The sequence below is a fragment of the Sorex fumeus genome, unplaced genomic scaffold (genome assembly GCF_029834395.1).
Source record: "Sorex fumeus unplaced genomic scaffold, SorFum_2.1 ptg000075l, whole genome shotgun sequence".
Taxonomy (NCBI): Eukaryota; Metazoa; Chordata; class Mammalia; order Eulipotyphla; family Soricidae; genus Sorex; species Sorex fumeus.
This window is the reverse complement of record NW_026606132.1, coordinates 6,785,076-6,929,254: the sequence shown is the minus strand read 5'-3', so window position 1 is coordinate 6,929,254 and position 144,179 is coordinate 6,785,076. Positions and strand designations below refer to the sequence as shown.

At 45.8% G+C, this 144,179-nt stretch overlaps 1 protein-coding gene, 1 non-coding gene and 1 pseudogene across 2 annotated transcripts; 1 reads left to right on the top strand and 2 right to left on the bottom strand.

The window, feature by feature from the left end:
- The first annotated feature begins 23,020 nt into the window (after positions 1-23,020).
- On the top strand, positions 23,021-23,132 carry LOC130038506 (uncharacterized; annotated as a pseudogene).
- A 6,022-nt stretch (positions 23,133-29,154) lies between these two features.
- On the bottom strand, positions 29,155-125,332 carry SLC9A6 (solute carrier family 9 member A6). The gene is made up of 16 exons (XM_056130273.1): positions 124,935-125,332; positions 106,670-106,869; positions 103,483-103,560; positions 103,155-103,231; positions 102,754-102,866; positions 96,824-96,929; positions 80,219-80,360; positions 75,817-75,922; positions 74,402-74,490; positions 70,176-70,289; positions 61,063-61,174; positions 58,550-58,703; positions 51,207-51,237; positions 46,707-46,786; positions 40,592-40,697; positions 29,155-31,814 (listed from the first exon to the last, which is right to left on the bottom strand). Exons 1-16 carry the CDS (start codon positions 125,272-125,274, stop codon positions 31,542-31,544), a joined length of 2,121 nt encoding a protein of 706 aa, XP_055986248.1. The 5' UTR covers positions 125,275-125,332; the 3' UTR covers positions 29,155-31,541.
- On the bottom strand, positions 63,587-63,793 carry LOC130038472 (small nucleolar RNA U3). The gene has a single exon (XR_008794700.1). It is a non-coding gene; the product is annotated as a small nucleolar RNA U3 (small nucleolar RNA).
- Positions 125,333-144,179: the final 18,847 nt, after the last annotated feature.

Below are 144,179 nucleotides of genomic sequence, written 5' to 3'. Positions count from 1 at the left end.
AGTCATGAAATTTACATGCAAGTGGTAATACATGGAAAGTATCATGCTAAGTGATATTAGTCAGAAAGATAGAGACAGACATAGAAAGATTGCATTCATCTGGGTAATATAAAGTAACAAAATAGGAGACTAACACCCAAGAATAGCCGAGATAAGTACCAGGAGGTTCACTCCATGGCTTGGAGGCCAGCTGTACATGCTAGGGGAAAAGGCAGCTCAGACAGAGAAGGGAGCACCAAGTAAAGGGTGTTGGGAGGATCCTCCCAGGATGGGAGATGCATGCCGAATATGATTGCTACTCAATGCCTTTTTTGCAAACCACAGCACCGAAAAGGAGAGAGAGAGAACAAACGGGAATGCCCTACCACAGAGACGGGGTGGAATGGGGGTGGGATGGAGGGGTGGGAGGGATACTGGGACATTTGTGGTAGAGAATGGGCACTGGTGATGGGATGGTTACTCAATCATTTTATAACTGAAACACAAGCACAAAAACTTGTAACAACTGTACCTCATGGTGTTTCACTAATAAAATTTTTTAAAAAAAGAAGCACTGGGGCTCTTCTAATTCTAATCCTCTTTGCTACTTAGTCATCCACTTGATCTTCCTCCATGATGTAGGCACATGAGCTTTCATGGGAAGGAGAAATACAAAGCCTGATCTCACTAACCCCTCCTTGCCCCTGCCAGACTGTGTCCTGTCTGGAGCTCTGGCCATGCAGAAATTAGTGAAGCATCTCTGAGCTCAAGAAATGTAGGTATTTTGCGTGGGAGGCAGTGTCTTACCAAACTCAAAGGAGAGAAAAAAGAAAAGAAGAAAGAAGGAAAGGAGGGAGGGAGGGAGGGAGGGAGAGAGGGAGAGAGGGAGAGAGAGGAAAGAGAAAGAAAGAAAGAAAGAAAGAAAGAAAGAAAGAAAGAAAGAAAGAAAGAAAGAAAGAGAGAGAGAGGAGGGAGGGAGTGAGGGAGAGAGGGAGAAAGAAAGAAAGAAAGAAAGAAAGAAAGAAAGAAAGAAAGAAAGAAAGAGAGAGAGAGGAGGGAGGGAGGGAGGGAGAGAGGGAGAAAGAAAGAAAGAAAGAAAGAAAGAAAGAAAGAAAGAAAGAAAGAAAGAGAGAGAGGAGGGAGGGAGGGAGGGAGAGAGGGAGAGAGGGAGAAAGAAAGAAAGAAAGAAAGAAAGAAAGAAAGAAAGAAAGAAAGAAAGGAGAGAGAAAGAAAGAAAGAAAGAAAGAGAGAAAGAGAGAAAGAAAGAGAGAAAGAGAGAAAGAAAGAGAGAGAGAGGCAGGCGGGAAGGAGGGAGGGAGAGAGAAAGAAAGATAGAAAGAAAAATAGAAAGAAAGAGAGAGAAAAAGGAAGAAAGAAAGAGAAAGAAAGAAAGAAAGAGAGAGAAAGAAAGAAAGAAAGAAAGAAAGAAAGAAAGAAAGAAAGAAAGAAAGAAAGAGAGAGAAAGAAAGAGAGAAAGAAAGGCAGGACAGAAGGAAGGAAGGAAGGAAGGAAGGAAGGAAGGAAGGAAGGAAGGAAGGAAGGAAGGAAGGCAGGCAGGCAGGCAGGCAGGCAGGCAGGCAGGCAGGCAGGCAGGCTTGAAAGATGACTCAAAGTGCTGGTATGTATAGTCTTCTGCATGTAGGAATTCTGGGTTTGATCATCTGCACTACATGGGCCCCCAATAACAGTGCTAGGAATAGTCCCTGAGAACTGTTTAGTGTGAACACCCCAGAAAAGGAAGGAAGGAAAGAAGGAACAGAAAGCTGTAACTTGCCTAACTGATTATCTTTCTGCTTTGGGCTTACCACACAGTATCCCCATTGCATGAGTTGAAGAAAAATGAGAAAGCAGAAATGTGGAGTAACAAGCTGACATGTCATGGTTTTCAGAAACCACCAAACTTAACTCCTTTGTCCCAACCATCTAGAGCACATAGGAGACAAGAGGGACCACCAAACAGTGACATACTCCTCCCTCCTGTGTCCGCAGCTCTCCCAGCCCACCCACAGCATACCACATCACAACCCAAGACTCCCATCTGAACTAGCTGTGAGAAAGAGATGAGGCAAAGGACTCCCTTCTTTTTCAGTCATGCTTTTTTAAAGCCCAATGGGGACAATGCACCAAGTCACCGCAGAATTCCCTGCCAGCCACTGTAAAGAGAAGGGGAAATGCAGGACAGATGGTAAAGGCATTTAAAGTATGGAAGTCATCTCTACAAAAGAGGGAGGAGAAAGCCACACACTGAGTGCTTCCTTTCATGAGAAATCAAATGACCCAATGGCAGAAAACCTGCCCCCAAGTCCCAAAGTGCCCCACTCCAACCCCCAATTATTAGGGCGAGGCCACCTTGCTTTTACAACTATCACATAGGGGGTTGCCCTGAAAAGAATGGCCTTCAGAACTAGATGCCAATTCCTTGGGATAGTCTGAGTGCTAAACTGAAATTAAAGAAAAATACACTGGCACTGGTTTCATGATACACGTAGGTTATGCCACAGCTGTGCCACTTAGGATTCAAGAAGGAGATAAGGGATCAGAGAGAGAGAGAGAGAGTGCGCACCCTGCGGATAAGGCACTTGCCTTGCATGCAGCTGATGCAGGTTTGATGCCCGCACCACATATGGTCACCAGGAGTGAACTCTGAGTGCAGAGCCAGGAGTAAGCCCTGAGCACAGCTGGGAGTGGTCCCAAAACAAAAAATAAAACAAAATAAAAAGATATAATCTTTGCCCTTCTTCGCTCTTTGCTCTTGTTCTCTCTCCTCTCTCATTCTCTCGTTTGAAAAAGAAAATGAGTTTGATGTAATGTGGCTTCTGGGGAGGGAGGGAAGGAAGGAAGGAAGGAAGGAAGGAAGGAAGGGAGGGAGGGAGGGAGGGAGGGAGGGAGGGAGGGAGGGAGGAAGGAAGGAAGGAAGGAAGGAAGGAAGGAAGGAAGGAAGGAAGGAAGTGTGTCTCCAATACCTTATATGTTCCCCGGAGCATGGCCAAGGGTCACTACTGAGCACAGAACCAGTAAAGAAAAGTAAGGGCAGCTGAAGAGGATTTTTTCCCCAGGTGTCACATACGTTGGCTTGGATGAATGGCTGCATGATAGCTGGAAGCCTGGCAGCAACAGATGAATCAGTGTTCAAGTGTTCAATCTCACAAGAGAACCTCTCAGAAGGGCAATTCTCATTCAGTAAATGTGTTCAGTCCCATGTAGGAACAGAAAGAGAGTTCCATGGCTTAGAGCACAGGCTTCTCTTGCAGGAGACTGGTTCCATCTCCAGTGCTGCATGGTTCCCAGTTATTGCTGCATATGGTCGCCCTAAGAACAAACAAGTTCTCATGTCACTTAATAAAAACAAGAGCTCTGATCTGCTTGTTAAAAATCTCAGGGCTGGAGAGACAGTACAGTGGTACTTGTCTTGCAAGTGGCCAACCTGGGTTCAATCCCTGGCACCCTAGGAGTAATCTTTGAACACAGCAGGTTGTGCCCCCCGCCAATCAGTCTCTACAATTGTGCCATGTGTTTGGGCAGAATGAGAGGCTGAGGGGCTAAAAGAATGATGCCACGCAATTCATTTGCTCTCTTCCTGGAGGGCCAAGGAGGGGGCATTCTTCAGGCCAGACTTTGGCAAACTATTTCTGTAAAGGACCGATAATAGATATTTTCCGCTGTGTGGCCCATATGGGCTCTGTTACATCAGCTCAACTCTGCTTTGTAGTGTGAAAACAGATGTAGACAATATGCAAGCCAATCCGCGTGGCCGTGTGCCAATAAAACTTTATTTGCAAAAACAGCTGGAAGTGAATTTGCTCTGTGGGCTGAATTGAGTCCCCAGGTAGTTTGTGATCCCTGATTGCAGGCCAAGCGAGGCATGCTGGGGTGGATGTCTTCTCGTCCAACAACTCCCAACAACTTGTTGAAAGGTAAAGGGAGAAGCAGAGGCCCCTGGGCGCCCATAATCGCTTCTCTTCAAGCATTCTCAGTCTAATCCCATGATGTCATTCTGAAATTCAGTGGGTCACTGACAGGGTCACATTACTCAGAGAAAAACAGGATGTTTGACACCTAAAATATTCAGAACAAGGCCAGAGCTCATCCCTGAAAAAATGCTCTTATATAATGGGAAGCAAGGGAAAAGGGGAGGCAGCAATGGGTTGCTGAGTGGGGCCAGTCCCACGGAGAACATTTCCCACTTGCAGCTGTCACCCTAGCGGAAAGATGACTTTATTTCAGCTCGCCCTGTATAAAGGGGCAGTAATCTCTCAGTTGGGAGAAATGCCATATGGTAGATGTTTTGAAAAGTTGTAAGAAAAGTATAAAGTACTTAGGTGGGGGGGAAGCTACTTCCAAAAGCATGAAATTCGTTTCAAAAGGATCAGACGGTTTCTTTGAAATATCATCGCTTCCTAGAAAATCTGGTTTAAACCAGAGGGATTAGGTAACAAGAGGGGTATTATCTGGTCCAATCATGGGGGGGAGATCTGTTTCTTGTGTTTACATACCTTTAGTGCAGCTCAAATCTGCAACACTTATTCACAAAGCCCTCCATGACCTACTCCTGCTTTCCCCCGTCCCCAACTATTATGTACTCCATGCAGAGCTAAAGACTTCTAGTTTCCTGAATACCCAGAGGCCTGTGACTCCTTATCCCCAGGACTTTCTCCTGAGGTTGTCTGGTTCCGGAAGTTCCTTCTAACCCTTTGGAACTCAGTGTCCCTTAGTCTTTCCCACTCCTCCCAAACAGGTTCAGTACTGCCTTCCCTGTGTGACCTCAGGATCTTACGTGCACTTTTCCCGTTGGACTTAGCCCACTATCAAGCTGTTCATTTGCTTGTATGATGGATTTTCTCCAGTAACTCCTTGCAGTTAGTCTCCTCTGTGTATCCCCACAAGACTGGAGAGATAGTGCCACAGGCAAGGTGCTTACCTTTGCACACTGCGGACCCAGTTCGATTCCCCACAGCACAGAGGATCCCTTGAACACCACCAGTAGTGAGCCTTAAGTACTACCACAGGTGCCCCCAATTTAAAACAAATTCCTGGGGCTGGAGTGATAGCGGGTAGTGTGTTTGCCTTGCACGCGGCCAACCCAGGTTCAATTCCCAGCATCCCAATCAGCAGGAGTGATTCCAGAGTGCAGAGCCAGGAGTAACTGCTGAGCATCACAGGGTGTGACCCAAAAAGCAAAACAAACAAACAAACAAAAAACCACAAATTCCTCTTTGAATCCCAAGAGTGTAGATAGTCTAGACTGGTGGGAAGCACTCCTTACACAATTATAGGACTGGTTATCAGAAAGTTACCCACGCAGTTATTCTCCTTTGAACCACAGCGGTTGCTGCCAGAGCTTGTACAAGTTAAGGCTCTAGGTCAAGGTCTAAGAACACAACCAACTGAGACCTTGGGTTCCTGGGGCAGGTAATGGCAATCATCCCCGCTTGCACAGCCTCAACTTCTCATGAACATTCTTATTTATTTATTTATTTATTTATTTTTATTAGTGAAACACCTCATGAACATTCTTTTGCCTTTTCCCTTCCCTTTGTTCTTTCTTTTCGCATGACTTTGTGTGTGTGTGTGGTGTGATATCACATACACTTGGTTGTGGTGCTCTAAAGATTGCATACTCCTTAGTGGCTCCAGGGACCCCAAATAGCAGAGCAGCTGTGACCACACGGGTCATATGAATCAAACTCTTGTCCTAACAGGCCTAATTACTAGGCAGGGACTCTCCTACTAAGCTATCTCGTGAGTCCCTCACTAACTTAATTTGGGGTGGGGGCACACACAGCAGTGCTCATTATCTACTCCTGAACCGGTATTTGGAAGTCACTCTTGGGAGTGCTGGGGGACTATGTGGTGCTGAGGATCAACCATCAGCCTCCTGCATACAAAGTGTGTACTCTGGCCGGCTGAGGTCTCTCATTAGCTTTCTTAAGAAAACTCTTATCTACCAACACTCCAGTCCAATTCCAGACCTCCCTTGTTCTGCTGAACTCCAACAGAGTTCTGAGGTTGGGGAGTGCCTTATGCAACTTTATTTTGAGGTAATTTTAGACTTCTGAGGCCCTACAAAAACAATATGAGAATGCTATTCGGGTCTCCCAAAGAGGAATTGAAAGAGCTATGCTTGGAGTAACCCGCTTCACTCAAATGAGAGAATGAATCCGGAGTTCCGACCTCCATCGATGGTCAAGAATCAAGGAAGCTGTCTCATTTGCCAAGGCATCTAAAATCAGATGGGCTGGACATGTAATGAGATTTGGAGACGACTGCTGGACTAGAGCCGTTACTGACTGGATTCCATGGGACGTCAAAAGGTCGCGTGGCTGCCCACCTACAATATGGTCAGACTTCTTCGTCAAGACCCTGAACAATCGGTTTGAGGCTTTGTGTTCCTAGAATGAGCAGACGCCATTGGGCTACACTAGCACATGACAGCGACAAATGGAAACATTACTGGTGCCCGATCGAGCAAATTGATGAGTAATGGGATGTCAAGTGATCAAGTGATCAATTTTAGACTTCATAAAAATTGAAAACAAAAGTTTTGCAAGTCACATATACCCTTCATGTTTCTTGCTGCAATGGAAACACTGTGTACAATCATAGTACAATATCAAAACTGAGCAATACTACATTTTTATAGACCTTCCAATGGCAAAAAAAAGCCACATTCTGGAAGGTTAGCTGATGGTCAGCATTTTTAGCAACAAATTGTGATTAATTAAGGTATGTAGATATTTATATGTAACACCATTGCACACTGAGTAACATATACATTGGGGTCTAACTTATACACATTGCAAAAAAAAAAGAGATTCCTGTGACTTCATTTATGGTGATATTCACTTTGATTGTGGTGGTATAAACATGACATGCTCTCAGAGGTGGCCCTGTCCTGTGTCTCCCAGCCAACTTTGGTGTCCCCTGTTCTTCAAAACTCGTGCAGACTCCTCAGTCTCAGATAGATCCCTCTGTTACTCTGTCTTAGTGCTCTGTGCTTGTCCTACCACTCATGAAATCTGTAATGAGTTATAGTATTTCATTCTTTAGTGTCTACCTCTTCCACTAAAGGGTTAGTTCCATGAGGATGGGCACTGGCTGTCTCGATCACTGCCAGTGCTCTGGACTTGGCATTTGGTGCCAATGTAAATGTCTACTGGATGAATAAAGGAAGGTAAGTTGTTAAGTTTGAGTTACATAACACACCTGGAATGCCTCACTGATACCCCTTGTCCAAAGGCATCCTGTGAATGTTTTCTTTACCAACAGCTCTGCAAACAAGCTAATCCCTAGAAGCAACTGGGAAAATCAGGCCACGTTTCCCCTGCTTGTGCCTCTTATAAAAATGCTTGCCTCCACCTACACCGAATGTAAAGGGAGATGCACGCCAAATGGAAGGCAGTTGTCATCTTTCATGTCCAAATTGGAGCACAAGTTGACAGCATTTCTGTTCCCATCTAGTGCAGCAAAAGCTAGATTTCCCACAGCTTGTGCAAACGGAAAGGCCAGAAACGTTCATGCATAACCTTAAAAGTGGATCTGACCATACTGCCCAGTGAGACAAGCTTGGGTTAGGAGATTATTCCCATATAAGGCTCTGCAGGCAGCTCCCCATGGAACTTGAGATAATTCGGTGCCTCACTGCAAAGACCAGCAGGATTGCTTTGCAGAGCTTTGTTCCCAAATAATCCCAGATCAACCAGATCAACTGTCTACATTTTCATCTAAATATTTTGATGATAAACCTACTACCACCCGAAACATTTGATCTCAAAGAATCTTGAAAAAAGTGAGGCTAATAGCTCAGAGGTGGCCATCGTGCAAAACACTCCCTGAGCTCCTGAAGATGCGGATGAGGCTGGGTTCAGATGTGGAAACTACTTGAATTCAGACATGGGCCGTGACCTGCTTCGTTTTTGAGGCCAGGCAATCAGCGAACTGTCTCTGTCATGGATTTCCATAGCATTTTCCTCTTTGTAGCCCATAAAACTTCTGTGTATAATTGTTAAACTTTCCTATTATCCTGCAAACGCCTTAGATAACATGGCAATAAGTGGGTGTGACTGTTTCTCCACGAAACTTTATTGATGGGCACAAATGTGAATTTTGTAATGTCTTCTCGTGTCATTAAATGTTTTTGTTTGTTTGTTTGTTTGCCTGGCAAGCTCCCTGTGACATATTCAATATGCCAAACACAGTAACAACAAAGTCTCCAATGGAGACGTTACTGGGCCCGCTCGAGCAAATCAACGATCAACGGGAGGGCCTTTACCTTTACCTTTACCTTGTTTTTGAGCCAGGTCTGGTGGTGTTTGGGGTCATTGCTGTGCTCAAGGATTGCTCCTGGCAGTGTTCAGGGGACCCTGTGTTGATGAGGATCAAATCAAAGGTTCTTCCATGTAAGCATGCACTCAGCCCACTGTGCCATCTCCCAACTCCATCATGAAATATTCTTTAACCCCCCCAACATCATTTTAACAATGAAAAATCATTCTTTAGTTTTCTGACTATTATAAAAATGGCTTGGGTGTGTCTGAGAGATAAAGTATAGCAATTAAGGCACTTAACTTGAACATGGCCAGCCCCAGGTCAATGCTCACATTCCATATTGTCCCCTGGGCCCCACCACTAGTGACCTCTGAGCACAGCTAAGAATATGTCTGGGAATCACTGGGCGGGGTCCCCAAAGTGAAAAAAATCAATAAAATATACTTGTGGGATAGCAGGGGATAGTTCAATAGTTAAGGTGTAAACCTAGTAAGCACCAATTCTGGGTTCAATTCCTGGAACAACCTGATAACCATGAGGATTGCAGGATACATCCCTGGAGGCCCCAGAACACCACTGGGGGTGGCCCTGAAGGCTCCCAGCACCACCAAGGTGGTCCAGGTATTCCCAACACCACACAACTGAGTAATACTACACCTATGGGCTCTTGAATTGATCCACCATCATAGCTGACCAAGAATCACCAGTGGGTACTCCTGAGCACTGTTTGGGACAGTGTTTGGAAGTCCTTAAACCATGTTTGGAAGGCTATGTACAGCTGAATCCTGCAGTAGAGCACAATGCAGTAAAAACGCACAGGAGTCCTTGGCCTTTTCTTGACTTTTATAAGGTTACTTGTGCTATGTTTTTGCCAGTTGACGTTAAACAAGTCAGTAAAATCTGCACCTCAGTTTCCTCATCTGTACTAACCTCCCCACCAGAGGAATGTGGATTCAAAGAGATAAGGCACGCAATGCATAAAGCACAGCTCTTGGTGCAGACAGTGAACATTCCAGGAATATTAGCTACTGATTAGTGCTGGGATTTTTCCCTTTTCACATCCCAAGAGCCTAGCATAGAGTCGGCATACAGTAGATAGCACGAATTGTTCATTGAATGAATGAATGAATGAATGAATGAAACCCTGCTGAAAGGCTGCCACTGATGCCTTCACTCACTTGCTGCCCAGGTTGCTGAGTTTTTCTTGACCTCACCACCTAAATTCTATCTTGGACCCAGTGTCTGGGTTGAATCCTCACTGGGGACAAGGTAGGTGCCCATTCATTCCACAGTAAATGAATAGATTAATGAATGAAAGAGCAGCAATAGCTCAAGCCAAGTCCTAGGGTATTTGAAATCCAAGAAAAGTGTTCCACCCAGCTCTCCATCTTTAGGGATTGTGATGTTGTGGGGGAGCGTTGGTCATTAGAATGGGAGGGGGAGGCTCTGTGAAAGTCTACTTGAGGAGGCAGGAAGCCATTGCACAGCGCCACCTGTTTGTCTGCCTCTTCCTGCCTTTTCAGCTGGTCCCACGGGTGGGGGGTAGGAGGGGATGGCTGCTGGCCTGCCCAGCACCTGCCTCCCTAGGAGACTCAGCTCTCAAACAAACAGACTGGGGCTCTTTCCAGCCAAATTGCTCTCTGCATACGCGTGCTCATCCAAAGGACCGTCACTCCAGCTGCTAAGGTAAAGGAGGGGTGAGCCAATGATTCAGGCTCTGTGTGCTCCGTAGGGTGGGGGTGGGGGTGACCAGGGCTTTTTCTCCAAACAGCATATGGTACTCATCTGCCACTCACGAGGAGGTTGTGAGGATTCCTGGCACATGGGTAATTTGAAATTTCAAAAATTCTCCTGGGTCCTGGGGATGGTGGAGAGGGGCAGGCGTAAATCTCCAGCTGCCAAAGCCCTGAACCAGAACCTTGTGAACCATTGACAACAGTGCCTAATCCATGAGGAGCACCCCTGGCAGATCAGAGGCACCAGCAAAAGCAAGAAGGCCTTAATGAGTCCCTGCTGGCTGCTCCATATTGGGGATCGCCTTCCACTACTATCAGAGAGAGAGAGAGAGAGAGAGAGAGAGAGAGAATGAACGCTGTGTGCTCGGCAGCTGCCCACCCAGACGGCCTCTGTCATGGGCAACACTGAGAAGGAGCATGTGGGCAACGTGAGCACTAACAAGACACTTTAAGGCCTCCAGCTTTCCTCCAGAGGCCGGCTGAACTTGGCTTCCACTCTGAGTACTGACAACCACATCAGAGATGTTGCACAAAAGCGCTCAGAAAAATGGAAACTGTTCAGCACATTTGTGGGAACCCGATGGGAGCCAGCACGAGGCTGGCCACAATTTCCCCACCACCCAAGGAGCCATCTTTTTCGTCCTGTTGAGGGAAAGAGGGAAGCCCCGGGACCTTCAGGCCTGTGGCCCAGGCCTTTCTGCCACCCACCCCCCTGGGACAGCTGAGGCATCTGTGTGAAGAGACTGTGGTGGACCTTGGACCTCAAGGTGACAGTCCTTTCCTCAGTGTGGTTCCCTCTGGTGGGGTTCACGGCATCCCCAGCCTTGGACTGAGTGGCTGTGTGACCTTGGATGTTCTCAGAAACTCTCTGAGCCAGTTTCCTGCTTCATATAAAACAATCGTGCTGGGCTGGAATGATAGCACAGTGGTAGGGTGTTCGCCTTGCATGCAGCAGACCCGGGTACGAATCCCAGGAGTAATTCCTGCATGCATGAGCCAGGAGTAACCCCTGTGCATTGCCGGGTGTGACCCAAAAAGCAAAAAAAAATCGTGCTGTACTCAGAGAGTGGTGAAAAGCTTAACCTGTTGTCTCTCCCCTGTATTTGGTACTCAGTACCTGGGAACCAGCACCATCATTCTATGGGGCGAAATAGTGAAGGATTCTGCCCTCCCTCTCTTTCACTCTTCCCACCTCATCTGGCTCTTTTTTTTTCAGGGAAGGCCATACCTGATGGTGATCAGGGCTTGCTCTTGACTCTGTGCTCAGAGATTACAGAGCTCCCGGCAGAGCTCAGGGGAACATATGCAGTGCTGGGGAGCCCTAGTCTACAGCATGCAAAGCATACACCCTACTCACTGTACTATCTCTCCAGTTCCTCACCTGGTTCTTAAACCCACGCATATTCAATTCTCTCCCAACCTCCAAGAAAGGGCAGAAGCTGGCCTGACCCAACTTGTCAGCCAGCTGTCCATCAACAGCAACTCTAAACAGTTTGCCTCTTTCCTCCTCCCTGTCAGCTCTGTTCTCTGCATTTGACACCTCCTAGACGATATTACTTTGGCCTGGCTACTCAGGATGATGAATGAAACCTTCCATAATGCGACTGAAAGTAATTGCTTAGGGGCCAGAGAGATGGTCCAGAGGTTAAGGCAATTGCCTTGCAAATGACTGACCCTGGGTCGATCCCTGGCACTGCATGGTCCCCTGAGCATCACCAGGAGTGATGGCCAGGCCCAGAGATGAAAGTAACTATTGAACACCACTTTGTGTTGGCCCAAAGCCTCTATGAAATGTAGTTGGATTGCTAGCTCATCAGGCAGTAGTTTTGAGTGCAAAGGGCTTAAGGGTTCAGGAGTGGCTTGGGGTAGAGCTTCTGCCTTGAGGGCATGAGACCCTGATCTAGATCCTTAGCACAGCCCCGCATACCAAGTGCGCCCCAAATGACACTGCTATTTAGGGTCCCCAGCACCACAGTGAAGTGTAACATTGGGTGTGATCCCAAAACAAAACAACAAAAGAATGCACAACTGTATGCATTTCTCAACACTCATCACAACGTGCAGCTAAAATGAGTGAATTTAGGCTCGGGTGCATGAGGGAAGTATGGATTTGATCTCTGGCATCCCAAACTGTTTAGTTAGGAGTAACTCCTGAACACTACCAGGTGTGACTCAAAACCCCAGAACTGTTATTATTTATCATTTCCCTTGTCCGTTCTTGTATTTACGTGTATTATTTTTTGCATTTTGGGTCACATCTGGTGATGCACAGGGGTTACTCTTGGTTCTGCACTCAGGAATTACTCCTGGCAGTGCTTCGGGGGACCATATGGGATGCTGGGAATCGAACTCAGGTCAGCCGCATGCAAGGCAAATGCTCTCCCCGCTGTGCTATTGCTCCAGCCCCTTACGTGTATTCTGTGGTGCCTGAGGATCAAACTCTGGGCCTCACACACATGCAAGGCAAGTGCCCTACTGCTGAGACACAACTCCACAACTCTTTCCTCCTTTGTTGTTGTGGATACAATGAGGAGGAGTACTACACACTTGATTGTGTTGCTTCAACACACCAGAGACTACATATTGCATTATGGTGCCTGTCATCTCCCTATTGGAGCCAGGATCATGCTCAAGCTTATGGGATAGTGCTGGGGATGGAGCTAATAAATATTCCCACACCACATCACAGCCAGGCGTGTGTGTGATTCTCCCCCCACTGTCAGAGCAACATCATCATCAACAATGAAGGGAAGGGGAAGGAGAGGAAAAAGAACATCTTCACAATCATAAAAAAATCTCATAAAATACAAAAAGAAAATTCTGTAAATCCTAAGATTTGACCTATGTTGTGTCTGGTATGGAATGTGTGTGCAGACACAGTCAAAAGAGGGAAAGGAAACATGCCAAAATTTACCACATCAACAGTGCTGGAGGTTATAGGTTGCACTGAGAATCAAATCCTGGGTTTGGCATGTTCCAGGCATGTGTTCTGATACTAGAATCACATACCTGGCCCACAGGAAACATTTTTATGGGAAGAGTAGAGGACTGTGTGAACTAGTTAATTTAATTGTTCACTTTAAATCTCATCTGCTGGAAGGGCTGGAGCAATAGCACAGCGGGTAGGGCGTTTGCCTTGCACGCAGCTGACCTGGGTTCGATTCCTAAGTGCAGAACTAGGAGTAACCCCTGTGCATCACCGGGTGTGACCCAAAGAGCAAAAATAAAAAAAAATCTCATCTGCTGGAAACTTCTCTAGCAAAAAGAGGTAATGGGATGGCTGGGGGTTGGAGATGGTAGGAGATAAAAGAAAGCCTGCAGTCAGACAACTGTCTTTTGTCCTCTTCACCTAAACTCAGACAGAAAGCAGGACAGCAGGGATATCATCCATGAGACGTGTCCATGGCCTGAAACTGAGGAATGCTGAGACAATGGGGAACCACTGGGGTACAGAGTCAGAGAGAGGCCCAGTGACAGAGCAGCAAGCCCCAGGGGGACACAGGTGACAAGGTTCCAGCTGCAGATTTCAGAGTAGGAAAGCTTACGGTGGATAGAGAATAGCATAGGGGCCAGAACAAGTCATAGTACACTGACGGAGAGCAGATGACAGGGACAGGTTGCATGATGTCCGACCTGGGTAAAAGGAGAGGGCTGGGCATTGGTGAGAGATTCGGACCCATTTAATAAAACTGTACAATATATATATATTTTTGCTTTTTGGACTGAAGCAATAGCGCAAGGGGTAGGGCGTGTGTCTTGCACGTGACTGAGCCGGCTGACCTGGGTTCGATTCCTCTGCCCCTCTTGGAGAGCCCGGCAAGCTACCAAGAGTATCTCGCCCACATAGCAAAAGCCTGGCAAGCTACTCGTGACGTGTTCAATATGCCAAACACAGTAACAAGAAGTCTCACAATGGAGACATTACTGGGTCCGCTCGAGCAAATCAATGAACAACGGCAGGACAATGCTACAGTGCTTTTTGGGTCACACCCGGCGATGCACAGGGATTACTCTTGGCTCATGCACTCAGGAATTGATCCTGGTGGTGCTCAGGGGACCATATGGGATGCTGGGAATCAAACCCAGGTTGGCCGCGTGCAAGGCAAATGCCCTACCCACTGTGCTATCACTCCAGCACCTGCACAATAAATTTTTAACACCTTTAGTATCTGAGTTTTGTATGAAAGTTTTTCACACTGCACTCAAAAACTCATGCGCTCAGAAATAAATCTACTTTTGTGCTAATTGGGGGGTCATATACCCAGTGTGCTCAGGAGCCAAATGGTGCCAGGGATTGTCCCTTGAGCAAAACATGTGCTCTAGCCCTTTGATCATGTCCCCAGTCACTAGCTGCCTGCTTCTTAGTCAAATATTCAATGTTTTCTTTTTTCTTGTTTCAAATAACACTGGTATATAGCACCATATATTTTAGTAGAACAACTTGACATATATTTTCGTTTATTTTTGGCAATGAACTTTCGTTTGCTTTAATACCTGAAAAAAATAATGTTCATTTTAAAAGTTAAGAACTTACTAAAGGCCACATGTTGAGTGACGTGACTTTATGTGACATTATGGAAAAGGCAAAACTATTAAGGGACAGAAAACAGGTCAGTGGGTGCTAGGAACCTGGGGTGAGGAAAGGGATGGAGAAATTGTTTTTGTCTAAGGAATATTTTTCTGTATCTTGATTGTGGGATAGTTACATAACTATGTGTTTTTCAAAAGTTACAGAACTATAACATCACTAAAAATTTAGTGTGCATAAAGTTAGTGTCTGTATCATCTTTCTAATTCTCTTATCTTGAAGAATATGATGAACATCAAGAAATAATAATCATTTGGATTGTATAATCTTGAAAGGGAGATTAAAGAAATAGCTAAAGGCACATTTTTGTATTCAGAACAGTCTTTCCAAGTTCAACCTTAGATATTGAGCATTGAGTTCTTTTCTTGGTTATTTGTTTCTTCTTTTAAAAGTCATTTGAAGTCTTGGGGAGACAGTACAGGGATATACTCTGCATGTGGCCAGCCCCTATTTGACCCCCAGCTCCACATGATCTCCGTGAGTATCACTGAATGTAGCTCTGGGGAACCTCTGGGATGACCTGGCACCACGGGGCTCAAGCAGCACCGCATCAAGTATTGCTGTGAAGAGGGACCCTCAGCTCCCCAGAGCACCACTTGGGAGCCCCTTCAGGAAAGAAAAGTCATTTGAGACCAGGATTTATGTGGATGGCATGTATTTTTGGCTACTTAATGAGGTGACTTGAATAGGAATCCAAGTATATAATTTACACCTTAATTAATATCTTCATGAAACATTTATATTGTGGCAACACCTAATAAAACTTTTTATTGGAAACGATTGTTTGTATGATTAGAACAGACTGTCAAAACAATCCCCTGTTGACCAGACACATCACAAATGGAAAATTTACTTGGTTGCCCTTGCCAGTATTCTATCTCAATTCAATCTGAGGAGGAATGAAGGAAAGGAGAAGCATATGACCCCATTTTCTTTATGAAGATTAGTGTTTTTATCTACTGCAAGCAACACAGCATAAAGCTGCTTTTAGGGTAAGAAAGCTTATGAGCTGACACAGACTTTATCTTCCTCCAGAGGAGCTAAAGGCCTAAGTTCAGGGCACAGGAATAGATAGGTGCTAGCATTCCTATCATATATCCCCTGGTTTGGACCTATTTATTTTCAAATTCTGTCATGCTATTACATTATTTGAGGCTGCTCTGTGGGTTTTTTCTTTTGGTCTTTTGGACCACATCCAGCAGTACTCAGGGATTACTTTTAACTCTGTGCTCAAGAATCATTCCTGGTGGTTCTCAAGGGACTGTATGTGATACTGGGGATCAAATTGAAGTTGTCCACATGCAAGGCAAGTGCCGTAACTCCTGTACTACCTCTCCAGACTCTGCTGCCTTGTGCATTAGGCACTGTACGTATAGAAGCTGAATCTGAATCTATCATTTTTGTTCCCAGGTTAACAAATTCCAGGACAGATCAGTATTTTGAAAAGGAGTAGCTCAGTACTCCTCAGTACTCCTCAGTACTCCCCAGGGAGGAGGCCAATTCCAGTTATGTTTTAATTTACCTTTAGGCTCTTCTATTCCTACTTCAAAGTGCATTCAAAATCTTCAAGCTTGCTTGGAGTAGGACTGGGTCTCCTCCCCACAGCTCTCTAGTCTTCCAGTAGCAGTCACACCCACAAACTGCCCTAGTGCCACATAATCTCATCAACGGCCAAGAAGAGAGTAACATAGACCTTACCCATGAATGTATCTGCTCTATAATCATATTCTATTTTCAGAATTCCTGGAGCATGCAGCCGTAAATGTGGCTGCACAACCTCTCATACTTTAGCTCACTGATGTACCAAAAGTAGCACACATTTGTTTGGGTTTAATATACTTGCTTGTGATACAAGGCCTTAAATGGCTCCAGGATGAAATACAACAATCTTCACACACTTTCCTCTTATGGTGGTGGGAAGGTGCATGGTGGTGGGACTGGTGTTTGAATATTAAATGTAATGAATTATTGTGAACAAGTTTGTAAAAATAAAATAAAATAAAATAAATAAAGTGTCTTCAAACATGTAGAACAGCAACAGCACAGAGATTCCAAGTTCAAATAAAATCACAGAGAAATGCTGAAATTTTGAAGACATCTAAGTAATTGGTGCTGATAATAGGTATAATGAAAGTTTTAAAAACTACAATGCTGATCTATTTTACTTACGAACTAGGAATGTTGAGCACAAGACCCAAACTCCAAGGGCCAATACCGAATGTGATGTCTCCACTTCACTATCTCACAGGTCTCTCAAGCTCAGCAGTTCGAAATCTGAATACCAGCCCTTTCTTCTTCCAAGATCTGCTCTTCCTTGTAGTTTCCACATCTCAGTTAGTAGAACTGATAGACCACAAGCACTTGGTCCAAAAACCTGATAATCATCCCTAACATCCCACTCTCCTGCACCTCCCACTTTCATGAAGTCACTCAGTCTCCCCTACGCCTGTTTTTCTATTCCCTACTTGTGACTCGGCAGTGATGGCTCCATGCTAAATTCACTGAATGAGCTTTTATTAGGTTTTGTTTGTGCTGAGGGTTTACACCCGGCTCTATGCTCAGGGATCACTCCTGGTTGGGCAAGGGTGACTATATGCAGTGTCAAGAATGGAAATGGGGTGAGCTACATGCAAAACAAGTGCCTTAAGGACTACACTATCATCTTTCTGCTGAAAATCCCCTCCCCAAATGGATGTGCTTATGTTTTTGTGTAGCTTCAGCTTTTTACTAATTTTGACATTTTTGGTTGGCTATGCATTCCTTATAAAAATTGTTTTTCACCTGTGATACTACTGCTCTTCCTTTCCCTTCCAGTTATTTCTTCTTAAATCTCCTTTCATGCTTCTTTCCCTTGAAATGCCACCAGTTTTGCTTATTTTGTTGTTGTTCTCTATTTGTAGGACACCTATTATTCATTTTCCTTTGGTAATCTCACTCATTCCAAGCGTCTAGATCTCTCTGCTAGGGGAGAGGATGTTGACTCCAGTAAAATTCATTGGTTAAATACCCAGTATTGAGTGGGGGGAGCAAAGTCAACCTAACATAGATGTCTTTCCTGTGATTCAGAGTTACATGCATGTATAACTTATCTTTTTAAAGTTCAATGCAATACAACTTTCATCAATAATCATAGAACAGTAATTCATTTGTGCCACTGGGACAGAGAGATGGCTCAAAGGGATGGAATGCATGCTTCACATGTGGGGGTTCCAGGGTTCAATTACTGGCACTGCTTGGTCACCAGAGCACTATCAGAGGCAGGTTAAGCCCCTGAGCACTATGAGGTGTGGCCCCCAAACAAACAAAAATGAAACGTATTACATTTTAGCACAGCGGGTAGGGCGTTTGCCTTGCACGCAGCCAACATGGCCGACCCGAGTTCGATTCCTCCGCCCCTCTCGGAGAGCCCGGCAAGCTACCGAGAGTATCTCGCCCGCACGGCAGAGCCTGGCAAGCTCCCCGTGACGTATTCGATATGCCAGACACAGTAACAACGAAGTCTCCAATGGAGATGTTACTGGGCCCGCTCGAGCAAATCGATGATCAACAGGAGAGGGCCTTTACATTTGTTTTTACCACTAGTGGATTTCTTGAAAGCAGAAATCATTTCTTATGTTAGTTTTCTCTATATTCCAGGTACCTTCAGCAGGGAGGCAGTCAGCCAAAGTTTGTTGAAAAAATTAATGATTAAATATAATCATGTATTTAATCTCCCAGGAAAGGTAAAGGTTTGAATCCTATTGCTGCCACTCCTTTCAATGAGTCGGAAAGTCTAGAGCTCAGCTGGAGAGAGTACAGTGGAATGAGAGCTAAGTTGTTGGCTCTGTCATTCCACAGACCAGTCAACTTTGTCCAGGACAGTAACTGGAGGCCAACTGTGAACTCTGACCAGCCATGTTGAAAAGCAATTTTGACCATCCACAGGAGCACATGAGGACACAGAATCATTAACTTAAAGGTGGTAAGTCTGCCCTTAGCAAAACTCTTCTCTCAGTGGTGTCACCACCTGAGTTCCTTTATGAAATAGATGTTGGTTCTAGGAGATTTGGGGTAGAGAAGGAGAGAAGTATTTTTCCCATACAGAGAATCCCTAGAGACTACAATCTCCTCAACAAAGAAAGACTAGAATGGGCCAATAAAACTTGCTTTATAGGTGAAGGGCCTGCTTTGTGCAGTTGAGTTGAATATATTTTTGAGTCAGCAGAAGTCCTCCAAATTCTGAGTGGAGCAGTACAATTTTGCTGAGGAAGGACTGTAATTACGGGTTAACACAAAAGCAATTTTAGGAAATGCCTGTCAGGGCCAACATGACATATTTTTTTTCAAAAATGACACTTCTCTGTGGATCATCTTTCTCTCAAGGTAGTTCTGAAGTGACTTTTCCCAATTACCCTAGAGGCAATGAGACTTCATTTTGGAAACATTGGCTGGGGAAGATGGTGACTCACACCTCAGATGAATTAATAAAAGTTAAGAAAACGAAAACCAGATGTTTCCTTCATCATTATATAGGCCTCTGTGTGCTTTTTTTTGCTCATTATACTGTCAATTGCTGATTTCCTTCTCATGAGGCAAGAATCAGTTGTTTTTTCAAATTTGAAGCTGATGACCTCTGTCTCAACAAATGTGATTTGGCTTCAACTTTGGACCAAGAATGCAGCTTAGGTCCCGAATTTTTCAGCAAGCAGCTGGCAAGCAGTGTTTGAGGAGAGCGACCTATTTGACTGAGAGTTCTGCAGCCCTTGCAGAAAGAAGCAGTCACCTTGTTTGCATGCAAACCTCCACCCAACCCTAAAGGGTCTGGCCAGCTCACCGTGGCTTCCTTTCCATACCCAGTGTTCATTCCTTGGCCCTTGACCTTCTGGAAAATGCGAAGAACTGCAGTTTAGACAGCCCACAACATATATTTTCATTTTTCTGGCTAGACAAGGGAGGATACATCAATATTCAGAGTGACGCACTTTTAAAACTTTCCTAAAAACACCACCCCTTATTCCCTGAGAACTTCAGAAGGATTCTGGTGCTTTTTTTTTTTTGCAAGAAGGGAAAATCATTTATTTTTTCCTTCATCTATGGTACTTTGGTTAAAGCAATTCTTTTCCCTAGGCACCACCCATAGCAGAAAACTCCAGATGTTATTAGGTTAGAATGGGACAATGGATTACAAATTCTGTTTTGTTTTGTTTTGTTTATAGGGGAAAGGTGTGGCAGCTTTTTTTCCCCAGACCTGCATTCTCTTTCTCCCAATATTCCTATCTACATCTCTGAATCTTCTTCCACCACTCTCTTATGTGAGTGATTCAGAGGCTAATTTAGATGTGTACTTATCACTGTTAACAACCCTTGTCATAATAGGCATTTGCTGCAACTGCAGTCATTATTCTTCAACCCACCCATTAACCAACCCAACTCAGATTACTGAGTCACTCATTGTAAACTCCCCAGTTACTCATTCACACCCCCCCTTAAAATGTATCGAGTTTAAATTTTTTAAATTTATTTTTGATTTGGGGCCACACCCTGCTATGCTCAAGGATAACTTAAGGGACTATATACAGTCTCAGGGATGGAAACTGAGTTGGCCTCATGCAAGGCAAATACCTTAACCCCTAAATAATCCCGACTCTCACTCGGTACCGTAAGCATCTAAGTCCTGTAGAATCTACCCCCACCACTTCATTTCTCTTGTGTCTGCCTCTTCATGCCCATAAACATAGCTCTACTCAAGGCCACACTCTCACCCAGTGAACTCTTCAAATGATCTTCACCTACTTCAGCCTTGACTCCCTAGGAAGAGTCCATCATTCTTACTGTAACAGCAAAGAGACTGGTTATTTCCAGAACCCAAATATGATTATGTGTCCCATGTACTGCTACTCCTTGGTTATGTACTGGGCATGGTGGTCTGGAAAAATTCATTATGCCAGTGACCAAAATAGAAAGGTTTGTTCATTAAAGGTAGGTTCAAATCATAGAAATGGCAGAACTTTTTCTAGACTCATAGTCTTTTCCCAGGATCTGCATTTATTCCCTGGACTTCCCTCCATCATTGTTCCACGTTGTTTTTCTGCATATTAGACTTCCCTGCTAGACTGTGAACTCTGTATCCTGTTGGGTTCTGTATCCACAGTATCATGCATATTGTCTGGCACATTCAAGACTAAATACTAGTAGCCAACTCCCTGTTCTCAAAGGCAGGGTATTAATTATCTATCCTACCATAACAAAAACCACAAAATCAGTGGTTTAAAAAAACATTCACTTGTCATCTTACGCATTGGAGAGCAGAAGTCTGACACAATTTCACTGGACTGAGATCAATGCAGGGCTGTGTTTGTTCTATAGCTTCTAGGGTGGACTCTATTTCCTTGCTCTATCTAGCTTCTAGAGGACACTATTCTCTTTTTTTCCAGTTCAGCAACATAGCATCTCTCTGCCTCTGCTTCTGTTGTCACATATCTTTCTCTGAACAAAGCTGGGAAAGGTTTGATTTTGAGAGCAGCTATCAGGTTGGACCCGGATAATCAGCAACATTAATTCCATAATTCTATAATTGATCTTTTTTTTGTCATGTACACTGCATATTCTTGATTTCTGGGGCTCAGGGTATGGACATCTTTAGGGACCCTTATTCTTCCCACCATAAGTGCCAATAGGTCTGCACTCTGCACACGAGCCCTTTTCACACAATAATAATGCTTCCACCTAAGTGATTGCAATTGCCTTTAGATAGAGAGCTAGAGAGATAGTCCAGGAGGTAAGGCACTTGCTTGCATTCTGCTGACCCTAGTTCCAATCCCTGGCACCACATATGGTCCCCTGAGCCCCATCAGTTGTCACTCATGAAAATGGAGCCAAGAATAGCTCCTGAGCACCTGGATGTGGCCCCAAAACAAAAAAGACAAAAAATGTGGTTTAATTACCTCTCTGTCTCTGGAGTGCAGTCTGGGCTTAGCCCATGTCAGGTGCTGAGGGTCTGTTTTCCACAAGTTAATAAGTAAAATATTGGTTGGCTAGAATGTTTTAATATCAACCTCTTTGTTCCCCTTAGAAAATGGACTTTTGATTGTTGAAGTTTCAAGAAAGTGCCAGAAACCCAATCTTATAGCACAACCAGGGGGCTTAACAGCCATTATCCTGCTGTCCTGCACCAAACCACCTTTTAAACAGCCATAAAATCAGGCAACTTCCATTACTGGACAGAAGTCTTCCAGATTTTTCAGACTGAAAAACAACTCACATGCTTTTTGCCTCATACACAGGGGAGCACAGCTGTATAGGAAATTCAAATGAACAAAAGACACACACAAAAAAATCAGACACTAAATCCTCGTGATCCCCAAAGAAACAAAGAATTGAATATGTCTCAAACCATTTTTGGAGGATTAGTATTGAAACACACAGTGAACCACTTCAGTTCCAACAAATCTGGAGAAACTAAACCTTGTTTCCAAGAAGCACTCACAGAGCCTTCAACACATTTTTCCATCACTGTGAGAAAATAAAATTTTTTTAAAAAGCCCAACTCACATAGCTATGCTGTGTCTCTTTAATGAGACTCTGCACCCATCAGACACCACCACGTGAAAAATGAGCAGATCCTATGTCCAAGCAGGACCCCAAGGGTGGGTCTCCTGGGTTGCAATCAAAGTACGGCTGCATGGGAAAGCATGGGAAAGGAGAAGGACTTTCCTTTGGCGGCCAGAATTGACCAGAAACTGCCAGATCTCATGGAGTTTGGGTTCCAACCATGACGGCCCCAGTGAAGCCAGTTCTCAGAGTTCAGTTTTCACCATGACAACCCCCTGGGAGTCCTCCAACTTGCTGAACTGGAATTCTAAGGAAAAGCAGCCCCGAGTAGATGTGTGACCTGCAAAGAGTTGTCCGTATTTTATTCATGTAGCACCTCATCAGAGAAGCATTACAGAATATTCGACCCCAGTTTCCAGAGCCTTCAGAATCCCAGGCAGAATGTTTCACTGTCCGTCACCTCATTCAATGCCCCTGACAGGCTTGGCAGCTACTTGGGACTGGAACCATAACCCAGTGCTACCACGGTGTTGGCACAGGACAGTCACTCAATAAATGTCTACTGAATCAGTGAACTGTCATCATTTTTACAAAGGAAGAAACATGCTCAGAGTGGTTTAAGATACTTCCTGCAAGGGCTCAGGGGGAACATTCCGGTTTCTCACTTCTCCTACTCTGACATGCTGGCCTTTCAAATCCCACTCAAGGACATGGGAGTAGCTCAAACAGCTAGTGCACATGTTCTGGATGCCAGAGGTCTGAATTCCATCCCTGGTACAACATGATCCATCCACCCACTCCCCGCCTTAGTACCACCACGAATAGTTCCTGAGCTCTGCTGGTTATGGTCCCCTCCCCCTATATACAAAAAACTCAACAGGCAGTTTCTATTTCCCAAGTCAACTTAAAAAAGAGCAGGACTTTGTCTGGTTCTCTTACCTGTTACTCTATTCACATGATTGGGGTTTGCATGATTCGTGATTAACATCTCTACCTGATTAGGGCTTGAAACACCCTAACTGCACCTATCTGATTCTTCATGGGGAAAAAAGGGCAGGAGGAAATTCCAGTCCTTTTCAACAAACATTTCTTCTGCATCTTCCCTGAACTAAACCTTCCCCCCACTCTTGTCCTGTTCTCTGCCTGCCTGGATGCTTGGGTTTAATATCAATTACTTCCTGGGCAAGGTCTCCCACCAAATCCCCAGGCCCACCTCTCCATAACTTTAATCTCAACCACATTCTGCATTTGTCATTTATCTCTATCCTTTATTACTTGTTTTAAAATTTTATTAGTGAAGCACCATGAGGAACAGTTGTAGACTTATAAACTTTCGTGCTTGGGTTTCAGTTATACAATGATCAAGTACCCATCCCTCCACCGGTGCCCATTCTCCACCACCAATGATCCCAGTAGCCCTCCCACCCCCCACCCCCCACCTCATCTCCCCACCTCACCCCGCCTCTGTGGCAGGGCATTCCCTTTTGCTCTCTCTTTCCTTTAGGGTGTTGTAGTTTGCCAAAGAGGTATTGAGTAGCCATCTTGTTCGGTCTATAGTCTACTTTCAGCACACATCTCACATCCTGAGAGAGTCCTCCAAACATTCTTTACTTGGTGTTCCCTTCTCTATCTGATCTGCCTTTTCCACCAGAATGTGCTGCCAGCTTCCAAGCCATGGAGCAAACCTCCTGGTACTTATCTCAACTATTCTTGGGTGTTCAACTCCCATTCTGTTACTTTATATTCCCCAGATGAGTGCAGTCTTTCTGCCTGTCCCTTTCTTTCTGGCTTATTTCACTTAGCATGATACTTTCCATGTAGAACCACTTGTATGTAAATTTCATGACTTCATCTTTTATAACAGCTGCATAGTATTCCATTGTGTAGATGTACCAAAGTGTCTTTAACCAGCCATCCGTTCTCGGGCACTCAGGTTTTTTTTCAAATTTTGGCTATTGTGAACAGTGCAGAAATGAACACAGAAGTGCAGATGTCATTAAGACTGTACTTTTTTGCTTCTCCAGGATATATTCCCAGGAGTGGTATTGCTGGGTCAAATTCTATCCCTTATTACTTTATGTACATATTTAGTTATTTATTTAGTTTTGGGTGGGCACACCTGGAAGTTCTCAAGGATTACTCGGGCTCTGTGCTCCGGGAATACGACTAGAGGTGCTTAGAGAACTATATGCAGTTCCAGAGATCAAACTCAGAGTTGGCAGTATGTAAGGCAAGTGCCTTAGTCCCTGTAATATCTCTCCGGTCTCATATGCTTGTATTTATAGTACATCTTCTTCAACTGGAATATCAGGGGAGAGCCAGGGGCCAGCCGACTTTTCTGGGAAGAGTCAGCTCAAAACTGTAAGATGAGACGACAGCCACTGAAACAAAAACCAGAATGGTATCAGGTATAGTCAAAAGGATGCCTAGAGGGCACATCTCTAGAGAGAAAGCTCCAAGGATTGGAGTGTAGGCCTGGGTGTCAATCCCCCAGTTGGCCTCCTGAGCATTCTGATGTAGCCCTGGTGCCCTCCCCCCCCCAGAACTGCTGGGGTAGTCTTTAAAAAAAGATCAAACCAACCAACCAAGCAAAATATCTAGAACTTCTGGTGTCTGGAAGATAGGAAATGAATGGGGATATTTAGCCTTGGGTGATGAGAAGAGGAGGGAAGACACACTAATGCTATTTTCCAGGTGCATGGTAGGGGGATGACAGTTGACAGACTGGGGTTCCGGGTACTCTTCGCTTTTTGTAGTTAAGCGATTGTTGGATATTCACTGTCTTCCCCATCAATGTCTAAGTGCTATGAGAGTTACCATGTAGTATAACTTGATTTCACTCTATACAGCATCGTGCATGGTATGCTTGTCCATTAATTGATTGCATGCTGTGTGCATGGATTTCAATTATAAGTCACAAGTTGCCACTCTCCCTTATTTTTGTTTTGGGCCACACAAAGTGATGCTCTGGGGTTACTCCTGGCTCTATACTCATAAATTACTCCTACTAGTGCTCGGTGGACCATATGGGGTGCTGAGGATTGAACCTGTGTGGGCTGTGTGCAAGACAAACCCATTACCCACTGTACTATAGCTATGGCCCCTCTCCCTATTTTTAATACTCACTCCTCCTTCACATGGTTGACACTTTGCTTACTCTTGAAGTCTAAGCTTAAATGTCACTTTGCCATCACTACCACCAGGTCCAAGAACCCTTTTCATAGTCTCTCAAAGCTTTCATCATAGTCATTGTTTAGTTTTTGGCGCCACATCCAACAGTACTCAGGGTCTATCTCTGGCTCTGTGTTGAGAGTGACCCTTGGAAGTGCTCAGGGAACTGTATATGGTGCTGAGAATTTGAGCCAGGATTGGTGGGATGCAAGTCAAATACCTTAAACCCTGTACTATCTCTGGGCTCCTCTTTTTTTGCCTTTGGGGAAACACCCAGTGATGCTTGAAAGCCACTATGAGTTCTGTGTTCAGAAATTGATCTCATAGGGCCTGAGGGACCATATGATGCAGGCACTGAACCAGGTCTTCCTTACATATAGCATGCTTTGCATATGCTCAGCCTTTTAAGCTATCACTCCAGGCCCTCATCAGAGTTTTTATGATTATTGTAGTTGCTTTTATGCGCAGATTGATTCGTTTACATATTTCCCAGTTTTTCTTGCAGGCAAGGCTCCCCAAAGTCCCATGAGCTAGCTATCAGTATCTCCCGTAAGATATACTGCATAGGGAGTTGTGTGCTGCTATGTCCATTGGGTGAGGCCCAAAGTCAGCATTCAAATATTTCCCGAATGAATTAACTTTACAGCAAGGAAAGAGGAAGGGCTTAAGAGCCAGCATTGTGCAATAAGCAAAGAGAGATTCAGTTTGAACCTAGGTCTGCATGAGTCCAGATCCTGACTTCCTTCTGCTCCATCAAACCTTGTGGGCAGAGTTACTCTGAAGAATCCTAAGTACTGCCTTAAGAGATGTTCCCCTTGGAGAAAACATTGGAAAGCACAATGTAAAGGCATGTGCTGGTGATGTTGCCTTGCCCATGAACTCTGGGACACACAGCATGAGGCTGAATTTTCCTGCCAGAGGAATTCATGTCCTGCGGCCACAAGTGGGAGGCAAATGGAGGAAAGGCACTGAGAACACACGCTCTGCTCTGGGCTGTTGATAAGTAGATGGTGGTCAGCAGGATGACCTCATTTATCTGTGGCATAGAGAATGACAGGACAAGGAAAAGCAAGGTATCAAAGGCGAGGTACACTTAGATTACCCTTGACCCTTATTGAAAGGAGAATGACCTGGAAGGAAAGAAATTGAGTGGGGGAAGTAAGAAGAGGTGGATGGGAGGTGACGGGGGCAGGAAGCCGGAACCTTGGGCACACTGGTGGTGTAGAGGTGAGTATTTGTCTATATCTAAACCACAGAATGAACAACAGGGAAAACAAGAGACGAAAACTACAATAACCAAACTGAAAAATCCTGCCTGGTACCCAGTCAGGCTGGGGGGTAAGAGGGAACCTGGGGACATTAGCGGAGGGAAGTTCAAACTGGGGGTAGTATGGGTGTCGGAACACAGTATGCCTGAAACTATTATGAATATTATAAAGCACGATGGGCTGGAGCGATAGCACAGCAGGTAGGGCATTTGCCTTGCATGCGGCCGACCTGGGTTCTATTCCTTTGTTCCTCTCGGAGAGCCCGGCAAGCTACCGAGAGTATCCCGCCCGCATAGCAGAGCCTTGCAAACTCCCTGTGGCGTATTCGATTTGCCAAAAACAGTAACAAGTCTCACAATGGAGACGTAATTGGTGCTGGCTCTAGCAAATTGATGAACAACAGGAGGACAGTGCTACAGTGCTATAAATCATGGTGCCTTAACTAAAAAAAAAAAAAATCTTTTTTTTTTGTTTGTTTTCTGGCCATACCCGGTTGGGCTCAGGACTTACTCCTGGCTCTGTAATCATAGATCACTATTGGCAGGCGGTGGAAACCATATAGGGTTGCAGGGATCAAACCCAGGTTGGTCACATGGAAGACAAGTACCCTACCCATTATATTTTCACTCTGCCCCCTACATGTTTTTAAATAAAAAAAGAATTCAGAAGCTCCCTTCATCCCCCTCTAGTTATACTCAGGATGTTGTGGCTGTCAGTAGCCACTGGAGTTGGCAGAGCAGTGGACATCCTGATTCTGGATTCTGGAGTCACACTCAATTTAAATACTGCCTGTCACTTACTACCTGTGACACCTTGTCTGGGCAGTACTTTCCTTACCTGTGAAATAATATACCTTCCCAGTATGATTAAGTGAAAATGCAAGATAAAAGAATGCCTCAGGGTCCAGAGAGATAGTCCAGTGGGAAAGGCACTTGCCTTACATCCCTTCAAACCTGGTTCAATCCCCTGAGTACCATCAGGGTCACCCCTGAGCACAAAGCAGGAACAGGTGTGGCCCAACCCCGAAAAGGAAAAACAATAAAAAATACCTTCGATGCATATTACCTGTACCTGAAAATGGGCTCGAAAAATGTGAACTATTGCTATAGTTTTTTTAATTGAAGTAACATTGCATTATGTCATCTAAGTTTCAGGGGTACACCAGTAAAAACCAACACATCTACACTGTGTTTCTAATGATCTTTTTTTTTGCTTTTTGGGTCACACCCGGAGATGCTCAGGGGTTACTCCTGGCTCTGCGCTCAGAAATTACCCCTGGCGGTGCTCAGGGGACCATATGGGATGCTAGGAATTGAACCCAGGTCGGCCGCGTGCAAGGCAAACGCCCTACTTGCTGTGCTATTGCTCCAGCCCCCTCTAATGATTTTCAAACTTCACCCTTCTCCCTACATTATCTGTGTAGGGTGTTCCCTAGTAAGAGAAGTGAAAACCCATTTCAACTCCTTCCACTCTTGCATTGAGTCACGTTCATAAATGTACTCACTGGACTTTAATGTAGGGGTGTGTTTCAAGTGGCGTATTACATATGGTAGGCCCTGGTTCAATCTCAAGTGGCGTATTACATATGGTAGGCCCTTGTTCAATCCCTGCAATGCCTACACACCCTCCCTGCCAGAGGGTATGGTCCTTGTAGCCCCTAGCACCATGGAGAATGCTTCCCTCAAGCACTGAAAAAAGAAAATTGAGGGTTTTGTGGTGAATCAACAATCACCATGCCTCTCACTGGATCACGGACAAGAATGCAGGAGTGGCTGACCATGCAATACAATGTCACTATTAGACTATACAAAGCTGCTGTCAGCCAAGTTACTTACACAACTTTTCAGATTCGAAAAACAAATCTTGTTTCTTTTGGGCAGGGGGCACACCTGGAGGTGCTGAGTCCTTACTCTTGGCTCTGTGATCAGATGTCACTTTTTTTTTCTTTTTGGGTTACATCTGGTGATGCTCAGGGGTTACTCCTGGCAGTGCTCAGGGGACCATATGGGATGGTGGGAATCAAATCCGTGTTGGCCGCATGCAAGGCAAAGCCCTACCTGCTGTGCTATTGCTCCAGCCCCTCAGATGTCACTTCTGGTGGTGCTTTGGGGGATCATATGCAGTGCTGGGAATTGAACCGGGGTCCACCACATGGAAGGTAAGTGCCTTACCCCTGTTCTATTTCTCTGGACCCAGAAAGGTCTATCTTTAGCTGAGAGGCAGGGCTGTATCTGTATTCATGCTCTCAACTAAACCTGAACGTTTGCCTTTCTACCTAAGTGAATACAGAGCTTACTACATGCCCATATAATGGAACTAACATTTTCATGACCCTGCCTATTACTGAGTTAACAGGCTACCAATCAATGTAACAGAATTTCATGGCTTTGAACAGCATTTCTTAAATGGCCCAATTATGACCATAAGTAAATATATCCAGCCTTCTACACAAGCACCAGAAATTTGCCACCCCGTAAGTTAAGTTTTGTTAGGTTTCTCTGTTTGTTTCTTTTTAAACATCAGTTTCCCCTCTCCCAGTAGGCATATAGGTAGAAAAATAAATGAAGTCAGCACTCTTTACTTCTCACTAGAATAAACTCTGACTCAAAGACAGTGAGTGGTTATATGCAAGGCTATAATTTTTTTAATGATAGATTTTCCTAAAAGAAACCACTAGAACATCTGTCCAAGTACTCCAAGGGAAAACAAAAAAAAATACATAAAGAGTAAAAGTCTATTATTTTAACAGCACACTGCCAAACACGGGCAACTAGGAAAAAATGCCAAGAAACCTTAAAAAATAACTTAAAAAGATGACAAGTCACTCAAACATACGGGGTTCACAAACAACAGGAAAACAAGTTCGAGAGGAGTTCTACTTTAGCCAGGCTCATTCAGGTGTCTACACCGGTGGATTTATGAACGGAACTCATTGTTTTATTCACTTTGGAGATGTGCACACACATTAGAGGGGAGGAGAATCTTCCAGATGCTGATGTAAGCACGGCAGGCTTGGTTTCCCTTTGATAGAGTACGAAGGCAGATTTAGTTGACTCAAGCTTGATCAGTTTTCCTACAGAAAAAAAAAGTCTCATGCATGCTGAAACAGAGTTACTGAATTGGTCATGCGAAATATTTACAGCCGTTTTCATCAAGTGAGTGCAGTCACCTGACAGATTAAAAAAATGTAGTTGTTAATTTTCTGTATGATCTTTTACAACTGGAAATAACTTGGTGGGTAAATGACACTGAAGTTCAAAACACCTCAGACAGACATTAACAAGAACTTATTGACTGCGTGAAGAGGCACATAAGCATATAAAATGCACACCTCACCGGGTTCCTGCATGGCAGGAAAGTTGCTACCTCTACATAACAAATGGCTATGTCAACAGTTAGAGCTGCCACTCATGGGTATTAACAACAGAGGCCCCTTAGAATCTCAAGGAGTGTTTGCAACAGCACAAATTCCTCGGGGGAGAATCAGTACATCATTTGTTTGGAAAGGTATTTTTCATGGGAAAATTTGCACATCATAGAAATATATCCATTTCGAATTGGATTAAGATTTAAGGCAATGCTATCTCAGACCTGAAGGGTGGGGGAGAAACCCACTGAAGTTTCCATTTTTTCTTTTGAAATATCATCACACCAGCATCAACATTAAAAAGTCTCCCCCTTTCAAACCTTTGAGTATTTTCAGCGTTACAAAACAGAACCCACTTTCATACCCTGAATATGAAATATGAAATGGTAAGCTGTTATGTACTCTTCCTTGAAAACTGTAAAAAACAACAACCACCCAATCACATGGCAGCTTAGCTATTCAGTATTTTTTAAAAAGCAACATGAAGACCAAGACGACTGCACCCAATATACTCAGGGAAACCAGTGCCTTTACAACAATTGTGCAGAGCACCGTTTCTCTTGACTGGTGTAGTGTGGGGCAATGAATCTCATAAATTAACTTTGAATATCAGCTACAGACTAACAAATTGACATTAGACACAGTAAGTTCAAAATTTTTCCATTTTGCTCCTGTTTGGCTGCTGAAGAGCAGCGATTTAAGTTGATATAAAAACCTAAGACCACAAAGCTTGCTATACAGATAAAGTACAAAAATCAAATGGAAGCAGCAATTGCATCTCTTTCTTCAAACCTATCTGCTGTGGAGTATTTACAGAGTTGGGAAGGGAGTTCTCTGACATCACCATTCTCTTTCCAACTTGCCCGCCCCAGTCTCTCCAAATGGAAATCAAGTGTCTTGAACCCTACGGGCCTGTCCTTTGGCTTAGCTTACAGGCTGTGACTCCTAGTTGTCTTGGAAGTCATTTGCAGCCTTCCTTTCCAAACAGCAGCATGCTGGAGTCAACCAATCTGCCTGTGCCTATAAAGTGGGGTGGGGTGGGGGGGGAGGCCGTGGTGCCACTCCACCCCTCAATCTGAATGTGGCAAGATCGGAATGCCATGAGCCTCGGTGCCACCACAGGCCACCAGAGATAAAGCAAAGAAAAAGGTCACGACAACAAAAGGCAGCAGCAATCAACCTAAGTTTCCCAGTAAAGGAACCTCTCTCTCCTCCCTGGGCTCCCGCAGAAATTACATTCCTTCCTTTCTCTCCCTCTCCTCCCACAGGACAAAAAAAATCACATCACAAGGACTTGGTACTCTGGTTAAGTGTCAGTAAATATAAGAAAGATTAAGTTTGCTGTGATTTTTTTTTATATTTTAACTGAGACATAAAGTTAACAGAACACACAACATCACTCTGAAAAGAACTTTCTAAAACAGATCCCATCTACATAGTGCAGCCAGTCAAACATGAAAGGAGAGTTGCTCACAATCTGCCTTGTACAGGATATTAATATTCTTCCAATGCCACATAAAGAGCATGTATATAGCTTTAACATTCAGAGACATGCACTGGGACTTGTTAGGTAGTACAAATTTCTTCACAATCACATGTGCAAAGTTTACAAATCACTAAAGTGTGCGTTAATAAGCTTAGGCTGGACTGTGTCTTGTATTATCTAATAAATTCAACGGGGGTTCAGAATCATCCATAGGAAGAACTAGGCGTGTTCCCCGAATGACCAGTTCATGGTCCCCGAAAGTGAGCTCCCGATCCAAAGCATCTTCAGAACTGTTGCCCAAAAATCTCCTAGGGGCGCTGGATGTTGCTGGGTCTGTGTTCACAGTAGAGTCTCCGTACGTGAGACTAATGTCACCATCGTTGAGAATGAGATCCGAGTCATCGTCTTTCAGTTGTTCCTGGTTCTAAATGGGAAGGAAATAAGTTTGAAGAAATGTGAAGAAATTCAAGCAACGTTTCCCACAGGAGAAATGGAAAAGGGTCCCCATTTCCAACCCTAAGTGGGCGCCCACTGCTGTTCTCAGAACCAAGTCTAAGATCCTTTCTTTGGCTTAAGAGACCTTTGGGAACTGGACCTCTTAGCCTTGTCTGCTGCCGTGACCTACTTCTCCTGCCTTGGTAAGCCCAATGTGTGCCAACCACACCGAACTGCTGATGGCTGCCTGCTTCCTGCATGCCTCTTTTACCTCCCAGCCACTCGGCCTGCATGCATTGGACGAAGCCTACCACTCACTGATCGTGGCTTAAGAGTCATCTTCTTGAACCATCCTTGCAACCCTGGAATAAATTCCATTTGATGGTGGTAGATAATGTTGGTGAATTCAGTTCGCCAAGAATTTGTTTTAAAACTTATTTGTGATGTAGTTGTTTCAGGCATTCTATATTCCACTGTCAATCCTACCACCGGTGTGATCTTTCCTCCACTGATGTCCCCAGTTCCTCACCCACTGCCCAGGCCTGCTCCTTTAGCAGACACAAAAAAATATTCACTTCACATTGCTTGTTACAAAACAAAGGCAACTGGAATTTTTCAAAGAATTAATCAATAAAAGTCAATTTGTCCTAATTCTTAATCTCAAATAAAAAATGACCGTTTCCAGGAGTTTTCTGGACTTCCTTGATCTGGTAAGACTAACTCGGGGGTCCCTCCCATGCATGGCCCTCCTCACACCCCACACTGGTCTCTCTTCCAAGTAACACTCTCGTGTTACATCTCGCATATGCATGGGGCTACTGTGCAAATCTTCTGCTACCACACTACGTACCTTCTATACAGTTTGAGGCACATAAAAAGTTTTCACCAAATGTAAGGGAATAATTGTATTATTCATTTTTGAAGTGTTTTTTCTTTGATTTGGGGGTCAGACCTGGTAGTGCTCAAGGGCTATTCCTGGCCCTGTGTTCCCGAGTGATCCCTGGTGGTGTTCAAGGCCATTTCAGGGATCTACCTGGGGTCAGCTGCATGCAAGGCAAGTGCTTTAATCCCTGTACTATCTTTCCGGCTCCTATTTTTAATATTTAGATAATAAAACTTTGACTTCGGGATTAACAATTATGATAAATACAATACCCCTGGAGCAATAGCACAGCGGGTAAGGTGTTTGCCTTGTATGCAGCTGACCGACCGGGCTGACCTGAGTTCGATTCCTCCACCCCTTTGGAGAGCCCAGCAAGCTACTGAGGGTATCTCGTCCACATGGTAAAGCCTGGCAAGCTACCTGTGATGAATTCAATATGCCAAACACAGGAACAACAAGTCTCACAATGTTACTGGGCCCGCTCGAGCAAATCGATGAACAACGGGAGGACAGTGACAGTGACAGTGACAATATCCCTGATAAACCTTCACTACACACTTGTTTAACAGTCCATATGTTTAATTCAAATGAAAACTTTATAGCCAAAAGAGTATAAAGTGGGGCTGGAGCGATAGCTCAGAGGGTACGATTCCCAGCATTACACATGGTGCCCCGAGCACCACCAGGAGTAATTCCTGAGTGCATGAGCCAGGAGTAATCCCTGTGCATCTCCGGGTGTGACCCAAAAAGCAAAAAAAAAAAAAGAAGTTCTACAGAAGTGGAAGAAGTCATATATAGTGTCATTTGAGAATTAAAAAGTCAGCTGAGGGGCCAGAGAGCACAACAGGGAAGGCATGTGCCTTGCATACAGTCAGCCAGGTTTGATCTCTAGCACTATATGGTGCCCCACCATGAGTGAACCCTGAGCACACAGCCAGGATTTAGCCCTGAGCACCATCAGGTGTGGCCCATAAACAAACAACAATAATAATGAATAAACACATGTTAAAGCTAAGTCACTGACAGGGCTGGAGAGATAGCACAGTGGGTAGGGCCTTGCACCTGGGCCTTGCACGCGGCTGACCCAGGTTCGATTCCCGGTGTCCTGTATGGTCCCCTGAGCACCGCCAGGGATAGTTTCTGAGTGCAGAGCCAGGAGTGACCCCTGTGAATTGCCGGGTGTGACCCAAAAAGGAAAAAAATAGCTAAGTCACTGAACTTCCATAATATTAAAAAATCAATGAGAAATCAATGGCAAAAAGGGCAGGGCAGAGTGATAGTACAGTGGGTAGGGCCCTTGTGTTGCACATGGCTGACCAGAGTTTGATCCTTGGCATCCCATATGGTCACCCAAGCACTGCCAAGACCCATGTACTGCTTGGCATGGGTCCCCAAAATTAAAAAAAATTGAAAAGTGTGTGTGGTCCAGCAGATAGCTAAGGGGTCAGCATTGGTTTGGTGGCCCTAGTGGCACCTAGGACTGCTGTGCCCAATCATTGATTTGTCTGGCCCAGTCGGCCAAGTATATTTTGGAGTGTTCCTTAGACCCACTCAACACAACCTGGGAACACCGGCCCCTTAAACAAAACTGTGGCACATGTAATACGTGCAAGATGTTGATTTCTAAGGCTGAAAGCAAAAAGGATATAGAGAAGTATGGAACGGTATTGAACAAACTGATGATCATCCCACATAATAGTGACTTGTTTTCTTCTTTGCAAATCTCTGTACACTTGAAACTTTTATTGCCATGAGTACTTAATATTTTTCAAAGTTAGAAGTATTTTTCAAAGTTAGAAGTAGCTAGAGAAACATAAGGTGCATAAGGTGCCTGCTTTGCACATGGCCGACTCTGGTTCAATACTTGGCACCACATATGGTTTCCTGAGCACTGCAGGGGGCACCTCTGACCACAGAGCCAGGAATAGCCTCCGAGCATCACAGGGTATGGGATTCAACCTCCTCCTCCCCCAATAAATTCTGAATATAAAGATTAGAAATAAATTGGGCTGGAGCGATAGCACAGCGGGTAAGGCCTTGCATGCGGCCGACCTGGGTCGGCCCAGGTTCAATTCCTCCACCCCTCTCAGAGAGCCCGGCAATATGCCAAACACAGAAATAAATTATTTTTTTCTAATGCAAAGAATAAGAATCGTTCTTAAACAGTGCACTGTAGCACAGTAGCACTGTCCTCCCATTGTTCATCGATTTGCTTGAGCAGGCCCAGTAACGTCTCCATTGTGAGACTTGTTGTTACTGTGTTTGGCATATCAAATACGTCACGGGGAGCTTGCCAGGCTTTGCCAGGAGGGAGAGATACTCTCGGTAGCTTGCTGGGCTTTCTGAGAAGGGCGGAAGAATCGAACCTGGGTTGGCCGCATGCAAGGCAAATGCCCTACCCAATGTGCGATCGCTCCAGCCCCTTAAACAGTGATCTAACAAAAATCTGTGACAAAATTTTCCTTGAGGGTAATGGACCTTACACGATCATTTTATATCTGGCTCTTCAATGATCTGTGTGTTTTGAAAGTTTTTAATTTGTCTCAGATAGACTAACATACTGAGGAGACTATTAGACAAACACCTAAAAGAAGTTCTTTCTTAAGTGATGTTGCTAGCAATTTTGTCTAAATAAGGAGCCTTTTTTTTCTGCCTAGGGCTATGTGGATATTTCTATCATCATTCCTGGATCATACAATACAGGCACATGGGCTGTGGACAGCTAAGGAGACGCATCTGAAGCCATCTGTGTCTGTCCCATCACACATGGGCCAGACCCCATGATTTCCTGAGCCCTAGCCTGTGGGCTAGACATTCCCCACCCGTAACTCAAAGATAAAGACATGTGAATTAAAACTCAAAACAGTGCTGGGAAGATGAGTCAGTGGGTTGAGCACATGCTTTGTGTGCAGGAGGCCTGGGTTTGATCCTTTGTACTGTATGATCCATCAAAGCTTTGCCTCTGAGCATCACAGGGAGCAACTCTGAGGTCAGAGATTGGAGTAGATTCTGAGCAGCACTTTGCGACCCCCTCCCCACACCCACAAAATCAAAATAAAATTCAGACAACCCCCCTGGACCCCAACTAGCTATAACCTCTTTCTGTCCAATCTAGTTATAACACGAAGTCTGACTAATCTCTATCACTTAATTCACTATTACTTACAACAAACCCCAGGGTGCTTTCGTCTATCAGCAAGGAGGCTCTTGAGTGCTTCTAACACCTTTATTAAGTTAGAGGTTTGAAGTAATAGCCATGGACTTTTAAAACGCATATGCATCTTGAGGCAACAATTTTCCCTTTCGATCTATGGTGTTTACAATAAATATCCTTGGATGGGCTGGAGCGATAGCACAGTGGTAGGTTGTTTGCCTTGCACGCAGCCAATATGGCCGACCTGAGTTCGATTCCTCCGCCCCTCTCGGAGAGCCTGGCAAGCTACCGAGAGTATCTCGCCCGCACGTCAAAGCCTGGCAAGTTCCCCGTGACGTATTCGATATGCCAAACACAGTAACAAGTGTCACAATGGAGATGTTACTGGGCCCGCTCGAGCAAATCCTTGAATGTATACAGTTATCCCAAATCTGTTCTATTTTGGGTTAATTTATATGTACAAGGATTCGGTGTACACAGCATAGTAAAGATGGGGACAAGCTAGCCACGGGAGACTGAGCAAATCATTCTCGTCAGAGCCACGCAACAGGACATTATGCAGCCACGAATAAAGAGAAGGTAACAGAGCTCAAGTACTAAGGCAGGCATCAAAGCAGAAAAACAAGCAGGATAAGGCACTTCTTAAGATCTTGTGTAAAGAGTGACAAAACCAAAACCTATATACACACTGACAACACCTACATATACACAGATCTAAGTTTGTGTAGTTAAAGCACATTGGGATGTAGCCCTTAATGAAAACAGACTCTAGGGGTTGCAGGCAGAAGATGGAGAACAACTTTTCTTTTTCACATTTTAAACTGCATCCCATTTGAATATTTAGCCATAAGCACGTTGCATTTGTAATTCAACTAACGGGCTGGAAACTGAAAAAATAGTATGTGACTCTGCGTGGAAATAGTCCTTGACAGGGGCCGGAGCAGTACAGCGGTTAGGGAATTTGCCTTGCCTGCGGCCAACCCAAGTTCAATCCCTGGCATCCCATATGGTCCCCCAAGCACTGCCAGGAGTAATTCCTGAGCGCAGAACCAGGAGTAACCCTTGAGCATTGCTGGGTGTGACCCAAAAAGCAAAAAAAAAAAAAAAAAAGAAAAAGAAAAGAAAAGAAATAGGCCTTGACAGATGTCTGCATTAAGATGAGGTCATTAGTGTGATCCGTATGACTGGTGACTGTCCTTATAGAAAATATGGACAGATGGGTACGTGCATGCTTACATACACCCAAAACACCAAGACAGGGCTATGTATGATGCATCTAAGTATAAGCCAAGGGATGTCAAAGATTTCACCAGAAGCTAGGGGAAAGGCATGAAACGTATTCTCCCACAGATCAGAAGGAACCATAGGCTGATAAAACCACGTCACAGAGAGACTTCACGCCTCCAGAACTGTGAGGAAACCTAGCTCTGCTGTTGAGTCATTTGGCTTGAAGTACTCTGTTATGGCAGCCCTAGGAAACAACTACAACGATGCTGTATTTTGCTTTACACCACAGGACACACAATTGTGAAACTCTTGGCCTTTGGTAATGGCAACTGGGTCTCTGGGGTCCCATGGCCAAACCTCACTGACTGAACCAAGAGAGTCGGCTGAAGCCTTGGCAAAGAAGGAAATCATGACTGTGTCAGAGAGAGGAGCCTGGGCTGAGGGGAGACACAAGACCGTATTGGGTGTTATCCCACTAAAACAAAACAAGCTAGCACAAATGAGTGGAACACCTACCTCCCTGATCCACAGTGCCCCCCAAAGCTTGCTCTACCCCTCCCCATGCTCGCTCTGAAGGGTCTGCTGCTCTCACATGCCACAGAGGAGGTGGCTGGAACTGTGTGGGTGTGCAGCTACAGGGCTTCACCACAGCCTTGCCTCTTGACTCAAGGCGCTGCATCATTGTGGTCTCAGTGGGTGGGTTTTGTTAACTCAGGCACTTTACCCGATGCCGCAGATTGTTTTCGAAGGGTTGAGTTAAAGGCAAACATTTTTTAAAGAAATTGAAAAATCAGATTATTGCACTGGAAAACAAGGGTTCCTGAGCATTTCTTTCATTTCTTTCTCTGTTGCAAGACTTATCGAAATACCTATCACATGTTGGTAGCTAAAGGGAAAATACTAGAATTTAGTAGAGTTTAGTTAGATAGGCTCATGCCTCCCAGCAATGTGGGAAACAGAGAAACTGTCACCTAAGATCCAAATCCCTTCATCTGTAGTGCTTTAGAGACACCAAAATTTGTTTTATTAATCCATTTACTAATGTGACTGTGACAACTCAATTTGTTGATGAAAGTACAGAAACATACAAGTCAAAACCACAAGGCAATCATTTTGCACTGAAGAGTATAGTCCATTGAGGACTGATCCTAGTTTGAATTTTGACACTGCCTAAGGTTGCCCCAAGTGCAGCCAGGAATGATCCTTGAGCACAGAGCCAGGAGTAAGCCTGATCTGCCCCAAATCAAGGAAGAAAAAGCAAGCAATACGAAACAGCTTATGCCAAGAAGACTGGAAATAAGGCTTGGCCAGAGATGCAGTTCAGTGGTAGAGCACTTGCCTTCCATGTGTGAGGTCTTTGGATTTGATCTCCAGCACTACCCAAAAAAAATGGGAAAAAGTACTGGTAGAACATGGAGAGAATGGAACGCCATACACTTTGGTGGGAATGTAAATTGGCACAGCCTAATGGAAAGCAGTACAGATATTACTTGAGACCATAAAAATGGAGGCCATGTATGTAGCTCAGTGGTAAAGTGCATTTATGAAGTCCTACATTCAATTCCCAATAAAACAGATGGTAAAATTTTTACATAAAATGAAAATCTAGAGTCAATATTTTCCATTTAGCTACCAACATGTGATCAGTGATTCAATAAGTATGGCAAAGAGAAAAAAATAACAGAAATGAGAAGGATCCAGCAATAATGCTCCAGATATTTATCTGAAGGATATGAAAACAGGTCATTGGTATCCCTTTGTGCATGGCATCATTATTCACAACACCCAGTGCATGGAATGAACTGAAATGCCCACCCAAAGAGAAATAGTAGCACTGTAGCACTGTCCTCCTGTTGTTCATCGATTTGCTCTCTTCATTGTGAGACTTGTTACTGTGTTTGGCATATTGAATACGTCATGGGGAGCTTGCCAGGCTTTGCCATGTGGGCGAGATACTCTTGGTAGCTTGCCAGGCTCTCCGAGGGGGCGGAGAAATTGAACTCGGGTTGGCCGGGCCAGCTGCATGCAAGGCAAATGCCCTACCCGCTGTGCTATTGCTCCAGTCCCAATCAGGTAGCATGCGGTACTTATATGGCAGTGGGAGCAGAGAGAAATAGTACAGCCACTCAATGGACTAGCACTCTGCCAGTAAAAAGATGAAATTGTGCCCTCTGGGAACAAATGCATGAATCCTGACTTAATTGTGTAAGTGAGTAGCTGGAATAGAGAAGGGATCACTAAGAAAATGATGGCTTGAGGAACCGGTCGGGATGGGAAATGTGTGCTGAAAGTAGATAAAGGACCAAAAATGATGACTTCTCAGTGTCTGTATTGCAAATCATAATGCCCAAAAGTAGAGAGAGAGAGAGAGTATGGGGAATCATGTCTGCCATGGAGGCAGGGGGAGGGTGGGAAAGAGGGGGTATACCGGGGATATTGGTGGCAGGGAATGTGCACTTGTGGAGAGATGGGTGTTTGATCATTGTGTGATTGTAACCCAAACATGAAAGCTTGTAACTATCAAGGCGATTCAATAAAATTTTTTAAAAATTGTGTTAAGTGAAACAAGAAAGCAAAAGACAATTATTGGATGGCTTCACTCATATGTAGAAAATGAACTACTAAAGCAACAAACCGGCAAGAAACAGAACTTCTAGACTAGCGAAATCTGACAGTTACTAAAGGAAAGGAGAGGTGGAAAGAATGTATGGGAGGTTCTTTTAGGTGGAGGTTACAATATTATAATTACAGAGGTACAAAGCTAAAGCCCTCGAATTCTGGAATACTCTAAATCAATAATCTAAAAATAAACTAAAGTATTACACATTTAGTAATGAGTTAAGCCCACTAGCTGCAAAAAATCAAAACACAGAAATTGGTTCATTCAACTACTGACAGATGATGTACTATTTATCTGCTTTAAAATGATGTTTCTGGGGTCTGAAGCGATAGTACAGCAGGTAGGGTGTTTGCCTTGCACACGACCGGCCCGGGTTTGATCCCCAGCATCCGATATGGTCCCCTAAGCACCGCCAGGAGTAATTCCTGAGAGAAGATTCAGGAGTAATCCCTGAGCATTGCTGGGTGTGACTCAAAAAGCAAAAACAAATAAAATTTAAAAATGATGTTTCAGAGTTATAGATTTCAGTGTCTTTTCTGGCTGAGTGAAATGTATTCATTTGCTCTCTTCTGGATTTTACTCCTCAAATGCAAGCAAGCAAAACAAAACCACCAAACCAACCCAGCAATTCATTTACAGAGCAGACAAACTGAACTTAAAGAAGTTTGGTTCAAGGGCCGGAGCGATAGTACAGGAGGTAGGGCATTTGCCCTGCATGCGGCTGACCCGGGTTCGATCCCTGGCATCCCATATGGTCCCCCAAGGCACCGCCAGGCATGATTCCTGAGTGAAGAGCCAGGAGTAAGCCCTGAGCATCGCCGGGGGTGACACAGAAAGAAAAGAAAAAGAAGTTAGGTTCTGGATCAATGAAACTCAACTTACCTCGTAAGCCTGGGGACTAGTGAGGCACCTGGCGATGGGGCCGCAGCAGGCAGGGAGTGTTGTTGTGAGTGGTGGTCCGCTGTGTGTCAGCAAAGGCTTCAGATAACTGCGCTGGTTAAGGAAAAAACTAGGTCTCGTTTGTCATCAATTCAAAGGAACAACTCATTCCAGACCAACCGCTCTTGGCTTCCCAAGTGCCTCTGAGACAGTAAAGGGCCTCATTAATGTCTCATTTCCTCACCACATGATGTCAGTGAAACTCTCTTAGTATCACCACTAACAGATATGGAAACCAAAGCTCAGCGAGGTCACTGATTCCTCCCGGCACTTGACAATAAAGGCCCTTAAGGAGTGGAACTGGACTAGATCCCCGGGTCCCCTAAGATTCTTCTTCACTAAAAGTGAGGGGGTCAGTGGAGCCGTGGGTTTGATCCCCACACAGCAAAAGCGAGGAAGTTGGAAAACGTCCCATAAACTGACATATTTTTAAGTCTGAAGGAAAGACTAAAGTACTGCCTATGAACACATTTTTGTACTTCATACAACATCTGGTCACAGTAAAGTGTAGAATGATGAGTTCACTAGTATATGGAATACTGGGTTTTCTATCTGTGGTGCCGAACATGGTAGTAGCATCGAGGCTTACAACTCTGAGTACGAAGCAATAAGTCTCAGTACTAACAAATTCCTTTATAAGCCTTATAAAATACTCACCCTCCCCCCAATATGGATAGTCAAGTAACTATTACAGACATGAAGATGGAGCCAGAAACACAGTGCAGGGGTTAAGACAGTTCTGCATGCTGCCAATGTGATTTGATCTCCAGTACGACATGGTTCCTCCAAGCCCCACTAGGAACACAGATCCAAGAGTAAGCCCTGAGTCGAGCTGGGTGTAGTCCCCATGCCCTCCGTTTAAAAAAAAAACAGGCTATAGAGTAGAACAGACAAAGAGCTTACCTCGCACCTGACCCATCTGGGTTTATTCACTGGCACTCCTTGAGCAGAGCCAAAAGTGAGCCCTGAGGACCATGAGGCAGGGCCCCCAAACTCAACCTCAAAAATGGAAACTTAAAAAAGATCCATACAAAAAGCTCCAAAGTGGGGCTCAAAGGACTGGAAGATATGCTTTGCATATGAAAGCCCCAGGTTCAATTCCTGGGAAAGCACGGGATGCCGGAAACACTGCTGGGAGTGATCCCAGACCACCAGGTGGGGGCCAAAAACAACAAACCAAACCCAAACCAAAACTCCCTCGGCCCAGGTAGCTTCACTGGATAAATATGAGGGCTGGAGTGATAATACAGATAATACAGCGGAAATGAGCATTTGCCTTGTATGTGGCCAACCCGAGTTCGATACCCGGCATCCCATATGGTCTCCTGAGCACCCCCAACCGTGATTCCTGAGCACTGCCAGGTATGACCCAAAAAGCAAAATAAATAAAGTTAATATTAAAAAATATTGGGGCTGGAGCGATAGCACAGCGGGTAGGGCATTTGCCTTGCATGTGGCCAACCTGGGTTCGATTCCCAGCATCCCATATGGTCCCCTGAGCACCGCCAGGGGTAATTCCTGAATGCTGAATCAGGAGTGACCCCTGTGCATCGCTGGGTGTGACCCAAAAAGAAAAAAAATTTAAGAAATATTTAAGAAATATCATCAATCTCCTATAAACTGTTCCAGAAAATAGAAAAGGAGAAAACTCTTCCCCACTCAAAATGTATAAAGGCATCACAATCTTGATAAAAACCTGATGAGGACTTTAACAAGGAACTCGGGAAAATAAACACGAAAATTAGTGATGAGACATTAATGCATTCAATTCAGCTGATACTTTCTAGAAACAATGCCATGCAGGAAAAAAATTGGGAATAATAATTTGTGATGAATCAGAGATGTAAACATAGTAGTTAAAATAGCAGAGAGGACGCAGTGCTTGTCTTATATGCTACCTGACCCTGGTTTGATCCCTGGCACCCCAGACGGTACCCTGACTGCCAGAGGAGGGAATCCTGAGTGCAGAGCCAGGAGTAAGCCCTAAACACAGCTGAGTATGGCCCCCAATCCAAAACAAAACAAAAGAGAACATTTACATCTTCTAGAGAAGATTTAAACATGTAAGACTGGCTTGTTAACAACAGATTAAGAAACCTAGTGACGGTTTCAGGAACAGACATCACTGAAATGAAGAACTAACGTTGCTCAAAATAGGATTAAGAAAACAAAAAGGCGGGCTGGGGATGCAGTTTACTGGTGGAGCACATGTGTGGAGCTTCGCAGGCATACAAGCTGGGATTTAGTTCCTGGCACTGCAAAATGAATATTTTGTTCTATTTTGTGAGGGCCCCTCCCGGGGTGCTCAGGGGGTCCGGGAGCCACTCCCAGTGTTCCTCAGACAACTGGACCAGGAGTTCAGAGAGAGGCCCAGGGAAGGCACCGTGCTCAGGCCCTGCATTGCCAGGGATTGCCTGGGCCACCTTGGTGGTGCTGGGGCCCATATGGTACAGGGGGACTGGACCGTAGGCAAGGCAAGCACCTTCCCCTCCATACTCCATCTCTGGTCCTAAACACAGATTTTAACAAGTGAGAAAGCAGGCCTGAGAGAACTCAAGAGGCCAAGCACAGAGGCCAAGCCTCGTGTGTTGAGGCCGGGGTTCAACTGCTGGCCTGGCCTAATGGGCCCCTGAACACTGCTGGGCATAGTGTGTATCTCTGGGGTACCTACAGAGCATCGCTGGGTGTGGCTTCGAAACCAACCACATGAAAAGGAAAGGTAGGACAACTCAAATAACCAGAAAAGTCATCAGACGAACTTCAGAAAAGAGGACATGCAAATAGCCCGAGGACAGGAAATGAGGTTCGGCCTCACTGGTCAGCAGAGAACATAAAATCATCAAACCACAAGGGCTATCATCACAAACCAACTGCCGTGGCTGAAACTGAAAAGGCGGGCGAAGGTCAAGTTGTGGTGATGACGCCTAACTGCCGGACACTCTCAGCTTGCTGGTGAGTGGGGCATAAATCGATCACGGCCAAGCTGGGAAGCTGGGAAAGTGGACAGTTACCAAAGCTAAGCCTTCACTTACCCTGAGTACTTCTCCAAAGTATCCAGAGAAATGAGGGCATAGGTCACTACAAGAGTTAGAGCCAAAAGTTATGCTCTATTTGCCATAGCCCAACGTTGGAAACAACCTTACTGTCTGTCAGCTGAAAAACCAAACAAGCCTTGGCAGTACCCACTCAAAAAGCACTCAACAAGAATACATTCTGAGAAAGCATCAGCTGTGCCTTTTGCAATTGGGCAACCATCACAGAGTACTACAAATCTAGGTGGTATAGGGCCAGAGAGATAGTCCAGTGGTTATGGCGCTTGCCATGCACATGGCTGACCCAGGTTTACTACCCGACACCCCATATGGCCCTGTGAGCACAGTGAAGTGTGGCCCCCAAATAAACAAACAAAAAATAGGAAAAAAATCCTTAGATGGAGGCCGGCATGACAGTAGAGCAGGTAGGGTGTTTGCCTTGCATGTGGACGACCTGCATTCAATCCCCGGCAGCCCACATGGTTCCCAGCAACGGCAATAGTAATTCCTGAGTGCAGAGCCAGGAGTAATTACCCCTGAGCATCGCCAGGTGTGACCCAAAAAGCAAAAAAAAAAAACCCTTAGATGATATAGCCTACCACACATCTAGATTGGTACAGCCGCTGGGACAACCACTGCTACGTGTTGCTGATAAAATGTCATCAGGTGACACACAACCATATTCCTAAAGTGGAACACAAGACTTTAGGGAAAAATTACTATTACATGCAATAATATACTTTATAATATATATATATTCAGAATAATTAGTGAATGAAAGTATACAAAATGTACGAAATGTTATTTCCTTTACAGTTATAATGAAAAATGTGTAAAATCCATCTGTATTAACAAAAATCCAGTTACCCGTTCAGGTGGATATGAAAAATGTTGCAGACTTCAAGGGAATGTGAGGTACCTTCTGGGGTGCTGGAAATGTCCTATATATCTTTATATTAAGCGATGGCACACCTATGTGTTTACAAGTGAAAGTTCATTAAGTTGTACACTTGTGTGCTTAATTTAACTTGGATCTCCACTAAAATGATCTGGCTATACAAAGTTAGGGAAATTTAGAACAATGAGTAAGTAATCCTGAGGACATCAGGCATGGGTATTATCATGCCTCAGTACTGATAGGGTAGTAATAAATCAGGCAATTCTTTGTTTTAACTTCTATAAAATACATAGGACATGAGCTGTATTTTTGCTTTTTAAAATTGGTTTCTGGGCCACAGCCGGCAGTGCTCAGGGCTGACTCCTGTCTTTGCACTCAGTGACCACTCCTGGTAGGCTCAGGGGACCATGAGGGATGCTGGGTATCAAAACCAGAAGGACACGTGCAAGGCCAGCGCCTTACCCATGGCACTATCTTTCTGGCCTCTGAGCTATACATATATTTTTTCTTTTGCTTTTTGGGTCACATCCAGTGACGCTCAGGGATTACTCCTGGCTCTGCACTCAGGAATCACTCCTGGAGGTGCTTGGGAGACCATATGGGACACCGAGGATCGAACCCAGGTTGGCCGTGTGTAAGGTAAACGCCCTACCCGGTGTGCTATTGCTCCGGTACCTCCGAGCTATATTTTTAAAATGGTTTTCTATACTACGATTATTTCACAGGTTTGTACATTCTGCCGAAAATGTATAAAACATTAGATACAAGAAACACGAAATGTTAAATTAGTTAAATTAGTGGGCTAGAGAAGTCCCAAAAGACAGACACGTGTGCTCATGTCCAAAATGCTGAACATGGAGCCAAAGTAATGAATTAATCATTAAGACATTTTAAAGAGCTGGGATTTCTCTCTCATAACACTACAAAAATGCTTGCATATTTGTTTCCATGCAGTAAGTTAATTTTCACGTACTTGGCCAAAAGTGCCTGTAAAAATCTAAGAAACAGTATAGAAGCTTCTTATGGTTAAGTGTCACGTCCTTCCCATACCCCATTTTCCTTTGGGGGGCACACCCTGCAGTGCTGGGAACTGAACCTGGGGATCCTGCACTTTGAGCTATCTCCCTGGCATCAAGCGCGTTCTTAAATACAGCCTTGGTCCGAAAGCTGAAAGGAAAAAACAGCTGGGTCCCAAAATGGCCTCGGTGGCATGTAAAAAGCCAGTTGGGATTAATTTTCTGCTAAGTCTCAACCTGAAAATTCCACTGTCTTTTTTTTTCTAGTTCCAATACAAAATAAGGAACTAATTTTAACAGAAGTAAAAGAAAAAATAAGACATGACTTGAACAGTGTTTGCAACCATTTGTCTGGTCTGTTTGGGGGCCACGCCTTGGTGGTACTCCGGGGCTACTCCCAGCTCTGTGCTCAGGGGTCACTCCCAACAGTGCTTAGGGGACCATGTGGGACCGGGATCGAACCCAGGGCTCCTGAATGCAAATCCAGCTCCAGCCTTCTGAGCTGTTTCTCCAACTTTCCAAATGTTATGCCTGGGAGCTTACAGCTGAAAACCACTGGATGGGAGACGATTTCACTGTCCAGAACAGAGCCAGGGAAATGGCTACATTCTGACGAGGATGGAACCTGGGACACAAGGAAACACAAGGAGGCTTTCTGAAGGGACAACTGTGACTCCCAGGGTCTGGGAAGGCATGAGAATAGGATCTAGCACAGACTATCAGTCGGGGCTAGCGTTCCTGCTTTTCAGATGCATTTGCCTCTCATGTTCTTCCTGACGGGAACCTTCCTCTTCTCTACCCTTCAGCAAGGAAGGACCAACAAATACCTTTTCTAGGATTCACTGAGCTAGCTAAAGGATGATTCACCGTAGGGCTCCTAATTCCCCCCACACAGCTGACTTCTGCACTCATCTGACTTGTTTATTTCATGGGTTTTCAGTTCTCCGTTTGTGTGGATCTCCGAATAAACTTGTCCGCTGGGTTGAGGGGGAAAGGAGAAAAATGGGGGTGTTTTTCTTCCACTTCAGAAAGGGAACAGCCCGAACAGTTGTTCCACTAAGCTCTACTTGTCAATATACACGCTGCCACCTTTGCCCTTTAAGCAAGGATACTTATGGTCAAAGTTGTACCATATCCGGAAAAGCCATGCACTCTCCGTTTTGGTATTTCTCCGTTCACTTTCAGGAATACCCTGCGAACAGATTAACAGGTAAATCAAAACACGTACAAAGATAAAAACCCATTTCTTTAGCCATTCTGTTGGAGAACTGGGAGTGTCGCTTAGCATAGGAAAGATACTTGCTTATATATTGCAACACTGGAATAAGCAATGAAAACTCCCCCCGCCCCCCAACGCCTCTATTACTCAGGCTGCAGAATGACTTGAGTCACTTAGAAAAACTGAGGTAGGATAATTTACCGCTCCCATCTGAAAACCCCACAATGCAAATGGCACCTTAAGGAGAAAAATATCACCATGACATCCCTTCCCTTGGGAGTTATCACTGGTCTCAAAAAAAACTGGTGTTTTCTTGTCTTCTTTACTTTTTTTTTGCTTTTTGTTTTTTTTGGGTCACACCCAGTGATGCACAGGGATTAATCCTGGTGGTGCTCGGGGGACCATATGAGATGCTGGGAGTTGAACCCAGGTCCGCCGCATGCTAGACAAAAGCCCTGCCCACTGTGATATCGCTCCAGCCCGAAAACTGGCATTTTAAAAAAAATTATTTGTTTTCTTTTTGGATCACACCCGGCAATGCTCAGGGGTTCCCCCTGGCTCTGGACTCTGGAATTACTCCTGGCGGTGCTTGGGGGACCATATGGGATGCTGGGAATCGAACTCAGGTCGGCCGCATGCTAGGGAAACGCCCTACCCACTGTGCTATCACTCCAGCCACAAAACTGGCATTTTCAAAGGTGCCGCTGGCTTCTGGGAACAGTATAGCAGAGGGAAAGCAGGTAGGGAAATTCCACGGGATATACACTGGGCTCCTTCCTTGTATTCTGGGGCTGACAGCGGGGGAGGGGGAGGGCTGCCTTGGCCCTAACACAAACTAGCCGGGCAAGTCCTCTGCCTTCTGTGTGTCTGAATATTTCCTTGTACACAATACAAGGGGTGGGGAGAACCTCAAAGGCCCCTGCCAGCATGTTTTATGCTTCTCTGACTTTCAGAGAGCTCGGGGTTGCGATTCACTGTCCCAGCCCTTTGGGTTCTTCAAGCAAATCAATTTTTCCCTTGATGTGAGTCAAAACATGTGCAATACTCAAAGGTCTGAGGCTTGCTGAAAAGGTTCATGGTTGCCAGAAAATACACACTTGTAGTTTGCACACCACTAGGTGTAGGTCTTGCTCTTTCACTTTATTTATTTATTTATTTTTGCTTTTTGGGTCACAGCCAGCTATTCTCGGGGATTACTCCTGGCTCTACACTCAGGAGTTACTCCTGGCAGTGCTCAGGGGACCATATGGGATGCTGGGAATTGAACCCTGGGTTGGCCGTGTGCAAGGCAAACGCCCTACCTGCTGTGCTATCTCTTCAGCCCCTCTTTCACTTTTTTAAGAGCAACAAGTGGTTAAATCTCACACCCCCTCAACACTACAAACACCTGCTCCTGCTCCATACATCCTATAATGGACACAAGGCCAAGGGAAATGGGTCTTTTTTCCTGGATGGCCACACTGCCACCTGCCTGGGTCTCTCTCCCACTCACTCCATTTCTACTTCTCCTCTGTGGTGACAGGAGTCACAGCAGGCAGAGACTTATGCAGAGAGTGGCTGGTGAGCTACATGACTTCATTTTTGTCTTGGACATGGGGGTAGCGGCAAGGAAGAGCTACTCAGTGGCCCCGAGGAAACCACCTTGGCAGCTGGGCATCATGGGGACGGATTCAGCCTGGTTTGGACAAGGATTTCAAGCCTGTGGAATTAGACTTTTAAGGCTCTAACCACGAAAGAGGCAGGTCCTTACGCTATCGCATACACATTCATTACTCAACAGCCAGCAAAATGAGCATTTAGGAAATCTGATAGACGGTTTTATTGGTTTTTTGTTTGAGCCACACCCCAAGGACAAATAAACCAGAACTGATCATCTTTTCCTCTTTAAAAACCCAAGACCTACTTAGCACAGAGAACCAGCCGCTTGGAGCAGAAAAGCAAATGGACTTGTGTTGATCCGCGCCACCAAGCCTGCCCGGAGGGGGAAGGGCGTTGACCGGCCCGCCCGCTCCTCTCTGGAAAGAAAGATGGCGGCCGCACGGGAGCCTTGTGGAAAGCGGGTTTGAGCCGGGCTCGGGGAAGCGGCGGGGACCTCATGGGAAGGGGGGCTTTGTGGGCCGTCCCCCACGCCCCACCGAGGTCGCCAGCTGCCCCCCACGAGCGGCTCTCCGGCACGGCCACGACTCCAGGGCACAGAAATCAATCTCTTAACTAGCTAACTTTTAATAGAAATTCTTCCAGGGTCAATAAGTAAAATAGCAGAAATTCAAAACCGACATCATTTTATTCTTAAACCAAGTTGTAGAAAGCAAATCATTTCACAACGCTGTTTCAGCATGTCTGATTGGGGGGGAGGTGGGTCGTAAACTCTAAACAATAATTGTGCATCTTCTATCGAAATAATCTATCTAGTCAAAGTAGATAGAGTATTAACTAGAACTCATCTGCCTCATAAGAATTGGGAGGGGTGGGAGGTGGGGGCCTATTGGGGTTCGGGGTTAAAAATGAGTATTGGTAAAGGGAAATGTGTTCGGTATCTACATGACTGAGACCTAAACCCGAAAGCTCTGTAACTTTTCCCACAGTGATTCAATAAATAAATAAATTATAAAAAAAAAAAAAAACCCAAGACCTTGGGGCTAGAGCAATAGCATGGCTTGTAGGGCGTTAACCTTGCACGTGTCCAACCCGGGGTCGATTCCCAGCATTCCATATGGTCCCCCGAGCACCATCAGGAGTAATTCCTGAGAGCATGAGCCAGGAGTAACTCCTGAGCAACGCTGGGTGTGACCCAAAAAGAAAAAAAAAACACAAAGAATCCCCAAGGCCTGTGATTTCCCACCTCATGCTGGGACCAAGTTATGGATCACTAAAAAGCAGGTGGAAGGGCTGGAGAGCGCAGTGGGTAAGGCCTTGCACAAGGCCAACCTGGGTTCAAGTCCTGGACCCCCACCTTGTTCCCTGAGCCTTGCCAGGAGTAAATCCCTGAGCAGCGCAGAGCCAGAAGCCCTGAGCACAGCCGAGTGTGGCCCCAAACTCACCCTCTCCCCCCAAAAAAAGAAAAGAAAAAGAAAAAAAATCAGGGGAAAAATGCCCGAAAAGACCAGTCTGTTTACAGAGGTCGCAGAATTCCCCTGCCTGCAGTTCCACAGGCTTGGGTGCAAAGCAACCGCTGAGAAAGCAGCACCTGGAAGAAAGTGTGTTCCCCAAGGACAATAGATACAAAGGTCAGGAAGCCTGCCTCATGCCGGGGATGGGGGTGGGGGGGGGGGGGAGAAGGCAGCTGGAATAGAGAAGGGATCACTAAGAAAATGATGGCTGCAGGAATCAGTCGGGATGGGAGATGTGTGCTGATAAAGGAGCAAGCATGATAACTTCTCAGTATCTGCACTGCAAACCATAATGCCCAAAAGTAGACAGAAAGTATGGGGAATATTGTCTGCCATGTGGGCTGGAGCGATAGCACAGTGGGTAGGGCATTTGCCTTGCAAGTGGCCACCCCGGTCAACCTGAGTTCGATTTCTCCGCCCCTCTCAGAGAGCCCGGCAAACTACGGAGAGTATCTTGCCTGCACGGCAAAGCCTGGCAAGCTCCCCATGAAGTATTCAATATGCCAAACACAGTAACAACAAGAATCACAGTGTTACTGGGCCCGCTCGAGCAAATCGATGAACAATGGGAGATCAGTGACAGTGTCTGCCATGGAGGCAGGGTGAGGGTGGGAAAGGGGGGGGGGTATACTGGGGATATTGGTGCTGGGGAATGTGCACTTGTGGAGGGATGGGTGTTTGATCATTGTGTGATCGTAACTCAAACATGAAAGCTTGTAACTACATCTCACGGTGATTCAATAAAATAAAAAATTTTTAAAATTTTTTAAAAATTAAAAAAAAGAAAGTGTGTTCACCCAAGAGGCAGGGGAAACTGAAGATTTACATGCTTCGAGGCAGTTCTCAAGGGCAGCTGCTGGTCATCCAACTTGAAAGCTGCACGGAAGAGCAGCTGGAGAGGGGCTGACATCAGCGATGGGCCTCCGTGCGCAAGCCCTGGTGGAAAAGGGCTCTCGGTGCCAGAGGAGTCACTTGAAAAGCCACGAGCGCGCGGGAGATTGCTCTCCACTCTGGCCGGGGCCCAGGCTGGCTCCCAGATAGGAGACCTGTCACCCCCGATAACCACATGCTGTTGAAACCCTGGGTTTGTCTCTAACGAGCGGAGAGCGGGAAGCCAGGAATGACGTCAGTTATGAGCTGATGCAAACAGGACCTAAATAACAGTGGCAAGATGGCTCCAGTACATTGTGCTTTTTCTTCCCGTTCCCCTCCCCCCCGCCCCCGCCTCAGAGACCGCATGGTGGAGGGAGAAACGCCCGAGATAACTATAAAGGCATATTTACCAAATGTTCTTGGTCAGAGTCAACACCAACCCTAAAGGAGAGACACAAAAAGAGAATGAGACTTTGGAAGGCAGAAAAAGTTTCGGGGCTGGAGAGATAGCACAGCAGGTAGGGCGTTTGCCTTGCACGCGATGACTTGGGTTCGATTCCCAGCATCCCATATGGTCCCCTGAGCACCGCCAGGAGTAACTCCTGAGTGCAGAGCCAGGAGTAACCCCTGTGCATCGCCAGGTGTGACCCAAAAAAGCAAGGAGAAGGTTATTCACATGGGCAGATTGCATATCTCTTGGGGTGCCGTTTGCCTCTGGGTGTGGATGGAGGGTTTTGTTCCTGCCCCTTTCCTTCGCAACAGTGTGGATCCTACGGAGAGCAGGGTCTCATTGAGGACTATCTTGCTGCAAAAGCCCACTTAACAGTTTAAAAAACATTTTTCCCCCTCACAATGCAATTCCGGGATGGAGCTGCATGCTTGGGGCCTGCTCGGCTTTCAAGGCAACATTCTATGATGATGACTGAAGACAGAGTCTAATTACAGGCGTGTTTTTTTTCCCCCTCTCATAGGCTAATGGATGGTCATTAGCCTTGGCTCTTCGTAATTCTTTTTGCTCTTGCTTAAAATTCCTGCTTTCCATAGCCCGGGGAACAGCTTCACTATGAGGATACTGTCCTGAACTCCTTCCTCTCTCCTTAATGTGAGACCTCATCAACACTGATAATTTTTTCTCCACACCGCCTCGCGGTCCCTCTGACTCCGGGGATCTGCAGCCCAGAGCGCCGAGGCTTTCCAGTGCTGAGCGCTCCCCTACAGCTAGCCGGAGAAGGGCCGGAAGTCGCAGGGTTATTAGTCCCTTGACAAAAGACTCCGGGAGCTGCTTTCCATCCAGAGGCATGACTACGGCCCTGGTCTGCGGACTGTATGTGCCACGTGTGTCTTATCTGTCCCTTGGCCACACTGACCTACTCTGACCCTCCGATACTCGCATTCTGTTTTTTCTCCGTGCCCTAGATGTCCAGTCACACTCCATTCCACCCCCCCAACCCCCGGCTCTCTCCCTAGCCTCTGTGCTTTTTGCTCATGCCACCCCCTCTAGCTGAAACACAGTGTCCTGTATTTCCCCCTACTCCTTTTCCTTTCTTTTTAAAAAAAAAAATTTTTTTTTGATTTTTGAATCACACCCGGCAATGCTCAGGAATTACTCCTGGCTCTGCACTCAGAAATTACTCCCGGCAGTGCTCAGGGGACCATATGGGATGCTGGGAATTGAACCCGAGTTGGTCGTGTGCAAGGCAAACACCCTACCCGCTGTGCTATCGCTCCGGCTCCAATTTAATTTTTAATTTTAATGAATCATCGTGAGACACATTTACAGACTTACAGACTTTCATGATTGCATTTCAGTCAAACAATGTTCAAGTACCCACCCCTCCACCAATGCCCATTCTCCACCCCCAATGTTCCCAGTATCCCTCCCTCCATCCCCACCCCTTCCGACCTCCTGCCTCTGTGGCAGGCACAATCCCTCTTTCTCTGTGCTTTTGGGTGTTGTGGTTTGCAATATGGAAAATAAGCAGCCATCATGTTTGGTCCATAGTCTACTTTCACACACATCTCCTATCCCGAGCGAGCCCTCCAACCATCATTGACTTAGTGCTCCTTTCTCCATCCCAGCTACCTTTTCCCCCAGCGCATGAGATCAACTACCAAGCCATGGGGCAATCTTCCTGACCCTTGTTTTAACTCTCCTTAGGTGTTAGTCTCCTACTATGTTACTTTATATTCCACAAGTGAGTGCAATCCTTTTATGTCTGTCCCTCTCTTTCTGACTCCCCTACTCCTTTTTCGAATTCCGAACAAATCATCCTTTGGTCCGTTTCAGTCAATTTTCTTCCGTGCTTCTCAACAGCACTTTCTGGATTTTTCTATCACAATAGGTAGCACAGAAGAGTAAGAGTGAGTTACCTGTACTGTCTCCACAAATCAACTGTGAACTCCTTGAGGGGAAAGGTCATATCTCAATTCATGCCTCTATCCTCAGAGTCTGGCACAGTACCTGACACACAATAGGTGCTCGAATGTTTATTGATTAAGATCACTACTGACAAATCAAAAATAGCAACAGGAGAAGCTGTCTCAGTAGTATCACGGAATATGAACCATACCAAAAGGAAGGAAACGATGCAAGGCCTCAAGTGGGAAGCAAGTGAATCATGGCCAAGTGCTTAAAAAACAGATGGCCATGACCAGAAAAGTCAAAGAAAGGCTCATTTCTTTTTTGTTACAATGGCCTGAAACTGTTTAATATCTTCTCAGCCACATCACACTCTAACCCACATTTGCGCATCGCAAGTGACATCTAGTGGTCTCGTGGATAGCACACTTGTAGCTTGCAGAGGGAGCGTTGCTGGAAACTGCAATCAACACTGAGACAGCACTTAGTACTTGCCAGGCACCGTGCTAGGCCAGGGCACAGACAGGAATTAGACCTGTCCTCTGCCCCCAAGGACTCAGCTAGAGTGATAGTACAGCAGGTAGGGCGTTTGCCTTGCATGCGGCCGACCCGTGTTCAATTCCCAGCATCCCATATGGTCCCCCGAGCACTGCCAGGAGTAATTCCTGAGTGCAGAGCCAGGAGTAACTCCTGTGCATTGCCGGGTCTCACCGAAAAAGCAAAAAGCAAAAAGGGAGGACCTCACAGCTTGGAGGGGGGAGACACACACAACTAAGAGTGGAACTGCACTGGCTCTGCCATCAGAGTTGGGGTGCATCTGGCCCCGGCTCCACAGCAGCTGGGGGAACTTAGTCAAGTGATGCCGCCAGATGTGCCATTGTTTTTGCACCTGGGAAATGGGGACAATCTCCACCCCACGGAGCTGCTGCGAGGACAAAGGGTGCAAATATGGGGAGAGAATGAAAAAGCGCCTTCTGCGTCCACACTCAGTGAACAGTGGTGTCCAGCGGGACTACGGGAAGGCTGCCCAAAGTAAGGGTGGTAGATGAGGCAGTCAGCGTGCAGCATGCCAGACACTGCTCCCCACCAGAGAAGCCAAGAGGAGGGATGTGAGTGGTGGCATCTCCTGGAAGTAAAGAGCAAAGCCTGGACCGAGGAAACAGGGCAGGCACCAGCCTGGGGAACTGCAATGCGTGAGAGAGGTCGGGGAGTCCAATGGGAACGCCACAAGCCCTGTCCAAGTGCATCAGAATAGCTGCTTGGGACTCGACCTGGCGTTGCTCCCAGTCCAATAGCTGGAGGTGCCCTTGTTTGTTCCATTAATGGGCTTGGGGGCCCCACCTGGAGCAACCAAGGGCTTATTCTTGGCTCTGTGCTACCGGAGTCACTCCTGGTGGTGCTCAAGGGACCAAAGCAGAGCCTTCCCCTGAGTACTATCTCTTGAGCCCCCTGGGGTGGTGCTTTGACTACAGCCATCAAGCCCCTTCTCGTGCTTTATATAAAATCCTACCAAATTTCCAGCTGGTCCTTAAAATCTAAGCTTCGTTTTTTTTTTTCATATTTTTATGTTATGATGCCAGGGCTTAAGCCCAGATCAGCGTCACTCGTGTTTGCCAGGGCTTCTAAAGCTGAGCTATGTGCCAGGATCCCAAATCCAAACTTCTTAGCATACCCCACAAGCCCAAGCAGCAGGGAACCCCACAAACTCCAGCCCACAGGTCTCATCTAGGAGACCTGTTTTTGTGAAAAAGCATTGTGAAGGGGCCAGAGTGATGATACATTGGGGAGGGTGTGTACCTTGCCCGAGCTTGACCTGTGTTCTAACCCTGGTACCCCAATATAGTCCCCTGAGCATTGCCAGGCATGATCCCTGAGCGCAGAACCAGGAGTAAGCCCTGAGCACTGGCAGGTGTGGCCCAAATCCTGCCCCCCAAAACACTGTGGAAACACAGCCTACCAACTGACAGATTCTCTGTGGCTGACTTCACGGTCAAGTTCAGAAGCTGAGTCAGTGACTCCATGGCCTGGAAATCCTGTCATTCACTATCTGGCCCTTTTATAGTATCCATCTGGCAGCCCCTCAGGGCTCTTACCCACCTCAGTTCCTACATACCTTCTCATCATGGCACTAACTAGCAATATGGGCAGTTTTTCTGAACCCTAATCAGGCCAAGTCTGCATCAGGGCCTTTGCACTTGCTTTCCCCTTTGTCTCTATGGCTCTTCTTCCCAATCACCGACATCTTGTCATTCCGGTAGACCGAATGCAAGTGTAATGTGAGAGCCCTTTCCTGACATTGGCATATAAAATAGACCTTAGCCCCCACCACCAATATGGCAATGGGCTGGACATCATTGTATTTAATACTATCTAAAGTTGACATCTTCCTTAATTTGTTTACTAGTTTCTTGTCTGTCTTCTCTCACTACTATTTCTATTCATCAGCGGGCCTCTCTGCAGCATGGGGCCTTCAGCTTGACTGACAATCTCTCCAGATATATTTTTTTTGTTGTGGGCTGGCTGCTCTGGGCATTATAGGATGTTTAGCAGCATTTTTGGCCACTACCAATGGGATACCAGGTAGCAGGTCCTTCTTTTTGACTGTGACAATCAAATCTGTCTCCAGACACTGCCCTAAGTTCCATTATAGTCACCCTCAGTTAAGAACCACCAAGTTAGAGTTTAAACAAAGGGCCCGGTAGCACTGTAGTATGGTCCTCCCATTGTTCATCTATTTGCTCGAATAGGCCCAGTAACATCTCCATTGTGAGACTTGTTGTTACTGTGTTTGGCATATCGAATACGTCACAGGGAGCTTGCCAGGCTTTGCTGTGTGGGAGAGACACTCTTGGTAGCTTGCCGGGCTCTCCGAGAGGGGCAGAAGAATCGAAGGTGACTCGGCCGGGCCAGCCGTGCACAAGACAAATACCCTACTGCTCTGCTAGAGCTCCAACCCAAGGACCCAGTACTCAGTACTTATCAAATGAGTGGACAAAAGGAAGATTTGAAACACGATGCTCAGAGCTCTGGATATTAGCTCACTGAATCCTTACAACAACCCAAAGAAGTAGGTACCAGCGCATACACCTTACAAGTGAGGAAACTGAGGCCTATCAAAGGTTAAAGAACTTGCCCCAGGTCACTCAATTAGGAAATGAAGGAGCGAGAACTCAGAGTCAGGACTAAATCTGTATGAACCAACTTTTATTCTTTTTTAATTTATTATTGGGTTTTAGGGCCACACCCAGTGATGTTCAATGTTTACTCCTGGCTCTGGGCTCAGGAATCACTCTTGGCAGGGTTCAGGAGACCATATGTGGTGCTAGGAATTGAACCCAGATTGGGTGTGTGCAAGGCAAGTGCCTTACCCACTGTACTGTCTCCAGCCCCATGAACAAAATTAAAGATAAGTTACTAGCACCTTCAAAGTTATATTAGATAAACTGAGAGGGAGAGCAGGAGAAAAATAATAGCAAATCTTTGTAAAGAGACTAAAAGCAATCACTAAATAACCACCAACACAAAACTGCAAAGCAGTTTAAGTGAAGGTTTTGCTACAGGTCAGACAAGAGATGGATTTGTTTGATGTGAATGGGCGAGTTTTTGTGAGGTCTTCTTTTTTTGAGGGGGGGTGGGGGGTCTAAGCAAAGATATTTTGTTTGACTTTTGTGAAACGCAATGATGCAAGAGAATTTGATGTTAACTATGAAAACTTAGTCTCCTCTGAAGAGAATGATTTTTCCTAAATTATCTTACATTGAATTTTTCAGAATAAAGAAGAGTCACTTACAAGTTCTTAAGAACTAACCCTTCCCAAATTTACCACCCTCATTTCATAATGCACCTTGGTCCAGAAGAAATTGAGACTGAAGGCTCCTCTGTCCAACATTCATTCTCTGTGTGACTTTTAACAACTCAGTCTTGTCTTTTTTTTCTTAGTTTGTGGGCCAGTGCTAGCAGTGTTACAAGCTTACTCCTGGCCCTGCATGCAGAAATCCGTCCTGGCTGGCCCAGGGAACCATACAGGATGCTGGGTATTGAACCTGGGTCAGCCATGTGCAAGGCAAATGCCCTACCTGCTGTACTATCACTCCAACCCCCTTAATAATGCATTAGGCCTCTATTTGCTCAGTTGTAAAACTGAGCAATGATGACTAGGAAAATATCTAAGATGTATTTAGCATAATGCCCAACACACACTAGGTACTCAACAAATGCCAGGTCCTCCTTAAAATATAATCAGGATTATAAGAAGATTAACTGGTCGTATTTTCTATTAGGTATAATAGCAGCACAGAAATGCCAAGAAAGGCATTAACACAGTAAAGAGAGATAAAGATAGAGACAACAATGGCAACATTCAGAAGTGTGGTTTAGGGACGAGCTGGTCTTTAGTATCACAAGAAAGATTTAATGAAGTAAAAAAATGGAGAACAGATTATATGAAAACAGTGAAATATTGCTTTCTCTAATGAACCCTACACATTCTGGAAGCTCACAAGCTCTTAAGGTCTACGAAGCTTCAGCCAAATGCCAAATTAAAATCGACAAAGGCGTTAGCAACACAGGCTGCTGTAGTCATGGAAACAATTGCAGAACTCTTGAGAAACCAGAGGCTTGCCAATGGAATTCATTAGCTAGTATGCATTTAATATGACAATCTCACAATCACAGCTTTATATTATGAAGTTAGAAACAGTGCTGATAATAATGATGAGAAAGAACGATGCAATCTCGCATGATATGGGTTGGGATAAATATTACTTTTCATATCATCACACATAAGAACAGTCTTTCATTTTCGTTGGTGATATGGATCAAAAGCCTTAAATACATTCATATCCTCTGACTAAGCAATTCATTGTTAGGAATAGATCCTGAAGAAAGAAACCCATCCTGAGTGATGGGTTCATTTACCAATGTTCACACTACTGATGGTCACTGTGAGAGCAAAATCTTCAAATACGGATGGCAATAGCTAAATCCTTGATGTACGAAGATCAATTTATTTGCTTATATAAACAATGATACATGCAGCCATTCAAACAATATTTGTAAATTGCTAAGTAGCCTAAGTATCTGTGCTGTGGAACATGTCAAAATCAGTTACATGAGGACTTTCAGTGTGGTCCCCTTTTGGTAAAAAAGATACAGAATACATAGGAAGAGGTCTGGAGGGCCACCTCCTCCAAGTGTTAATAACAGCTTCTATTGTTGTGCTTTTGTGTCATTTCCATTTTTTTTCTGTACAATGTTATGTACTTTTGAAAAAGGCAAAAAAAGGGGGTGGGAGGATATTACTGACACCCAAGCTTAACACTTTTCCCTTGATTCAAAGATAAACCACCTGAACTATAATGCAGTGTGATAAAGAGGTGCCCCAACAGGACTGACCTTATATGCAAGCAGGAGAGCATGGCAGTAGTGCCCCCACCGAAGACCCAAACAGTGAAAAACACAATCAGGAGCGTGGTGCTGAACATCATTTGCCGTGCGTAAGTGGCGGTGTCTCGAATGGCCAAGGCAAATGCCATCGCCCCACGAAGGCCTGCAAAGGAAAAGAGGGATCTCATCAAGAAACCATTACGGACGTGTGATGAATCCGGAGAAATAAGGCAGTCTATGAAGCACACAGGCACTCAGACATGAACTCTTGCGTGAATATATACAAGTAGTGGGGCTGGAACAATTGCAAGGTGGGAAGGTTGCTGGTCTTGCCTGGGACCGACCTGGATTCGATCCCCAGCATCCCATATGGTCCCCCAAGCCTCGCCAGGAGTAATTTCTGAGTGCAGAGCAAGGAGTAACCCCCTGAACATGCTGGGTATGACCCAAAACAAACAAACAAAAGAATATATCCAAAGAGAGAATTAGGGGATACTTACACACTTTGGGCTTTGAACAAACAAAAAAATGTTTTACTTACCGTGAAATTCGCTCTTTATGGTATATCGTTTTGTGAGTTTTAAAAGACCTTTGAGGTTTTTTTTTTTTTCAGTATAACTCTGGCAGGCGATTCTTTTTAAAAAGTCATTTGTTGAGATTGTTAAAATGAGCTTGTTGCTGGGTTACCATGTTCTAGAATTTCAGGGCTATGGATTCACACCTCCATTGTACAGGTCTAGCTATACCCACTATCAAAGCTCTAGAGCCGTTCCCCACCTACACAGGCTCTTCTACCTTCCCCCTCATTTTCCTTCCCATGACTGCACCACCACAACCACGACACAGAACCTCTTAGTCCATTCTCTCTATCCCTGCCTCTGCACTCCATAGCCCCAATTTCTTCTTCTCCCTCATTATGTTTTCACCATTTTGAGAATGCATACACAGGGAACCATACAGTATGCAGTCTTTCAGGAATGGCTTTTTATTTTTCATTCAGCAAGACCTCTGAGGTGCATGTGTGCTGCTAGGTGAATCAACAGTTTGTTTTTCGGGGGACTCTCATTCACTGCTGGTGAGAAAGCCGATTGGTCCAGCCCTTTTGGAAAACAATATGGACGCTCCTAAAAAACTAGGAATTGAGCTTCCACGTGACCAAGCAATTCCACTTTTTGGCATCTACCTCAAGGGTCTATAATCTATATTCAGAAAATGCATTTGCACTCCTATGTTCCCAGTAGCCAAAATCTGGACACAACCCAAGTGCCCAGAACAAATGACTAGATAAAGAAACTATGGTGCATATATACAATGGAATACTATTCAGCATTAAAAAGAGATGAAACCGTGCTATTTGCTGCTATATAGATGGATGTGCAGCGTATCAGGTTGAGTAAAGTTAGTCAGAAGGAGAGGGACCAACACAGAATGGTCTCATAAGTAGAATACAAAGAAATAAAGTAGTCATACAATAAATACCTAAAGGCTACAGAGAGTGAGAACTGATCTTTAGTAGAAAGCTTACCATAGATTAGGGAAGGAGGGAACAAGACAGGGTGTGTGAGTGAGTGCATGTGCGTGTGGGTGTGCGTGTGTGTGTGTGTGTGTGTGTGTGTGTGTGTGCACGTGTGAGTATGCATGTGTAATACTGGGACAGTGGTGGATGGAAGTGGACATTCTGGTGGAGGGTGTGATGCGAAAATATATGATGCATGAAACCCCACCATTAACTATTGTAAACCAGGAAGCCTAAAATAAAATTTTAAAAATTAGCTTGTTCTTTCTAGAGCTAAATAGTACGCTAATGTCTGTACAAACCAGTTGCTGATGCTTCATGCACTAGAAGACAGACTAGATCCATTTTCAGGATTTGATGATGGTAACTATCACTACTCATACACAGGTCGGTGTGTAAAGATGTATTCATCTCCTTCACTCTGTGTGACAGATTTCTAAATTGAGGGCTGGGAACCTGACCATGAAAAAAATTTCATAGAAGAAATTTTGGGAAATGAGAAAAAGGATTTTCTGTTGACAGCTGCAACATCTGTAGTGATTGAAGTCTTATAGTTCCAGCATATTAATCCACTTGAAATCAAGCCAGCATGGGACTGTATGGCAGAATATTGGTACTCCGGTGGTGGTAGTCACTTGATCACTTGACATCCCGTTACTCATCAACTTGCTCGAGAGGGCACCAGCAACGTCTCCATTCATCCCTGTCGCGCGCTAATGTAGCCCAGTGGCATCTGTTCATTCTAGGAACACGAAGAGTCTCAAACCGATTGGTTAGGGTCTTGATGAAGAAGTCTGACCATCTCATAGGTGGGCGGCCACACGATCTTTTGACGTCCGTGGTGTGGTAATATATACTTTGAAAAGGCATGAAATTGTATGTCCCTCAAACATACATGGAATGTGTAAACCAATTATGATAGCATTTTAAAAAAATCAAGGTAGCATATGAATTGTGAGTGGTTTCTTGGAAGAGGTGAAGAGAGGGAAGAAAAGTTTTACCTTACCTGCAAACATCATCATATGCTGAAAATTTGATCCAATCTTACTTTTCCTACCCAAATTGAGTAACAGGGACAAGGGATAAATATTGGCAGCTCTTCCCAAGAAAATAGCAACCTAAAATGATCAATGGGTTAAGGATAATTTTTAAAAACTACTAGTATACTGAGATTATATATTTAAGATTGCAAGACTACTTCAGCAAGTTTATATCTAGGAATTTTTTTGATTCTGCTACCCAACGAGAATTCAATGATGAGAATACACTGCATCTTCAATGTCTGACACAGAGAATGCCAGAAAAGTGGTTAGTGGTAAAGGGACTAAAATTTTCATTGGGCCTCAATTTATATTTATGTAATAGGATGCAGTTAGTCACTAACCAAATTGGATAGTGCAGGTCGACCATATTAGAAATTCATTTCACAAGAAGAAACATGGTTAAAAAGGAACTCTTGGCTGAAGAGATAATACAAGGGTTAAGGTACTTGCCATGCATGAGACTGGCCCTGGTTCAAGGTCCTTAGCACCATGTGATCCACTTTACACTTCCTGGATGATCCCTGAGCACAGAGGTGGTAGTAAACTCCAGTCACCACTGGGTATAGTTTCAATGGCCCCTGGAGGGAATCTTCAGTATCTATTATTATAAAAGGCGAGCTCATTTCATTTTTTTAAAAAAATTAACTATCTCATAGTGATTCAATTAAAAAAATGTTTTCATCAAGAGTCTGTAGGTAATAATACTGCTAATAAAGCCTAATTCATTTTCATTGCAAACACTGGACGGAGGAAAGTCCTACTGGCTCGTGATAGCGTCCTTGCTTCGTAAGAACAGCTCAGCAGCATGAATACAGCACACCACTGAAATTCCTGCCTGCTTGGTATGTTCCTCTGTGGCCACACTTCCCCTGTGTGTCAGAGAGAGGGCTTATATAGAATTCAGGCTGATTGTGAACAAGACATCATTTTAGTTTTTTTCTCTGGTTTGTGGTCTATAAAGATAACTACTTCACAATGAATTATTTTTAAATTCAGGGATCATAAAACTGTCTCCGCCCCCTTTTCTGAATGAAATATACAGAAAATAATCTAGGATTAAAAAGCAAACAATGGGTCTGGAGCGATAGCACAGCGGTTAGGGTGTTTGCCTTGCACGTGGCCGACCTGGGTTCAATTCCCAGCATCCCATATGGTCCCCCAAGCACCGCCAGGAGTAATTCCTGAGTGCAGAGTGAGGAGTAACCCCTTTGCATCACCGGGTGTGACCCAAAAAGCAAAAAAAATAAAACAAACAAAAAAAAAAAACAAGTGAGGGGCTGGAGAGATAGTACAGTGGATAGGTTATTTGCTTTGCACATAGCCAACCCAGATTCGATCCCCAGCATCCCATATCCCCCCAGCACCACTGGTAGTGATCCCTGAGCATGGAGACAGGAGTATGCCCTGAGTACCATCAGGTGTGGCCCCCGAAACAAACAAAACAAATGGGGGACAAAGTACTGACCTAAGGAGGGTTGGAAATGAATTGACTTGTCTCTGACGGTGATTATAAAGTATCAGTCTGTATGGGTAAAGGCAAAAGCAACTGAATATAAACTAAACTGTGCACAAAAACTGCATAGAGCGGGTAGAGCATTTGCCTTGCAAGCAGCTGACCCAGGTTTGATTCCCAGCATCCCGTCCCCTGAGCACCACCAGGGGTAATTCCTGAATGCAAAGCCAGGAGTAACCCCTGTGCATCACCGGGTACGACACAAAAAGCAAAAAAAAAAAAAGAAAAAAAGAAAAAAAAAGAAAAAATACTGCATAGAAGATAAAGGCGTAGTGCCCGAGAGCTAGTACATGGGTTCAGGTATTTGCCTGGCACTCAGCTGACCCCTGTTTGATCACTGGCACCACACGGTTCCCTGAGCACCATCAGGCGGTAACCCCTGAGCCCTGCCAGGTATAGCCCCACACAGACCACCCCCAACAAGATAAAGCTCCTTCCCACCTTAGCACGTTAGCAGCTCTGAGGCTGTGGTGCAGGCTGGAATGGAACCATTCAGTAAATGAATGAAGGCTTGGTGGGAGGCAGGTTTCTCATTCCTGGATTGGTCGTTACAGACCAGAAGGGTTAGGAGGCTACAATGATCCATGTGGTAGTGGTACAGTTGGAAACAATGATAGCAAGTCAATTCTACCTTAACAGAGAGGCAGAGGCAATGTAGGAAGATGGAAATATAACAATCCCTATATAGGGGCTGGAGCAGTAGTACAGCAGGTAGGGCGTTTGCCTCGCACGCAGCCAACCAGGTTCGATTCTTGGTGTCCCATATGGACCCCCAAGCACCTCCAGGAGTAATTCCTGAGTCCAAAGCCAGGAGCAACCCCTGTGCAACGCTGGGTGTGACCCAAAAAGATAAAAAAAAGGAATCCCTATGTAATATAGCTCTCACCTGTCAGCTGAGAGGGCCGGTGGCAGTCAGAACACAGAGAGAGCTCAGACCCATTTTTCATTATCTTTTCTTTTTTTTAAGAACCGGAACCACTAAGACCACATTGTCTCCGTCTCACTCTTCCAAGGGAAGAGCAGAATGATCATCAGGGGTAAAAGACAGGTGTAAAAGCTAGGACACCTAGAACCGGCCTCATGCCCAGGTTCTGACTCATGGTTTCGGGAGCTATACACAATCAAGAGAAACTTCTCTGGTAATGAACTCTAGAAATGATCCCTGAGATTAGTAAAGTCTTTCAGACCGAGGTTTCGAGTACCACTTCCCAAATAAAAGGAATCCAAGTTCCTCAGGGAACTGGCAGGCTCCAAGGCTAGGGCAGAAGACATGCAAATTGATCCAAAAGCATCTTGTCATTTCAGAAAGTAGTGATGTGTCTCCAACTAAAGGGGTGGGGGACGTTGGGGGACATTCAAAACCAGAGATGGGGTACCAGAGTGATCAGAGCCAAGAGGAGCCCCTGAACACTGCCAGGGGTTCCTCCAAACCCCAACTAAAACATACAACACCCACTCCCCACTCCCAGTCAGGGATGCCAAGGGGACACACGAACCCGATGTAATAATTCCCAGTGGCCAAGGCTGGAAGAGTTTGTGCAACAGAATGTTTAAAAAGTAGGATCTGGGCTAGAGCGATAGTACAGCAAGTAGGGTGTTTGCCTTGCACATGGCCAACCCGGGTTCGATCCCCGGCACCCGATATGGTCCCCCAAGCACCGCCAGGAGTAATTCCTGAGTGGAGAGTGAAGAATAACCCCTGAGCATCGCTGAGTGTGACCCAAAAAGCAAAAAATTAAAAAAAATTAAAAGTAGGGTCTGAATAGATAGTACAGCAGAGCAGGGTGCTTGCTTTGCATGAAGCCAATCTGGGTTCAATCCCTGTCACCCCTAGAAGTGATCCCTGAGCACAGAGTCCTAAGTATTGCTAGGTGTGGCCTCAGCCCACCCCCAAAGTAGTACTATATTATAAATATCAGTGAGTCCCCACAGATTATAAATAATGGAATAAAGGAAGACTACAGGTGAAAGACGGAGGGAGGGAGGTAAAGAGAGAGGGAGGGAGGGAGGGAGGGAGGGGGAAAGAAAGAGAGACAGTTCAAGGGGCTGGAATGCACTTTTTGGGGGATCAAACTGCATGTATTCCCCAGAGTTAAGAGTTCAGAGAAGCCCTGAGAACTGCCTGGTATGGCCCCCAAGCTAAAGCACACCAAAAAATCAAAAGAGGAATAGACCAATTTCTCTTGCCCCCCAAATTCAGAGTAACTTTGATACTCTGTCCTAGGAGAGACAGAGCCTAAAACCTGCCCAACAACTGGAAGAGAGAAGGGATCACTAAGTCAATGATGGCTGAAGGGTTAGTTTCGGATGGGGGGTGTGTGCCGAAAGCAGATAAGGGACCAAGTATGATAGCCTCTCAGTATCTATACTGCAAACCATAACGCCCTAAAGTAGAGAGAGAGAGTATGGGGAAAACTGTCTGCAAAAGAGGCAGGGGGAGGGGTGAGATGGGGGGTATACTGGGGACATTGGTGGTGGAAAATGTGCACAGGTGGAGGGATGGGTGTTCACACATTGTATGACTGAAACTCAAACATGAATGCTTTATAACTATATCTCACAGCGATTAGCACTGTAGCACTGTCCTCCCGCTGTTCATCAATTTGCTAGAGCAGGCCCAGTAACGTCTCCATCGTAAGACTTGTTGTTACTGTGTTTGGTATATCGAATACGTCACGGGAAGTTTGCCAGGCTTTGCTGTGCGGGCAAGATACTTTCGGTAGCTTGCCGAGCTCTCTGAGAGGGGCAAAAGAATCCAACTCGGGTCAGCCGCGTGGGCCGCATGCAAGGCGAACACGCTACCCACTGTGCTATCGCTCTAGCTCACTGTGATTAAAAAAAAAAAAAACAAATAAAAAAAAAAATAAAACCTGCCCAATGAAATGAACAGAAACTTTCTCAAAGAAGAAATCCGAATGGCAAAAAAAGCACATGAGAAAATGCTCTACATCATTAATCATCAGGGAGATGCAGATCAAAACCACAATGAGATACCATCTCACACCTCAGAGACTGGCCCACATTCAAAAGAACAAAAGCAACCGATGCTGGCGTGGATGTGGCGAGAAAGGGACACTCCTTCACTGTTGGTGGGAATGTCCACTGGTTCAGCCCTTCTGGAAAACAGTATGGACGATTCTCAAAAAATTAGAAATTGAGCTCCCATTTGACCCAGCAATACCACTCCTGGGAATATATCCCAGAGAGGCAAAAATGTATAGTCGAAGTGACATCTGCACTTGTTTGTTCATTGCAGCACTCTTTACAATAGCCAGAAACTGGAAGAAACCTGAATGCCCAAGAACAGATGACTGGTTAAAGAAACTTTGGTACATCTACACAATGGAGTACTATGTAGCTCTTAGAAAAGATGAAGTCATGAAATTTACATACAAGTGGTACAATATGGAAAGTATCATGCTAAGCGAAATGAGTCAGAAAGAGAGGGATAGACATAGAAAGATTGCATTCATCTGGGGGATATAAAGTAACAAAGTATGAGATTAATACCCAAGAATAGCTGAGATCAGCACCAGGAGGATTACTCCATAACTTAGAGGCCAGCCGGGTATCCTAGAGGAAAGGGCTATTCAGATAGAGAAGGGAGCACCAAATAAAGGATGTTTGGAGGATCCTCCCAGGAGGGGAGATGCATGTCGAAAGTAGACTATGGACTGAACATGTTTGCCACTCAATGCCTCTTTTGCAGACCACAACACCCAAAAGGAGAGAGAGAACACAGGGGATTGCCCTGCCACAGAGACGGGGGGATGGGGGGATGGGGGTGGGAGGGATATTATCCATGGTGGTGGAAAATGGGCACTGGTGGAGGGATGGGTATCTGATCATTGTATAATTGAAACCAAAGCACAAAAAATTGTAAATCTACAACTTTAAAAAAAATAAAATAAAATAAAGGGGAAAAAAAAATAAAATAAAAAAAAAAATAAATAAAAAAAATAAAAAAAAAAAAATAAAACCTGCCCAAATATGGGCCCGGAATAGTCACTTCCTCCTAATCAGTGAATCTCAAAAGAAAGCACGACATTCATCTGATTGTTAGGGAACATAACACCCTTCCCACTGGGAGATATTTAGCCCAATACCAGACTAACTGTGCCTCAACATTTTTCAAAATCAAGGAGCCTCTGAGTAACTGCAGACTGCATTGAAATATAAGCTGCAGAAACTGTGGTCTGTATTTAGAATATCAACAATTGCAAGCTAAGAGGCAGAGTCTCAATGGAATGTGGACCAGGAAAGGGACCTCAGAGGCCAGGGGCCAGGGGCTGCCTCCCACAAAACAATGACAACAACGACTATAGACCAAACATGACTGCCACTCTTTTGCAAACCACAACACCCAAAAGGAGAGAGAGAACAGAGGGGAATGCCCTGCCACAGAGGCAGGGTGGGATGGGGGGGGGGATGGGGGGGGAATACTGTGTCCCATGGTGGTGGGAAATGGGCACTGGTGGAGGGATGGGTATTTGATCACTGTATAATTAAAACCCAAGCACAAAACTTGTAAGTCTACAACTGTACCTCATGGTGTCTCACTAATAAAAATTAAAAAAGAAAAAAAAAACAATTCCAGGGAAGTCAATCATATATAAAATTTTGTTAATAGCTGTGGCAAATGTACCATGCTAATACTTTCTATATTATCTTCCATTTAATTGGTAAATCTGAAACTGTTTCAGAGTAACAAAGGCTATTAAGATATGATTCCCCGAAAGAAGAAAAACATCAAACGGGTCGGCGTTGCAGTGACTGCTGGTATATCCCCAACATCTATTCCTTCCTTCCTCTACTGTGGCCAACTCTCCCTCTCCCCACTGGATCCTGAATAGAGACACCAAGATAAAGGAGATTCTCCCTGCCTTCCCTTAAAGGCAAGTGCAATCAATGAATGTTAAATGTAGTGAGTGATCCTGGGTCCTGCCAGGGAACTGGTGGCATGAGCTTAAAAAGAAGCTTAGGGCTGGAGCAATAGTACAGTGGGTAGGGCATTTGCCTTGCATGTGGCCAACCCGGGTTCAATTCCCAGCATCCCATATGGTCCCAAGCACCGCCAGGACTAATTCCTGAGTGCAAAGCCAGGAAGCAACCCCTGTGCATTGCTGGGTGTGACCCAAAATGCCAAAAAAAAAAAAAAAGAAGCAGATTAACTGGCTCAGGATGGTAGCAAGAAGGTGGCCTGGGTCCTTGCTGGCTTTGTGGAGCAGAGTTTAGGGTAGAGTGATGCAAGCGTTGTTTGGACTTTTACATGAGAAAGACATAAACACTGATCTTGTTTATGCTGTGATTTGAGGCGTTTGTCACCAGAAATCAAAACTAAGGACTAACTAGTACAGACAGAAGGAAAGAACTCTGCTGTTAAGTCGATTTTCAGGGTAGGCTTTTGTTCTGAGAATCTCCAATCCTTTTGATTCATGGGAACACAGCTGGGGATGCTAAGGGGTCAGTACTGGTGGTGCCCAGGAGACTATACGTGATGCTGGGAATTGAACCATGGTGGCCACGGGCAAGGTGGGTACCTTAAGCCCTGGACTGTCTCTCTGGCCCCTGAAACTTCAATTCTTAATAGACGCAAAAACCTAGGGACGCAGAACATGCCTTGTTGCTGGGTAAAGAGAGTTGATGAAGCCATGTGACCGCCCAAACATTTCTCAAAAACTCACAGGATGTATAGTTACCAATCTCATGGGAAGTTTGCCATGGAAGGTTTTTCTCTTATTAATAGAGCTTTATCTTTTCTACCTCAGGTTCATTCCCAGCAGACGAAGACTGCAAAATGACATTTCAGTAATACCCCATATCTAACAGAAATCCTACTTAAGAGTTTTAATTTTGAAAAGATTTCCACTAATCTCTTTGGTAAAATCTTGATTTTAAAAAAAAAACACTTTTGAAAATCACTAACTCAAACATATTTCTCTCTCTGTCACATATCACAATCTCCCTTTCCATGTTTCCTGTTCATTTACTCCCCCTGGATTATTGTCCTATCGCACTTGCACCTCCAATCCAGAGGTCCCTCGACTTTTTCCTTTTTGTATTTTTCTGGCCATACATGGCCACGCTTGGGGTCTACTCTTAGCTTAGTGCTTAGGGCTGAGGATCAATCCTTGGCTTTCTGCATATAAAGCATGCACTCAGCCCTCTGGGCTATGCCTGGCCCTCCTTCTGATTTCTCTTAAATAGTCCTCTCCCCTTTCCATGACATCTAAGTAGTGTTCTGTTCAACACCCTGCATTCACTCACCCACGTTTTTATGGCTCCTTCTTGACAGAATGGCAAATCTAGGTGGTGTGAACCATTTTTGTTTTTTGGGCCACATCCAAGGATTCATAGGGGTTACTCCTAGATTTGCACTCAGGAATTACTCCAGGCAGCACTTGGGGGACCGAATAGGATGCCAGGGATCAAAACTGGGTCAGCCACGTACAAGGCAAACACCCTACCTGCTGTACTATCCAGCCCCCTACACCATCTCTCTCTCTCTCTTTTTTTTTTTTTTACTTTTTGGGTCACACCCGGCTATGCACAGGGGTTACTCCTGGCTTTGCACTCAGGAATTACTCCTGGTGGTGCTTGGGGGACATATGGGATGCTGGGAATCGAATCTAGGCCGGCTGCGTGCAATGCAAACGCCCTACCCACTGTGCCATCACTCCAGCCCCTGTACCTTTTGTTCCCCAAGGTTAATAATAGCTTAGTGATCTTGAACAAAGTCACATAATGGTGGAGACTTTCTTACATATTAACCTGTTTATCCATTTACCAATCATTAATACCCAGTCCTCAGACACAATCAGATACCTAGTCCAGCTCCGCAATCTCATAACCACTCCCACTTTAATGTCCACTTCCAAACCTTCCCAAAAGACTCAGGTCATGTGGTGCTAGGGACCCTTGTCTCCTGCATGCACAGCCTGACTCCTGCCTTGAACTATCTCCCCAGGCCCCTAGTTCTGGTTTTTAAGGGGCTCCCATCTGGCAAATGCTCAGGGGTTATTCCTGGCTCTATGCTCAAGGGTCACTCTTGGTGGTGCTTGGGGATCAGATGTGGTACGAGGGATCAACTTAGGGCCAGCCATGCACAAGGCAAGTGCCTTAACCCCTGCACGACCTCTTTCGGGCCCCTACCTGGTGGCCTTTAAAAGCATTCCTCCCATCCTCCCAGGATGGGAGATGCGTGCTGAGAGTAGACTCTAGACCGATCATGATTGCCACTCAATGCCTCTTTTGCAAACCACAGCACCCAAAAGGAGAGAGAGGAAAAAAGGGAATGCCTTGCCACAGAGGCAGGGTGGGATGGGGGGGATAGGGGATGGGAGGGATACTAGGATCAGTGGTGGTGGAGAATGGGTACGGGTGAAGGGATGGGTATTCATTAACTGTATAACTGAACTGTACCTCATGGTATTTCACTAATAAAAATTAAAAAATAAATAAGTAAATAAATATAAAAGCATTCCTCCCAGCCATACCTCCGAAGAAACACACGCCTCCACTTTGAAAGACATGCTTCAAACCCGTACACATATGAAAGGATACAAAAGCTCCTACTACAAATGTTGGATTAAAGACGTGGTTTTGGAAGGTGAACAGCGTCAGGCCCATGTAGGAGAAGATAAAATTCTCTGCCAGGAAATTGAGAAGCTCGAACAACTGCAATGAAAACACAAAAGGTTAGTCCGGGAAATAACTGATTCCTGATCTGCGAGCACACATTCCCAAGGCAATAAAATGTAGACACGTGAATGTGTGCTGTCAGCTACAGGCCCTGGCATTTATGAGTCAGAGGGCAGCAAATGTAGAGACTCCATTTCTACTCCAACAGTAAAAGCCAAAAACGTTCATCCCTTTCTTCCTTCATTTGACTTCCCTTCTCCAATCCCTGGATTTGGTTCTCCTTATCCTGCACCCCGCCCCAACCCCGTGAATCTTTCTTTTATGTGTGCTGCTAGGGATCGAACCCAGAGCCTCACACGAGCGGCATGTGCTCAGCCACTAAGCACCATCTCTGGCCACACTGATGTTTCTTTAGGAAAGTTCCATACTGTCCCTGCCACTGGCTTCTACCTATCAGCTTCCAGCACAATGTTGCCTAAGGCACCCTAGGTGTCTTTGTCACCCCCATTTCTACACCCACCTTACAGACCTCTCTAGAAATGGCAGTTTCAAGACACCCCTCTATAAGAGACGAGAGCTGACTCAACATGAGCTGGTTGAGGAGCCCCTCCGAGTGCTGGCTTGCCGTACGATTTCACTTTATACGTGGGCCTTAGCCCTCACGCAGTCTCCACGTTATGACTTTGTGCTGTGTCCCCTCCTGCCACCGGTCTGCCGACCTCCAACCTGTTCACAATCACTGCCTGGTCACCTATTTACTGTTTACTAGATCACAGCAAAAATTTATCCAGCGTTTACTGTGTGCTCAATACCTTGCTAAAGGCGCTAAGTACGTAATCTCATTTTTAATTTCCCCACAACTCTGTGAGATAGGTAGTACTATTTTCCTCATCTAAAACATGATCACAGGGCTAAAGAGATAGTACAATGGACAGGGTGTTTGCTTGCAGGTGGCTGACCTGGGTTCGATCCCCTGTGCCTCCCATGGTCCCCTGAGCCTATCACGAGCGATCCGGGAGTAAGCAGTGCTGGGCGCAGCCCCCCAAATAAACAAAAATATCAAAAATGAATACAAAATGACTCAAAGGAGATGTCAAAATTGAAGCACAGAGATATGATATAATTTTCCCCAGGTCACACAGCCACCAAGTTTTGGAACACCTGAGTGCCCAAATCTAATCCACCACACTGGGTAAACTTTTCCTGTGATGGACCAGACAGGAAATAGCTGAGGGCTTGCAGAATCTGTGATTCCTGTCACAACCTGCCAATGTGGCGTGAAAGCAGCCACTCATCAGAGATGTCTTTCTAAAAAGTAGATGTGGCTTTGTGCCCGCCAAACTTTAATAGGTATCAAAATTCCAATTGCATCAACCATTCCTGTATCACAAACTCTCCTGTAATGCTTTCCACGCCCTTTATTTATTTATTTATTTTATTTATTTACTTATTTTTTGCTTTTTGGGTCTCACCCTGCGATGTACAGGGGTTCCTCCTGGCTCTGCACTCGGCAATTATTTCTGGCGGTGCTCAGGGGACTGTATGGGATGCTGGGAATCAAACCTGGCTCGGCCACATGCAAGGCAAACACTCTACCTGCTGTGCTCTCGCTCCAGCCCCTTTCCTCACCCTTTAGAAACGTGGCAAGCACTTAGCTGGCAGACCTCACGGAAGGGCCTGGTTCATACTCTGCCAAACTTGGTTCTCCACATTGCCTCCAGGTAACCAGGGGTAGTTAATCTGAAGCAATCTGAATGCCTCCATCTGTCTAGGTTTAGCATTTCCTCCACCATAGCTTCCTACCTCCTCAAGCCTCAAACTCCTTTCCCTCTCCTTAAACCTCTTGGATGAAATACAACGAGAAACACACAGCTGAAGGTTTGCAATAGTTGAGGAGTTTGTAATATGCACCAGCTTCACCTCACAATCAACACTGGAAACGGCTCCCCTGGGAGGTCTCTTTGCTTTCCCACTGCCCAGGAACATGCCAACCCTGGCTGACTTTCTTATTGCTGCACTGAGTTTACCTGTAACGTGGATCAGTGATTCCAACATATTTTGCAGGGTGTGTGTGTGGGGGGGGGATGGGCGACTATCTCTTGAAGGGAAACAGATAAGCCATACTCTAAAGATGCGGCTCTAGGGGCTGGAGTGATAGCACTGTGGGTAGGGCGTTTGCCTTGCACACAGCCGACCCAGGTTCGATTCCCAGCATCCCATATGGTCCCTGGAGCACCACCAGGAGGAATTCCTGAGTGCATGAGCCAGGAGTAATCCCTGTGCCCTTTCCAGGCTTCTCTCGCCATGTTCTGGTGCTCTGGCAAAACACAAGGCTTTCATTTGTAGGTAGAGTCAAAATCAAGTATGCATTCGTTTCTACTACAGGTTTCCCATTACTGTTCATGCCTCTGTCTCACAGACCTCCTAAGACTCAAAAATGCTGTGTCTATGGTGTTTCACTCATAAAAATTTAAGAAAAAAAATTTAAAAATTTGAAAAAATGCTGTGCCCATTTCTTTTACAATTCTTCCACCCACCACTGTGCAACTGCTCACTCAGGTACTGTGCGATGCCCAATGATACATGCGGTTGACACTCCCGGAAAAAGAGCAGTTTTGCAGGTCCTGAAGGAAGACTAAAGTTAATCTCCTATCACTGGACAGATCCAGTCAGAGTGGAGGTTAATCTTATTTGTATCAATGCAAAAAAAGGGTACACCTGAAAGATAGTTCTGGTTCACGTTCCTGTTCATATTCAATCTTATCTGTATCATGGCAAAAAATTGGTACACCTAAAAGATATTTCTGGTTCAGGTTCCTGTTCAGATTCCAGACCACTGCAACAGAGCAAGTGACAAGGATTTGGGGGCGGGATCCTCAATAGACATAAAAGTGAAGTTTGCAAGACAGACGCATGCAATAGGATTATGTTTGAAACTTCATGCACATTCTTTAATTTTATTGCTAAAAATACAAAGGAGATCTGAGACTTCACAGAGTTAGCTTTTTGCTGGTGGAGTCTGGTAAAAATCAAAACAACAAAAGGCAGACACTAGACACACAATAAAGCAATGCAAACAATATAGTTGTGCCTGCAGTTTTTTTAAAAATTAATTTTTCCTGTTTGAAACTTTATTTAAACACCATGATTTACAAAGTTGTTCATAATAGTCATTTCAGGTATTCAATATTGCAACACCAATCCCATCACCAGTATGATCTTTCCTCCACCAATGTTGTAAATTACTCACCCCAGCTTGTCCCTTTAGAAGATACCAAATACTTTATATTACTTGTTACAACGGGCTGGAGCGATAGCACAGCGGGTAGGGCGTTCGCCTTACAAGCGGCCAACATGGCCGACCCGAGTTCGATTCCTCCGCCCCTCTCGGAGAGCCTGGCAAGCTACCGAGAGTATCCGATATGCCAGACACAGTAACAACAAAGTCTCCAATGGAGACGTTACTGGGCCCGCTCGAGCAAATCGACGATCAACGGGAGGGCCTTTACCTTTACCTTTACTTGTTACAACATATAATGGGCTGGAGCGATAGCACAGCGGGTAGGGCATTTGCCTTGCATGCCGCCAACCCGGGCTCGATTCCTCCATCCCTCTCGGTGAGCCCGGCAAACTACTGAGAATATCTCACCCACACGTGTACCTGCAGTTTTAGTGAGCTTCCAGAAAGGTATTTTTCTGTGAGCTTCCAGAAAGGTATTTTTAAAAGCTATTACACAGAGAAAATGAGGAAGCTAATTGACTGACCAACACAATTACAGTCCTGAGCTAATCTGCTAATTCACAGATGCTCTAAAAGTCATCACCCTTGACCCTTTTAATTTCTCCATATTTGGAGTCAAAAAAATGATGTGAGAAAGCATTGGAGCAGATCAAATAACTTTTTGTAAGCAAAATAGCTATTCTGTTTTACTGTAAAATAAGAAAGTTCAGGTACAGGTGAGAGAGTATGAAGCTTAAGGCTGCTTAGCTAGAATGTGCTCGTGGCTTCTCCAAACCCTGATTTGATACCTGGCATCTCCTGGAGTGATCCCTGAGCACAGGACCAGGTATGAGCCCCGCCATGTACGGCCCCCAAACCTCCCCCCCAAAAAAGTTTATTCATTCACAAATGATTCCGTTTCTCTTACCTGTTTAGTTCTATGCTGAGACTCCGTAGACAAATTATTGTATGTGTAATGGGCCTGAGTGATGCCACAGAACAACACTGCAACCACACCTGTGAAGACAAAGTGTTCCAAATGTACCTACAGGGCGAATGCCCACTTTCATTCTCAGGGTCTTCATTTACAGAAGTACATAAAAATGCTAAATGTGAATATTTCTAGCTGTGACTTTCTATGCTGGGCTGGAGAGATAGCACAGCGAGAAAAGCGTTTGCCTTGCATGTGGCTGACATGGTCGACCCGAGTTCGATTCCTCCGCCCCTCTTGGAGAGTCCGGCAAGCTACCGAGAGTATCTCGCCCGCACGGCAAAGCCTGGTAAGCTACCCGTGACGTATTCAATATGCCAAACACAGTAACAAGTCTCGCAATGTTACTGGGCCCGCTTGAGCAAATCGATGAACAACGGGAGGATAGTGACAGTGACTTTCTATCTTAAAAGAAATCGCCTCCACTCCAAATCTTTTTCACATTCTCAAGTGACAGCATATGGCCCAGCCCTCACACCTGTGTTCAAACACTAATGGGGTGCATCCACTTGTAAGGGAAAAAAAAAACCAATCACGGGGAAAGAAAGAAACCAAGGGGATGAGTAAGAAAACAAGAAAGAGAAGTAAAAATGGAGCAGGTGGTTAGGGGCCTCAGGTCCAGGGTAATGTTGGGGAGAGGGGTAGCCCAAACTGCAAAGTCACTGATGCCGAAAACAGGGGATCCAAACTCCAACGGCGCAACTGTAAAATGTGTCTGTTGAGGGGACAGGGTGGAGGGAAGCTAGGGACATTAGTGGAGGGAAGATCACACTGGTTGGGGGACTGGTGCTACAGCATGATGTCATCTAAAACTCAACTATCAATAACTCACGGTTCTTCAAAAACAACATCCAACTGCACTCGTTGGTGGAATAGAAAATAACAAAATGGGAGACTAACACCCAAGGATAGTAGAGATAAGGATCCGGAGGAGTGCTCCACGGCTTGGAAGCCGGCCTCACATGCTGGGCAGCTCAGATGCTTGGAGGGCCCGCTCGGGATGGGAGATGTGTGCCAAAAGTAGACTATAGACTGAACAGGATGGCCACTTAATACCTGCACTGCAGACCACAACACCCTAAACGAGAGAGAGAGAGAGTAAAAGGGAATCCACCTGCCACAGAGGCGGAGTGGGGGGAGGGAATGGGGGATGGTGGGAGGGATACTGGGAATATTGGTGGTGGAGAATGGGCACTGGTAGAGGGATGGGTACTCGATCATGGTATGACTGAATTGTAAGCACGAAAGTTTGTAAGTCTGTATCTCACGGTGATTCATTAAAAAATGAAAAAAATAATTAATTAAAAGTCCAAAAGACTGGTCATGTGCTTGCTGTCGAAGGGTGCACCTACCCGTGAAGCCCCAGGCCTCGGCCAGGAGGAAGGTACTCCAGGACATCAAGAAGAACAGGCCGGTCTCCAACAGCTGGAACTCACGCAACTTGGTGAACTTGGTCACGTGAGACTGTCAAGGCTGGTAACAGGATCTTGTGAAAATCCACAAATGTGACTGAGACAAAGAACTGTCTCAGCAAGGCAGCCATGAGAGTGAGCCAAGGGTTCTCCAGCCACACCTAAGGATAGTAGATACACGGGACAGGAGGATTGCACCATAGCTGGAAGCCTGCCTAGTGAGCAGAGGGGAGAAGGCAACTGGGATAGAGAAGGGATCACTAAGAGAATGACGGCTGGAGGAACCGGTCGGGATGGGAGATGTGTGCCAAAAGTAGATAATGGACCAAACATGATGCCCTCTCAGGGTCTGTATTGCAAACCATAATGCCCAAAAGTAGAGAGAGATTATGGAGAATACTGTCTGCCATGGAGGCAAGGGGAGGGTGGGAAAGGGGGTTTAGACCAGGGATATTGGTGGTGGGGGATATGCACTGGTGGAGGGATGGGTGTTTGATCATTGTGTGATTGTAACCCAAACATGAAAGTAACTATCTCACGTTGATTCAATAAAAATAAAATTAAAAAAAAAAAACAAAAATAGGAGTTCTCCAGCCTCTCCGAGCCAGAGGCACAGAATACGGAGGCAGCAGCGGCAGGAAACTCAGCCATGCATTGGGCAGGGCAGGCTCGCCAGCTCAGGGCATCCGTGTTTGAGGGTTAGCCCAGACCTCACCAGAAACCACGGAGCCCAGGCAACGCAGAACTGGGAGCCACGGTGGAGGCATACAAGGTGTCACACCTCGAGAGCAACTTTGTAATGACAATCTGGTGTGCCGCAGGCGATTTCCGGTTTGTTTGGTCAGCTCGCCACTGACCTGTCCAGCTTTCCAAGAGAAGGAAACTGAGATGCGGCACTGGCTTACACTAGTTTCAACAGCAATCATCTCTCAGTTTCCAGAGGAAAGGTCTGGGTCAAGTTGTAATGCACAGCTGAAAATCTGAAATCTTGACTGAAATCTCGACTCCTTTCCAGAACTGTGTACTGTAACAGACAAATGAGCAGATACAGCTCCTACCCTCAAGGAACTTGGAATGAGGAAGAGAGAAACATTAGCTACCCTGGCTCTTTTTTTTTTCTTTCCAAGTCACACTCAGCGATGCACAACGAGGTTACTCCTGGCTCATGCACTCAGAAATTATTCCTGGCGGTGCTTGGGGGACCATATGGGATGCTGGGAATCGAACCCAGCTCGGCCGCATGCAAGGCAAACAAACGCCCTACCCGCTGTGCTATCGCTCCAGCCCTTGCACTGGCTTTTTTGTAACATTTACTACCTCTTCCTGCCTCAGTTCATCCACACAATGTCATAACGCAAGTTTCTTCCAGCCCAAGATGGAGTAAAGCAAACTTGGAGACTTCTGGGGGAAAAAAAACCCACTTTGCTTAATGTTAAAGTCTTTCCAAAAGTTTTAGGAGGCTGGAGAATACAGAGGGTAAGGCGACTGCCTCGCATGTGGCCAGCAAGCATTTGATCCTCTATGGCCTGCCAAACAATGCCAGGAGTGATCCCTGAGCACAGAGTCAAAAGTACCCCTGAGCACCGCTGGGTGTGACCCAGTCCCCTCCCCCCAAAAAAACAAAATAAAAAAATTAAGTAAGAGAAGTTTTCGCTGGAAGCTCTTCAGAGATGATCTACTCCAAATCTTCTTAAACTGGGGTTGGAAAAATAGTCCAGAGCTTCAGGCACTTGCCTCGCAAGCATTTAATGCTGGTCCTCCCTAGCATCATGTACGGTCCCCTAAGCCCTCCCAGGAGTGATCCCTGGATGCAGAACCAGGAGGAAGCCCTGAACCCAGCTGGGTGTGGCCTGACCACCACCCCAGCCCCCAGTAAACCTGCTCAAATTGTAGGCCTCAACACCCTTATGGGGGCGCATCACTGAATATGAGAGTTGCAAAGAAATCTGTTCTAAATTTCCTTATGATTTATTATCAGTGTCTGATTTGTATGATGATTTTATATACCTATATATCCAGGCTGGGGCGACAGCACAGTGGTAGGGCATTTGCCTTGCATGCAGCCAGCCCAGCTGAGCCAGGTTCGATTCCTCCGCCCCTCTCAGATTGCCCGGCAAGCTCCCGAGAGTATCTCACCCGTACGGCAAATCCTGGCAAGCTACCCGTGGCATATTCAAGATGCCAAACACAGTAACAACAAGTCTCACGATGGAGATGTTACTGGGCTTGCTTGAGCAAATGGGAGGACAGTGATAAGAGTTCTTGGGTGAAATGGGTTTCAGATAGAACAGGAAGCTGTGATCCTTCTAGGCACTGTGATTTGCAGCACTGCTACTGCGAAGGTACCGTGCACATCACTTTACTACCTTTCAGCATCCAGTTATCATCCAGGGGGACCACTTCCCTCTAACATTGTCACAGTGATCATGTCTGCCATAGAGGCAGGCTAGGGGGCTAGAGGGAAACTGGGGATATTAGAAATACGGGTGAAGGGATTAGTGCTGGAACATATTACACTCCATTCTCAATCATGAATAACTAACTCCTGTGACTGGATAAATTTTTTTAAAAGGAGCCCTTTAAAATTATTAAAAAGCTTAATTTCTATAATTAAATATTATAAATTTTAAATTTTATGTTAAATCACTGTATCAATGTCATCCCGTTGTTTGTCGATTTACTCAAGCGGGCGGCAGTAACGTCTCTATTTGTTCCAGTCCTGAGATTTTAGCAGCCTTTTCTTACTCATCTTTTTCAACAATTGGAGGCTATTTCAGGGTCAGGTAAATGAGACCTGTTATAGTTACTGGTTTGGGCATATCGAATACGCCATGGGGAGCTTGTCAGGCTTTGCCCAAGTGGGCAGGATACTCTCGGTAGCTTGCCGGGCTCTCAGAGTGGCATATAGATAGATAGATAGATAGATAGATAGATAGATAGATAGATAGATATAGTTGCCTACTGTCTGCACTCCATCAAACATGGTTTAGTAATTATGGAAAATGGGTAGGAAGTGTCTTATGTCCAGAAAGCAGCCTGGATCGTGGCGGTGGTTGGGTAGTGGAGGTCGGCTGCAGGGGCTGGGTCCCTTGGGGTGGGGAGGGCTCTCGCCCGCCCCCCTCTGGGGCGCCCTAAGTGAAAACAGCCTGGTGCAGAGTCATTTATGTTAAATAAATGTTTAAAAACATTTGAGCACGTTGTGTTTCCCAAAGGGGGCGATACTGCCCCCTTGTGGGCAAAGCAGGAGCCTCGGATGTTACTGGCAGGGATACTTTGCTCTCTAAGCAAGTCCACTGCAAGGAGAGTGGTGCAGAGTGACTGTTTCCTGAAAAGGGGGCAGTGGGTCAGAGTCCTTTGGGAACCTCTGATCTAGTGTCACTCATCATCCCCTGCTGTCCCCTCCACTGGGCTTTACGGGAGTCCCAGGAGATGAAGGCTCAACACGTCTACACTGCAAGTGTCAGGAGGCCTTCTTTATCTCTGAAACCCAGAGCACAGCATCTGGCATCAGCTAGTGATTTACAGGCGGCTGAAGACATACAGGAGAGGTCTGGACTCACTCTTCAGCACCCCATATGGTGCTGAGTCCGCCAAGAGTGATTCCTGAGTGCAGAGCCAGGAGGAAGCCCTGAACACCACTGGGTGTGGAGGAGAAAAAAAAAGAAGAATGACTTGCCTAAATATTTCTACTAATGAAATAATACAGCACCAGGACTACAATCTGGATCCTCTGAAATCTCAGTCCCAGGCTCTAGACGAGAAGGTTAAAATCAGTGAGGATCAAGATGAACTCTCATCTACCTTGATCCTAAAACCATATCTCGTGCAAAAGGCATCACGGTCATACATTCCCTATGTGTCCAGCTGAGCAGAGTAGAATGCTGGTGTGCTGAGCTGAAGCACAGAATTCCTAATTGACTCTATTCTCAATATCTTTCTATAAACTTAGTCAACAACCACCAAATTGAACTCCACTGGGTCACTGCGTCTAATCAGACTTATAACAAAAAGTCTGAGGGCACGGAGCCCTGTGCAAAACGGGAGTCTGTTCTGTGCTCACCGGTAAAGAGAGTAGCTCGATGTTCTCACATCCCGTCTTTGATTATAGGGCTAATAATTAATTACAACCCAGAGCATCCCAACCTGCAATGTGGTTTCAGTCCTTCCTTTGTCCTCGCTCTCTCTCCCCTCCGTTTTTCGAACTGAAAATGTTTTACTTCAAAAAATAATTACGGCCCACTCCAACTGTGGAGCTCGTTCCAATTAAGACCACTGCACATAGTGTTCAATGGCTTTGTGGAGGTTATTTTAAAGAGAAAAGACAGGAATGTTCAAAGGATATTAAAGCAGTCACCACTCCAGTAGCAGCACCCATGGCGAAAGATCCACTGAAGATCCCGAGGAAAATGCCAATAGACTTGAACATGGCTGTGACATCAAAGGTGTGGCTGTTGTCTCCTGCTGGCTGGTACGCCACTATGGAACTAGAAAAGAGAGATTTGCTTGATCTTGGTGCACCTCTTCCTTTCAGAATATCAACACACACACACACACACACACACACACACAAAAACACTCAAAAATCTTATTTACAAAGACAATCATAAACGAAGTACAGACATTTCCCAGTGTAGAAGAACCAGGAAGATAAACTCTGCGGCGGGGGTGGGGGTGGGGGTGGGGACGGGGGGGGGGGGTGGAGGTGGGGGAGAAAAAACAAACTTGAGGGTTTGAATTGGTCAAAAATAAGGGCATAAGGTTACCTCCCACAAAGAAAAAAAATTCAAAAGAAACCCTGCAGTGGCTCCAGCTAGCAAGAGAACTAAGCTTTTACTTAAGTGCCAATTTTCGGGAGGTAGAACGTTTGAATGTTCTCTGCAGGAAAGCTGGGCTGGAGTCTTTCCCACCCTTTGCAGAGACATTGTGTGCAACCCGTCTTTTGTGACTCTGCTTAAGAGTTACACATAATGAGTGCTGGAAAGTCCAAACATAGGAATGTGAACAAACTAATGAGCAATTACACTTATTTCCAACAGAAGATTAAGACTATAAAGAACATTGTTCAATACGTTTGGCTTTTCCTATGGTGGGGGTGCGGGGGGCGGGGGAGGAGATACGTGAAGTGCCCTTTTCAATTTTCAGAACATCAGAATGGGTCCGATGCCGAACATCTATTCATCCGGTGAAATGGACTTCTAGATGAAAAGGACATGAAAAGCTTTGCAAAGAATTAGAATCCACTCAACGGTTCATTTAGGGCACCCAGCTGGCGCTTGAAGGAAAGTCACTCTGTGAGCAGCCAGGATAGGTGAATGACACTGGACATCTGGAACTCAGAGACCAAACCTGGTTGAAAATTCTTCCTTTAAAACACACACACACACACACACACACACATCCCTTTAAGAAAACAGGAATGGCTAAAAAAAATCTGTTGTTGCCAGAAGTCCTGAATACAAAGCACGTCAAAGCAAAGGAGCAGGAGAAACGCATTCCTCATTAATAATAACGAATTCTCCCCTGGTTAGTGCAATGTTTCAGAGAGTTAGGGATTTTTAAAAAATGGGCTTGTTATTCCATGGACACCTCATATTGTCTTACTTTCTGGTAAAGCTAAATAACCAAAAAGACCTAAGATGAAACTAAAATTTCCCAAGTTTAGGATATTTTTATGTACCATGAGAATTACTTGAAGATCCATGACTTGAGTACACACCACAGGATTTGACCAGGATCTGCTTGAGCAGCAATTTAATTAAGCCAATTCTAAATAGAGAAAACCTATCCTAAACTCCTTTATCTCAAATGTATAAAGTCTAAACATGAACACTGGATTTTCACACCTCAGTATGTGGATACACAAATAAAAAGTCATACTTTGCACAGTAATTCAATATATAGCTTTAAGTTGTTCGTCTTTTATGAAATGAAACTTATCAGACTCCCTACTAAGTTCAACTATTCAAATCTGTGCTTCTCTCTAGATTCGACTAGGAGAAAGGATAGAAGGATCGATATCCCGCCCCCGCCCCCGCCCCGTGCCTCAAAGATGCACTGAAGCCAAATCAGAGAATATGAAGCAGATCCATAGGTAATATACACTGGTGGCTATCAGAATGATCATGAATCTGGGACTAGAGCAATAGCACAGTGGGTAGGGCATTTGCCTTGCATGCGACTGACCCGAGTTCGATTCCCAGCATCCCATATAGTCCCTGCCAGGAGTAATTCCTGAGTGCAGAGCCAGGAATAACCCCTGTGCATCGCTGGATGTGACCCAAAAAGAAAAAGCAAAAAAAACAGAATGATCGGGAATCTTAACAAAGGGTTAAGAAAGCAGTGGAAATTGGAGAAAATACAGAAAAGCTGCAAGCGCTATCCTCATAATCTGATCATATTGAAACAGGAAATTTCTGGGGCCGGAGCAATAGCACAGTGAAGAGGGCATTTGTCTTGCATTCAGACAACCTGGACAACCTGGGTTCAATCCCTGGCATCCCATATGGTCCCCTGAAGTCATTTCTGAGTGCAGAGCCAGAAGTAACTCCTGAGCATCGCTGGGTGTAAGCCAAAAAGCCAAAAAAAAAAAAAAAAACCAGAAAATTTCTGGTTCTGAGGGTTTGAAACTTGAATGGAAAGGCTCATCCTCAGAATAACAACAGCTGGTACTTTATTGCTGCCATCTTGAGAAAGTTTCCACTTGCTGGGGAAATAGAGGCATACTCTGAATGCTCAGTGTCTCCATTTCTCAACTGAATGCAAAGGGGACTGATTCACTTGGATGACTCAGAGTGGCATCAATGTCATCACCGAGGGGCTTTCAGAGTGGACAGCCCACAACACATGTCCTAGAATGTACAAGTAACAGGTGAGAATCACAAAGAAACAGGATAGCTAGCTAAGCAGCTCAATAATTAGGTGAAACCAACTCTTAAAAACTTCCAAAAACTCATCCTGACTTGCTAAGGGTCAGGACCTCAGGTCACTGATAGAGGGACACTGACATCATAGTTTTAGGTGTTATTATTTTTTCACTCTTGATGCTAAATATAATGATGTATCATAAATTTAAAGTTTTCTTCCCTAAAGAACAAGTCATTTGCAAGTATTTTTTTAAAACTCCTATATGATTACACAGTTTGAAAAGTCACATTTGAAAGAAGTGTGATTTACATATAAGGGATGTTTACTGTTGTTTTTTTTTCAAATCACTGTAAAACCAATGTTACTCTTTCAGCTTATGTAGGATGATGCTTAATATGTCTTATTATGAACATTAGGGATTAATTGAAGGATAAGTTTCATTTTCAGAAACTCTGATACCTGCTTGGAGGAGTGAACATTTTTTTTAAAAAAAATGCTTAAACATTTACTTTATTAGAATTAAGTTCATTCACCAGCCATGATCCAGAGAGTCATAAATCTCCAAATAGAACAACAAGTTGCAAAATTCTTCCAGACTCCATGCAAGGCTGAGTGTTAAGGGCACCCTGGAGGCAAGGAGGAGGGGTGAGTTCAGCCCCCACCCAAAAAGAGCCCAGGCAGCCAAAAACCTCCACACTCCATAATTGCCAACATGCTCCCGGCCAGACTCCACTGCATGGGACAAGCCTCATCCAGAAATTAATCTGTTGAAAAACTCAGGTATGCAGGTTTTGTGACTGAAACCTCCAGGTTTTCATGGAATGAGCTACTTCTCCGCATCTCCCTGTACTTCCAGAAGCCCCAGTAGTCACACACACACGTCCCCAAACAGCCACCCAGTCAAAAATTTAACTCCCCGTTAAAAATTTTGGACTTCCTGGAACATGACTACAACACTGATAAACCAGGAGTAGCACAGGAGATTGGATAGGATGTAATGTAGAAGACAACCAATATTGATTAACAAAATATAAACACAGAGGTTTAACCTGTGATATCTATAGGCTTCATCCGAACATGTGGAACCGTGATACCTATAGGCTTCATCCGAACATGTGGAACCGGCAGAGGAACCCAGGTATGCGGGACCCGGGGCGTAGATCTCCAAGCCTGCTCAGATTGGGACTGGGGCCTCCTCCACCCAGATCTCCCATCTTCCAGGCGTTACACCCACCAACTGCCCCTGGCGCCGTGTAATCCCATCAACAGCCAAGACCCAGAGATTATAAAACCCTGCTCCCGGAAGCACGCGGTCTAGGTCTTACTCTGAAAAACCTGGCAGGCTACCAAAAGTATCCTGCCCACATGGCAGAGTCTGGAAAACTCCCCGTGGCGTATTCAATATGCCAACAACCAGTAACAATGATGGGTCTCATTCTCCTGACCCTGAAAGAGCCTCGAATGTGGCACCTTTTAAAATCTCAGGGCTAGGACGAAGGAGACGTTACTGGAGCCTGCTCGAGGCAATCGATGACCAACAGGATGACAGTTGATACAGTTATCTATAGGCTTAATCGTTTAATCTTTTATGGACTTAATGGCTCCATAGTAAGATACAACAATCCTCACTAACTTTCTTCTAAGGAAACATTTTTTGATCATTCTGTTAGCAAATTATTGATAATAAGCAATATAGCACTGTAGCACTGTAGCACTGTCCTCCCATTGTTCATCAATTTGCTCTAACGGGCACCAGAAATGTATCCATTGTGAGACTTCTTGTTACAGTTTTTGGCATATTGAATAGGTCACAGAGAGCTTGCCAGGCTCTGCCGTGCAGGCAGGATACTCTCGGTAGCTTGCTGGGCTCTCCAAGGGACAGAAGAACCAAACCTGGGTCGGCCACATGCAAGCCAAACAACCTACCCGCTGTGCTATTGCTCCAGCCCAATAAGCAATATAAAATAAATTATTGAGAGCCTGCTATGAAGACATGCATTAAGTGGTGGTTGGAAAAATTGGAGAGAATGGTGGAGGGAAGGTACAATGGTGGTGGGATTTGGTGTTGGAATACTGACTGCCTGTAACAAATCAGAATGAACAAGTTTGTAAACCCCAGTGTTTAAAACTTTTTAATTAGACAAATAAAGTTAAAAAATTATTTATTAAAGTATCATGAAACACTGTATGTCTAAAACTCAACTATGAAAAGGATTTTTAATTTTTTTGTTTAATAAAATAGTTTAGTTCAGAAAAATAAAAGGAGAGCTGCTGGGGTGAGGGGGAGGAGAAAATATACATCTCCTTGTCACAACTTGTGGGCAGCAGAGAATATACCGAAAGTTTCTTTGTTTCAGTGAAGTCTGGCAGTAACATCCATTTCTAGAAATAGCATCGAGACATTTCTGAGACCCAATCTAAATGTGAAATTTTAACCGTTATGTGGAAATGTTCACAAAGTGACAAGAATAGTCGGGTGCCAGCATATTCAACATTTCTTTAATAAATATACAATGCCCTGGGGCTGAAGTGATAGCACAGCGGGTAGGGGGTTTGCCTTGCACGCAGCCAACATGACGGATATAGGTTCGATTCCCAGCACCCCATATGGTCCCCTGAGCACCGCCAGGAGCAATTCCTGAGTGCATGAGCCAGCAATAACCCCTGAGCATCGCCGGGTGTGACCCAAAAAGCAAAAAATAAATAAATAAATAAATGAAAATAAATATACAACGCCCATGGTTACAATGCCAACCCATCGACACTCTGGACCCCACCAGCATAAATGAGCCTTAACACAGTGCAATGCACAGCACCCGGCTCACATGCACAGCACTGTAAGCGAAATGAGTGAGTCCAAGAGCACATATGCAAGAGAGAAGACACAACCTTGTGCACGTGTGCTTGAGGGGAAAGGGAGAGAGGAAAGGATAAGAAGGGAAGTTTAAAAAGAGAATAATTTATTAAGAAAAAAGAAAGCTGCTAGCTGAAGAACAGATATTGTTACAACAACCTTTTTTTTGCCTGATGACTTATCACTGTTTTCAAAACGCTGGCTGAAATAAAACATCCGTGCCATGCTTTCTGAAATGGCTTTTGCTAGTCCATGTAAATTTAACAGTGACACTAATCATTATCTGATTTTTTAATCCTTAAATTGTACTAGAATATATGACAGGCTCAGTGAGCTAGGAACAAATGAGAGATTTTTTATGCCATTTTTTTAGTCAAACTCTGGCCTGTGGATTTAAATCTTAATTTATCTTTTGCATATCTACCACCATTTTATCTTGAGGCAACATTTTTACATTTTGACAAGTGCTTTTTGAAAAAAAAAACTTGAAACAGAACATACCATTTTAGGGGGGCAGTAATCACCCATTATTTCACTAATCTTCTATGGTGCTCTCCCTAATTTTGGTCATATGTATGCTGCTATTTCGTCTGCAGTGAGGTTTTGTTGTTTGTTTGCAGTGACTAAACCCAGGACCTCACATATGGAGGAAAAGTACATGACCCCTAAGCTACATCCCCAGTCCTTATTCCATGGCTGTAAATTTTGCTTCTTCAAATGATGACAGAAGAATTATCAGTCTTAGGCCAGGGATGCAGTTTAGTGGTAGAGCATTTGTTTTGCATGTGTAAAGTCCTGGGTTTGTCCCCAGCATTACAAAAATCCATAATTACTAATGACAAAATAAAAAGTACATAATATTAGGTGATACAATTTTGATGTTAACTATGTATGAGTGATGTAGTTTTATGATACCAGAGTTTCTACATGACAGTGTTATTTGTGTTCAGGGCCAGATAATTATTTGTTGTTGTTGGGTGCTATAAGAATGACGTTTACCATATGCCAGTATCTATCTTCTCTCACTCACGACAACCAAAATGTTCCCAGATGTTGTCAGGCTCTCTTTGAGGAGACAAAACTGGAGAATGACTACACTCACCAAGCCAGAGTAGCCCCTGAGAATCACCAAGTATCACCCCCAAATCCAAGCCAAGAGATTTACTACACCATTACCAGTAGCTAACCTCATTAACAACTTAAATTTTTCTTTGTGGTGCTGGGGATCAAACCCAGGACCTCAAACATACAATCACTGAGCTATATCCTCAGCCTTATCAAATTTCTCTTGTGAAAATTTCTAAATAGGTAAGAAAGGCCACTTATAAGGTCAGAGAGACAACTCAAAGGAGTGCATACATGAGCAAGCGGTAAGCCTGAGTTTCATCTCTGATACCATATGGTCCCCCGAGCACCCCCAGAAATGAATCCTGAGCATGGGTGGATCCTAAGTACAGTCAAGAAAGGATCTCAGGTAGATTCAAAGGTCCTATGGTACAAAAACAAAATCTAAAACATGTCTACACCAGCTTTTTAAATTTGATTAGGAAATAGAATGATTGCGTTTTACTTATGTGAAATGAAAATCATCAAGCTTAGGAAAAAGCCAGATATTTTTCTAAATTGTGCAAAATGAAAATAATTCATTTCCTTTTTTATTACATTTAATATTCAAACACCAATCCCACCACCATTACACCTTCCCACCACCAAATGTGGGGTGTTTCCATCTCAAGTCCCAGTCCCTGTCTCAAAGCACAACCGAATTAATATATTTATTTTGTATTGTCTGTTATGAAGAACTGCTGAAAATGCTTACAAAAAAGTATTCATATAGGAGACAGTGTGAAGATTGTTATATTTTGGCAGGGGCCATTAAGACATTCTTTTGTATATCACTAACATGTTGTTAAAGGTTGAGTGATGTAAGCTTTCATATATAAATGAAAATATGTATATATGCATATATATATTTCCCTCTATGATTTGTTGTCTACTATCTGAACCCCATCAAATGTGGTGTGGTACTTATGGAGAATGGGTAGAGAGTGTCTTATGATGTGGCCACGAAAACAATTGTCTGCTGTGTTTGGGTTTCTTTGTTTATGGGCCAGACCCAGCTAGCGCGGGGATTATTCCTGGTGGTACTTGGGATTGATCCCAGGTCAGCTGCATGCAAGTTGTGTGCCTTACCTGCTGTGTTATCTCGTGGCTCTGCTGTCAGCTTGCTGATTCACTGTACTTCCTGTTTTATAAAATATGGATGACCTTAACCACATAGTGTGAGTGTGAATGTGCAGCTGTGGGTATCCAGTTTTGGCCACATAGCACAGTACTATGCAACTTGAACTTTTACTCTACATCACACACACACATACACACATAAACAGTTCTATGTCAGTATACAGAGATCAACCAGCAAAGAATGAGGAAACCAATTTGACTTCACCTTTACCAGATTAAAGTGCTGACTTTAACAGAGAAAAAGACTGTTAATCTAGCTCAATGAAACAGCTTGCAACATAAATTTTAAGAGGGGTTCCCTTTGCCAAACAGAACTTGTTTATAAACAGGTCTCCTGCTTTATACAATGCTGCTGATACAGAACATACCCGTCAGATCATCAATAGAACTCAACACATTGTTGAGTATTTCTATCTAACACACTGTAAAAGGCAGATGGAGGATGTTGATATATCTATATATCACTAAGCACCCAGGCTGCTAACTTCCCATGATCAGCAACACCACTGGTTACTCTTTAACGTCTGGGCAGGAACTCACTGGTCCAACTCCATTAAGACACTTAACAATTTTTCAGCTACAATACACTTAGAAACAGTTCTTCATCAGCACTCTACTCTATGTAATGGGTTAAGACTATGAAGACAATTCAAAAGGCTATGCACACGCTTTGCATTCAAGAGCCCAAGATTGGATCCCTGGCACTGCCTGGTGCCCTGAGCACCACTGGCAACAACCTTGAGCACAAAACTGAGGGTAGCCCCTGAGCACTGTCAGGTGTGCCTCCCTAAAAAAGCCTTATCTCCTATAATTCCCCTTATATTCTTCACCAACAATATGCAACTGCCCTAACTCCACATACCCAAACAAAACTTTTCAGTGACTACGAAGCGGGAAGGGGAATGAGTTAAAGGGACGGCTATGACAGTGATAGTTGGAAATGATCACTCTGGGCAAGAACTGAGTGTTGAAAGGAGGGAAAGTGATATGCATGATCCCCTTCCAGTAACAGTACTGCAAACCACAGAGCCTACAAGGAGATCAGAGAGAGAAGGTGGTAGGAGAGAGAGGGGAAAGAGAGGGGAGAGAGAGGGGAGAGAGAGAGAGAGAGAGAGAGAGAGAGAGAGAGAGAGAGAAGAAAAGTGTCTGCCATCGAGGCAGGCTGTGGGGTGAGCTGGGAATACTGGTGGTAGGAAATGTGCACTGGTGAATGAATGGATGGCGGAACACTGTATGACTGAAACTGAATTATAAACAACTTTATAATTGTATTTCTCAGGGCTGGAGTGATAGTACAGCGGGTAGAGTGTTTGCCTTGCACGCGGCCGGCCCGGGTTCGATTCCCAGCATCGCATATGGTCCCCTGAATACTACCAGGAGTAATTCCTGAGTGCAAAGCCAGGAGTAATCCCCGTGCATCGCTGGGTGTGACCCAAAAAGCAAAAATAAATAAATAAATAAATAAATATAATTGTATTTCTCACGGTAGTTAAGATAGAGGAGGGTTTATTAGGATGACACAGTTGGAAATGATCACTCTGGACAAGAACTGAGTGTTGAAAGTAAGTAAAGGGAGGGGCTGGAGCGATAGCACAGCAGGTCGGGTGTTTGCCTTGCATGCGGCCGACCTGGGTTTGATTCCCAGCATCCCATATGGTCGGTCTCCCGAGCACCACCAGGAGTAATTCCTGAGTGCGTGAGCCAGGAGTAACCCCTGTGCATCGCTGGGTGTTACACAAAGAGAGAGAAAAAAAGAAAGTATGTAAAGGGATATACATTTTAACCTTTCCGTATCTGTAATGCAAACCATAATGATGAGATAGAGAGAGAGAAGAGAGGTGAGTGCCATAGAGGCAGGCTGTGGTGGGGGGTGGTCTTGGGGGGAGCAGTGGAAGGGAAACTGGGGACATTGGTGCTGGGAAATTACACTGGTGGAGGGATGGGTGTTTTGAACATTGTATGACAGAAACCCAATTAGGAACAGCTTTGTATTGCTCTATCTCATGGTAATCCACTAAAAATATATTATTATTTTTAATTGAATCTACCATGAAGTACAGATGGTGTTTCTTCTGCGTTTTTAAATAATATTTTTTTAAAAAAAAACCTTTTCGGTGGAGTTCACGCCCAATTCGATCAGCCTAATCAGTGGCTGAATAAATAGTGGTACTCCTACATAAAAAAAAACCTTTTCAATTATATTTTGCCTTTAACAGCATTCAACTGCTCTTCAAGTTATGGAGAGCAAGTTACTTTATACCTGTGTAAGGCTCAGGGAATGTCAGTGTAAGCTACGACAAGAACAGAGATTTATCTGACTCAACCCATTTGGGCAATGAGGAAGGAGCCTTATTAGGAAGATGAGTAAACTTCGGATAAAGAAGGGATGCTAAAAGTTACTGCCTGTACCTTACTCTCTTCATCTGTCGCATATGTGATCTCCCATGTTCCCACGTACTGGAACTCTCAGTGGTCTCTGCAGTTTAGTTTTTCTCAATAAAATGCACATCATCCTGGAATGCGGGTGGTGCATGGAGGAGGTGTGGGGTCCATCCCCACTGGGAAGCAAGCCCTGAGCGCCAAGCCGGGAGTGGCCGCAAAAACCATGAGGAAAATTTCAATATAGCTCAGTGGCAAAGTATTAGCCCTGGGTTCAATCCCCAGCCCTGAGAATATACCATATACCAAAGACACCATAATCAATCTGTTCCTCCCTTCAGTGCATACACAATCTGGGTGAGGACCACAACTGAAGAGGGTGACACACAGCAGGCACAGGTGTATACCTTGCAAAAGAAAGAAAGGAGGACTCGGGCAAGCATCATACCCCCCCCCCCCCGGGAATCCTGCGAAGTCCACTGGCATGGATGTGTATGACCCCTGAGCAACAGTGACATCAAGGGAGAGAAGGGGAAACACGGATTAAGAAAATAAACACTGGGCTGAAGCGAGAGTAGAGTGGAAAGGGCATTGGCCCTGCACGCAGCCAAGTCAAGTTTGATCCCTGGTCCCACATACGGTCCCCCGAGCCCTGCCAGAAGTGATCCCTCAGTGCAGAGCCAAGAGTAAACCCTGAGCCCTGCTGGGTGTGACTATCAAAGACAGAAAATAAATAGAGGCAAAGAGAAAAGGAACAAAATAATATACAACTTTCATTTTACACGTATAAGCACTGATGGTGTGTATTCTCAGCATCAGTACCAAGGTCCAGCCTTTAGGCTTTTGTTTGTAGTGCTGAAGATTGTACCCAGGGCCTCAGGCACTGTAACACCGGTGTCCCGTTGTTCATCAATTTGCTCGAGTGGGCACCAGTAACGCCTCCACTGTGAGACTTGTTGTTTCTGTTTTGGGCATATCGAATACATCATGGGGAGCTTGCCAGGCTCTGCCATAGGGGCAAGATACTCTCGGTAGGTTACCGGGCTCTCCGAGAGGGACAGAGGAATTGAACCCAGGTTGGCAGCATGCAAGGCAAGCGCTCTACCTGCTGTGCTATCGCTCCAGCCTGGGCCTCAGGCATACAAGGTAAATGCTCTACAGATGAGCGACATTCCTGGCCTAAGCTTGCTTTTTTTTTGGGGGGGGGGTGTGGGAGTTGGGTCATAGCCACAACACTCAGGGACTGGTGCTGGGTATGCTCAGGAGTGATCCCTTGCGGTGCTTGGAGAATCTTATGCCATGCCAGGGATCATCAATCTGAGGTCAGTTGATGCAAGGCAGGTACCTTACCACTGTACTATCTGTCCAGCCCCACATTTATTTTGTTTCCTAAATATATATTAGCTGTAGGCAGCTGCAAAAAAAAATCTATCAATACATATATCAGGGAACGGAATTTACTTAAACTGCACCCAGAAGAAATGATTTTCCCTCTGTGGCCGGAGATATAGTGCAGCAGATAGGGCACTTTGCACACTGGTGAGCCAGGGTCAATCCACGGCACCACGAAGTGTCCCCAGAACCCACCAGGACTGACCCCTGAGCACAGAGTCAGGAGTAAACCGTGAGCACTGCCTCAAAACAAAACCCCTAAAATTTCCCTCTTGCGGGACTGGAGCGATAGCACAGCGAGTAGGGTGTTTGCCTTGCACGCGGTTCACCTGAGTTCGATTCCCAGCATCCCATATGGTCCCCTGAGCACTGCCAGGAGTAATTCCTGAGTGCAGAGCCAGGAGTGACCCCTGTGCATCGCCAGGTGTGACCCAGAAAGCAAAATAAATAAATAAAATTTCCCTCTTGCTTATCTTCATACGCAACACTGAAAGAATTAATGTTACAAGTCAGAATGGGTGATTTCCCACTTGGTTGTAGGGCCATGGGGTACAAGCACCCATACAAACCAGAGTCGAGACTGATTAATAGAGTGGAAATTGAAAGAAATAAAAATTAAGAGAAAAGTTAAGGGCTCTTATTTCTCTCACAGAAACTTCTGGAATGGAATGAAAGCAACTGTCGGTCGGGTTAGATATTCTCCTAGAAGGCTTGAATTCCTCAGAAGTTCAGTCCCATTCTTCTACCTGCAAACACCACCTATTAATATGTGTGTATTTTTATAATTAGATAAAAATATTAATTTCAATAACTGCCTAAAAATGGATTTTAAGAGCCGGAGAGATGGTACCTCTGGTAAGATGCTTGCCTTGCATGTGGCTGACCCAAGTTTGATCCCCGGCACCCTAAATGCTCCCCCAAAACCTCAATCAGAGTGATCCCTTAGTGCAAAGTCAAGAATAAGTCCTGAGTATCACCCATTCTAGCCCCAAAACCAAAAAAAAATATTAACACTTGCAAAATATTTTTAAATATTTCTGAGGACTGAAGCAACAGTCCAGAGGTTGCACACAGCTGACCCTGGTTTGATCCCCGATACTCCATGGTCCCCCCAGCACCACTGGGAGCCACTCGCAAGCTCAGGGCGAGAAGTAGCCCGAGAGCAATGCTGGGTATAGCCCATCACCTCTCCCCCCGCCGCAATGTAACTGAAATGATTATGTTAAAAAAGAGAAATACTAATTAAACAGCAACTAGGTGCTTTTCAATCAACAAACTGGCAAAGAAACAAAAATGAGTGTTGCTCTGTTAGTGAAGCTATGAGGAAACAGGCATTCCTGCGATTTGGTGGCTAAAGTGTAAAAATGGCATAATCCTTTCGACAGGCAACCTAGCGGCATCCAGCAAAATGACGCATTTTTACCCTTTCGTCCACTAATCTCATGTCTGGGAATTTATCCTACCACTATTTCTCTGCCGGTATAAAATAGGCAAGTTCAAAGTTAATCACTGAAGCATTACTTGGGAAGGCAAAGCACTGACAGCCCTTTTGGCTTCCGGCACTTGAACAAAATATAGCACAATCCCGAGGACAGTTCCTGGAACCTTATGCAGCTACAGAGAATGGGAAAACTTTTCTGAAATGAAAGATCTCAAGAGTACAGTTAATATGAGTGAGAGCTGGAGCAATAGTACAGTGGATAGGGCGTCTGTCTTGCATGGGGCCAACCCGGGTTGGATTCCCTGCATCCCATATGATTCCCCGAGCACAACCAGGAGTAACTCCTTTTAGTGCAAAGCCAGGAGTAACCCCTGAGCATCGCTGGGTGTGAACCAAAAAGCAAAAAAGAAAAAGGAGTATAGTTAACATGAGAAAAAGCTCAGCATCCAACATATATAGCATGCTGCTTTTATTTATTTATTTATTTATTTATTTATTTTTGGCTTTTTGGGTCATACCCAGTGATGTACAGAGGTTACTCCTGGGTCTCCACTCAGGAATTACTCCTGGCAGTGCTCAGGGGACCATATGGGATGCTGGGGATCCGGGTTGGCTGCGTGCAAGGCAAACGCCCTACCCGCTGTACTATTGCTCCAACCCACATGCTGCTTTTAAAATTTTAAAAAAATGAGAGGCAAATAATATTTGTTGTATATGTGCTTACATTTAAATAAACACTAGGATACAGATAGGACTGGGGCCAGGGTGCAAAGGGTGGTCTAAATTCCAGCCGGAGCACATGATAGCTGGGCACTGCTGGGTGTGACCCCCAAACCAATAAACAGCAACAGAAACCAATGAAAGGGCAAGGGCGTGGCGCTGCTGTCAAGTGCAGAGAACAGGGTTTGAGCTCTTTCACCAGAAAAAAATCACTGTCACTGTATCACTGTCATCCCATTGTTCATTGGTTTACTCAAGCAGGCACCAGTAACGTCTCTATTCCTCCCAGGCCTGAGACTGTAGCAGCCTCTTCTTACTCGTCATTTCCCAACAGTTGGAGGCTCTTTCAGGGTCAGAGGAATGAGACCTGATATCGTTACTGTTTTTGGCATATCGAATACACCACGGGGAGCTTGCCAGGCTCTGCCTGTAACAAAGAGTCTCGCAATGGAGACGTTACTGGTGCCTGCTCAAGCATACCAGAGGAAAAAACCCACTAAAATAGTTTGCTAACCACAGAAACTGGCACACAGCCAAAAGAACAAGAGCAACCAGTGCTGGCCCGGATGCAGGGAGAAATGGACTCTCCTTCACTGTTGGTGGGAATGCCGACTGGTCCAGCCTTTTGGGAAAACAATATGAGCATTCCTCAAAAGACCAGAAATTTAGCTTCCACATGACCCAGCAATGCCACTTCTGAGAAAATAGCCTGGCGGTCCAAAAACACAGCAGAAACACCATCTGCATTTCTATATTCACTGCAGCACTGTTCACAGTAGCCAGAATCTAGAAACAACCCAAGTGCCCAAGAACAGACAACTGGATAAAGAAACTATGATTTACTCTACAAACTAGTCTACACTGTGGAATACTATGCCGCTGTTAAGAAGAATGAAGCCATGAAATTTGCTTGTAATTGGATGGATATGGAGAGTATCATGCTGAATGAAAAGAGTCAGAAGGAGAAGGACAGGTATAGAATGCCTTGTATTCAATGGTGGGATACAAACATATACTATGAGACTAATATCCAAAGTGAGGGTAAACAGAGGTTAGGAAGACTAGTCAATAGTTGGAAGCTTGCGACAAGATTGTTGGGGGGGGGCAAAGGGCAGTTAGGATAGAGAAAGGATCAGCATGACAATAATAGTTGGAAATGATCATTTGGGGCAGGAACTGAGTATTGAAGGTAGGTAAAGGAACATACCTGATATCCTTTCATTATCTATATTGCAAACCATAAGGAACAAACTGGTCGACATCATACGTAATGCGATTTGGAGACGACCACTGGACTAGAGCCATTACCAACTGTATTCCACGGAACATCAAAAAAATATCTAGCCGCCCACCTACGAGATGGTCAGACTTCTTCGTCAAGACCCTGAACTTTTGATGCTCTTCATGTTCCTGGAGCAAGCAGATGCCACTGGGCTACACTGGCACGCGACAGGAACAAATGGAGACATTACTGGTGCCCACTTGAGCAACTCGATGAGCAACGGGATGACAAGTGACAAGGAACAAATGGGAAGAAAGAGAGAGAAGAAAAGTGCCTGCCACAGTGGCAGGTGGGGGATGGGGCCAGCAGAGGGCAGGAGGGAAATGGAGACCACTGGTGATGGGAAAAGTACACTGGTGAGGAATGGGTGTTACAACATTATATGACTGAAATTCAATCATGAACAACTTTGTAAATGCGTTTAGCACCGTGATTCAATTAAAATAATTTTAAATGGTTCACTATAATTAGCTGGATACAGGAAGATGAGGGCAGAAGAACATGTCAACATTTCAGCACAAACCTTTCTATACATTTTTATGTCAAGGCTTGGAAATCTATTGTCTAATAAAAAAAAATTTACTTAAGAAAGGAAAATGTTCACATTATGTCAAAGCAATAAAAAAATCACATACAGTACATAATCACAATTATGAAAAACGTAATAGACATAGGGCCCAGGAGACAGTTCAGGGGGCTGAGCACATATGTGCTTTGAAGGCAGGAGGTGCAGGTTTGATCCCCAGAATCACGTGGTCCCAAGTACCTCCAGGAGTGACACCAAGCACAGAGCTAGGAAAAGACCTTGAGCATCACCAGGTGTGTCCCCCCAAACCAAAAACCAGAAACAAAATGGCAAGCACATCCAACATGAGGAAAAGAGCATGACATAGAATGGTGCTTTTGAGCCGTTTTACACTGAGAATCGATAGAAACAGTGAATTATTTTGTGACTGGCTAAGACTAAATCATCATTATTCCCCTCTACGTGCATAATGATGGAATAAAAATCATCATTTATAATAGTACCATTGTATTGTTTTTTTTTTCGGCGGGAGGGGGGAAGGTTGGAGAGAGTTTGGCTAAACCCAGCCATGCTTTGGGCCAATTCCCAGCTCCATGCTTGTGGTTACTCCTGCCGGTGCTCAGGAAACCACGGGGTACTAACCGGGGATCCAAACGGGCTCAGCTGCAGGTGAGGCAAGCACCTTTGCACTGTCCAGCCCTGTTTCGCGTTTTGAATATCATCCTGTATAAAATTTCAAAACTCTACACAGCTATACCATGTACATGTACCAAGTGACAATAACAATTTTTTTCAGACCAGAGGGAATTTCTGCAGACTGACACCAGCCCATGGATCAGCAGTTGACCAGCACTGTCCTAGAGATGGAAAAAAATAGCTCCACTGGTTGAGCACAGGTTCTGCAGGCAACAGGCCGAGGTTTGATCACTGGCACAGCATGACCTGGTCCACCAAGCATCACCAGGAGCAAACCCCAAGCACAGAGCTTGGAGTAGCCATTGAATACTGTCCATGTGGACCCCAAACACAAACAAAAGTATCAAAGCCATTCTCCTATGGTGTTGTTTTTCATGGTTACCATTGTTTTCTTCCCTTAGTTACCTGTATGTCTACATTTCTTCATGAGGAAAACAATGTCTCATTTCAATATTTCCACTCATAATGCACACACTTCAATTCGGTAGGTGACTTTTGGCTCCTAGTGCCCAAACATTCAATAAATATAAGAAGAAAACAAATACTTACGATGACAGTACTATGGCAACAGCATCATTGAGGACACTTTCACCAAAAAGAAGTGCGTAGAGTTCAACATCAACTTGGAGCTCGTGGAATATGGCAAGAACAGTCACTAGCAAGTAGAAAAAGTCAGAGAATCATTAAACTATTACAGATGTAACATATTCACCTCCACAGATAATTGTAACCACTAACTGAAAATAAATTTCTTCCTCTTAGCATTCAATCCTAATCAACTTTCTCTTATTAGATTCAGTGATTTTACTATTCCTCTGACAATTCAATAATTTTATAGGATTCAATAATTTTATTGAATCAAATATTTTTTGCCCTATTTGTGTACCTGTAAGATCTCCTTTCTGTCCCTTAAAATAGCTGAAAGTAACTTTTAAGGACTGCGATGGTCTACATTCTTCATGCAAATGCCAATGATCTCATCTGACATATTTCTTATTCCATAGAGACTCTATTTCTTACAGAGAAAAGAAATTCCTTCATGAAAAGGAATATTATGATAAAGCATTTCCCACTGCCAATTCAACTTTTCTTTGAAGCTTTGCAACTCATTGCAACTTGACTTGCAAATTTTAAGCACAACAGTTTAGCAGAGACAGCCAGAAATGAAAAACTTAAGTTTGGTTTTTGGTTGGGAGAAAATTTATGAGCAGAATTACAGCTACCACGAAAAGCCAGTGATCAGACTATTACAGCTGAGGTTAAAAGAAAAACCATCAGGGTCAGAGAAATAGTATAGGAGGTAAGGTGCTTGCTTGCCTTGTATGCAGCTGACAACAGTTTGAACTCTCAGCACCATGTAAAGTCCCCTGAGCACTGCTAAGGATCACTCCTGAGCACTGAGCCAGGAATAGTGCCTGAGCACTGCTGGGTGTGGCCCATAAAGCAAACAAACAAACAAAGACTCCAATTTTATGTTTACATTTTGGGGTGCTTTTTTAGGTGGGGTACACTAAGTGGTTCTCAGGACTTACTCCTGACACTGAGGTCAGGGATCATTCCTGGTGAGCTCGGGAGACCACGTGGGGTGCTGGGGATCAAATCTGGGATGGCCCCATGCAAGGAAAGTTTCTACCCACCATACCATCTCTCCGACCCTCCCCCAAGACTCCTTCTAGTAAATAATGACATGACAATCCCTAGCAAATCAGGTGAGATTTCAGTTGCATTTAGGGGCCAGAGAGAGAGAGAAAGTACAGCAGGTAGGGCACTTGCCCTGCACACAGCCAGCCACGTTCTATCCCCAGTACCACAAATGGTACCCTGAGCACGGTCAGGAATGAACCCTGAGCAAAGAGCCAGGAGTAAGCCTGGAGCATCTCTGAGTGTGGCCCCAAAGTTAAAATAAAGAGATAAAGGTGCATTTATAACTTTAATAGCTGAGTCACATACAACTCACTTGCTAAACTCCAGCACATGAAAGATCATTATAAGTAAGGCGGAGAGAGCCTCTTCAATGCCAACTCCTAAAACCTGGGATTTCTTTTTTTTTTTTTTTGGCTTTTTTTGGGTCACACCCGGCGATGCACAGGGGTTGCTCCTGGCTCTGCCTCAGGAATTACTCCTGGCGGTACTCAGGGGACCATATGGAATGCTGGGAATCAAACCCAGGTTGGCCGCCCTGCCTGCTGTGCTATCGCTCTAGCTCCAAAATCTGGAATTTCTAAGACATAGTTTCCAGGCCAGGCTGATGGCTCAAAGAGAAAGAGCACATGTCCAGCGGGCTTGGGGCTCTGGAACTGATCCCTGATACCATATGACTTCCGAGCACTGCAGAGGGTAGCAATGGTGGTCTCAGCACCGCTGGGAGGCCCAAAATTCCAAACAAAATAAACTAAAGACAGACGGAGTTTCTACTGCAAAGCATTTGAATTGAAATCCTACTGGTACCAAAACTTCCCAAGAAAAGGAGAAAAAGGGTGGGAACAACAATGCTGCCGAATTTTGAAAAGAACTAATAATCTATACTTAATGCTTCTGTAGCACTGTAGCAGTGTCCTATTGTTCATCGAATTGCTCGAGCGGGCACCAGTAACGTCTCCATTGTGAGACCTGTTGTTACTGTTTTTGGCATATAGAATACGCCACCAGGAGTTTGCCAGGATCTGTCGTGCGGGCGGGATACTCTTGGTAGCTTGTTGGGCTCTCTGAGAGGGGCGGAGGAATCAAATCCAGGTAGGCCGTGTGCAAGGCAAACACCCTACCCACTGTGCTATCGCTCTAGCCTTAATGCTTCTATCAAATGAAAACAATTTTAGAATAAGTGCAGGTTGCAAGTGCCCATGTGACTTAGCGCAAATATCACTATCTCACTTGATATTTTGTTTTGTTTTCAGACCACACTAGGCAGTGCTCAGGGGTTACGCCTGGCTCTGTACTCAGAAATTACTCCTGGTGGTGCTCAGGGGAGCATATGCGATGCTGGGGATTAAACCCAGGTATGGCCGCTTGCAAGGCAAGCTCCCTGCCCTCTGTACTACCTCTTTGTCTCAAGATTTCTTTAAAAAGATTTTTTACCTGAGCCAGTCAAGGAATTTTGCTCCCCAAACAAACTCAGATGCCTGGAGTAACACAGGCAGCCCTGCTGACTTATGACTTCATTCAGGCTTTGCAAAGGAGTTTGCTTTCAAGAGAGGGCTTAAAAAACAGACCACTGTCCTTGCAAAAACCATTCGACCTGCATACTTACTGATCAAGTTAGAGCTACAGGCCTTAATGGGGGTGGCTTTGATTATCTTTGAGGAAGTAATATGATTTGCAGTTTCAAAGATAGCAGGCTCCACAAATGACCTCCACACCTTTTCTTTTTCTTTTCTTTTTTTTTTTTTTGGTTTTTTGGGTCACTCCGGTGATTCACAGGGTTCCTCCTGGCTCATGCACTCAGGAACTACTCCTGGCAGTCCTTGGAGGACCATATGGGATGCTGGGAATCGAACCCAGGTCGGCCACATGCAAGGCAAACGGCCTACCTGGTGTGCTATCGCTCCAGCCCCAACCTCCATTCATTTTTTTTTTACTGATGAAACACCATGAGGTACAGTTGTAGACTTACAAACTTTCATGCTTGGGTTTCAGTTATACAATGATTGAGTACCCATCCCTCCACCAGTGCCCATTCTGCACCACCAATGATCCAAATAGCCCTCCCACCCCCCACCCCATTCCCCCTCCCCACCCTGCCTCTGTGGCAGGGCATTCCCTTTTGTTCACTCTTTCCTTTAGGGTGTTGTAGTTTGCAAAAGAGGTATTGAGTAGCCACCTTGTTCAGTCTATAGTCTACTTTCAGCACACATCTCGCATCCTCCAAACATCCTTTACTTGGTGTTCCTTTCTCTATCTGAGCTGCCTTTTCCCCCAGCATGTGCTGCCGGCTTCCAAGCCGTGGAGCAGACCTCCTGGTACTTATCTCAAATATTCTTGGGTGTTCATTTCCCATTCTGCTATTTTATATTCCCCAGATGAGTGCAGTCTTTCTATGTCTGTCTCTCTCTTTCTGGCTCATTTCACTTAGCATGATACTTTCCATGTAGAACCACTTGTATGTAAATTTCATGACTTCATCTTTTCTAACAGCTGTGTAGTATTCCATCGTGTAGATGAACCAAAGTTTCTTTAACCTGTGATCTGTTCTCGGACACTCAGGTTTTTTCCAGGTTTTGGCTATTGTGAACAGTGCAGCAATGAACATAGAAGTGCAGATGTCATTTCGACTGTACTTTTTTTTGCCTCTCCGGGATATATTCCCAGGAGTGGTATTGCTGGGTCAAATGGGAGCTCAATTTCTAATTTTTTGAGAATCGTTCATACTGTTTTCCAAACCAACCTCCATTCATTTTCAAACGGTCTCTGTTAGGGCAGGAGGGGTAGGAAGCAGTTAGGGAGCCCGCATTTCAAGCGGCTGAGTCTGGTTTAATACTAGGTCCCCAGAGAACTACAGGGAGTGGGCCCACCCCCAGCACAGAGCCAGGAACACTCCCCTCCCCCACACCTCCCGTGCTCTCCCCAAAATAAAAACAAAACCATCTCTAAACTAGTATACACCATTCTCCTTTGGTGCTCTTTATTATCAGAGTTAAACTAAAGAATTCTGACAGAACGGTAGGAGCCTACCTTTAGCAGACAATTACTTTTAGGTGACAATTAAAGAACATGCCTAGCTTGCAAGGTCCAGCATGCAAGGTCGAAAGGCAAAATGGAACAAACCGCTCCCGAGGCCAAGCGTTTCATATGAGAGAGACTTTCCATTCTTAACTGCCAATGCTTCAGCCCATCTTCCTCTCTGGGTCTCTTTGCTCTACATATTTTCGAAATTCCTAATTGGAACGGGGCTGTTTACTTCAGCCCATATTAGAAACCCTTAAGCCTACCTAGGTATAAACTAAACTCATCCTCCAGCTATGCTCTTATCAGAACTACTTTATAGGGCTAATGAGATAGTATAGGGGGTAAGGCACGTGGTGGGATCCCTGTTCAATTCCAGGCACTGTATACGGTCCCCAAGCCCCATCAGGAGGGACCACTGAGCACAGCGCACACCACCACTGGGTATGCCCCCCCCCAAAAAAAAATCCTAGGGCTGTAGAGAGGACAGCAGATACGGCACTTGCTATGCACGTAGCTCACTGCCTGAATCCATCCAGGAGTGATCCCTGAGCACGTGGATCACAGAGCCAGGAGTAAATCCTGAGCATGGCCGGATATGGCCCACCAAAAGTTTAAGAAAGAAACTATTTTAATCATATGCTCAATTCTAATAAAACAATTTTTGATGTAATTAAAGCAACCAGTAGCTCCAAATCATCCTGTAGTGTGAGTGTAAGAGTATACTTGGGGGAAAAAAATAACAGGGCCTTTTATCATTCTTATTCTTATTAGCTTAATACCAAATTCGTGGGGGAAATTCCACTTACAGTAGTCACATACTGGCCTCTGGGAATAATGTAAAACCTATTAGTCTGAGGGCTAGAGAGATAGCACAGCGGGTAGAGTGTTTGCCTTGCACATGGCTAGCCGGGTTCAATTCCTATCACCCCATATGGTCCCCGCCCCCGAGCACCGCCAGGAGTAATTCCTCAGTGCATGAGCCAGGAGTAACCCCTGTGCATTACCAGATGTCACCCAAAAAGCAAAAAAAAATTAGTCTGGGGCTAGAGAGAGAGAGTATAGAGTTAAGGTGATTACTTGCATGTGGCAGACCCCAAGTTCAAATCCCAACATCATATACGGTCACTGAACACTGCCAGGAGTGAGCCCTGAGCAGTGCCAGGATAAGCCCTGAGCACCAGTGGGTGTGGCCCCAAGCCCAAAAATAAACGATTAAATTGACAGATTAAACCTCTTCTCTTACTCTAAAATGCAGCTAGCCAAAAGTAACCAAGGTTTTTAGGGAACTGGTTTTCCAGAAACTTGAAAGAAAGTGTTAATTATTAGCTACTTAAACTAATCTAGTTCATCTTCTGTTTACAAGGGTTAGAGACCAACCTGAAGTGCTAAAGAAAATGCCTCGCAACCTTTGTTTAAGCAACAATGACCAGTAACAAGCTAATGTAATAAAGAGAAACAATAACGAACCTGGAAAGCTTGAGCTAAAAGAACTATGAACTGTGTTTTCCTAGAGAACTGGAAAGTATAATACTAGGGGAAGTCCCTGTCAGGAATTGCACAGCTCACAGAAAGAAATACTCAGAAGAGCTTTGAGGGCAAAAAATATTGTTGAATAAGCGCCGGGGAGATGGCTGAAGAAGTGGAAGCCCAGGATTTGCTCTCAAGAGGCCTGAGTTTGATCACGGTATCCACATGGTTCCCTGAGTATTCTGCAAGGAGTTCCTGAGCACTGGAGGAGGCGACCACCAAACCACAACGAACCAAAGGGAAAATACTGTCCAATAAGTATTTTAGCTCCATTCCTATGTAAAACATACCTGGGTCAGTGGCAGAGACAATGGCACCAAAGAGCAGACAATCTGTAAAGTAAAAATCTCCAGCGAGTTGTCCGGTTACATCCATCAGTGTCACACAGCCATACATTATTGACCTGCTCGATAAACAGATGTCGGCTTTAGGGAGGAAATGCAACTTGTTTGAGGACGTTAAAAGAAGATGGATGTACTGTAGAACTCTGCGACTAATCCTGGATTTAGTTCGTGCCGTTTAAATATGGCAATGCTTAGACCTTAAAAATATTCTAACTTGTTATGTCTGTGAATACATTTTATACCAAAAGCCCCGGCACACACATTCAGGAATACTACATGGCAGCAATGAAATATGCATCGTGGGAAAATTACCATTTAAAGAGAGTTTGAAAATTTTAAGTACTTACCCAATTACAAAACAAGAAATTGCCGTTCCAAGAAAAGCGTATGCTAGGATAGACCCAAGGTTTCGAAAGAAATGTCTCTGAGAAAAAAAAATTACACTGCATTAGAATACTCCCCAATTATTTGAAAAAAATAAAGGCTGCCTATTCCAGTCTGCTATGCTAGTATTAAGTACATTATTCATTGAAGGAAATAAGAGACTTTCCCCCCTACAGGCATCATTATCGGCATCTAAAATAAAGGAGAGAAGGGAGGGAAACCAGGAAAGAATTGCCTGTTCCTGAAGTGTCCGAGATCGTTCCCAAGACATGAAACAGCAAAAGCACTTACCCTTTTCAGACTGTATCCTGCATAAAATATGATAGGAGGAAGTAATATGTTGAAAAATACTTCAGGATCAAAAGTGACCTGTAAAACAAAGAATTCGTTTAGATGAATTCCCTTATAAGACCTCACGTTACATTATCCAATGATCAAGAAGAAAGCGATTAAATGTTAAGCTGGCACGAGGCAAAACTATTATGGTACTAACTGAAAGGTTGCATTTGGGATAGCTGAAGGTCCACTTCTCAATCAAAAGACAAGTGGATAACCAGAACAATCAGCTAAGTCATTCCTGCAGAGAGGGGATTAAAATAACTGAAGAGAGCACAGGGGGGATAAGGCGTCTGCCTGGCATGTGGCCGACCCTGTTTTGGCACCACAAAGTCCCCTAAGTACCAGTGGGAGCAACCTCCAAGCTCAGAGCCAAGAGTATCCTCCAAGCATTAGCTGCGACCAAAACTCCCGGCCGTGCAAAAATCCTACTGACACACAAAAATAAAATATATGAGAAAGGCCAAACGTAAGAAAAAAAAAAACCCAAAAAAACCCAACTAGTATTGAAAAAAAAACCCAACTAGTATTGTAAAAAGGGAGGCATGGCCTTATCTCTGACAAGAGGAAACAGACTTCTTGCAGAGATAACAGCGCTCAAAGTACGCAATACTAGGATAAAAAAGTTTCTGTCCAGGCGCTGGAGTGACAGTACAGTGGGTAGGGCGTTTGCCTTGCATGCAGCCGGCCCGGGTTCGATTCGCAGCATCCCAGATGGTTCCCTGAGCAGCACCAGGAGTAATTCCTGAGTGCAAAGCCAGGAGTAATCCCTGTGCATTGCTGTGTGTGATCCAAAAAGAAAAAAAAAGTTTCTGTCCAACGCAGACCTCTAGGGCTGATAGTCCATTTCTTTTACGACCTAGGTGCTCTGATAATGCAGATGCCCCAGTTCTGCTCACAAGGCTTCAGCAGGATCGGACATGCCCACAAAGGAGCCATGCTTAAGTTTACTAGGATTCTTGGGGAACTGGAAATTTCCACAGGTGGAGATAACTTTGGCTGCCAAGCCAACTTAAAGTTTGGATATAGCACTGTAGCACTGTCCTCCAGTTGTTCATCAATTTGCTCAAGCAGGCACCAGTAACGTCTTCATTGTGAGAACTGTTGTTACTGTTTTTGGCACATCGAATACGCCACGGGGAGCTTGCCAGGCTCTGCCGTGCAGGCGAGATACTCTCAGTAGCTTGCCGGTCTCTCCGAGAGGGACAGAAGAATCGAACCCGGGTCAGCCGCGTGCAAGGTAAACACCCTACCCACCGTGCTATAGGTAGTCAGAGAACACAATCAAGATGCTGCAGTGAAGCATCTAGTCAGTGAAGATCGACAGGAGCCAAATGGCCAAGGGCGGGCAGAAACCGAGTTGGAGTGACAAGGCCCAATAAAACGGATTATTAGTGTTAGAGTCCAGAGTCGACCACCCCTCAAGGACAGAGGACAGAGCCGCTAATGCAAATCACACAGCGAGGTTTATTGCTCCAACTAGCTGGGGTCCAAGTATCCGCCGGATGCAGCGGGTTTCAACAAGGACGCCGAGCACTCAGTTCAGCAAGTTCTTAGACTTTCATTTTGGCAAGTCAGCATAATTCAGCAGTTTTCTATTACCTATAGAGTACACATATGTTGTTGTTGTTGTTGTTGTTTTGGCCCACAACATCCAGCCCCTGTCCCTGACAGTTACATTCCGAAATACCATACCTTACATTACATTATCCAATGATCAAGAAGAAAGCGATTAAATGTTAAGCTGGAACGAGGCAAAATTATTATGGTGCTAACAGAAGGGTTGCATTTGGGATAGCTGAAGGTCCACTTCTCAATCAAAAGACAAGTGGATAACCAGAACAATCAGCTAAGTCATTCCTGGAGACCTAATCTTATTCTGGGGATGGATTCTTGTTCCTGGAAGAGGCCTAAGTTACTCAGAGCCTGTCATGGCAGTTCTCCGGCTAAGTGGGTCCTAACATTAGAAACTACGAGAGGATCAGGAGAAAGAAAAACAGCCCAGGGAGCAGTAAGGCTGCACCCCTCACCTCCGATGTAAAGCTTTATGCAGGCACAGCCTGCCACCCTAATGGATACTCTGACTGGGGCCCCCTGAAGCTGTCGAAGACTTTGAATCAAAGATTCAGTTACGGGGCTGGAGCAATAGCACAGCGGGAAAGTGTTTGACTTATACACGGCCAACCCGAGTTCGATTCCCAGCATCCCATATGGTCCCCTGAGCACCGCAAGGAGTAATTCCTGAGTGCAGAGCCAGGAGTAACCCCGATGCATTGCCAGGTGTGACCCAAAAAAGCCAAAAAAAAAAAGAAAGAAAAAGATTCAATTATGCTCAATCTATTAAAGCAAAGGAGGCGAGGCAGTCTTGATTATCCCGTATCAAAGAAATATTAATGGAAGATCTTCGGTAGTCGCCAATAAATGGGGAGACCAAGGACTCTAGGAACACTTACAAATCCTACTTAGCTCAGTGCCTGTGGTCACCAATTTGTAAGTGTACAAACATCGCGGAGTGAAAACACCAAGGGCTCGGGTACTCCAGCTCAATTAGGGAAAGAAATGCGTGGAGTACCCAAGACAAAGCCCGGGGTCTGAAAGGGATGGGGCACCTGCACCAGACCCCCCCCCCCCCCGCTCCCGCTTCGAGTCGGGGCACAGCCTGGCCTCTCAAGTACCGTGACCCCCCCACTAAAACGCTCCTCCGCATTACATTCGAATTGCTATATATTGAGGCTTCGCTCCATTTTAAAAGACTGATTTTGTTTTTCCTGAAGTAATGTGGGCTTGCAACACTGTTTTAGGAGCAGAGTGTCCCCCCCCAGCTCTTCAAATGTAGATGAGCACCCTCAACCACCCTCCAAACAAAGTTCCAGTCCCCTCTGCAGAGCCCACATTGGGGGGGGGGGGCCCTTCCTGTCCCTTTGGTGCCCCCGTCCCCCACTCTGGGAACCTCTATTCTGTGATTCAGGTCAGGCCTTGTTTTGGTTTGGCTTTCAGGGCTCCGCTTTTGTTTCTTTAGATCCCACATACAATTCCTTCAAACATCATTAAAAGTTCATTATGTATTTTCCCAGAACCACTTGGCTCGTGTCAGATACTTTAAAAGGAAAACTCAAAGGTGCCCATTCAACTAGGAACTTACCTTTCGGAGCATTTCATTATCCTGAACATTATTGAGCTCGTGTGAACTAATCTCTCCTTTCAGCGTATACTCATAAAATTTTCCGCTAACGTTCACCAGTAAGGTAGTTGGGCTTGACTGGATGTCACAGTTCAGGGGCACGTTGTTTACATCACTTGGAACGTGAATGCCATACCGAAGCACGAGGCCCACCAACAGACCTGGAAATAAAAAAAAAAACATTCCGTTCTTCTTTCTGAGACAACTCCTTTTGTACCACCTTGCACACCCCATCCCCCACAGCCCGCTCTCCCCTGAACCCCCCATCCCTCATATCCGCCCCCCCACACACACACAGCTTGGAGTGGAGACCAGCAAAAATCCCTTACATTCAGCACTGTAGCACTGTCCTCCCGTTGTTCATCGATTTGCTTGAGCAGGCCCAGTAACGTCTCCATTGTGACACTCGTTACTGTGTTTGGCATATCGAATCCATCACGGGGGGCTTGCCAGGCTTTGCCATGCAGGCGAGATACTCTCGGTAGCTTGCCGGGCTCTCCGAGAGGGGTGGAGGAATCGAACCTGGCTCAACCAGGCCTGCGGCGCGCAAGGCAAACGCCCTACCTCTGTGCTATCACTCCAGCCCCTATGGTTCAGAATCAAAATTTTTTTGTTTTTTGCTTTTTGGGTCACACCCAGCGACGCACAGGGGTTACTCCTGGCTCATGCACTCAGGAATTACTCCTGGCAGTGCTCGGGGGACCATATGGGATGCTGGGAATCGAACCCAGGTCGGCCGCGTGCAAGGCAAATGCCCTACCCGCTGTGCTATTCCTCCAGCCCCCAGAATCAAATTTTAGACCAAAGGCAATTTCATCTGAAAGCATTACTAAATTCACAAATCTGATTCTACTTCAACATTTATATAATCCAGTGGCATCGGAGGGCAAAACAGTCCTGAGAGTTAACAGGACATACTGCATTTCTAGATCACTGTCACTGTCACTGTCCTGTCACTGTCCTCCCATTGTTCATCGATTTGCTCGAGCGTGCCCAGTAACACTGTGAGACTTGTTGTTATTGTGTTTGGCATATCAAATACGTCACAGGGAGCTTGCCAGGCTCCGCCATGCGGGCAAGATACTCTTGGTAGCTTGCCGGGATCTCCAAGAGGGACGGAGAAATCGAACTCGGGTTGGCCTGGTTGGCCGTGTGCAAGGCAAACGCCCTACCCGTTGTGCTATCGCTTCAGCCCATTCTAGATCAAGGCATAATAAATGATTAATGAGGCTCGAATAAAATGAGGAAATGCCTCTGATCGCCTGTCCCCAGATCCAAGAAGTCTCAGCTTGATAGTGCCATCATGTCAGGAAAGGGCTGTCTGGCGCGAGCTGGGACCAGCTTGCATGCACCCGTTCCTTCCCTGGCAACACATTGTGTGTTCCCTGAGCACCGCCAGTTACAGTCTTGGAGGTCCCCCAGGAACAGCGCCAGGGTGGCCCGGGGAATTCCTGGCACTGCACAGCCTCGTGCCCTCACATTGAGCTGACACTCGCTCCGAGGCGTCCTAAGCACCACTCGGGAGACCCTTTCTCCCCCCCGTAATTATATTTGATTAATTCTGTAAAGTGTTTTCTACTTCCACTCAGCAGTTCACAAGACTGTTGAACAACGTACATGGGCTGACCAAGCACGCCACATTTAACAAGGGGGGAAGTCACTAATATTTGTAGATTGATTTCTATGACTTAAAGGTCTTTTTTAAAATTTGTAAGTCTATAACTGTACCTCGTGGTGTTTCACTAATAAAAAAATAAATTAATTTAAAAAATTTTAAATTAAAAAAAAAAAAACAAAAAAATATGTCAAAAAATTAACTAAGGCATATAATTTTTAAAATAAAATGACCTACATTGAAATAAAATTAGTTTAACACCAGTAATTTTTGACATGTACACTATTAATAAGCAGTATTATGAAAACAGGTACATCCTGTGAACTGTGTATTTTTTATCATTTTACATGCCTAAGAATTACAACTTGAAAGTCTGTAAAAAACAAAATAAAAAAAAATAAAAAACAATCTCTCTGCTTTCGAAGTAAAACATGGAACAAAGGCCCTAAATGGGGCCCTCTGATATCAATTTGTGTTGCTAACTTTTTACCTGCTGCACCACACTGATAAATACGCATAATTATTACAGGCACTACAAATCGGTATTATCAAACTTTTTAATAACAGCTTCATTGAGATATAAAATACACACCATATACTTAATTCCTTTAAACCATACAATTCAACAGCCTTTAATATATTTGCAAAGTTGTACATTCATCAATAGAATTTCAAAAACTGTCTTTTTGTGGACCACATCTGAGAACCATGCAGTGCCAAGGGATCAAACCTGGGCCTTCCATGAGAGAAGAATGTTCTGGGTCCATTGAGTTCTCTCTCTCTCTCCAGCCCTTAAAACATTTTCTTTTTTTAAAATTTTATTGAATCACCATGAGAAAGTTGCAAGCGTTCATATTTGGGTTACAATCACACAATGATCAAACACCCATCCCTCCACCAGTGCACATTCCCCACCACCAATATCCCCCGTATACCCCCCCTTTCACACCCTCCCCCTGTCTCCATGGAAAGACAATATTCCCCATACCCTCTCTCTATTTTGGGACATTATGGTTTGCAATACAGACACTGAGAGGTCAACATGTTTGGTCCATTATCTACTTTCAGCACACATCTCCCATCCCGACTGATTCCTGCAACCATCATTTTCTTAGTGATCCTTTCTCTATTCCAGCTGCCTTTTCCACTCCGCTCATGAGGCAGGCTTCCAGCTATGGGACAATCCTCCTGGCCCTTGTGTCTACTGTCCTTCGGTGTCATTACTCCACAAGTAAGTGCACAATCCTTCTATGTCTGTCCCTCTCTTTCGCTGTTCGTTAAAGAAACCCTCATGCCTATCAGCACTCACTCTCCATTCTGTGTCCTCCACTCCCAATTCTTTTTTATTTATTTTATCTTTTTTTTTTCTTTTTGAGTCACACCCGGCGATGCTCAGGGGTTACTCCTGGTTCGTGCACTCAGGAATTACTCCTGGCGGTGCTCAGGGAACCATATGGGATGTTGGGAATCGAACCCGGGTCGGCCGTGTGCAAGGCAAATGCCCTACCCGCTGTGCTATCACTCCAGCCCCTCCGCTCCCAATCCTTACACCCATTTGCCCATTCCGGATATTCCACAGAAACGGAATCCACCAATCCTGACCTTTTCGTGTCTGACTTCCTTCACTTCGCATAATGCCAACCAGGGTTTCTTGAAGCTGTGGCAGGTGACTGTATATGCCTTTTTAAGATCAAGTAATACTCCACAGTATAGCTAGACCTGAACGGCAGACCGAACTCAAACTGTTGGTCCTGTCTTTTAATGCCACACTGCAGAATGCGCCGTCACTATTACGAGTTACCTGCCTGACTCCTTTCACTCTAACCAGCCAGCACTGTTCTAACATATATGTAACATGTATGGATGGAAGACAGTGAGGAGTAAGCCCCTTCTTCCTATCTCAGACATAAAAAGAGTCTCATTATTTTTTCTTTTTGGGTCACACCCGGCGATGCACAGGGGTTATTCCTGGTTCATGCACTCAGGAATTACTCCTGGCAGTGCTCTGGGGACCATATGGGAATTGAACCCGGGTTGGCTGCGTGCAAGGCAAATGCCCCACCTGTTGTGCTATCACTCCAGCCCAGAGAGGCTCACTCTTGAAGAACACTCAGCCCAGTTAGACTGAAGAAGCAATTATGATGTGATATTTATGTCTGCAAGGGCTTATTAAAAAAAAGTGGGGGCCCGGACAGCTAGCACAGCACGTAGGGCATTTGTCTTGCATGCAGCTGACCCGCGCCGGATCCCCAGCATCCCATCTGCTCCCCCAAGCCCCGACAGGAATGATTCCTAAGTGGAGAGCCAGGAGTAACCCCTGAGCATCACAGAACATGGTCACCAACCCCCCTTAAAAAAAAAAAAAACAGAAAGTGGTACCTAACCAAGCTGAGGAAGGGCAGGGATATTAGGACATCTTCCCTAATGTCACTAATTCAGAAACGAAAGTGATCTTTTCTTCTCATGGGGAAATTATGGGGCAGAGCCCGTCCAGGCAAGATAGAGAGAGAGCACGGCTCATTCAGGGAATTGCAAGCAATCGCTGTGGCTGACCTTCTACCCAGTATGAGATGAAGTCGGGAAAGGGAGTTCAGATTTGATTCTTAGAGCAAAAGGAAATCGGGGACTTCTCAGTAGGGGACTTCCATCAGATTTCTAGTTTACAAAGGCAACAGGGGTCAACAGGCCAGCCACAAGTGGCCGCCGCCTTTCAGGTATCAAGAACATGGGCTCGGTCTGAGCATGGCCTGGCAGGAAAGAACGTATTATCTTTTCAACGGAGGAATGGAGGTAAAAGACTAAAGTGGAACCCAACCTGACTTGGCAGCTGGGTGGGTAAGCTGACCTGAGCAACCAGGTGGAGAGCCGGGCCTTTCAGTGACAGGGGAATGATTCACGGGGGGAAATGCAGTTCAGTGCTGGATGTGGAGAACTTGATGAAACTGCGACACAAACACAGGTGACTGCATGGGAACTGGAACAGGAAGAAATGCGGGGGAGGGGAAATTCTCCCCTGGATATGGCAGCCAAAAGAGAGCTGAGGGGCTGAGAGGTAGTACCGGGGTTAAGGCACTCGCCTTTCATGTGGCCAGCCCAGTTTAGATCCCCAGCACCCATATGATCCCCGGAGTACTGCCAGGAATGAGTGATCCCTGCCTGAGCACAGGGTCAGGAGTAAGCCCTGAGCACAAGTGAAATTGGTCCCAACCCCTCCAAAAGAGAGAGCTGGAACCAGATGCAGATGCAGATGGAACAAGTAAAATGGGAAAAAAACTTGAGACATAAGACTGGGTTTTAGAAGAGGAAGTCTCGGGGTCGGAGTGATGGTACAGCAGGAAGGGCCCTTTCGTTGCATGCAGTCCACCTGGCTTCAAAACCCAGCACCCCATATGGTCCCCCAAGCCAGGAATAAGTCCTGAGCACTATTGGGTGCCCCACCCAAATGGGAAAAAAAGAAAGTCTAAAGCCTTAACCTGAGAAAATCTCAGAAGGAAAGACAAAGGAGTGGGAAGAGGAGAAACTGATGAAAAATAATAAATCCTAGAACCCAGCTGAGGAAGGTGAGCATTAGGAATCATCCATTGTGTTTGGAGTTGAGGGGGTGGCCCAGAGCGGGAAGTGATGAAACAAAGAGAGAGGGCACAAGAGCAGTGGCTTGGCTGGGAAGAGGTGTGGTAGGAACAGAGAGCCCTCTAGTCAAGTTTTAAATTCTTTATTTCTTGGACTTTTGGTGGGGGAAGAGGCCCATACCTAGTCACGCTCGGGTGCTACTCCAAGTCCTGTGCTCTGGGTCGCTCCAAGGGGTGAGCAGGTGGCCATGGGGCACAGGGGGCTTGAACCCAGGTCCCCAGCCCTTGGAGCTAGTGCTGAGCCCTAATCAGGTTCAAGTGAAGAGGCGTGATTAACTGGTAAATAGTGCAGTGGCACCGACTTTTAACAAAGGCTCAGAGTTAAATAAAAGGTAGACTTCTGAAGATATGTCACTTCCAAAAATAACAACATTTTTTAATAGCCAAGGCTGGCTGTGAACTCTATCTGATAAGCAGAGCCTGGCAGGGAAAGGCCTACAGGTACAGTCACACTATTTTTTCTTTCCTCTTTTGGACCACACAGAGTGGTGCCTGGGGTTACTCCTGACTTGCGACTTGCTGTGTAGGGGGCCATACGGTGGCAGGCATTGACGGGGGGGGGGGTCTTGCATGCAAAACACGCGCTTTAGCCCTTTGACCCCTTCCTCACAACTAATTAGGAGACTCAGTAAGTTGGACCCTTAAATATAAGTGCAAAGGACAGGGAGGAAGTTGAGGAGCGGCAGCGTGATAATACCGTGGTAAGTACTTGCCTTGCATGCTGCTGACCCGGGCTCAATCCCCAACACCACCAATGGTCAGCCGAGCATTACCAGGAATGATACCTGAGTAAAACCAGGTGTGATCCCAAAACAGAGAGAGAGAGAGAGAGAGAGAGAGAGGCATAGAGAAATAGTAAATAGTACAGAAGTTAAGGTGCTAGCTGAGCCTGGTTCATTTCCTGACACCACATATGCTCCCCTTAAGAACACCAGGAATGATACCTGAGCATAGTCAGGAGTTGCCCTGAGTACCACTTGGGTATGTTTCCCATTTAAAAATAAACCCCGAAAAGAGGGGCTGGAACAACAGTAAGGGCACTTGCCTTGCACTCGGGTTTAATCCCTGGCATCCCATATGGTCCTGAGCGCAGAGCCAGGAATGATGCATGATCATCGCTGAGTGTGACCCAAAAAGCAAAAAAACACCAAAAAAGAATAAAAGAAGGAAAAAAGTTATGCACAATACCATAAACGCTCCTACCAGCTGCGTAAATTCTTTCCACGTGCTCAAGCCCAAACGTATGAGATCTGCTAGCTGCCGGCTGGCTCCACGGTAAAATACCAGGATGGTAAAATACCAGGAGAACTTTAACATTTGGACAAATCTGATACACATACCTTGTCAGTTAAAGCACCAGACAGGAATTGCTTATGTTCCGAGGGGAGAGGGGAATCAAGATTCTTTTGTTATGGTATCAGAAATCAACAAACTTAGAATTTTTGTATTCAAGTGGGCAGATCAAGTTAATCTGGATTCTGTGAAAGGTCAAATCCTTGTCATGGGACCTAGGGCTGGAGGGACAACATAGGAGGTAAGGCACTTGCTTTGCACGCGCCCAACCACGGCTTGGTCCCCAGCATCCCCTACTGTCCCCAGAGTACCGCTAGGAGTGATCCCTGAATGCAGAGCCACAAGTAACCCCTGAACACTGCCACGTATGGCCCCCCCGAAACCCCAAACAAAATAAATTTTAAAAACCCCAAATCCTAAAATGACATCAATTCTCAGCAAAGAGAAAACAAATGAAAACAGGGCTTTATTAAGATAGAAAGGCAGACACTTTCCTCTTCCCACATACGCAGAGGCAAAGAAAACAGTGATGGTATGAAGTTTTATATTGCGAGTCCCAGGCAACAAAGACACGGCCATAAAGAAACGGCTCTTCCAAAGATCCCACTTCTCCTACACACTCCTGAGCTAAAGAGCTTAGCGCTACCCAAGGTCCCATCACTGTGCCTCGCAGTCGTGGAAATTGCTCTTCTCACGGATTTCAGCTCATCTTTCTTCCTGAACATAAGAATCCTGCTAGGAACAGAACCATGAAAGGAACATCAATGGGCTATTAGATGTGGTCCAAAGGGATACAAATTTCTATGGACTAAGAAGCGTGTGAACTTTCATCTGTACTTCTGGAAGGAGGCAGGCAGATTCCAGCTTAAAAGCTAATTCAACTTCAATCAAGTCCACAAAAAAAGAAGTCAGGGCCTTTGGGCCGGGGAGACAGCTCAAAGGGCTGGAGAAGGCTCCGGGGTTTGATCCTTGAGCACCCTCAGGTGAAGTCCAAAAGGAGGTGGGGAGAGGAGTCAAGGCTTTTTTTCATCCCTGGTTAGAGTTTTACAAGTGTTTATTGTTTCTTTTGTCGCTGAGCTAGGTCTCAGTAGCTCTTCTAACCTTTCTTCTTCACACATCCTCAATATCTGCCTCCAATTTGGAGAAGATGGGAATCGTCTGATGCAAGCAGCCTCAATTCCAACCCTCTCCACTTCAGCAGAAGCCCTTTAGGGGCTGGAGCAATAGTACAGCGGGTAGGGCATTTGCCTTGCACGCAGCCGACCCGGGTTCGATTCCCAGCATCCCATATGGTCCCCTGAGCACTGCCAGGGGCAATTCCTGAGTGCAGAGCCAGGAGTAACCCCTGTGCATCGCCGGGTGTGAACCCCCCCAAAAAGTAGTAGAAGCCCTTTGAACTCCCCTCTGGGGTGGGGGAGGAAAGAAACCACTTCTGTAAGGAACTCCTTTCACCTAAAACCTTGATCCAATACTTGTGTCTGCCCTCAGGTACGTTTCTGAGCCTCCCAACCGTATGACCAATTAGACTATAAACTCTTGGTCATTTCTTGCTCATTTGTAAAATGGGAACAGGGTAGGTATGTGCTGAGAGGCTAGAGCACATGCCTGACATGTGTCAAGTGGTGGGTTCAACCCGCTGTACCTCAAGTAATACTGAATCTCTTAAAACACATGACTTACTTGCCCAACATCATTTGGCATGATGTGACAGAGCCAGAATTTGCATGTTGGTGTTCTATTTTCAAAGCCTTTGGGGCTGGAGCAAAAACCCAGTGGGTAGGGCATCTGCCTTGCACACAGCCGACCCAGGTTCAATTCCCAGCATCCCATATGTTCCCCCCGAGCACCGCCAAGAGTAACTCCTGAGTGCAGAGCCAGGAGTAACCCCTGTGCGTCGCCGGGTGTGACCCAAAAAACAAACAAAAAAAAGCCTTTATTATTTTCTAATCACCTCCTCACTCTCCCTCACTTCTCCAGTGGGTTAGGGCCCCAATATTTCTTCTAATATTCCCTCACAAGCCACATTTCAACCCCCTTCAACTTTAATGTTTAGAGGAGGGGGCTTAGGGTCACACCTGGCAGTGCTCAGGGCTTACTCCTGGCTCTGTGCTCAGGAGTAACCCTGATAGTGCTTGGGGAACCATACATAGTATTAAGGGGTAAGCTGCATGCATAGCAAGCACTTTAAACCCTCACTCCCATACTATCTCTCTGGCCCTACAACTTTAAATAATGTTTCCCTGGGTAGTGCATCTTAAAAAAATTCATACTTCATATAAAATTTTATATACTATATTGTATAAGAGGAAAAAAAGGACAAGTTTGGGAGTCGGGTCCATGTATAAATTTTGGCTCCACCAAGTTCTAAGGTTAGCCACCTTCTTACAGAACCTCAAGTTTTCACAGAGATAGGAAGAATCACGCGAATCACTTTGTCTTGTGAGTTAAGTGTTATCTTTTGAACATGAGGCAACACGATTACGGGGTAAAAAAGGGGCTTTTGCATTAGGCTAACTGGGTTTGAGTCCTGTTAATTCAAGCAGGTCATGTAATGCCTCAGTGTCTCAACTTCCTCATTTGAGAGGAAAGTTAAGAGCACCCATTTCATGCGGTTGTCATGAGGTTTAAATTGAATGAGACTTACAGAGCACCTGACTCTAGCATGTTGCAATGAACAATAAACATTATCTAGGAAATCACTAGATTTTAAACGCTTTGTGGACAGGGATGAGACCTAATACCTGCCTTTCCTCTCTGATCGCATACATCAGAAATAATAAATGCTGACTGATAAATATTTCTTCACTTCTTTTGCTTTTTATACCGTCTGTAGAAGTACTGCTGTACTCTCTTTTGCTTTTTGTACCATCTGTAGAAACACTGCTGCGAGGGAGTGATCACTTTTCATGCTTAGTTAGCTATCCTGACAATTTTCACTAAGGGTGATTCACTTTTTCGGCTTCTTAAACAGCTAGGCCAATGAACCAAACGTTGGGGTGCCTTTGATATTGTGTTTGGAGCTAGAGCAAATTAGGCCACATCACCATCTAGAAACGAATCACACTGGCAATTTAATCGGTTTTTAAAATCCTGCCTTCTCAAGAAGATAAAGGGGACTTTTTAAACTGCATTTCCCCCAAGATTTAGGGAAGTAATTCGACCTCAGAAATAAAGTGATTAGTGGACTACAAATTCGAGTTCGGGATCTTCCTAGCATAGGGGGCCTTTCTTCTAGAACTCAAGCTGAAAAATTAAGGTCTTAGACTATATTAACTAATGCAAGAGCTCTGGGGATGTAAGAACGGCTAGGAAAGGTAAATGATGGTAACCAGGACTAGAATCCTCCAAAATACATTGTCCCATTATATCTCTCCCCAAACTGCACGGGGGCGTTCCAAGGCTGTCAGTGACTAGTCCCCATCACTCACACCGACATATGGAACAGGCTTGGTCCAGAATCGTAGGACTGAGGTTAAGGAGCTTGTGCTGCATGTGTCCGACTCTGGTTGGATCCCTAGGGCCACAGATGGTTCCCTGAGCACAGAGTCAGGAACAGCCCCTGAGCTATTGGCCCAGGGCCAATAGCTATTGGCCAGGTGTGGCCCCCAAAGGAAAAAAAAAGAAAGAAAAGGGAAGAAGGGAAAGAAGAGGAGACAGGCTAAGGAATGCCAAGTGGTGGCAAACCAACCTCAGATCTGACTCCTAGATAAAACTCTTTTACATTCTATTCCACAAGAGAACAAGAGATCTTTTTTTTTTTTGAGAAAATTCTTTTTCCTTGAGAAAATACCAACATTGGGGCTAGAGATGTGGCTCTGAGTTAGAGCCCAAGGGCTCACAACGTGTGATGCCCTGGGTTTGATCCCTAACACCCCCACAAATAGACACACAAAAGTGAGGGAGTACCTTATTGCTGATATGTGTGTGTATATATACACATTTATATATGTGTATATATGTATGCTATATACACCTTAGCATTATGTATGTTTTTCTCTTTTTTGAAGTGCTTGGGAACCGAATCCAGACTATAACACATGCAAGGTAAGTGACCTACATCCCAGGATCCATCATATTTTATTAACTGAGTGGTGTCAAGAAATGGGCCGGGGCAGGAGAGTTATTTCAAGTGCTTGCTTTACATACTGATAACCCTGGTTTGGTCCCTGTTACTGCATATGGTCCCCTGAGCACTGCCAGGAATGACCCTGAGCACAGAGCCAGGAGTAACTGCAGGGCCCAAACCACCGCCACCCCCACCCCCAATAAAAAGGGAGGCCCAGGATGTAACTGAGAGGTAGACTGCATGCCTCAGGATCACAAGGGTCAGGATTCCATCCCTGCTATCACGAAACAAGAAGCACTCTCTTTGCCCAACTTCCCTCCCCCCAGCCGCCGATAATAAGGAAAAGAGATGCAATCAATATTCCCACTTTACTTCAACCCAAGAGTAGCTAGATGAAGTCAATGATATCAGTAACCGAAAAGCAAGTGTTTTCAGAGGCAATTCTAAGTTGTCCCAGCCCTCTGCTGAAAGTGCATCTGCATCTTGACTTACAAAACCGAGCAATTAAAAGCATTCCAAACCCACATCCCAGATTCCAGTCAGGGTGCTTAATTTCACTTCCTTCACATTTCTTCGAGAGCTCTCCTGCTCTCCCTTTCTCTGCCCACACCCCACACCACCTCTGGTTCTGTGGTCACACCTGGTGGTTCCCAGGGGCTCTGTGCTTGGGAGGTCACTCTCGGCGGTTCTGGGACACTCGTGCAGTGCCAGGAAGAATTGATCCCAGGATTCCTACATGCAAAGCATGGAACTGGCTCCATGAAAGGAAATTAGAGAGAGGAAAAAGAGAGAGAGAGAGAATAGGAACTATATGGGGCAGTGCTCAGAGGCCATTCCTGGCAGTGCTCAGGGGAATATGAAGTGCTAGGAATAGAACCCCAATACCTTCCCATGCAAAGCATGTGCTTCACATACTCTCCCCAGTCCGCTCTCTTTTTCTAGAGAACCCAACATTCTTCCTAGACTGAAACTCCTCCCTCATTAAAATATCTTTTAAAAATATATAGTCATTGGGGCTGGAGTGATAGCACAGCAGGTAGGGCATTTGCCTTGCATGTGGCTGACCGGGGTTCAATTCCCAGCATTCCTTATGGTCCCCTGAGCACTGTCAGGGGTAATTCCTGAATGCAGAGCCAGGAGTGACCCCCGTGCATCACCGGGTGTGACCCAAAAAGAAAAAAATATATATGGAGTGATAGCACAGTGGGTAAGACGTTTGCCCTGCACACGGCCGACCTAGGTTCAATTCCTCCACCCCTCTCAGAGAGCCTGGCAAGCTACCTAGAGTATCTCGCCCACACGGCAGAGCCTGGCAAGCTCCCCATGGCGTATTCGATATGCCAAACACAATAACAGCAAATCTCACAATTTGTTGTGAGACGTTACTGGTGCCCGCTTGAGCAAATCGATGAACAACAGCAGGACAGTGCTCTCATGGGGGTGGTGCTGCCAGCAGGCCACCCTGTACCTGAAGGGTGAAGTGCATCAGCAGCCCAATGGTGCCTTCAGGTTTCTTGATACCCCCAAATTGCCGCTATGCCTCTGGCCAGACCCCAACAACTTGGGACCAAGGTTTCTGAGAAATTAAACGGCCAAAAGTTAGGTATGTGGGAGCCACACCCACAAACCACCTCTGGCTCAGAGATACAAGCTCATTCATCAGCTTTGCTTCAGAGATCCATAAATAAATCTTGAAAAAGATCAAAAGCTACAGTTAATCTTAGACCCGCGGAAGGCTGAAAAGACCAGGGTAAATCGGGGGAGGAGGCAGGTCAGCCTGGTGCCCACCCAAGCAGAACCCCTCTGGCGGCCCCTTGCTCCCACAATCCAAAATCACCAACATGGCCAAGGCCAAACTCCACCAGCTCAGGAAGAACCTCACTGAGATATTAACCTGCTAAAAATTCGAGTATGCAGGTTTTGTGCCTGAAATCTCCAGGTTTTCTCGGGGTCAGGATGGGCTACCACCCATCCCACTCCCTATACTCCTGGAAGCACCAGCAGTCAACCCACAAAGCAACCAGCACCACTATGGAAGCTCTACTGCTAGCCTTGCTTCAGAGATCCGTAAATAAATCTTGAAAGAGATGAAAAGCCATCATTAATTTCGGAACCACAAAAGGCTGAATAGACCAAGGTAAACCAAAGGGGGATGGACCAGCCTGGTACCCACCCAAGAAGAGCCGTGGGCAGCCACTAGCTCGCACAATCCAAAATCACCGCCATACCCACAGCCAGACTCCAGCATCTCAGGCTGGACCTCACTGAGATATAATCTGCAAAAAATTCAGGTATGCAGGTTTTGTGACTGAAATCTCCCGGGTTTCTTGGGGTTGGCATGGGCTACCTCCACCTACTTCCCTATAGTCCTGGAAGCACTGGCAGTCACCCCCAAGAACCAACTCCAGCACCACCATGGAAACCTTTCTGCCGGCCTTCCTTTAGAGACCCATAAATAAATCTCAACAGAGATCAAAAATGGTAGTTAATCTCGGACCCGTGCAAGGCTGAACAGCCAGGGGTAAATCGGAGGGGGTGGGTAAGCCTGGTGCCGGCCCAAGCAGAACCTCCAGCAGCTGCTTTAAAGCTACCTCAATCCAAAATTGTTGCCATGTCCCAAGCCTGACTTCACCATCTCAGGAAACACCTCACTGAGATCTAATCTGCTGAAAATTCAGGTATGCAGGTTTTGTAGCTGAAATCTCCAGGCCTTTTTGGGGTTGGGATGGGCTACCTCCCCCGACCCTGTAGCTTTGGCAGGCACATCCACACCCCAAAGCTGCCAACCAGTTAAAAAGCTTCTCCAAGTTGACCTTCACAATAAAAATACTAAATACCCTGAATAAACATGATGACCTCTTAGTACCTGTATTACAAACCATACTGCACAAAAGGAGAGAGAGAGAGAGAGAGAGAGAGAGAGAGAGAGAGAGAGAGAGAGAGAGAAAGAGAGAGAAGAAAAATGCCTGTCATAGAGGCAGGCTGGGGGGGAAAGGGGAATGGTGGAGGGAAACTGAGGGACGTTGGTGGTATGAAATGTACACTGGTGGAGAGATGAGTACTGGATTATTATATGATGAAACCTAATCATGAATAGATTTGTAATGGTCTATCTCACAGATATTCAGTAATTTTTTAAAAAATTAAGGGGAATCAAGACAATTACAAAATTAATTACGTAGAAGACAAAACAGCACTGTAGCACCATCCTCCCATTGTTCATCTATTTGCTTGAGCGGGCAACAGTAACGTCTCCATTGTGAGATTTGTTGTTACTGTTTTTGGCATTTGAATACGTCATGGGGAGCTTGCCAGGTTCTGCCCTGCGGGCGGGATACTCTTGGTAGCTTGCTGGGCTCTCCGAGAGGGGCGGAGGAATTGATCCTGGGTGGGCCGTGTGCAAGGAAAACACCCTACCCACTATGCTATAGCTCCAGCCCACAAGACAAGGCAAACTATATGAGGTCAAAATGTTAGAGTCCTTCCAGTTCAGAAAAAAATAGTTATCACTTATTAGAGATCAACTACTGAATTGACATATTATTTCTTCACACAACAATCCTATTATCACTATCTCCAATTTACAGATGACAGTATAAGAAGGTAAGGGCTTTGTCCTAAGAACATTCATGGCTACTGGCAAGGTGGGACAGAATATAAGTCTGACTCTAAAAGCAGTCCCGGGCGGGGGGGCGGGGTGGTTGACAATCTATGCTGGGAGTGTTAAGAGCTAAGAATGAAGAATAGGTTTCACATTTTAAAAAAATTCTTTTTCTTGGGGCTGGAGCAATAGCACAGTGGGTAGGGCGTTTGCCTTGCACACGGCCGACCCAGGTTCGATTCCCAGCATCCCATATGGTTCCATGAGCACCGCCAGGAGTAATTCCTGAGTGCAGAGCCAGGAGTAACCCCTGAGCATTGCTAAATTGACCCCAAAAGCAAAAAAAAAATTCTTTTTCTTTTAGTTACTGGGCCACACCCGGCGATGCTCAGGGATTACTCCTGGCTTTGTGCTCAGGAATTTACTCTTGGCAATGCTCGAAGGACCATATGGGATGCTGGGAATTGAACCTGGGGAGGCTGCATGCAAGGTAAATGCTCTAGCTGCTGCACTATCACTCCACCCTGGGTTTTGCTTTTCTGGATGTTTGTAAAAGAAAATGCAACCAGAGACAAAGAAGTCCACATGACTCACAAGGATACTATCTGGCCTTTCACAGAAAAAAGTGCAGTTATCTCATCCAAAACTTCGCACTATCAACAACTACATCAGACTCTATGTACTGGAAAAGGGCATCTGGGATCAGTTTCTTTGGTTACCACTATCATGATCGAGTGGCATTTAACCAAATTTAACATGTCATGTTCTTTACTTGGGGGGGGGGGGGGGTTAGACATACGCAACAGTGCTCAGGAGCTATTCCAGGGACCACATGGTATATAGAGTATCAAACCGGGGACGGCCACAGCTAAGTCTCAGGCCCCGGTGCCATGTTCTAAAACTCTGGGTCATGTAACTTTTAACAGATTTATTTTAAAGTAAAGTTCTTGCAGCTTTAGTACAGGGTGGTTTTTGTTTGTTTTCATTTTTGCTTTTTGGGTCACACCCCGCGATGCACAGGATTACTCCTGGCTCATACACTCAGGAATTACTCCTTGCGGTGCTTCGGTGACCATATGGGATGCTGGGAATCGAACCCGGGTTGGCCGCGTGCAAGGTAAACGCCCTACCCGCTGTGCTATCACTAGTACAGGGGTTAATGTATATGCCTTGCATGCAGGTGAAGTGGTTCAAATCCCCAGGCAACATGGCTGCCAAGAGCAGCCCTTGAGGCTCCCAAGATAGAGTGGCCCAGGTCAGCCTGAGTACCACAGGGCCTTTGCAGCATAGCATCTTGTGTCCTGACATGGAACTACTGCCCATTTGGTAAAGAATCACCATGAGAAGGCCCCTGGGCGTCCGCCTCCCGAGCGCCTCTTGGGAGGCCTAAATAGTAATAGCAATCAATTTCTTTACGATTTATTTTCAGTGTTTGGTTTCCCTTACACAAGGCCGACCTGGCCAACCCAGGTTCGATTCCTCCGCCCCTCTCGGAAAGCCTGGCAAGCTACAGAGAGTATCTCGCCCACACAGCAAAGCCTGGCAAGCTCCCCGTGACGTATTCGATATGCCAAACACAGTAACAACAAGTCTCACAATGGAGACGTTACTGGGCCTGCTTGAGCAAATCGATGAACAACGGAAGGACAGTGCTACAGTGCTACCTACATCATATCCCCAGGACTGTGTAAAGTTCTTGGGCAAAGAGGGGTAGCGAGGGGGAAAAGTTTAAGAAGCCTGCTTTAAATGACCTGTCGACCTAAGGAAGTAAATTCCTTGAAGGCAGGGACCTCTTCACCCCTTTGTGTTTTCTCAGCATGATACAAAGCCGAGTGATTGGGAAATGTCTGTTGAGGGCAGAGTGCATAAATCACCCACAGGACCCATAGATATATTACCTAGATATGAGTGGTTAATGTGGTCACTCACACTTGAGGGTGATTGCAAGTAACATGTCAAATATAACCCCCACCAAAAACAAACAAAAAAAACCCCTCACAATATATGGGCTGGAGCGATAGCACAGCGGTAGGGCATTTGCCTTGCACGTGGCCGGCCTGGCGGAGCCAGGTTCGATTCCTCAGCCCCTCTCGGAGAGCTAACAAGCTAACAAGAGTATCTCGCCCACACAGCAAAGCCTGGCAAGCTCCCCGTGACGTATTCGATATGCCAAACACAGTAACAAGTCTCACAATGGAGATGTTACTGGGCCCACTTGAGCAAATCACTGAACAACGGGAGGACAGTGGACAGTGCTACGGTGCTACACAATATATGAAGACCATCTAATATGCCTAAATGCGAAAAATCACTGGGAGCAGAGTTCTAGGCACATAGGTTGGGTATTTGATTCCTGTAAAAATGAACAACACTGGGGCTGGAGCGATAGCACGGCACGAAGGGCGTTTGCCTTGCACGTGGCCAACTAGGGTTTGATTCCCAGCATCCCATATGGTCCCCCGAGCACCGCCAGGAGTAATTCCTGAGTGCAGAGCCAGAAGCAACCCCCTGAGCATCGCAGGGTGTGACCCAAAAAAGCAAAGGAACAACAAAGCCCAAGCCCCTGCATTTCCTGAATTCCCACCACGCACCTTCCCTTGCTTAAGCTTACAAGGCCAGTTCCAGGCAGAAGTCATTTAGTCCGAATGATGGCTGGCTGGGGTGCCTGGAGGCCTGTGTGGTCTTTTTGCTGTGTGCCAAGGTGGCTTCTACCTACCGGCCAGCCTGGGAAAGGAAGCCCGGCTTGCTTCTCCTGGCCTGGGAAAGGAAGCCCGGCTTGCTTCTCCCGTTCAAGTCTGTTCTATGGGGAAAGAATCTGGCCATTCCTCAGAAAGTACTTGGTCCCGTCAGCTGTTTGGACCCTCCGGGTTGTTAACTTCTAATTCTCAGCCTGCAGCAACAAGAATCTTCATTTTCTCTGGGAAGGTTGCAATGCGGTTCAAACTGCCCCTCTGGCCTCTCTCGGCCCAGGTGGCCTTTCTGACCTTTGGCCTCACCCCCCACCCTCACTTAACAAAAATGTTAACTCCTGAGAAAGCTCAACCTGAAAGCACTCCAAGCTCCAGGAACTGACCCAGGAGTAATCAACGTGCTCAGAGCCTTCTGGCCCGCAGCGACCCCCGGAGACACACCCGCCGGGGTCTAGGGCATCTCCAGGAGGTTCTTAAAGATTGCTCCCACGGTCCAGAAGGCTGGAAAAACCCTTAAGTGTCTCCCTTGCTGCACTAGAATCGCAGAGTTTAACCACACACAACCGATCCGATCCCTACGAGGAACACGGGAGTGGGGGGGGGGGGGGAGACGGGGACAATCAACCGAGACCCTCGTCCAAGCCGGCCCGGAGCCTTGGGGGGCTCCATTCGCCTTCCGGTTTTCGCTGGGCGACGCGGCTGTCTTCGCGTGTCCTGCTCAGCGCAGGACCAAGGAGACAGGGGACCAGCTCCAGGGGGCCTCTGCCACCGCCGCACCCCCCCCGCCCCCAAAGAACGCCCCCGATGGAGAAGCGCGACACAGAGACTGGCGCAGCTTGCAGGGACCTTTCGATCATCGGACACCCCGGAGAAAAGGATGGCTGGGTCGGCATCTCCTCCCCGAGCCCCCCGGCTCACCCGAGACACCGCACCCACACCCTTTCCATCCAGCGCCGGGTCCCCGCTAGGTGGGCAGAAGCGGGGGGGGGGGGCTGGGGGCGAGGGGGGTAAAGGGGGTGGGGTCCGGGAGATGAAAGGTGTGCACAGGTCGCCAAAGGGAGGATGGGAGGCTGAGAAAAAGAGGGCGAGGTTTGGAGAGGGCAGGAAGCGAGGCAAAGAAACGGAGGGGGGGGATGGGGGGGGCGACACGCGGCAGAAAACGGAGAGGGCGGGGGCAAGGCAGGGGGAATCACAGGATGGGGAGGAGAGGAGGGCACGGCAGAAAAAATGGAAGGAGATCGCGAGTGGGAGCCCGACGATCCGGAGGCCCCGGGTGGGGAGGGGACCCGGCGAGGGGAAGACAGCTCGGGGTGGGTGGGAGGGCGCACTTGCCATAAATCATAGCCAGGCCGGTCTCGTGCAGGAAGCGGGCCCGGCGGTGCTTGAAGAGCCAGATGGTGAGGATGGTGAGGGTGAGCAGCAGGATGAAGATGAGCAGGTTGGCGCTGTCCTGCCGGTGACTCTCCTCGGCTTGTTTCTCCGACACGATCTCTTCGTCCACGACGCGCGCGGCTTCGCCGGCGCCGTCCGCCGCCCGCACCCAGCCGCAGAAGCCCACGGCCAGGAGCAGCCAGAGCGGCCGCAGCACGAGCGGCCGGGCCTGGGGGCCGCCGCCGCCGCCGCCGCTGCCGCCACGGCGAGGGGGCACCAGCGACCAGCCGCGACGAGCCATGACTCCCCCGGGCCCCCCGGGCCCCGTCTCCGCCGCAGCCGCCCGCGGTCGCACCACTCCCCGAGGGCTCACGGGAAAGGGGCGGGACCCGGGCCCGGGAAGCTGTGGCGGCCGCGCTGCCGCCGCTCTTAAAGGGGCCGCCGCACTCCCGCGGGCTCGGCGGCTTTCGTTTCCGCCTTCCCGGCTGGCTGCTTGGGCTCCTTCAGCCCCTCCGCCTTGGAGGGAGGGTGTGGACTCAGGCGCTGCCAACTAGGGAAAGGTCCTCGACTCGAACCCACGGACTTCTGGCCAAGATCCCCCCCCCAAGACACACACATCCACACAAACACACACACACACACACACACACACACACACACACACACCAGTCACCCGCGTCATCAAGTAGCGGCTTTGTGTACTTGGATCCTATTCTTGGAGCTCTCCTGGGGAATTGGATCTTTCATAACCCATCTCGATATTGTCCCCCAGTGTCTCTTAACTGGATGAGAAGTTGTCCCCCTTGGCATTGGCCTAGATCTTCCCCTCTTTTGCAATCCTCCTTTCTGGCCACACTGGGAAAACAAGCCAGTAGTAGTCAGTGGAAGGATGTGATGAAAGGTAAAAAGTATGTGACCACATGTGGGTCTATATGTTCCAATTTCTTTACTTGTAATTACCCGGAAAGAAATCATCCCACAGAGAAAGTCATCAATGTGGCAAAGGGGATTCAATCGGGTTGTACTCAAATTCTCACCAAACGGAGGGATGGGTACTGGATCATTGTATAACTGAAACTCAAGCACAAAAATGTGTAAGTCTATAACTGTACCTCATGGTGTTTCACTAATTAAAATTTTTTAAAAATTCTCACCAAACACTCGCCCTCCCTTCCTGAAGAAATCAATTTGGGGACTAGGGGGAGAGTGCAATGGGTAATGGGTGAGGCGCTTGGCTTGCTGAAGGCTGACCTGGATTCCATCCCAAGCACTACAAGGGTGCCTGAACACAGCCAGGCATAAGTTCTCAGCACTCCAGCTGTGATCCCCCAAAACAAAAAACAAACCAGTTTGGAGCCAGGGATATAGCACTTGCCTTACCTGTGTGACGACCTGGGGTTTTATTGCAGTACCTCCAAACATGGTCCTCTTACCGTGGTCCCCCATCACCTCCAAGGGACCCTTGAACTGGGGCCATCACTCCCCAGGAATGACCCTGGAGAAGGAAGTTGCCCCCCACCGCACCACCCCAGCACAGCCCGGTGTGGCCCCAAAACCACAAACAGAAAAGTCTTCTCTCCTTTCTACCTTGTCTTAAAGCACATTCCCCCTTGGCCTGAATGTCACGTTTGACACCATCTTTCATCTTTCTTTCTCAAAGAGTGTCTCTCTGTTCTCAGCCTCCCACCAGAATTTTCACAGTTCTCACCTTACTGAGAATAGTGGGCCACTATTTCAATCACCTCTTCACTCTGTGTGGGTCTTTTTTTCTTTCCTTCTTCTCTCTCTCCCTTCCTTCATTTCTCTTCCTTCCTTCCTTCCTTCCTTTTCCTTCCTTCCTTATTTTTCCTTCTTCCCCTTCCTTCCTTCCTTCTTTCCTTCCTTCCTTCCTTCCTTCCTTATTTTTCCTTCTTCCCCTTCCTTCCTTCCTTCCTTCCTTCCTTCCTTCCTTTCTTTCCTTCTTATTCGAGAATTTCGAATTTCTTTTTCCTCAACATAAATGAACTACAAATCCCCAGCCCTGCTATACCACCCTCCCTTCAAGTCTCTCTACCATGATGAGGTGTCTTATGAATCTCAAATGGACAAAAAAAGTTCTGTGTAAGATTGTTACCCCACCACACCCCGCAAAGCACATATTATTTCTCAGATTTTTTTCCACACCACCCATGGTAATACTGTCAAAACAGTTTCACTCATTCAGCCTAGAGTTTCTGATTTTCAGAGTTTTCATCATATATATATCACAGCGGTAGGGCGTTTGCCTTGCATGTGGCCGACCTGGTCGGCCCAGGTTCAATTCCTCTGCCCCTCTTGGAGAGCCCACCAAGCTACCGAGAGTATCTCGACCGCACGGCAGAGCCTGGCAAGCTCCCCGTGACATATTCGATATGCCAAACACAGTAACAAGTCTCACAGTGGAGATGTTACTGGTGCCCGCTTGAGCAAATTGATGAGCAACAGGAGGACAGTGCTACTCAGCATATATATATATACACACATACATATTATATATATATATATATATATATATATATATATATAACCTAGCAGGGCAAGTGATAAGACAAGTGACCTTCAGGAATGTCAAGCTTTTCTAGTGTGGATGCAAACCCCAATAACCAGCTTTAAGTTCTACGAGGATAGTGAGGTAAACACACACACAAACAACCCTACACAAACATACATACACACCAACACCACCACCAAATAGACAAACCTCCCAAACAAACTAGAATGGTGTTCAACTCCAAATTTTGTCCCTTTTTGAGCAGGAGGTGCCCCAGTAACCCCAAGCTCATTCTCTCATTCTCGCCTTTCAGTTCCTCAGGTTTTCTGTACCTTCCCAGGAAGCCTCACAACCGCCCCACCCTTCTCCCCTGGCTCCAGCCTGTCCACACTGCCTTGTTCACACATGGCTGGGCTTCCCAGAGTCGAGTGGGGATCCTTTCCAGTCCCCACCCCCCACACAATCCCTTCCCCCTTCCCCACCCCCAGAGGACCTAGCGAATGATTTGGCCTGTTGCTTCAGCCTAACCACCCACTCACTCCCAGGCTGTTTTGTCTTAACACAAAATCGTGTTCATTCTCCTTGTATTCCGGGGGTGGGTGGTGGGGGATGAAAGCAGTTGCTGCCGGGCATGTGGCTCCGTGGTGGGGCACATACCTCGCCTGTGGAGGAACTTAGATCCCCAGCACTGCCAAAGTAACAAAACAAAAGTGGCTGTCCCGGAACATTAGCTCAGTAGCTTAGAATGCTTGCCTTGCAAGCATAGTTGGGAGTTCAGTCCTCGAGGGGATTGCCACCTGTGCCCAGTGGGAGCCTCTCAACTCAAGCAACTCGGCTGGTTTGAGATTGACAGCTGGACTGTCTGTGATCTCTGACACTGCAAGTGATTTCCAGCTGTGCTTCAGACAGAGGGTGTGTGTGTGTGTGTGTGTGTGTGTGTGTGTGTGTGTGTGTGTGCGCGCGCGCACGCACACGCGCACTCAGGCAGTACAACAAAGACAACTAAAAGATGCAATGACAACCCCCTGGGAAACACATATGTGTGCACTACTACCAGAATGTGTACATATTCAATGACTTTTTTTTCACTTTTATTTTTATTACTGAAGTTGGGAATACACCTGGCAGTGCTCAAACATTATACCTGACTCTGTAAGCAGGAGTGATCCCTGGCTGTACTTGGGGGAACATATGCGGTGCTGGGGATGGAACTGGGGGTCTTCTGTGTTCCAGGTGAACCCTAGCCTTATCTCCTGTACCATCCTGTACCACAGCACCCCCAACACCACAGTTAAAGGCCTGCAGCCCCCACTGAGTGGCACAGCCAAATGTGCAAACCCAACAAAACTGATGGAGACGCTGGTAAGCACCACAGCTAAAGATGTTTGAGCCTCACAGCCAAATGTCTGTGAGTCATTGCAACGCCAGTAAGAACTATAATGGGAAAGGAGGATTCATAAAGAAATAAAAAAATTTAATAATAACCATATTCTTTGTTTGGTGCCGGCACAGCAGAGCCTGGCAAGCTAGCCGTGTCGTATTCGATATGCCAAAAACAGTAATAATAACAGGTCTCATTCCCCTGACCCTGAAAGAGCCTCTAATACGGCAGCATTGGGAAAGACTAGTAAGGAGAGCCTGCTAAAATCTCAGGGCTGGGACAAATGGAGATGTTACTGGTGCCCGCTTGAGTAAATCGATGAAAAACGGGATGACAGTGATACAGTGATATTGTTTGGTGCCAGTGATCAAACCCAAAGCCTTATACATTCAAGGAAATGTTCTACTGCTGAGCTATAGCCCCAGCAGAAATAACACAACTTCAAAGGTTCAGTTAGGGCTAGAGAGATAGTACAGGAGTTAAGGCACGTGATTTGTACATGGCCTACCCTGGTTCAACCTCAGCATCACGTGGGTCCCCGAAGCACTATATGATGCAAGCACTGGAGACCCTCAAGTACTTGTGGGATGACCTGGGTAATCCCAGACACCCCAGGGTCAGAGCAGCAGTGTGTATTTGGACTCTCGTATTGAACTACTGGCCCAGTTGGCTGCAAATCCCCAGGAGGGCACCACAGGTCTCCTGAGCACCACTTGGGAGACCCCCCCATGAAAAAAAACTTGCTAATAACCTGCACACAGGTAGCAAACATTTTCAAGTTCCAGACTCTAGCCTTGTGTACATAACCCCCAAAAAATACTTAGTACACACCCCTCTCCCACTCCCTACACCCCAAAGCAACCACTCTACAAAGAAACGAAAGATGCAGTTACTCTACCAAGCAGATCAATATGCAGGTTTGGGTTCCACTCAAAATGTTCACCTTGGAGCCAGAGAGATGCTAGTTCAGCAGGTAAGGCATTTGCCTTGCATGCGGCTGACCCGGGTTTGAGCCCCAGCACTACATAAGTCCCCGAGCTCTGCCTGATCAGTCATCAGGCAGGATCCCTGAGCACAGAATCAGAAGTTGGCCCTGAGCATTGCCCAGTGTGGGCCAAACAGCTTTTCCAGGAAATAAGAATGTATACTATCCTCTCAACCCAGTATACTTCATGCTTCCTCCAGTTTCTCTCATAACCACCCTCCTAGCCAATCCCTGTCTACTTCACGAGCCAAGTATTCAATCCTCTGAGCAGATATGCACACACATGTTACTTTGCTGGTAAATGAATCCTGCCCTGAGCGTTACATGCTCTTACTGCTGTTTCAAATAGAGACCTATACAGATAGCACAGCTGGTAACGCACTTGATTTGCAAGCACCCGACCGGGGCTCTATCCCTGTGTCACATCAGGGACATAGAAGCAGGAGTAAGTACTGAGCACCACTGGTTGTGGCCTGAAAAGAACAACAATAACAACAACAAATCAATTGAGGCTGAAGTGACAGTGCTTTATATTTGGTCTACTCCCCTCGAATCACATAGGGTCCCCCAAGGGGTGATCCCTGAAAATTGAGCCCTGAGCAATGCTGGATGTGGCTCAAGTAGAGGCTGTTCATTTCCTCACCACCCAATGTTCCAGTGTTCCCCCCTCCCCTCCCCCCCAAACACACACACTTACACACATACTTCTTATGCCCTGAATCACATTCACATGCTCTCAAGGAAGCAGCGTAGGGACTCCCCACTCTTGTTCCTCCACCCTTCACTGAAACTAACACCCTCTCCTGGCTGCCACTATTTACTTCCTGGTCTCTCCCACACACTGATGGAGGCCCTGCGAGTTCAGATCACAGCTTCCTCTACGCTCATACTGACAAACCTGGAATTCCAGCCTGTCCTCCTCCTTTCTTGGAAAAAAATCCAAGCAACCTTAAGAAAATCGTCCTCACCTTCCTTTCTCCTAAAAACTGCCTAAATATGTCATCGCTACCATTCTTCATTGTTTCTTCCCTATTATCCCACACCCCTTCCCACCCCAGCTTCTCTGGATGACTCAGTCTTCACTCGAGGGCTGGAGCTGCAGTGTAACAGGCTGCGTGTTTCCTTTGCCTGCAACTGGCCTGGATTCAATCTCTGGTGCTGCAGGGTTCTCTGAGCACTGCCAGGAGCAAGCGTGGATCCCAGAGCAGGAGGCAGCCCCTGAGTACAACAGGGTGTGGTCCCAAAACAAAAAATGAAACTCCCTTCTTTTCATCACCAACTTCCTTCCTCTTCCAGAATCCACTCCAATAATCAATTCTCTTCTCTGTCTTCAATACTTCCTTCTCTACTCTCTCTCTCCTTTTTTTTTTTTTTTTGCTTTTTAGGTCACACCCAGCTATGCACAGGAGTTACTCCTGGCTCTGTACTCAAAAATTACTCCCGGCGGTTCTCAGGGGAACATATGGGATGCTGGGAATTCAACCCCAGGTCAGCCGCGTGCAAGGCAAATGCTCTACTCACTGTGCTATCACTCCAGCCCCCTCTGCTATCTCTTTCTGATCTTTAAAAACACTTGCAGATTTCTTCTATATGAAATAAACGTCTTCTACTACAGCACTATTCACTATTTTTCTCTCCTCTTTTCAGATAAGCTTTTCCAAAGGTTTATCTACATCCTCCCTCCTGCCCCTACACCAAAACAAGGAATTGCACTCTGCTTGCCATATGTAACTAGCTGCCTCTTTTGTATGGCCTGAAACTGAAAAAGAATTTTGCTATAGCTTTGTTTGATGGGCACACCCAGAAGTGCTCAGAGTTTACTCCTGGCTCTATGCTCAAGGATCACTCCTATCAGGACCCGGGGGGGGGGGGGGAACATATGGAGTGCAGGGAATCAAACCCAGTTCAACAGTTTGCAAGACAAGCACCCTACCCGCCGTACTATCGCTCCAGCTCCATATTTTACATTTTTATGGTTAAAAACAATCAAAAGGGGCCAGAGTGATAGTACAGAAGGTAGAACATTTTCCTTGCATGCGGCTGTCCTGGGTTCAATCCCCAGCAACCTAGAGCACCTCAGGGAAGAATTCCTTAGTGTAGAGCCAGGAGTAACCCCTGAGTATTACCAGGTATGGCCCAAAAACAAACAGAATGCAGTCATGCTTCACTTAATAATGGACACAGGTTCTGAGAAACATATCATTAGGCACTTTCATTATGACAGTACATAGATTATACTTACAGAAACAGATGGTGTGGCCTACTGCATGTCAGTGCCACATGGGATAGGGGTCACTATCACATATGGAATCCACTGTTGATGGGAAATGTCATTAAGTAACACCCAGTATCGAGGCTGGAGCGATAGTACAGTGGGTAGAGTGTTTGCCGCATGCGGCCGGACCCAGGTTCGAGTCCCAGCATCTCATATGGTCCCCTGAGCACTGCTAGAAGTAATTCTGAGTGCAAAGCCAGGAGTAAGCCCTGTGCATTGCTGGGTGTGACCCAAAAAGCCAAAAAAAGTAACACCCAATATGTACATATATAATATGTGATATACTATATAATGTATAATATATATTATTTTATATTATATGCTATTTTACATTATATTATGTATCATATTCATCATGTGTTATATATCATATTTATATTATATATTTGGTTTGGAGGCCACACCAAGTTGTGTTCAGGGGCTATTTTCAGTGAAAGGACGAGGATCATTCCCACATGTGCTTGGGGGACCGTGCGGTACTGATCAAATCTGGTCCTCCAACGTCTAATAAATATTCTGTGTTGTGTGAAAGTGATATGAAATTCACACTTCAGTGTCCGTCAATATAGGTAAATCGGCACCACGAGCCAGTACAGGAGCACCATGGCAGTGTGTTTAGTTATTGTCTACTGCAGCTTTGCAAACATGGCCTCAAAGTCTAAATTTTCATTGGGAGAGCAACTGCAAGGATGAACCTTTAGATTCCAGAGCCCGCTGGAATGAAAATGTAAATTCGAATTCATAGCAGCATCTTGTGCTTGCCTTGCAAGCAGGGACCCCGCTTCAATCCCCAGCATCCCATATGGCTCTCCAAGCCTGCTAGGAGTGACTCGAGTGTAGAGCCAGGAGTAATCCCTGAGCACCACAGGGTGTGCCCCCCAAAACAAAGTCATGGCAAAACATCTAAAGTTTGGGCCTGAGAGAAATCTCAAAGGGCTGAGCATGTTTTGCAAAACAAAGGCCCAAGTTTTAGCCGCAGCACCACAGGACCCCTGAGTATTACTGGGAGTAATCACCAGGTATCACCAGGGATGACCCCCATCAAAAATAATCTAGGGGCTGGAGAGATAGTATAGCAGGGAAAGCACTTGCCTTGCACACAGCGGACCCAGGTTTCATCCCTGTATCCCATCTGGTGCCCTGTGCATTGTCAGGAGTGATTCTTATGGCAGAGCCAGAAATAACCCCTGAGCATTTCTGGGTGTGGCCCATAAACCAAAAAAAAGTCTAAAGTTCATTTCCAGGAATGTTATGATATAGGAAGGAAATATGAAAGGCATTTATAGAGCTTGAAGCAGATTACTCTCCGTGGATGTGATCAGACAACAAAAATTTATTTCTAACGGTTTGGGAGGATGGAAATCAAAATCAATGAGCTGATCAACTCAGTGTCCGGTGAGGGTTCTCCTCCTGGTTTGCAGATGGGTACCGTTTCTCTGTTCTCACAGGACAGGCAATTCCATTGTCTCTAATAGAAAGGCAGTAGTGTGGGATATCGGGAAACTTCCACTTCTAGCACGACCTATAGTTTTCTGCCTTCAGTTTTCTCATCTCATCTTACTGTATTTCCTTTCATTGCAGAGGAGGTAAGGAGGAGCACAATGGAGAAAAGCAGGGTTAAGAGCAGGTCAAGAGTCCAGCAGGGCTAAAAAGTCTGGCGGTACACAAAGATCCCTCAGAGCAACTTTGGTCTTAATTATTGTTAGTTCAACAGCCTTTGTCCCTCATGGAGCTCCAGAAACTACCGCCAGAGCCCATTCATCTGCGGGTCAAGAGAGAAGGGGCCAACTGCAAAACCACGTATGTGTTCAGAAGATACTGTTTAGGGGCTGGAGCAACAGCACAGCGGGTAGGGCATTTGCCTTGCACGCAGCCAACCCAGGTTTGATTCCCAGCATCCCATATGGTCTCCTGAACACCGCCAGGGATAATTCCTGAGTACAGAGCCAGGAGTAACCCCTGTGCATCACCTGATATGATCCAAAAAGCAATAAATAAATAAATAAACAGAAGATACTGTTTAAAAACCAAATTCACAGACAGGGGAGACAGCTCAAAGGTTTGAAGTGCATAGTCATCATGCAGGAACCCCAAATTCAATTTGTGGCACCACCTGGGTTCCCAGAGAACTACCGGGGTGACTCCAAGCACTGAGCTGGGTACTGCCATTTGTGGACTAAAAACCAAATAAGAATTTTAAAACCCCAATCCACAAATTTAAAGATCAAATTGGCTTAACTGAAATTACTGCAGAATGGAGCAACATCTGGTTTAGCAAGCAGAAGGAACATAAAGAGTAGTAGAAACAGGGGCTCGAGTGATAGTCAGGAGTAAGCCCCAAGCGTTGCTGGTTATGGTCCAAACACTTTTTGAAAAAGAGTAGAAGAAATAATGGAAGGTTTATAAAGGCCACAAGAAAATACTACTTCAGGTAAAGGGGCTAGGAGCAGGATGTTGGGGCACTTATTTGACTTGCATGCAGTAGACCTCAGTTTAAATCCCCAACACTACATATGGTCCCCTGATCACCACCAGGAGTGATCCCTGACCATGGGGTGTGACCCCAACTCCCCCTAGCCCCACAGATATATTTCAGGCAAAGTTCCCTTCATCAGGAGAAGACAAAAGTCTTGCTATGTTGATTACCACACGGTTACAATATGGATCTATAACTATACAGATCAAGGAATTCCAAATTAATTGGTTCCTGATGATATTTTGTTAGTGAGGTTACACCTGGAAGTACTCCCAGGTCTATACTTGGGAGTTGCTCCCGGCATGCCCTGTTCCAAGTGTCACGTGGTGCTGGGGTTTGAACCCGGGCTTCCTGCCGGCAAAAGAGCCCCTTTGAGCTATCTCCCTAACCTCTAAAATAATACCTTTGGGGAATGATTTGAAGCCCAAATTAGTTTAGGTATTAGATCCGGGTGGGGATCCAGTATGAATGACTCCACTTGGAGTTTGTTTTGGGGGTTCCCCTTTGTTTTTGCTTATGAACATTAAGCAACAGACATGCCGCTAAAGAACTCACCACGGGCAACAGAGGGAATAATCTATAAAAGTTGCCTCCAGATGTACCTCTTGGAATGACTCCAAGATCACCTGATGCAAAGGAATCGGCAGATCGATGGCAGGACTGCGAGGCCTGTGGATAGGAGATCGTTACTCAGCGGTGTGTCCATCTTCTCTTTCTCCCACCTCATTTTCTCTCTACTTCCCTGCCCGTGCCAGGAGTCAAACTCAGAGCCTCATTGACTAGAATCTTGTTCTTCCACGGAGCTATAGCGCCCTGCCCTAGCCCCCTTCACCCTTACTTCCCTTACAATAAAGTCAATCACAGACATGCAAGAAGGCCTGGATAGGGTCAGAGAGATAGCTCATGCTATACATGCAGGAGGCCTGAGTTTGCTCCCTCAAACCACATGGGCCTCCGGCCACCACCAGGAGTGATTCCCCTGTGTGGACCAGGGCATGTCTCCAAAGCACCACCAGGTGTGGATTCATAACCCGACAAAAGGCCTGCATAGGAGTTGGAGCGATAGCATAGCGGGTAGGGTATTTGCCTTGCATGCAGCCGACCCGGGTTCAATTCCCAGCATCCCATATATGGTACCCTGAGCACTGCGACAAATAATTCCTGAGTGCATGAGCCAGGAGTAGCACCAGTACATCACCGGGTGTGACCCCTGCCCCCAATAAAGGCCTGCATAAACAGAAGCAACAGAAGTGAATCAATAAATCCATCTTCAGTTTTTTCCTCTCTTAAATGCTCGTAAAACTTAACTTAGGGGCCAGAGAAATAATACAAGTTTTAAGAGCATTTGCCTTACCCTGATTCGCTCCCCATCATCCCATACATGCTCTGATCATCACCAGGAGTGACTCTGAGTACAGAGCCAGTAGTAAGCCCTGAGTACCTCTGGGTGTGGCCCCCCAAAACAACAAAATTAAATGCACTGTAAAGGTCACCACACTTTATAGAATACTCTCAGCCTGAAACAGGGACCCCTGGTGTAAGTACCCACAGTTCCCAGAGATAATTGTAATCTTCTCCTTCCTGAAGTACTGCCATATTTGGCTTACATGTTTACTATGCTACAGGTCACTGGAACCTTGATGATGGCTACCAGGTACTACTTTTTCTCTAGTGACAGCATCTATTGCAAGGCCTAACCAAACTGAGCAATCAAGAAAATATCAGTGATGGTCTCTTATTTTTAATTGAGTATCAAAGAAGTGTCCATGTTTGGAGATTGCATTAAGTTCCCTTAAAGACGCTGGTTCAATTCAAGGGTAAACTCTTCTCCCTTGAACACCTATCCTCTGGCTTGTCTCAATATTTCTTTGCTTGGTTGTTTCCACTCTGGGGAAATCGATGTTCTCCCTCAAACATGTACTTCTCCCTCTCTCCCCTAAAATCTTTCTAAATAATTTTGAATAAAAAATTCCTTGTTCCACATCGCTAGTTGTCAGGAGATGCAAATCAAAACAACAATTAGATGTCATCTCACACCACAGAGACTGGCACACATTCAAAAGAACAAAAGAAATTAGTGCTGGCATGGATGTGGGGAAAAAGGGATGCTCTCTCACTGTTGTTGGGAATGCTGACTGGTCCAGCCCTTCTGGAAAACAATATGGACATTCCTCAAAAAGCTAGAAATTGAGCTTCCATATGACCCTGCAATACCACTTCTGGGAATATATCCCAAGGGTGCAAAAAAAGCACAGTAGAAATTACATATGCACCTGTATGTTCATTGTAGCACTGTTCACAATAACCAAAATCTCAAACAACCCAAGTGCCCAAGAACAGACAACTGGTTAAAAAACCTTTGGTACATCTACACAATGGAATAATATGCAACTGTTAGGAGAGATGAAGTCATGAAATTTGCTTGTAAGTGGATAGACATGAAGAGTATCATGCTAAGTGAAATGAGTCAGAAAGATAGGGACAGATATAGAAGGATGCAGTCATGTGGAGTATAAAATAGCATAACATGAGACTGACACTCAAGGATACATGGGCCAGGAAGATTGCTCCACTCATGAGGCAGGAGAAGGCAGCTGGGATAGAGAAGTGATCACTAAGTCAATGATGGTTGGAAGGATTGTTTGTTGAAGTCATACAGTGGAAGATCTTCACAGCCCCTGTGTTTTGGTTTATTTCTGTGTGGCAGTCACCCAGCACTGTTCAGGAGTTACTCCACATTCAGTGGTCTGGAAGACACTCCTGGCATTGCTTGGAAGGAGTCATGCAGTGCTGGGGATCGAACCCAGGTCTCCTACATGCGAAGCCTGTGCTCTGGTCCATTGAGCCATCTCTCTGGTTCTCCCCTCAGCTGTTTACTTATTTTTTGTAGTTTTGGAGCCAGCCGCACGCAAGGCAAAAGGCAAAAGCCCTACCTTCTGTACATTTTACCCTGACCTCTGTAGGATAATGTTGTTTTACCCTTCCTCTCTGGCCGCTGGGAGCTTGTGTTTGTTGATTGCCCCCCAACCTGTCAATTACCTTTGTCTCCTGACCAGACTCTGACTTGTAAATATTGTCTTTCTTCTCTCCTTAATGTCCTTTGCATGGTTATTCCAGAGCAATTGCTTTTTGTATGGATATAGGAAGACAGGTAAAAGACAAGCTTCCCAGTGACTTTTGGCAGAAATGCGTCTGGAGTTCACATTAGGTTACCAGCACCATGCCATCCCAAGTGGGAATAGGTGCCGTCCTTCCGCCTACTCCCCCTGGCAGCTTGGTTGCCGCCATCTTCCAGAGGCCATTGGACAGTCAGGTATGGGCCAAGCAGTGACGAGACACGTGGGGCCTCATGGGATGGGGGTGGAGCCAGCCCTTGTTCTCCCCTGCCCCAACGAGACTCCAAGTCGCCGCCCACGAACGGCTCCTCCAGCTACTGATTAAACTGCTTAATGTCCGTGATCCCAGAGACTCACAAATGAATCTTGGAGCCCAGTGACTTTTTGGCAGAAATCCCTCCAGATTTCATTATTAAAATTTCAGAATTCCAAAATCACGTGGCCGAAATAGCAGTCACGTGACATCATGTGCTATTCATAATCAGCAATAGAAGACAATTTGTCTAATGTTGCCTTTTTGGCAGGTCTGAGTGTTGGGGCAAAATCCCAAATAATAATGATGTTCCTGGTGCGGAAATATTGAATGTAATCATAGTAGAGAGAGAGTAATATAGAAATCATCTGCCACAGAGTAGGGGGAGGATGCGGGATGGGGGATATACGGAGGGTTTTGGTGGTGGAAAATGTGCACTGGTGAAGGGACAGGTGTTACATCATTTTATGACTGAGACTTAAACCTGAAAGCTTTGTAACTGTTCTCATGGTGATTCAATAAATGTATGTATGTGTGTGTGTGTGTGTGTGTGTGTGTGTGTGTGTGTGTATATATATATATCAAGCTTGTGGCTTGGGCTTGGGAGTTGATTGAAACCAGATAATAATTACCTCCTGGACATCTGCTCTCTCAACTTAAGTCTCAGTTGCCCTTACTTCCTAGATCCCCAAAAATAGGGTCCCGGCGAGGAACTGGATGGACCCAGGGGAAGCGGTGAGCTAGCTACCCTGGCATCGAAATGGGCCTGACCAAAGTGCCCTAATACTTAACTATAAGTTAAGAGCTTGGCCACAGACAAATCCTGTTATGATCCAAAAGTAATAACTAGGTTTGGACCCTGCAGGGGTTAGGAATGATTGATCTGGCCTGAGCACTGTAGTCTGAGTCTGTGGTAAGTTGTCCCCAGGAGAGTCATCCTGTAAGCCTAAAGGTGTCTATTACTGTGTCAATACAGAATGGTAAATATTAGGAAGGAGAATTAGTAGTAGCACTGTCCTGTTGAGTTTTCCCTCCCTGCCCCGACCAGGGCTCCGGAAGCCAAAGACCTCCAGAACCAGCCACCACCATGCTGAGACCACTCTCCACACGCATGAAGGTACCAGCAGAGGAACAAAGGTATGCGGGTCCTGGGGCTGAGATCTCCAAGCCTGCTTGCATCGGGGCTGAGCATCCTCCATCCAGATCCTCCATATTCCAGTGGCAGGGGTCACACCCACCAACTGGCTCCCTGGCGCCATGTAATCCCATTAATGGCCAAGACCCAGAGACTATAAAACCCAGCTCCCGGAAGAGAACGGCGCAGAGTCTCCTGGCCCTGCGTCTGGCTGTCCTCGCCGGGGCCCCTTGGAGGGGAGCGGGTTAAGATTTCCCTCCCCACCCCGACCTGGGCTCCAACAACCGAAAAACCTCCAGAACCAGCCACCACCATGCTGAGACCACTCTCCACATGCATGAAGGTACCAGCAGAGGAACACAGGCAAGTGGGTCCCGGGGCTGAGATCTCCAAGCCTGCTCGCATCAGGGCTGAGCATCCTCCACCCAGATCCTCCATGTTCCAGTAGGCAGGGGTCACACCCACCAACTGGCCCCCTGGCGCCGTGTAATCCCATCAATGGCCAAGACCCAGAGACTATAAAACCCAGCTCCTGGAAGCGCGGCTGCATTTGCGGCCACGTGATATCTTATTATCTCATGCTTACTTTGGACAAACTGGCAGGCTACCGAATGTAATCTGCCCACACGGCAGAGTCTGGGAAATTCCCCGTGGGATACCCAATATGCCAAACACCAGTAACAATGATGGGTCTCATTCTCCTAACCCTGAAAGAGCCTTGAATATGGCACTTTTAAAAAAAATCTCAGGGCTAGGACGAAGGAGATGTTACTGGGGCCTGCTCGAGGCAATCGACGAATAACAGGATAATCGTGATCGTGATCGTGATCAACTGTCCTCCTATCATTCATTGATTTTGCTCGAGTGGACCCAGTAATGTCTCCATCATGAGACTTGTTGTTACTGTGTTTGGTATATCAAATACGTCACGGGTAGCTTGCCAGGCTCTGCTGTGCGGTCGAGATACTCTCGGTTTGTTTGCTGGGCTTTCCGAGAGGGGCGGAGGAATCGAACTCGGGTTGGCCGGGTCGTCCGTGTGCAAGGCAAACGCCCTACCCTCTGTGCTATCGCTCCAGCAAGAAGTAGAATTAAAGATGTTAATCAAGTTGCAGGTCTAAGGAGAGGAGAAACACACCTTAAAAGGACTGTTTTGCCCTTGTGTGCTGCAGGTGGTCGGGAAGACTACACAAACATTTATATCATGCTTCCCGTAGGGAGGTGTGGTTGGGGAGGCGTGCTGAGAGGATATAAAAGAGCGGCTGCGGGAGAAAGGGGGATTGAAAGAAAAAGGAGAGAAGAGGAGAGAGACAGCAAAGAGAGAGGAGACAGAAGAGGACAGGAGATTGAGCGAAACAGCAGAGACAGAGGAGATGAATACAGCAGGAGGAAAGAATTGTAAGGTTAGAGAGAGACACAGAGGGTGAGGGTTGGAGAGAATTGGCAGAGACGAGATTGAATAAACAGCAACTAATCAGCAACCAGCTTGGCCCTCGTTCTTCCTTCATCCGTCAAAGGCAAAAGCCGTCCTGGGTGGAGAAGCGGCTCAAGAGCACCGAACTGGGGCGGCAAGAGGGAGCCGCCCGGAGAGCCTGCGATCATCCTTTCACGTGTAATCCCCGAGTGAAGGGCTTACACAGCGAGCGCACAGGAGTTTTTTTTTTTTAATGTAGGAGTACTGCTATTTATTCAGTCACTGATTAGCTGATTGAATTGGGCATGAACTCCACCTTACTTTTTAAAATTTTTTTATAATTTTATTTATTGAATCACCATGAGAGCAGTTACAAAGCTTTCGGGTTTAAGTCTCGGTCATACAATGAAATACGCGTCCCTTCACCAGTGCCCATTCTCCACCGCCAAAAACCCCAGTATACCCCCATCCCACACCCTCCCCCCAACCTGTGGGGCAGATTACTCTCACGTTACTCTCTCTCTACTTTGATTACATTCAATATTTTGACACCAGACCCACCATTATTATTTGGGATTTTACCCCAACACTCAGATCTGCTGAAGAGGCAACAGTAGACAATGTATTTTCTATTGCTGGTTATGAATAACATATGATGCTGCGTGACTGCAGTAGTGGCCGTGCAATTTTGAAATTCTGAAATTTTAACACTTAAATCTGGAGGGATTTCTGCCAAAACCTGCTGGGTTCTGAGATTTGCTCCTGAGTCTCTGGGATCATGGCCGTTAAGCAGCTTGATCAGGAGCCAGAAAGGCCATTCATGGGCAGCAACTCAGTGTCTCATTGGGACAGGGAGGAAAGGGCCAGCTCCACCCTCATCCCGTGAGGACCCACATGTCTCGTCACTGTGGGCCCAAACCTGGCTGTCCAGTGGCCTGTGGAGGATGGCAGCCACCGGGCCGCCAGGGGGAACAAGCCAAGGCACAAAACCTGTTCCCACCTGGGTTGGCCCGGTGCCGGTAACCTACTGCAGGGACCGGACGCATTTCTGCCAAAAGCCGCTCGGTTTTGAAATTTGTTTCTGAGTCTCTGGGATCATGGCCATTAAGCAGTTCGATCAGGAACCAGAGAGGCCATGCCTCCAATTATATAGCTGGGCCGGAGCTGGTTTGTGGGTGTGTCTCCCACATACCTAACTTTTGGCCATTTTTCTTTCTTGGTAAACTTGGCCCCAAGTTGTTGGGGTCTGGCCAAAGGCACAGCAGCAATTTTGGGGTATCTGGAAGTCTGAAGGCGCCATCAGGCAGCTGATGCACTCGCCTCACAGGTACAGATTGACGTGCTGGCGGCACCTTACCCCTGAGAGCATAGGAGTTTACCAAACCCCACCAATCTTTAGCTTTTAATTGGGAGAGTCATTCTGTAATTTCCGCCTTTCTTTTTTGTCATTGTCACAATGTCTGTAGGGTATCACACATCTGTTGAAGTGCTTGGCTGTGGTACTTAGCAGGGGTCACATAATTGGTTTCGTTGCAGTGTGGGGTGATGCAGGACTGAAAGTCACGGTGGCCACCATGCAAGGCACTTCCTGTGCCACTGAGACACATCCTGAGGGCTTTTTTTTTCAGTTTTCAGGCCACACCCATCAGTGGTTCTCAGGACTTACTCCTGGCTCTGTGCTCAGCAATAACTACTGGCAAGGTTCAGGGGACCATATGGGATGCTGGGGATTGAACTCAGATTATCTTGTGCAACGTAAGTGTCTTACCCACCGTATTGTCACTCCGGCCCCCAAAACTACTTTTCTAAGTTTTTTCTTTTGAGGTGGACACCAGTTTAGGGACTATTCCTGGCTCTATGCTCAAGGATCACTGAGGAGACTATCTGTGGTGTCAGGGATTAATCCAGGATTGGCAGGATGTGAAGCAAACACTTTCACCCCTGTCCTAACTCCCTAACCCTACTCGTTTCAACACTGATTTGATCTCTCGTAACACCCATCTTACCCATTCCGTACAGCCTCCTTTCTGTAGACACTTTAATACTGAAAATGGCCACTCCTAACTTCTTCTCCCCTTCCATTTCCTCTGTTGATGTTGCCGTGCTGATTGAGGAGTCCACACACGCTTGATGTGGTGTCTGTACATTAGACTGTGCTGGGTTATGCCCCTTGCATTGTGGTGCTCACACACACAAGAGTGACTGCATATGTGCTCACTGGCATTCGCAGTGCTCACACACCTTTTTAGGGGCCATGCTTCTTGAGGCAGGGGGTAAACACCGTCAGATGCTGACACACACCTGGCTGCAGTGTGGCTGGAAATGATCTCTTGGGGTGAGGGCTTATCACATCTAGCTGCCACACAGAGCATAGCTGACTCCATAATTCTTGGTACATGGGTTTGGCTCTGGGGCTTGAACTTGTGGCCTCGGCCTACAAGAGAGGCATTTTAGGGCCGGAGTGATAAGACAGTGGGTTAGGCGTTTGCCTTGCCAGTGGGTTGGCTTCCCAGCATCACATGGTCCCCTGATCAGGACCAGGAGTAATTCTTGAGTGCAGAACCAGGAGTAATCTCTGAGCATCGCTGGTGTTGGCCAGTCCTCACACACACACACACAAAAAAAAACTAACGATTGGAACCAGGGTAATAGTACAGCGGGTAGGGCGTTTTAGAGCATGTGGCTGACTTGAGTTCAACCCCCAGCATCCCATACGGTCCCCCAAGCACACCAGGAGTGATCCCTGAGCACAGAGTCAGGAGTGAGTCCTGAGCACTTCCAGGGTTGCCCCTCCTCAAACAAAAGAACAAACAAATAAACACAAACAACAAATAAAATTAAAAGGGAGGGGCTGGAGCGATAGCACAGTGGTAGGGCGTTTCCCTTGCACCCGGCTGACCCGGGTTCGATTCCCAGCATCCCATATGATTCCCAAGCACCACCAGGAATAATTCCTGAGCGCATGAGCCGGAAGCAACCCCTGAGAATTGCCGGGTATGACCCAAAATAAAGGCAAAAAAAATTAAAAGGGAAAGAATCTTTTGGTTTCTTTTGAGGCCACACTTGACAGTGCTCAGGGGCTACTCCTCACTCTGTGCCCGGGGTAATCCCCCTGGTGCTTGGGGGACCATGAAGTGTCCAGGAACCACCGTCTTCTGCATGTAGAATATGTGCTCAGTCCACTGAGCTCACTCTCTGGTTCTTGAAATCTTTAGTTTTTTGCGGGGAGGTGGAGAGATCGTACAGGAAGTAAGTCCCTTGCTCGTATATTTCACTCATGTATTTCCCCACATATGTGTACACATATGCTCCCCGCCAGCCCGCCCTGCCCAGGACCTCAGCAGTGATCTCTGAGCACACAGAGCAGGATGTAGCCACTGAGCACCACCAGGTGGCCCTAAACCTCTACCCCCACGGAAGGAAACTCTGAGCTAGTTACAATGTGAAAAAGACTGAGGCTTGGAGACTGGAGAAACTCACTCAGTGGTTTAGAACACTGGATCTTACAAATAAACATACGGTCATGGGTTGGATCACCAGAGTCACCCCATGTATCGAGCACGATCCTGGCAGCTGTGTTCTCCGTGAGTAGTCTTGGTGTCACTGATGAGGTTACGGAGACAGACAAGGCAGACAAGCCCACTTCAAGCAGACTAGCACCAGAG

Coding starts and splice junctions, on each gene's coding strand:
- SLC9A6 (XM_056130273.1), bottom strand. CDS start 125,274: ATGGCTCGTCGCGGCTGGTCGCTGGTGCCCCCTCGCCGTGGCGGCAGC. Junction 96,930..102,753: donor TGTCTCTGCCACTGACCCAG/GTATGTTTTACA, acceptor TCTACTTGCTAG/TGACTGTTCTTGCCATATTC. Junction 31,815..40,591: donor CTAGTCCCCAGGCTTACGAG/GTAAGTTGAGTT, acceptor CTTCCCATTTAG/AACCAGGAACAACTGAAAGA.